This window comes from Oncorhynchus masou, chromosome 6 (assembly GCF_036934945.1).
Source record: "Oncorhynchus masou masou isolate Uvic2021 chromosome 6, UVic_Omas_1.1, whole genome shotgun sequence".
Taxonomy (NCBI): Eukaryota; Metazoa; Chordata; class Actinopteri; order Salmoniformes; family Salmonidae; genus Oncorhynchus; species Oncorhynchus masou.
In genome coordinates, this window is record NC_088217.1 from 51,944,722 (window position 1) to 52,088,900 (window position 144,179).

The following is a 144,179-nucleotide window of genomic DNA, read 5'->3' on the forward strand; positions in this document are numbered from 1 at the left end:
AATGTTTTGTACACTCCGTGTATATGTTGTCTATAGTATCTCCGTTGTGAGCTCTCCCCAGGCTGTCTTTGCTTTTCGTCACCGACATCAGCCTACATTGTCAGAGGGGGAATCTTTTTATTTATTTTTTAAAGCTTTAACTCTTCTTTTTTTGCAAATGGAGAGGCAAATATCCAAATGCAAAACATTGCTTGTTTCTACATAAACCAAACTCTTTGCTTAAATCGATGAAGAAAAAGATTTTGTGCAGAGGCTCAGTCCCATTTCTTTTTGTAAGCTGCTATTTTCCGTCATCTCCACATTCTTCAAACTGAGCCTCCTTTATGGCCGCAGCCTTTCCCTACTACCAGATCACAACCACGATGACCCTCTCTGTATTAAGGAAAGTTACAGTACCCCAACGGCCGGGACACCTTCAGCCATATGACTATACTCGGTCATGGCTCTGTCTGTTACTAGCGCATAGCAGTATTTATGTATTTATTTGTCAACTTTTGCCGAGATTTGGACATGAGAGTACACCAAGCCCCACTCTTGAGGCATAGCCTTGCCCTTTTCAAATAGTGGCACTGTGACAGTGGTGGGAAACCAGGTTTCAGCTATTACGTTCATTTAGTATGTTTACCTTGATGTCTCCTCTGTTTTCCTAGCCTAACTCACTGCAGCAGCAAGTGAGTGTAATTTTAGCACCAAAAACCACCTGGCTTTTTCTATTTTTACATGGAGTGTTTTCAATGTATGTTGCTTTTCCATGTATCTAGTACTTCCTGTACATTTTGTACAAAGACTTCAATTACAGCTGTAAAAGCAGAGTGTTACACTGTCTGAGTAAATGGGATGGGAGGGTTTGCGGGGTAGATAATGAGTTCACCCCATCGAAGCTGTAAATTCACTTACCATATGTGCTGGTGTTAGGTGAATGGAAAATGAAAGAACAATATAAAGATGTTGACTATAACCAGTGGTCGGTTATAGAATGGCTTCTTCCAAAAACAACCCCAGGTCCTTAACCTCTTTGGGGTTTGCAGATCTGAAGGGACTGGATAGGTGTAAAACTAGCTTATTATATTGTGATTCTCAACTAGTCTTCCGATTGGTCGAGGGGAGCTTCCGGGTTATGTCGCTTACGTCTATCCACTTATTTCATAACTGCAAGACTAGAGGGGTGAGGGGTTGTTTTTGGACAGAGTCTCAGAGACAAAGGCTCTCTATAGCTCTATGGTGTCCTGAATTGATGGTGTATAGATGATCATCAATGCTGTGAGGCAGTTATAATCTGTTTGTCCAGTCAACTGTCAGCTTGACAAACAAGATCAGCAAACCTTCAAAATGGCCTTCATGGTAGATAACAGTCTCTGTTGCATGTTGCCACAGGCACATAAGATGCAACATTTAGGAATGGGTCTATTCTTCAGTAGCCTGAACTATTATAACTTTAAAACGTAAGTGTGGAGGATGAAACTAGTCTTGTTGCTCTCTTGGCAATTACTTGAACAAAGAACAAAACATATATTTGATCAGCTGAATATTATTGTATTATGAGGACAAGAGTGCAACTAAAGCGACTTTCATTCCCTGATCACCTTTTCTTCATCTGTACTGATTTCAAAACATTGGAGCGCTCATAGCAAATGCCCAGTAGGCACTCGGCAGGTATCCAACACAATACATTCACCTCTGTTAAGATGAAGTAGATGAAGGATTTAAAACTATTTACATTCATCCCATGTGATGTGTAAAGACGCCGGTTTAATTGAGTGAAAGCTAAACATATGGCACAATCACAATAGTCACTATAGGGTCATCATTATACAACAATCTTCATTATACTCAGTCTGGCTATTTTGCCTAAGTTGACTTTCTTAAGTTAAGACCAAAGTTCCTCGGGAACAAAAATTATTTTGAAGGCAGAGGACACCCGATTGACTTTTTATTGGTTGTCTCACATCCTAGCCAAAAGATGGAGCTGATCAGAAGCCCAAGCATCATCTTGGAAGAAAAAAAAAAAGTTATTTCGAAGTCCCGCCCACTGGTCCCTCGACTGGTCGTCACTAGTTAACACAGCCACTATGTCATAATTATGACTAAACACCGCCCCTTTCTAAAATGTATCTAATTAAAATCTGATGTTAAACCCAACCTTCACCCTAACCGCATTGCTAACATCATGCCTAACCCTACATTTAAATTAAGACTAGCGTGTTTCCAATAGACACAGCCACAAAGTCAAAATTGCCTATATCGTAAAAAAAAGTATTTGGGGGTGTTAATGTAGTTATAAGGCCGTGTGGTTATGTTAAAAATCAATTGTAGAAATATGCGGGGTTTTTTACTTGGTGGCTGTGTTAACTAGTGACGACGGCTGTAGTGGGCTGCCCAGGCTTCCAGGCTTTGCGGGTGAAAACATGGCAGGCATGAGTGCGGTGGGTCCTCGGTCGGCCTCTGCCGGACTGGTTCAACAAGGACTTAAAGAAGCCCTGATTGATACGTTAACGGCTATCCTGTCCCCGGTTCAAGAAGTGCGAGCAGCCGCTGAGGAGCAAATAAAAGTGTTGGAAGTGACAGAGGGTAAGTTAAGCATGGACTCTAGTATTGCTAGACCAGCTGATGTCAAGAGAGTGAAATGACATGATCGATAAATTCCATGCATATGATGGGTCTGTATTGAAAGATAAATGCTAGCAACTGTGCAGCAGACAAAACATTACTGTCATGATGGCTTGTTCTGATAAAACAATATAAGATGTTCGATTCTCTCCAAATGGCTAGCAAGTGGCGCAAATGAGTGTAGTTAGCCTATTCCCAACTAGCTACCTAAGTTAGCGGCTAACAAGTTAGTTAGCTCTGTGTGTGTGTGTGTGTGTGTGTGTGTGTGTGTGTGTGTGTGTGTGTGTGTGTGTGTGTGTGTGTGTGTGTGTGTGTGTGTGTGTGTGTGTGTGTGTGTGTCTGCCTCCAGCATTCTTGATTGCTAGCTAATTTAGCAGCAATTTGATCCCACTCTGTGTTGTTGTAACTAGCATCCACACACATGATGGCGGATCAATTCAACCAGGGATAATCTATTTGAACTGCCTCCGATTAAAATGGCAAGTTAACTAATACGTGCAACTAATATTTAGCTAGGTGGAACTGACTATAAGCAGCCAGTAAGACTTGATAGCTAGCTAGTAATTTTCATTCGTGAGATCTTATTTCGAGCTCAGAGCCCTGCTTGCCACTTGGAATTCTAGAAGGGTGACCGGTGATAGGATGAATCGATTATCAAGGCTTTGAAATCGTTTTAGGGTCGCTATTGCAACCATTCGATCTGGAAAGTTTCCCGAGAATATGATGCCTTGCGGATTCCGGCCTTTGAAAACTGATGGCATCAGTCGTTTTGACAACTATGCTTTTTTCATGTTTTAATAAAACATTGTTTCATCTCAATACTCCACAAGCCCTTACCCTACTATCCTATGCGTGTTGAATGACTAGCTACCATATTCTTATTTAGCTATACAATAAAGTACAGTAGTTCCCCTAAACCAGTTTGCCAATTAATCCAAAATAGAGTGGGGGTGAATATAGAGACAATGTGTACAGTGCCTTTGTCTGTGGTGTTCATCTCTGACACAGCTAAAAAGGCTGATTGTGCAGGCTGTCTGTCAGGATCCACTGCAGTGTCACAGCAGCAAGAATGGGCCCAGCTGGCCTCTTTCTGTGGGAGCTGCTCTATGTATGGAACATTGTCTCCTCAACTGAGTGACATCAAAGTCAAAGCTGGGGACAGAGTGGTGGGTCGTTGCAGGGAAGAGGGGATGAGTCCGACTGACGAGCATAAAACCCTTTGGAAGAGTTCTCCAGTGCTTGTTGTAAATGTTCAAAGGTGCTTAAAATTGTCGATGAGTCGGTCATGAGTCAAATCATATGGACATTTTTTTCCATGCATGCATGCCCCCCCCCCCCCCCCATGACATGGCTAGTGTGCTTCCAAGAGTGTCTGTATGCCTGATGATCTGTCCACTGTGTTGATGTTGCTCAATTTGTGTTGTAGAGTTTGGAGTCCACCTTTCAGAGCTAACTGTGGATCCTCAGGGAGCTCTGGCCATTCGTCAGGTTAGTTAGCAGAACATTTTTAGTTATATGGTGTATGACTACTTCTCAGCATCTCTTTCACACTGCTATATCTATCATTCAATTAATTCATTATACTGTATGTGTTCAGTTAGCCTCAGTCATCCTGAAGCAGTATGTGGAGACCCACTGGTGTTCCCTGTCTGAGAAGTTCAGGCCCCCAGAGACCACAGACCGGGTAAGCAACGCGACATGTCATTCTTTCAACTAGCCTAGTTGAAATGGATCATTGTCAATGGCTAGCTATTTCAAAACAGTGAGGAGGATTTAATAAACAGCGAATGATGCCTAAATTACCCCCTCTCTCTCTCTCTCCAGGCCAAGGCAGCCATCAGGGAGCTTTTGCCTGGGGGTCTCAGGGAGGCCATCAGTAAGGTGCGGTCCAGCGTGGCCTATGCTGTGTCGGCCATCGCCCACTGGGACTGGCCCGAAGCCTGGCCTCAGCTCTTCACCCTTCTCATGGACTTGTTGGTCAGCGGCGACGTCAGCGCAGTGCACGGGGCCATGAGGGTCCTCACAGGTAAGGACACACGCATCCCCAATTCCAAATTGACCTCTCTTCTTGTGCTCCGTTTCTATTTGCTCCGTGTATTCACTTCATCCCTCTGGCCTTTTCTCAAAGAGTTTACCCGTGAGGTGACAGATACTCAGATGCCTCTGGTGGCCCCAGTAATTCTGCCTGAGATGTACAAGATCTTCACCACGATAGAGATCTACAGCATCCGTACCCGCTCCAGAGCCGTGGAGATCTTCACCACCTGTGCCTACCTTATCTGTGCAATAGAGGAGCTGGAGAAGGGTGCGGCCAAGGCCCTGATCTTCCCCGTAGTGCAGCAGTTCACTGAGGCATTCATTCAGGCCCTGCAGATGCCTGATGGACCCTCCTCAGACAGTGGCCTCAAGATGGAGGTCCTCAAGGTGAGAAGATGACCACAGAAGGATTTGTACTCCCATGGACCTATACAGCCAGATGTTGTAGTTTTGGGATCCGGAGGCCAAATCTTATCAGTTGTCCTGATCCATCCTCCTCTCCACCTTTTTACCTCGTCCCCAGGCTGTGACTGCTCTAGTGAAGAACTTCCCCAAACCCATGGTTTTGTCCATGCAGCAGATCCTGCCCATCGTCTGGAACACCCTGACAGAGAGCGCTGCTTTATATCCTTCACAATGCAACTATGTCCTCTGCTCTTTCATCTAGAGGTCGACCGATTATGATTTGTCAACGCCGATACCAATAACGATTATTGGAGGACCAAAAAAGCCGATACCGACTAATCGGACTATTTTATTTTTTTATTTTATTTTTTATTTGTAATAATGACAATTACGACAATACTGAATGAACACGTATTATATGACGTTAAAATAAATCAATAAATTCAATTTAGCCTCAAATAAATAATGACACATGTTCAATTTGGTTTAAATACTGCAAAAACAAAGTGTTGGAGAAGAAAGTAAAAGTGCAATATGCGCTAACGTTTAAGTTCCTTGCTCAGAACATGAGAACGTATGAAAGCTGGTGGTTCCTTTTAACATGAGTCTTCAATATTCCCAGGTAAAATGTTTTAGGTTGTAGTTATTTTAGGAATTATGGGACTATAGGATTATTTCCCTCTATACCATTTGTATTTCATTAACTTTTGACTATTGGATGTTCTTATAGGCACTTTAGTATTGCCAGTGTAACAGTATAGCTTCCGTCCCTCTCCTCGCTCCTCCCTGGGCTCGAACCAGCAACACAATGACAACGGCCACCCTCGAAGCAGCGTTACCCATGCAGAGCAAGGGAAACAACCACAGGCTCAGAGCGAGTGAAGTTTGAAACGCTATTAGCGCGCGCTAACGAGCCAGCCATTTCACATCGGTTACACCAGCCTCATCTCGGGAGTTTATAGGCTTGAAGTCATAAACAGCGCAATGCTTGACACACAACGAAGAGCTGCTGGCAAAACGCACGAAAGTGCCATTTGAATGAATGTTTTCGCGCCTGCTTCTGCCTACCACTGCTAGGTCAGATTATACGCAATGCAGGACACACTAGATAATATCTAGTAATTTCATCAACCATGTGTAGTTAACTAGTGATTATGATTGATTGTTTTTTTATAAGATAAGTTAGCACAGTTTTACCAGCAACTTACCTTGGCTTACTGCATTCGCGTAACAGGCAGTCTCCTTGTGGTGTGCAACGAGAGAGAGGTAGGTCGTTATTGCCTTGGACTAGTTAACTGTAAGATTGGATCCCCTGAGCTGACAAGGTGAGAATCTATAGTTCTGCCCCTGAATGAGGCAGTTAACTCACCATTCCTAGGCTGTCATTGAAAATAAGAATGTGTTCATAACTGACTTGCCTAGTTAAATAAAGATTAAATAACGGTGTAAAAAAAAAAAATCGGTGTCCAAAAATACAAATTTCCGATTGTTATGAAAACTTAAGTCGGCCATTCCGATTAATTGGTCGACCTCTACTTTCATCTTATTGTAGCTCGTTGTCTTCATTCCCTTTTGGTTCACATCTGTCAATAATGAGCTTATTATCTCCACTCTACCTTTAAAAAATTATTTTTTTTAAATGGGAGCTAGTGAGCCCACCTAGCTGTAGAGAATGGTCGATGTCCTGAGAATGGGGGTTTCCTTAACCGGGTGAGCACTTATGTCAGAACAGAAGTCAACTACACAGAGGAGGTAGACGACCCCATTGACTCTGACGGTGAGTACGTCCTTATCCCATTCACATCTTTACTGGCTGTATATGTACTTTTGTTTTCTCTCCAATTGTCGAATAAATGAAATCAACCTACGTGACACGGGCTGATCTCGATATGAGTCGTCTTGGTTGAGATTCGAGGTATTTATTTGTGTGCGTTTTTCTCCCAGGTGAGGTTCTGGGCTTTGAGAACCTGGTGTTTAGTGTCTTTGAGTTCATCCACACGCTGCTGGAGAACAGCAAGTTCAAGAGCACAGTGAAGAGGGCTCTGCCTGAACTGATCTACTACATCATTGTCTACATGCAGATCACTGAGGATCAGGTACAAACAACCTCACCTGTGTGTGTGTGTGCCATTTTTAAGAGAATCAGTTTTTGTAAAAAAAAAAAAGACATCATTTGGTATCGTGTATGTGTTCTTCATCCGTAGTAATTTCTCTGTAGATCAAGGTGTGGACGGCCAACCCCCAGCAGTTTGTAGAGGACGAGGATGACGATACCTTCTCCTACTCCGTCAGGATCTCAGCCCAGGACCTGCTGCTGGTGAGTACTTCACATGGGACACTAATAGTTTGGGCAAATCTGAAATGATACATTATTTCCCCATATGATGCACTCCTTTCTGTGGCTCTAAGTTTTAACCCCTCATAAAATAATACCCCACACGCAGACTGCTACCATTCCATGTGTAGGTTCTGGTCGATGTGACCTTTTTGGAGACGTCACAATTTTCCCTCAATTCAACTGTCCTACTCTTCCAACAGGCTGTGGCGACAGAGTTCCAGAACGAGAGTGCGGCAGCATTGGCGGCGGCAGCGACAAGACACCTGCAGGAAGCGGAGCAGGCCAAGAACAGTGGCAACGAACACTGGCGAGGACCACACACACACACCGGCTGCATGACAATAGACAGCGGTTGTCTCTCAGAAGTCATTAGTGGCTTCCTCTTCTTGTCTCCTGTTTGTCCTATGCACTGACCTGAAAACACAGGCTAGGTGAAATCAGAATGGATGCCTTTCAGGAATTTGCTTTCATCTGTCCAGGTATTATTATTATTTTTTTCTGCAGACTGAGGAAAGGAGACAAGGAGGAGACCACTTGACTATTGAGATGCACCCCATAGCTAAACAATCACCATGCAGTCAGACTCGAGGTCTGCTCTCTCCTCACCCCTGTGTTATCCCGTCCTGCAGGTGGAAGGTCCATGAGGCGTGTTTGTTAGCTCTGGGCTCAGTGAAGACCATCATCACAGAGAACGTGAAGAACGGCCGGGTTCAATTTGATATGCACGGCTTCCTGGCTAACGTCATCCTGGCTGACCTCAACCTCGCAGGTTTGTCCGTCTGGGATCTCTTGCTCAGCTCCTGGGCAGCAGTGTTTGGTTACAGTGCCTTCGGGAAGTATTCAGAAAAGTATTTTCAACATTTTGTTAGGTTACAGCCTGATTCTAAAATTGATGTTTTTTTCCCCTCATTAATCTACATACAATACCCCATAATGACAAAGCAAAAACAGGTTATCAATTTTTGCTAATTTATTAAAAATAAATAACTTAAATATCACATTTTACATAGGTAATCAGACCCTTTACTCAGTACTTTGAAGCACCTTTGGCAGAGATTACAGCATCGAGTCTTTGGTATGATGCTACAAGTATGGCACACCTGTATTTGGGGAGTTTCTCCAATTCTTCTCAAGATGGGGAGCGTTGCTGCACAGCTTTTTTCAGGTCTCTCCAGAGATGTTCGATCGGGTTCAAGTCCAGGCTCTGTCTGGGCCACTCAAGGACATTCAGATACTTGTCCCGAAGCCACTCCTGCATTGTCTTTACTGTGTGTTTAGGGTCGTTGTCCTGTTGGAAGGTGAACCTTTGGCTCTGTCTGAGGACCTGAGCGCTCTGGAGAAGGTTTTCACCAAGGATCGCTCTGTACTTTGCTTCGTTCATCTTTACCTCGCTCTTATGGAAGGTTCTCCCATCTCCACAAAGGAACTCTAAAGCTCTGTCAGAGTGAGCATCGGGTTCTTGGTCACCTCCCGGACCAAGACCCTTCTCCCCTGTTTGCTCAGTTTAGGTGGTTCCAAACTTCTTCCATTTCAGAATGATTGAGGCCACTGTGTTCTTGTGGACCTTCAATGCTGCATAAATATTTTGGTACCCTTCCCCAGATCTTTGCCTCAGCACAATCCTGTCTCTACAGACAATTCCTTTGACTTGATGGCTTGGTTTTTGCTCTGACATGCACTGTCAACTGTTGGACCTTAAACAGACAGGTGTGTGCCTTTCCAAATCATGTCCAATCAATTTAATTTACCACAGGTGGACTCCAATCAAGTTATAGAAACATCAAGGATAGTCAAAGGAAACAGGACGCACCTGAGGTGAATTTCGAGTCTCATTGCAAAGGGTCTGAATACTTATGTAAATAAGGTATTTCTGTTTTTTCTTATAAATTGTTTTTGCTTTGTCATTATGGGGTACTGTGTGTAGATGGCTGAGGATTTAAAACAAAATCTAAAATCTTTAGTATAAGGCTGTAATGTAATATTGTGGAAAAAGTCAAGGGGTCTGAGTACTTTCGGGAAGGCACTGTATGTTGTTGTCTGACAGTGGTCAAGATATCAATGAAGTGGAGGGCCTCCCGGGTGGCGCAGTGGTTAAGGGTGCTGTACTGCTGTGCCACCAAACTCTGGGCTCGCGCCACGGCTCTGTCGTTACCGGCCGTGACCGGGAGGTCCATGGGGCGACGCACAATTGGCCTAGCGTCATCTGGTTAGGTAGGGCTTGGCCGGTAGGGATGTCCTTGTCTCATCGCGCAACAGCGACTCCTGTGGCGGGCCGGGTGCAGTGCGCGCTAACCAAGGTTGCCAGGTGCACAGTGTTTCCTCCGACACATTGGTGCGGCTGGCTTCCAGGTTGGATGCGCGCTGTGTTAAGAAGCAGTGCGGTTGTGTATCGGAGGATGCATGACTTTCAACCTTTGTCTCTCCCGAGCCCGTACGGGAGTTGTAGTGATGAGACAAGATAGTAGCTGACAATTGGATACCACGAAATTGGGGAGAAAACGGGGTAAACATATTTTTTTTAAAGATATCAATGAAGTGGAGAAACTATAACCTGCATACATTGCAGCCATGGACTCTTGAGTTTTGAACGTGGCTCAGTATGTGCCTACCTAGCTTAACTGTAAGTCGCTCTGGATAAGAGCTAAATGACTAAAATTGAAATGTAGCTACCTACATAATAACCCCCTGTCCCTTAACTCGTTCCCCCCTTAGCGGCCTCTCCGTTCCTGCTGGGCCGTGCCCTTTGGGCAGCCAGCCGCTTCACAGCAGCCATGACCCCTGAGCTCATCCAGCAGTTCCTCCAAGCCACCGTCAGCGGCCTGCATGACAGTCAACCCCCCTCGGTCCGCATCTCAGCTGTACGCGCCATCTGGGGGTGAGTGAGATCAACACCTTAAAGGGAAAATCCATCAAAAATTGATACATTCCCAAAATGTTTTCCATGTCAGCAGTGAAGTATTCAAGATATTGGACATTCGAGAAGTAGTGTCACTTGCGTCATGATGATGTGGCCAGTGACTGTATCAACAGTGGACTAATGGGGGGGGGGGGATACCAACAGTTTTGTTTTTGAGTGGAGTTTAAGAAAGCTTCAACCTCTGTAGTTCACACATGCTGTACAGAGCAGCTAGAGGTTCTTTCCTTCCAGTCATAATAACAATAAGCTAGATCAAGTAAAAGCAGTGATGGCATAGATGGATGGATACATGCCTCTCGAGTTTGTCACCCAACTAGCCTTACAACAAAAACAACAACACCATCACAGTAAGTGTGTATGTATGCAGGTGGTAAATGTGTACGTACGTGTGCTCTTCTCAGGTACTGTGACCAACTGAAGCTGTCACAGAGTACCCACGTGCTGCAGCCGTTCCTGCCTGCTGTTCTGGACGGGCTGGTGCAGCTGGCAGCCCAGTTCAGCTCTGAGGTTCTCACCCTGGTCATGGAGACCCTGTGTCTCGTCTCCACCGTGGACCCAGCCTTCACCACCAGCGCAGAGAACAAGATCTGCCCCCTCACCATTGCCATCTTCCTCAAGTATAGTAACGGTAGGTAACTAACCTTGGCAGTTGGCACTCATTTAGTTCCTAATTGAGTCCGATAGACCGATTTGAGGTGTTACCGTATGGCTTACATCTATCCCAACATTTCAAATGAAAACTTGTGCCACCATATCGAACTCTCCTGTCCTCTCCCCAGACTCAGTGGTGGGGTCTCTGGCCCAGGACATCTTTAAGGAGCTGGCCCAAATCGAGGCTTGCCAGGGACCCATGCAGATGCGCCTCATCCCCACCCTGATCAGCATTATGGAGGCCCCCCCTGACAAGATCCCCTTTGGCCTGTGTGCAGTAAGTCCACTGTGTGGAAGTCCTTACTTTACATCAGCATTGTGCGTCAAGACCAACTCAGTGGCTTTGTGGTGAGTGTCCGCTCTGAGATTGGAAGGTGGGGAGTTCGATCCCTGGCTAAGTCATACCAAAGACTGTTAAAATGGGGCCCGCTACATCTCTGCTTGGTACTCCTAAGAGAACAACCAATATGGATTTTCTAGGGCCGATGGCTGATATTCAATATTATCAAATGTGACATGTGTAACATTTCCCAGAGAAGGCCATGTATGCATAAATTTTTAAATCGAACAATATATTTGACTTTGGTAAAAAAAAAAAAAAAAATCTAACTGCATAACATAATGGTAATAGTTGTATTTGATGAACTGGGTCAATTTTAAGATTGCATAAGCCTACTCACTATCCAGGTGACTGCATATTCAGTAGGAGTGTGTCCACGTATTGAGTTATTGAGCTTGTTCTGGCTGATCAGTGGAGTCTATGGTGCTACCGATGGTGATCAGTTTGCCTTCCATTTGAAACTTATATTCAATCCAAAATCAAATTTTATTGGTCGCATACACCTATTTAGCAGATGTTACTGCGCGTGTAGTGGAATGCTTGTGCCTAGCTCCAACAGTGCAGTAATATCAAACAATACACACACATCTGAGTGAAAGAATGGAATTAAGAAATATATAAATATTAGGACGAGGTGTGTGTGTGTGTGTGTGTGTGTACGTACCAGTCAAAAGTTTGGACACCTACACATTCAAGGGTTCTAATTTATATCTACAGTGTAGAACAATAACTAAGACATCAGAACTATGACATAACAGACATGGAATCATGTAGTAACCCAAATAAGTGTTAAATAAATCAACATGTATTTTAGATTCTTCAAAGTAGCAACCCTTTGTCTTGATGACAGCTTTGCACACGCTTGGCATTCTCTCAACCAGCTTCATAAGGTAGCTACCTGGAATGCATTTCAATTAAAAGGTGTGACTTGTTAAGTTCATTTGTGGAATTTCTTTCCTTCTTAATGCATTTGTGCCAGTCAGTTGTGTTTTGACAAGATAGGGGTGGTATACAGAAGATAGCCCTATTTGGTAAAATACCAAGTCCATATTATGGCAAGAACAGCTCAAATAAGCAAAGAGAAATGACAGTCCATTACATTAAGACATGAAGGTCAGTCATTCTGGAGCATGTCAAGAATTTTGAAAGTTGCTTCAATTGCAGTCGCAAAAACCATCAAGCGCTATCATGAGGACCGCCACAGGAAAGGAAACCTGGAGTTACCTCTGCTGCAGATGATAAATTCATTCGAGTTAGGAGCCTCCAGAAATTGCAGCCCAAATAAATGCTTCACAGAGTTCAAGTAACAGACACATCTCAACATCAACAGTTCAGAGGAGACTGAGTGAATCAGGCCTTCATGGTCGAATTGCTGCAAAGAAACCACTACTAAAGGACACCAATAAGAGGAAGAGACCTGCTTGGGCCAAGAAACACAAGCAATGGACATTAGACCGGTGGAAATCTGTCCTTTTGGTCTGATGAGTCCAAATTGTAGATTTGTTTCCAACCGCTGTGTCTTTGTGAGACGCAGAGTATGTGAATGGATGATCTCCGCATGTGTGGTTCCCACCGTGAAGCAATGGAGGAATAGATGTGATGGTGCTTTGCTGGTGACACTGTCAGTGATTTATTTTGAATTCAAGGCACACTTAACCAGCATTCTGCAGCAATACACCATCCCATCTGGTTTGCGCTTAGTCCCACTATCATTTGTTTTTCAACAGGACAATGACCCAACAAACCTCCAGGCTGTATAAGGGCTATTTGACTAAGAAGGAGAGTGATGGAGTGCTTCATCAGATGACCTGGCCGCCACAGTCATCCAAATGAGATGGTTTGGGATGAGTTGGACCGCAGAGTGAAGGACCATATACATGGATTGTTTTAAAGCAAAACTCCTGAACAATTTAAAGTAAAATATATTTTAAGTCCTGTTCAGCAGGTATAGCCAGATGCGTTGTCTCAGGTAGCTTACTTTTATTCCGGTGAAACACAATTTTCAACATAGATAACAATAACCTAGAAAAGGACACCGGTTGTCACTCAAATAATAATTCCTAGTATCGTGCAAGCCGTTTTAGCATTTGATTGCTGAAGGTGCCGCGCAGATGTGCAAGACCAGGAACAGGCCGCCTACATTGCGTTGATCAGTGCACGAAGCTGGACAGATTGCGCAGTGTGACTAGGCTGCTGATATTACCTGGGGTTGTTCGGCATCCAAAAGTCATTGATCTACAAGTAATATCAACACAGTTTACATGTAGTTCGAAACTGAAGGTATTTTCAGAAGGTAGAAAGAATGTAAAAATAAAAAAAATAAAAAAAGTGGTGTTCCGGCGATTTTTGTTACGTTTTGAATTGATTTTCTGACCGAAGTATGCTACATTTGGATCAGTTTATCCCCGGACCAACTTAGCCTGACGACTCACACAATTTAGCATGTCGTTTGCTACATACATAGTCTGAGACTACAACCATTGAAGTCGTTTGTGGTGACAAGGGACGTTGTACAAGACAAAGTCCTCAGCGATTGGATATTCTCTAACCAATCAGATAATCACATATTTTCTAACCGCCGCTTTACCTATGTATGTTCGGACTCTGGCCCAACCCATCGGTTTCTGGACCAATCAGACGGCCCGGCCGGAATGTGTTTGCATTGAGTGACTGATCGGGGTGGTACTCCGATTCATACTCATTGCAGAGAGTATACTAATGTCTGTGGCATGGCGTAGCGTTTGGCCGGAGCAAGGAGTCTGGGTAGCCAGGCAATGGACCAATACACTTGTATCTTTAAACCTTTTGAATTGGGGTCTGATTTATCGTGAATTGTTACATCCCTATTATTGACTGTCAACTTTTAGGGTCCCAGTCAGTCATATTTTGACAGTTGTCTCCTGTGCCCCCCCCCCCCCCAACCTCTCTGACAGACAGCCATAGACATCTTGACCACAGTGGTCAGATACACCAAACCCCCGCTCTCTGAGATGCTGGTCTGCCAGGCGTTCCCTGTGGTGGCCCAGTGTACCCTCCGCACAGATGACAACACCACCATGCAGGTACACAGACTGAGAAGGGCCCAAATATGTTAATCCCAACTCTATTTTGTACACCTTTTTTTTAAATATTTTATTTCTCTCCTGTATATATCAATTCATGGAAATGAACTCAAACCCCATCCTTTTCAGAACGGTGGCGAGTGTCTGCGGGCGTACGTGTCGGTAGCCCTGGAGCAGGTGGGCCAATGGAGGGACACGGAGGGCCACAGTGGTCTGTGGTACGTGATGCAGGTGGTCAGTCAGCTACTTGACCCTAGGACATCAGAGTTCACTGCCGCCTTCGTGGGCCGCCTGGTGTCTACGCTGATCGCCCGCGCCAGCACCGAGCTGGGAGAGCAGCTGGACCAGATCCTCAGAGCCATCCTCAGCAAGATGCAGCAGGCCGAGACACTCAGTGTCATGCAGGTAGAACGAAACCTCTTCGTCTGTCACTCTCTGGAACTGACCCCTCTAAATCCATCGGTGGAATTCAGTGGGTTCTGGGATGTTGAGGTGTCAACATGTCAAGCTTCCAGCATTCAATTGATTTTTATCTGTTGTATAGTGTCTTGTATCATGGTTATTCAATGATTGCTCTTTTGCCACCCATGTAGACTCTGCTAACATTGGACTCCTCTCCCCAGTCTCTGATCATGGTGTTTGCCCACCTGGTCCACTCTCAGCTGGAGCCTTTGTTGGAGTTCCTGTGCAGTCTGCCGGGCCCCACAGGGAAACCGGCCCTGGAGTTTGTCATGGCCGAGTGGATGAGCCGACAGCACCTCTTCTATGGACAGTATGAGGGCAAAGTCAGGTGAGGGCTTAGGGTTGGCCCTGGAGCATCCACTCTCCCCAAGATGGATGAAAAAGTAGAATATGACTGTTGTCCACCCGTTGAAGCAAATGTGTGTTCCTCTCTGTACTCCCCTATCCACCTTTTATTACTAGGGATTTGAACTGTTAAACGCTAATAATCTATTCATTATTTTTGTTTGATTTTGACGTTTGTTTCCCCTTCTCCTGTGTTGTCCCTGTTTTAGTACGGTAGCCCTGTGTAAGCTTCTGCAGCACGGCCTCAACACAAACGACAAGCGTCTCCAGGACATCGTCGTCAAGGGTGAGGAGCTCTTGGGCCCTGACGAGGGCATCCGCACACGCTCCAAATCTGCCAGGAGTAAGACCAATACAGATATCCTCTTTGTCATCAGCTGTTTAACTAAGCATTTAGTCAAATATAAGAGAATCAACGACAACAAAAATTCTATACATTTGCCCAAGAAAATGACATTGCCTATATGAATGAATGCTCCATATAAGCACCCCATTCTCTGGCCTAGTGTATGATAAGGAATGTATTTGCTTCGATGTTAATGTTTTTGTTGGTGGTCTACACGTTGATGGTATGCACATCTTCATGTTGCTACAAGGTCTCGGTCTCACTTTCTCCAGATCCAGAGAAGTGGACCAACGTTCCGTTGCTAGTGAAGGTCTTTAAGTTGATTGTCAATGAGCTGTCATCAGTGGTGGAGACCAACGCAATCAGAGCTGCCGCAGCAGACTGGAGTCCAGGTGATGGGTTGCAGCTATGTAACAGCGGCGCATGTCAATTTCTCTCTTTGGCCTTGAGGGGATAGTTCAGACAAATGTACAAAATGATATACACTGAACAAAAATATAAATGCAACATATAAAGTGTTGGTACCTTGTCTCATGAGCTGAAATTAAAGATCCCAGAAATGTTCCATATGCACAAAAAGCGTATTTCTCTCAAATGCTATGCACAAATGTATTTACATCCCTGTTAGGGAGCATTTCTCATTTGCCAAGATAATCCATCCACCTGACTGTTGTGGCACATCAAGAAGCTGATTTTTTTGTTGTTTTTTTTAACGGCATGCTCATTACCCAGGTGCACCTCGTGCTGGGGGAAATAAAAGGATCACTCTAAAATGTGCCGTTTTATCACAACGCCACAGATCTCTCAGGTTTTGAGGGAGCGTGCAATTGGCATGCTGACTGCAGGAATGTCCGCCAGAGATTTCAATGTTAATTTCTCTACCTTAAGACGCCTCAATGTTGTTTTGGGGAATTTGCCAGTACGTCCAACTAGCCTCACAACCGCAGACCACGTTTAAACCACGCCAGCCCAGGATCGCCACATCCGGCTTCTTCACTTGCGGGATCGTCTGAGACCAGCTTCCCCGACAGCTGATGAAACTGTGGGTTTAACACAACTGAAGAATTTCTGCGCAAACTGTCAGAAACGGTGTCAGGGAGGCTCATCTGCGTCGTCGTCCTCACTGGTGTCTTGACCTGACTGCAGTTTGGCGTCGTAACCGACTTACGTGGTGAAATGCTCACCTTTGATGGCCACTGGCACGCTGGAGAAGTGCGCACTTCACTGATTAATCCCATTTTCAAATATACCGGGCAGATGACAGACAGCATGTATGGCGTCGTGTGGACAAGCTGTTTGCTGATGTCAACGTTGGGAACAGAGTGCCCCATGGTGGCAGTGGGGTTATGGTATGGGCAGGCATAAGCTACGGACAACGATCACAATAGCATTTTATCGATGGCAATTTGAATGCACAGAGATACCGTGAAGAGATCCTGAGGTTCATTGTCGTGCCATTCATCCGCCGCCATCACCTCATGTTTCAGCATGATAATGCACGGCCCCATGGCGCAAGGATCTGTACACAATTCCTGAAAGCAAAAAATGACCCACTTATTCCACGGCCTGCATACTCACCAGACATGTTGAGCATGTTTAGCATACTCTGAATCGACGTGTACGACAGCGCGTTCCAGTTCCCGCCAATATCCAGGAACTTCGCACAGCCATTGAAGAGGAGTGGGACAACATTCCACAGGCCACAACCAACAGCCTGATCAACTCTATGCGAAGGAGATGTGTTGCGCTGCATGAGGCAAATGGTGGTCACACCAGATACTGACTGGTTTTCTGATCCACGCCCCTACCTATCTATGACCAACATTAATATCTATATTCCCAGTCATGTGAATTCCATAGATTAGGGCCTAATGAATTTATTTAATTTGACGGATTTCCTTATGAACTGTACCTCAGTAAAATATTTGAAATTGTTGCATGTTGTGTTTCTTAAATATATTTTTGTTCAGTGTATTTATTCCCTTACCTAGAGTTGAAAGCAGTTTTGAAAGCCATGTCAGACTCGTGTCTTTATTTGGCCGGAAAATACCCTCCTGTCTCTTAATCGTATGACCTTGGTGTTGTCTGTTGAAAATGTGGTCTCTGATAACTGTATGTGTTTTTTAATATTATGAAATCAATTGGGCCCCATTTGTATCTGATCCCAAAGTGTTTTTTTTGTTACTGCAGAATCAGTAGGAATGTGGGAGGAGGAGGAAGAAGAAGAGGAGGATGAAGGGCTGGCCGGGCAGCTGCTCTCTGACCTCATCGCTTCCAACAAATATGGTGAACTTCCCTCTGACTCTTCCAGATGTCTACTCAATCAGTGCACTAGGCATGCAGATGTTTTGTAGCACTATCTGCCATGTTTCACAGGTATCAAATAGTTTTTTGTCTCCCCCCCCCTCCAGATGAAAACTACTATGAGGAGGATGATGAGGAGGATCCAGATGCCTTGAAGGACCCCATATATCAGATAGACCTCCAGGTAATGCTAATCTGCTCATTTTTACATTTAGATCTCACAAACATGACTTGTTAGGGCAAATGTGGTTGTGCTTTTTTTTATTTGTCCTTGGGGAGATTGATCAAGTTAAATTGAACAGATTCCAATGGTCTGTGACGTTTTGGGGTTGTATTTTAATGTCTTAACTTCACTTTTTAAATAAACTTTCTTGTGCTTTGTGTTTTTTAGGCCTACCTGACAGATTTTCTGACCCAGTTTGCCCACTCTCCGTGCTACAGCATGTTCTCTGGCCACCTCAACGATGCTGAGAGGAGAGTCCTGCAGTCTATCAGCATCTAAACCTGCCCCCATCACCCCCTTCCCTACAATAACTCTCTTGTCCAATCCCTCTCGCTCACCAGCCAATTACCAACCCCTGAGTGGGGGAAAGGCTCTGATTGGCCAGGTGGTTGTTGATGCTTTACCTCCATCTCCAACAGAGGAACATGAAAGGACGGGGGAGAAGAGCCAGACTTGCACTTACCCATGAGAATCTTCTGACTGAAAGGATGGCCAGGAAAAGACTGCAGATCTGTGAAGGTTGAGGTTAGATTTAGGGGAGTGAGGGACACCCAGGTTTGTTCCGAGAGAGGACTGGGAGACCGTTGTGGAGTGACCTCCTTAGTGTCTCCTCGCTACTCTGCCCTATTGGACTTGTTGGGATGTGAGAGGGGTTGATGTTTTACAACGGGAGAAGCAGGCAGGGAAACTATGATATATGAACTGTCTTTACTGTGTCCCATTTGTAACTCAACCCACTTATTTTTCTGTGTCTGTAAAAAATATATATAATGTAACCTTCCAAGAGGCAAAAGAGACTTAATGATGACGGAAAGACAAAATGAACATCTTTGAGACTAAAACATTGGCGGCCTTATTGACTTCTGATTGGGATGAAAACCTTGGTCTTCCGGTCCCCACTAGGGTCTGGGTGGGTATGAGGGATTCACACTGTTCCCATGGTGACTCAAAGCCATGTAATTTCATTGTACCCACTGGGGTTGGAGTGAAAGTCTAAATAAAAGTCCCAACAGGACAGCATTTTAAGTTTCCATTGTTATTTGGTCACTTTCCCAGGTAGTGAAAATGTGAGTACATAGTCTGTATGTTACAAAATCCAAATGTTTGTCAAAGTTGTCATTTCAAGTTGTTAGTTTGTTTGACCTTTCACTTAGGGCCTTGAAGTTTTTGACAATTCATTGTAATCTCTTACCTGAAGCATTCGGTGTGTTTCTTCCACAGAATTGTGCTTTCATAAGTGTTGGCAGTCACTCAGTGAATGCCTCTTCTGAAATGTGATTTACAATGAATGGAAAGTTGCCATACACAATTATAAATATAATTGTTAGTTCTTAGTTGACCCTGCTTGTAAATTGGGGCTTTTGTGAAAGAGAATGGAAAATGCAGGACAGTTATTACTATTTTTGGTGTTTTTTTGTGATTGAATGTATTAATAATTTGCATCAATAATAGAAATATGCAACACCTGAAAGAATTGGAAGAACATAATTTTGAGGATTGGATATAAAACAACCATTGTACTGGAAATACTGATTTTGTTCTGTAAACTACTAGCCTAGGATAACTTACTTTTAGGTGGTATGCTGTATTCAAATGCGTAACAGTCAGCTCCGCTGTCACTGAAGCCAACAAGAGGGTTCTCATCCTGCGTGCTGTGAACAGAATGCTATCTTCTAAAAATGCCAGTTGGAATAATGTGCAGTGCGTTATTTCCACCAGGAGGCCGGGGAGGCGCTAAGGAATCTCATTGGTCTCATCTGACCCCTGGGTGAACAGCGTCACAGGCGATGTGTCATTCTACCCAGATCTTGTTGATCACTAACCTCATTCCCTCCCGTCTGTCATGCAATTCCACAACTAGAGCATGATTTTAGAGAGATTGTCATTTGCAGCGGCGTATGGAGCAAAATAGCTGTTAAAGCTGCCAGTGGTTTTGCTCAAAAATCGACTTTTTCATCATTTTGGACAGTATGTTCACAGGCAAAATGTCCCTTATCGCTATGGCTCTGCCAGTGATGACCGTCCTCCTCTCCTCCTGGCAGGGTAAGTCTTGACGATGGTGGTTGGTTTTTCGAACAGGCCGCGGCACTACGCTACATTTCTGGATACAGTTTACACGTGTTGCAAGAATGTATCCATAAATTGTAGCGGTAGACGAATCCACTAGAGACATGGGGCTAATGTATCCAGATAATGCCTCGACGTTCTAAGGGGTGTCCAGACATGATGCATTTTTTTTCCGGCTGTGTCACCTATATTTATTATAGACCTTAATGTATGTTTTGTGTTTTTATTTATTCAAGAATTTCCAGTGCTTGTCTCGACTGAAATGCGAAACGCACGATAGCCAAATAGTCTCACGCCTACATAGACAACTGTTATTCTGGCCTGTATTTGGTCATTTTATCTCGAATAGATGTGCCGTTCATTAAGTATACATAAAGTTTATCAATCACAAAATAGTCTAACCCGTATTCGAACCCAGTGATGTTAAAGCAATGAATAATTGTCAGAAGTGATCAGGGGAACATCACATTTTAATTTGATTAGATACACGAAATCAATTGATCAATCCATCGACTATTCCATTATTCATTTAATTATATTTACAGTATATTGCACTAAATATGGACTGACCTAATTTAAATGACCATACTTAAATGTATATATATATATATATATATATAAATAAATGACATGGGCTCAGATTCCTTTGTAGTTGGTTCTCTAGTAATGGGAATTCCGAGTATTTTCGGTGAGCCGGCCTATTTGGCTCCTTTCATGTAAAAGAGCCGTCTCATTTGGCTCCCGAATGGCTTTTCGCTCAAAATCGATCTAGGACCAAAGAATAAATTGCAGATCTCTAAAATAAAGCCCCAAAAGTAGCCTACCGTTCGGTCAGATCGTGAAATGCGCGTTCACGTATTATTTTCGTCCTGAGAAATGATTAGATCACCTGGATAATTTATTTGTAATTTTTAAGGAACTGCAAAAATGAGCGTGGACCAGAATGATTCGCTCTCCCCACTATTTACAGTTTCTGTAGTGAGGATTCATCCTCTTTAGATAATTGTAATTTATCTACAGGTAATCGTTGTTTTGAGCTCAAAGCAGTAGTAACGAAGTCAAATGAGGGAGCCAAACGAACGGCTCTTTCACTGATGCTATTCGGTTCCCGACGTTCAAAAAAGAGCTGTTCGTTCGCGAACCAACACATCCCTAGTTGATTAATCTGTAGTCCCTTAGACCAGAAGGAAATTACATGAATGAAGCAGGAACTCCCTATTATGGGTTGGGAGGTAGTGGGGCACCTATGCAAGTGGCATAATTACCTATAACCCTTTTATTTATTTATTTTTATTTCACCTTTATTTAACCAGGTAGGCCAGTTGAGAACAAGTTCTCATTTACAACTGTGACCTGGCTGATTACACTTGAGACTACTCAGTGGACTTAATAAATTTAGTGGGAAACCAAATAGCCCATTGGCTACATCTCAACACATAATTACTGTGTAATTACACTTGGAGATTGAAGAATGACACAGTAAAAATGTTCAGTGGTTACATGCATTAGGCTGTCCTGTAGGGCCTGACAATATATGTCCGGCATTCAACTCTGACCCTACGAGATCCGTAGCCTGCTCGGTTTCTGTTCTACCCTCAAACTCAACTCTGGACCTTGAAGCCAGTTCCACTGCATTTTTTTTATTTGTTCCCCTCCAATCAGGGACTGATTTAGACCTGGTACACCAGGTGTGTGCAATTAATTATCAGCTAGAACAGAAACCCAGCAGGCTCCGTATCTCGTAGGGTCAGAGATGAATGCACCTGACCTATGTATAGCATCGGGCCCTACAGGACAGCCTAACGCACATAACCACTAAACATTTTTACTGTGTCATTCTTCAACCTCCACGTGTAATTACAGAGTAATTATGTGTTGAGATGGAGCCTATGGGGTGTTTGGTGTCTTACTAAATATATTAAGTCCACTGAGTAGTCTCAAGTGTAATCAGCTTTCTTTTGCCTCCGTCAGTCCACCCTTCTGAATCTGTCTTGTCTGGCTCTGTCTGTTTCTCCTTGTCGGTATCTGCAGTGGGTGCCACTGATGACTGCTTGTGGTACGTGGATAAGAATGGTACGTGGCACAACGGTATCCCCTGTCCCCTGATGACCTTCTGTTGTGGGAATTGCCACAAGCGCTACTGTTGCCTGGACGGCCTCAAGAGGATCACGGAGAGGGAGCAGAAGCGTTGCGTGCTCTTCCAGTTCAGGTGTGTGTGTTTGCGTGACTGGCTCACTAAATGTCAGAGTACACAGGTCATATTTTGCTAATTGATTACATTGCTACCCTCAGCACTATATTTCTCTCTGAGAAACCACCCAGAAGCGGCCCTCTTCCGGGGGGCCGGAACTGATTGAATCGGCCCTGAATCGTGTGTCGGACTCGGCCCGGAGTCAAAATGAACGACTGCCCAGAATCGGCCCAAGTACATCGTTTCCGTCTAACAGAATTCAGCTGACTTTGCCAGCATCTTACCAGAATCCCCCCAGAAGTGTCCAGATACAAATTTAAATAAATATATATAAAATTACCCGATTCATCTGAAGGTACCACGTTCATCTGTAAAAACAATAGTACGGAAGTATAAACACCATGGGACCACGTAGCCGCCATATCGCTCAGGAAGGAGACACGTTCTGTCTCCTAGAGATGAATGTACTTTGGTGTGAAAAGTGCAAATCAATCCCAGAACAACAGCAAAGGACCTTGTGAAGATGCTGGAGGAAACTGCTACAAAAGTATCTATATCCACAGTAAAACGAGTCCTATATCGACATAACCTTAAAGGCCGCTCAGCAAGGAAGAAGCCACTGCTCCAAACCACCATAAAAAAGCCAGACTACGGTTTGCGACTGCACATGGGGACAAAGATCATATTTTAGTCATTTTAAATATTACTACTATACATTTTATACATAAGAATAAACCCATCCACGGAAAAAAACAAACATTTTGTGCCGGAGGAAACACCATACACCTGGTGACCGTGTCAGCATGCATGCGCCTAGCTCGCCACAGGAGTCTCTACAGCGTGATTGGACAAGGACATCCCGGCTGGCCAAACCCTCCACTAACTTGGACAACGCTGGGCCAATTGTGCGTCGCCTCATGGGTCTCCCGGGCGCAGCCGGCACGGACCTCAAACGAGCATCTGTAGAAACGCAGTTTTGTACTGCGATGCAGTGTCTTAGACCGCTGCGCCACTCGGGAGGTTCCATCCTCAAAGTTTTTAATGCTTATCAATTGCCTTGCACAAAGTATCAAAATACTACAATACTACACAGGACTCTTAAATAATGTCTTTCTGATCACAGAAACAATGAGGATTGTGAAATTATGAAATGTTAATTAGATAAAGCAACCCATGTAATTATCCGACAGAGTCGCCCCGAGCCTCAAGTAATACATTTGGGCCAGATAACTCACACCGGAATCGGCCCGAGCTCAATCCCCGCATCCTAGCCATAAGTAATACTGCCGAAGGTGGCCCAGGCTCGGGCCACATGACGTCGGCCGAGTCTGAAGCTCGATCCAGTGTGCTAGCTGGGTATGTATCAATACAGTTTAGTGGTCACTCTGTATTCCCTCTCGGAGATTGGTGTAATGTTGAGGTAAGTGACCTTGCATCTGAGAGGACACAACACTACAGATTTTTTTCACACCATAAAAAGCTTTCATCATCACTTAACACCACTGAACACACTGGGAGCAGTAACACCCAACTGGAGATCAGGGTGGTTTCCAGTAGGGAGAAGATGTGATTTTTAAACTTTATTTCACCTTGGAGTGAAACGGAGGTACTTTAAAAAAAAAATTACCCATTTTTCGTGATATCCAAATGGTAGTTACAGTCTTGTCTCGTCACAGCAACTCCCGTACAGACTCGTGAGAGGCGAGCCCGGACTCAAACCAGGATCTCTCGTGGCACAGCTAGCAATTGTGATGCAGTGCCTTAGACCACTGTGCCACTCGGGAGTTCTTTAACTTGTCTTTGACTCATTGTTTTTGCTTTCCGTTCGTCCTAATGAGCATGACCCAGTTTGAAAACACCGTTAAGGTGAAGCAGAAGAGTCCTCTGCACCTACGACTATACTGAACATAAATATAAACGCAACATGCAACAATTTCTACGATTTTGCTAAGTTACAGTTCATATAAGGAATTCAGTCAATTGAAAAAAATTCATGAGGCCCTATTCTATGGATTTTGCAAGACTGGGAATAAGGATATGCATCTGTTGGTCACAGATACAGATAGACAAGGCATGGATCAGAAAACCAGTCAGTATCTGGTGTGACCACCATTTGCCTCATGTGGCGTGACACATCTCCTTTGCATAGAGTTGATCTGGCTGTTGGTTGTGGCCTGTGGAATGTTGTCCCACTCCTCTTCAATGGCTGTGCGAAGTTGTTTGATATTCTCGGGAACTGGAACACGCTGTCGTACATGTCTATCCAGAGCATCCCAAACATGCTCAATGGGTGACATGTCTAGTGAGTATGCAGGCCATGGAATAACTAGCTTCCAGGAATTATGTACAGATCCTTGTGACACGGGGCCGTGCATTATCATGCTGAAGCATGAGGTGGTAGATGAATGGCACAACAATGGGCATCAGGATCTTGTCAAGGTATTCAAATTGCCATTGATAAAATGCAATTGGGTTCATTGTCCGTAGCTTATGCCTGCCCATACCATAACCCCACCGCCACAATGGGGCACTCTGTTCACAACGATGACATCAGCAAACCGCTCGCCCACATGATGCCATACATGCGGTGTGCTGTTGTGAGACCGGTTGGACGTACTGCCAAATTTAGTAAAACAATGTCGGCTTATGGTAGAGAAATTAACATCCAGCATCCATTGGTTAACTATTTTACTATTTGCATTGACCCTTGTTGCACTAACTTTTTTGACTCATCACATATGCTGCTGCTACGGTTTATTATCTACCATGTTACCTAGTCACTCTCTTCCTAGTTATATGTACAGTTGATAATCTAAGGAAATCGGCCAAGACCTCAGAAAAAAATTGTAGACCTCCACAAGGGAGCAGTTTCCAAACACCTGAAGGTACCACGTTCATCTGTAAAAACAATAGTACGGAAGTATAAACACCATGGGACCACGCAGCCGCCATATCGCTCAGGAAGAAGACACGTTCTGTCTCGTAGAGATGAATGTACTTTGGAGTGAAAAGTGCAAATAGATCCCAGAACAACAGCAAAGGTCCTTGTGAAGATGCTGGAGGAAACTGCTACAAAAGTATCTATATCCACAGTAAAACGAGTCCTATATCGACATAACCTTAAAGGCCGCTCAGCAAGGAAGAAGCCACTGCTCCAAACCGCCATTAAAAAAAGCCAGACTATGGTTTGCAACTGCACATGGGGACAAAGATCATACTTTTTGGAGAAATGGTCTGATGAAACAAAAATAGAACTGTTTGGCCAAAATGATCATCGTTATGTTTGGAGGAAAAAGGGGGAAGCTTGTAAGCCGAAGAATACCATCCCAACCGTGAATCACAGGGGTGGCAGAATCATGTTGTTGGGGTGCTTTGCTGCAGGAGGGACTGGTGCACTTCACAAAATAGACGGCATCATGAAGAAGGAAGATTATGTGGATATATTGAAGCAACATCTCAAGACATCAATCAGGAAGTTAAGACTTGGTCGCTAATGGGCCTTCCAAGTGGACAATGATCCCAAGCATACTTCCAAAGTTGTGGCAAAATGGCTTAAGGACAACAAAATCAAGGTATTGGCGTGGCCATCACAAAGCCCTGACCTCCATCCTATAGAACATGTGTGGGCAGAACTGAAAAAGTGTGTGCGAGCAAGGAGGCCTACAAACCTGACTCAGTTACACCAGCTCTGTCAGAAGGAATGGGCCAAAATTCATCAAACTAATTGTGGGAAGCTTTGTGGAAAGCTACCTGAAACGTTTGACCCAAGTTAAACAATTTAAAGGCAATGGTACCAAATACTAATTGAGTGTATGTAAACTTCTGACCCACTGGGAATGTGAGGAAAGAAATAAAAGCTATCTTCTATTATTCTGACATTTCACATTCTTAAAATAAAGTGATGATCCTGACTGACCTAAGACAGGGAATTTTTACTAGGAGTAAATGTCAGGAATTGTGAAAAACTGAGTTGAAATGTATTTGGCTAAGGTGTATGTAAATTCCCGACTTCAACTGTACATATCTACCTCAATTACCTCATACCCCTGCACATCATCTCGGTACTGGTACCCCGTACCAAGTTATCGTTACAGATTGTGTATTTATTAATTGTATTATTACCTGTTATTACTTTTCTATTATTTCTCTATTTTCTTTCTCCATTGTTGGAACGGGACCTTATGGAAGCATTTCACTGTTAGCCTACACTTGTTTTTTTACGAATCATGTGACAAATACAATTCATAACGCTTCTCAGTTTAAGAGTGCTGAGATAGGATCAGTCGCCTCTGACCATGTCGTCGTATTCATTATGATCTAAAAGGTCAAACTGATCCTAGGACAGCACCCCTATACTATGAGACGCTTTGTGAATAGCTGAGCTGAGGCAGAGATGGGACTGGATAGCAGTTTATGAACCTTGGAACTATGGGGTCACAGGGTAACTCTGTGGATGAAACAGTTGGTAATTGCTGTATTGATACTTTTGCACTTAATGTTAGAATGAAGTAGATAATGTGTTGATATTACTCTGTGGAAGCTTTTAGAAAGAGTCTGAGGTGGTTTCCCCTCCCTTCCTCTCCTAGCCCTACCACCATCGCTGGTATTGCTTCGTCCATCCTGCTCTTCGTGGCTATCATTGCTACCATGGTGTGCTGCTTCATGTGTTCCTGCTGTTACCTTTACCAGCAACGACAGCAGCGTGGCAGGACTCCCTATGACGGTAGCATGATGGATAATTGCTAACAGAATGTGTTAATATGACAGATGATGTGTGTATACAATGTGGTGTATACAACATTGTCATTTGGAATTGCAGTTGGAAAGGGTTTGAAGTCTGCCTGCTTTTGAATGTTATTATGTCAGACGGCGTTATAATGTCAAAAGAATTTGGGACTTATACAAGGTGAAAATTGGGGTGGGGGGGGTTCATTGAATTAGTGCGATCATCACAGTATACCGTACTCCTATATTGACTCAATGATATGCTTCAACCTCAGCCCAGCACATCCCAATGGCCAGCTACCCTGTGGAGCCCATGTATGACGCTTACGGCAAGCCGCTGGTGATGGGACATCCTGATTATCAGCACCCTGGTTACCCAATGGCACCTCAGTATTCTGGCATGCCCCAGCCATACCCCATGATGCAACCCGGGCCGTTCCCCATGGCAGACCCTGGCTACCCTCAGGGAGGTAAGAGTACAACCTGAAACACCTTTATGATCACTACTGAGTGACGTGATTTGTAGACGAATGCCATATCAGTGTCTGAAGAGTAAACACAATCCTGAAGCACATTTTTAGAAAAAGACAGATAATTGTATTCTATGTTACAGTTGATGCTTTTACTGTTGTGTGTTGCAGCACCCCCTCCTTACTCCCCGCCACAGTACACTCCCCACCCCGGTCACTGATGGGATGAAAGCAAGTACTGTACATGGAGAGGAGAAACAAACTAAGCACTGCGTCAAGAAGAGAAGGCGACCACAAGAAGGCAACCATGGCTCCGGCTCTCCTAGCGGTTGCCTCGTGAAAGATAACCAGAGGCCCTTTATTGTCCTTTATTTTCTACGTCCTTTAAAGGAACAGGAGCATATGCTGAGTTGGGGGTTCTCCTGTCTGTCCTGGCACTGAACTTGATTCCTACTGACAGTCTAATGTGGAAAATGTCACACCATTCCAAAGTGAGGTTAACCCACCTTCATCCGTGCACTTACACTGACATCTATCCCTCGCAATTAGCGTAACCCAAGACGGCGTTCTTCAAGGTCACATGCTTTGTTTGACATGAATTCTCTGCTTAAGACATTTGACTTGAGGAATGGTGAACGTCTGTTTTTCACATGTTTGCTTGGCTTTAATCCGGTAGTGGACAGAGCGAGGGTCATACCTGCAGATAACAGGGTGTGCATGAGAGCTGGTTGACTCTTTATCTGTTGTATTAAAGTCAGAATGCTCAGAAGAGTTGACGGCTCCTCTCGCTCTGTCGGACCCCTTTTAGTCAGCTCTCTGTGGGGATTTCTTTGTTAACTCATGCTCAGCTTGTCTTCTGTAATAGGTTAAACATTTACTTTATGTATATTAGAACGTCAGTTAGACAGTACATGTTCTGCTACATACCAATTTGTCATGGTATTCAAGTTGTCAGAAATACGTTTATTTATTAGTGGAATCTGTGTGAATGTTAATTTTCAGTAATATATCCAGCCAATATTTAACTTAAATAACACGTCTGAGCCTCGTGTCATCGTGAATTCAAGGAAGTGTTTCAAGACATATTTTGTCGACAATATTTGAACATGTCTTATTATTGTTGTAACAGACACAACTTTTTTTTTTAGAAATGTTTGACCATGAAATGCTTCGAGCATTTCCTCACGCGGTCTTATTTTTGGCTATGATCTTTTTCTCTGAGCCATTGTTGTGCCCCTTGTAGGATGTTTGAACTGTACAGTTGAGCCTGACGTGTTGAGCATGTTGTACAGTTTACTAGTAGTAACCACTGAAGGGCTCGTCCCAGGTCAAATGTGTCAGATCAGGTGACATTCTATTTTACCCACCCTGAGATTCTTAACAGATTTTTCTATGAAATCATTTTGAGAGTTTTAGCATATTTGTTCAGAGAGGAATGATGAAGCAATCGTGCAATAGATATACGGATTCTTCTTGGCCAGCCTGTGTTTAAACATGTCAATGTAAAACAGTGACATAGTCTTATTCATAAACCCTATTGATATTTTATTATTTGAATTGGATTACTGTAATATTTATTGTCAACATGTAAAGTGCACATGTTGTGGGTTTAGAATTTCTGCATACATTTGACCTAGAGTGTGATCAGGTCTTCACCTAAGTCTTACTAATGGATCAAGTTGACCCTGATTTTAAACAAATAACACAAAAACAATTGTACCCTTTAATTTCTTTATTGAGAAAATTGATCCAACATGACATTTCTTCGTTGGAAAAAGTATGTGAACCTCTTAGATTAATCATCTGAATTAAGTGTATTAAAGTAGTCGAAAGTGTAGTATTCGGTCCCATATTCCTAGCATGCAGTGACTACATCAAGTTTGTGACTTTATAAACTCCTGGGATGCATTTGCAGTTTGTTTTGAAAGTGTTTTGGCTTATGTTTTGCCCAATAGAAACGTGACAGCTTGTCTTTTTGGAGTCACTTTTATTTTAGGTAAGAATAGAGCATGTTTTTGAACGTTTCCACATTCATGTGGATGCTACCGCCATGATGGATAATCATGAATAGATCATGAATGATGTTAAGTGAGAAGGTTACAAACGTCTTATCTACTCAATTAAAAATACAATTACTCCAGTCATCATTCCCCATTCGGTTACTATTGGGAAGAACATCATCCAAAACCCGACAAAAACAAACTGCAAATGCATCCAGAGTTTTTGTAGAGTCACAAGCTTGATGTAGTCCTTACATGCTAGGAATCGGGGGACCAAATACTACACTTTTGACTACTTTAATACACTTAATGCAGATGATTCATCTAGAGGTTCACATACTTTTCCTAACAAAGAAATTGAATGTTGGATCAATTGTCTCAGTAAAGAAATTTAAAAGTACAATTGTTTTTGTATTATTTGATTAAACATGTTCACATCTATTATGACATTTTAGGTAAAAATGTAAGCAGAAATACAGAAAATCACAAGTTCACAAGCACATAATTGAAAAAAAACTCTACATTTTGAATGCAATTATTTTTTGGTGTACATTTTACCAGAGCGTAAATCACATCTGTTACTAGTAGAACAGTTCCCAGCTCTTACTTGTTGGTTGTCTGTTGTTTAATGGATGGTAAGACATTGTAATACAATAAGTGCTATGTTTTTTTTCTTTCGAATAACATAAATTATAACTTTGAAATGTAAAATCCAGCAGACTACTGTTGTGTATTGCATGGTGCGCTTTCAAATAGTTAACAAACAACCCTTTTGATGTGTCGCCTTGAAATCAATGATATCATTACTGTGAGTGTGTGAAACTTTAGTTTATTAGGAGAAGTTTGGGTGATGACGCCCTCTTAGAGGTGGAATCTGAATCTAGTTGGAAGGCAGAAAAGTAAGTATTGGCTTTCAAACCCAGTCAATTTATAACTGAATGAATCAAATTGCGGAGGCTATGACAGTAATGCAATTTTACTACAGCATTTTGACCACTAGATGTCCTTAAAATTGATACTTTGCAGCCAAGTGAAAAATCTGTTGTACATAAAAAATATATTTGTGAACTATGTCCTATGAACACGATGTTGCACTTTGTTGTAACAATTCTCACGTATTTTGTAGTCATTAGCTTGTTATTAGTTATTAGCTCATTCAACTATGTCATAAAACACCTCAATAGAATAGACACCTCTTCAAAGCCTACAAATTCAATTTTCATTGTTTAAAAAATGTATATAATTGTCTGTGTTCATTGAACACCAAACCCTCTTGGAACTAATGCTGTAATCATGAAAGAGGAAGTAGCACTGTGTTATACCATGCTTTGGCATTTCTCATAAACTCAGCCCTTCCCATTTCCTTTAAAGGACTATGTACCCTGCACTAAATATGGACATGGAGTTTCAAAGGATTTCAAAGAATGTCCCAGCCTTTCAGACCAACTTTCATGATAGACTAACACACTCCATACTGGTACCCTGACTGCAAGCCCAGTCTCAAGTCCTCCCTCTTAGCACCAGGATTGAGGCCTCTGGTGGCTTCTCAGTGAGACAGACACCACCTTCGGCCCATGGGGAGATTCTGCAGGCTCCTACACTAGGAAAGCTCCCTTTTCTAAAGGAGACACCGTACAGCTTGTAGGCTACGAACTCTTTTCATCTGTTCTGCTGTGAGGGTGTTTTCTTCTCCAGCCAGAGGCGACCATGTCCAGGAGGAAGGTGAGGGAACTGACACGGACAGGACGGCAGGTGAGCGAGGACCCTGACCTGGATGTCCTTTTGTCCAACCTGTCCCCTGAGCAGATTGAGGAGCTGGAGAAGGAGGTATTGGTGGCCCCCAACCTGGATGCCAATGAGGAAAGAGCCATAGAGCAGCCTGCCACTAACACTGTCCGGGACCGGGATGCTAAGCTGGACAGCCGGGAGTGTCCAGGGAAGCTCAGCCAAAAGGAACAGTCTATTGAGGTATGATTACTAAACGTCGAGTCATACAGTGGAACTCCCCCACAGTTCATGTTTATTATGTGTGAGACAGAGTTGGCCTGAAGTCCACCCTGTGAGATGTTTTACTGACACAATCTGTCACCTTAATTGTTTATCTTTTGTTTTTCTACCCGGTTGATCCCTTACCTGCCTCTTTTGCTAGGGTATGTTTCATCTCAGGGATACTGACAAAACTGATAGTGGTGGAAGTTAATCACATCCTCTCAGACAGACATCCGCTCCACCCGTTTCACTTATTTACTCTTATACGGTAACAAGCCTCATTCTGGTCAAAAGGACTGGCTGTTGGAAACCAGATAAACATATTACAATTCAAAAATGTCTGAAAGATAGTTAATTTACGTTTCTGTTCCTTAAACGGGTATTTTAATGATACTTCTGTTCGTTCTTATGGCAGGAAAAAAACACTCATGTATACCTTTCACATTCTTCGCACAAGTCCCCTTTGGTAAACAGAGAAAATGCTTAAAGATGCAGCCATCAAAGCAATCTTGTGTACAGTGTCGCCTGATTTTGCCATCGCTTTGTAGTTTATAGGTCAACGATGAGTTTGAGTTTGTTTTTAGTGGACAGCTTTTTTGACGCAGGGCCCCGCCGGGTAGGGAAAAACAGAGCCAGGGGATAACTGTTGGACGTGTATAGAGAAGAGCACTTCAAATGATGGATCCGGGGCCCTGTGGAGCTCCTTAATCCCGGCATGATGGAATTCCTTGGTTGATTGCTCCTGTGCTGCTCAATGCCTTTTAAGGAAACATCTGCCAGGGCTGCAGCCTCGAGCAAACCAAACAGATGGAGCAAGGCTCACAACTCAAACACTCAGAGTAGCTGCTGCGCAAATGCATTTCTGCACTACTAACAGACTCCCCCCGTGCACACTGTAAACACGCGGTGTCTAACATCAAGTTTACATTACACACTGTGGTCTCATGTCATGGCTGATGTCGTGCTGTGCTCTCCATGCCAACAAGTTACGCTTCACACATAGACAAGTTGAGCACAAACAAAGACTCTTTTGAATACCTGATATTTCTCGAGAACATGATTGAACTAATGCATGTTTTTGTGTAAATCGTTAGAAACAGCAAAGGCAAGGTTAGGTCATCATGGACACAAACTGATTTGTAGCTGGTGGACAGGCGTATGATTAGTCATGTTGATAGGGCTGTTGGTGGTCATGCAGTGATGACCATAACAGGCAAGGCACATTACGACTGAGAACACATCACTCTCATTGGATTTGACAGTAGAAAACGATTAGATTCTTGTGTAGATTATTGAAAGTCATTTAAGTGTATGCTTTTCCGATTCACTTCATGTGGAAACGTCCTCTATGTCATGTTTCTTCTCCTGCAGGGGGAACCCAAGAAGGAGAGCCGGAAACAAGAGTACCTGAGGAAGATGGGCCTGAGTCAGGAGGGGAAAGAAGGAAGGGGGATCAGAAGGCAATCAAGTATTACAACAGAACGAGTGAACAAGATGGAGGAGAGAAATGACAAAAGACCAGACCGCACTAAAGAGGACAGAGTCAGCCTGTCCAGTAGATATATGACAGAGGAGAGCAAAGACAAAGAAGCGAAAGAGACCTCCAGAGAAAGATTCGGGAGAGAAGAGAGGAAGGACGCTGAAGTGAACGACACAACTGGAGACACATCCAGGAGAGAGGAAAGTAACGACAGTGATGTAAAGGATACAACTCGAGAAAAATACAGGAGAGGGGAGAAGAGGGACGGTGATGTTAAAGAAACGGCTAGAGACAGATTCGGGAGACAGGAGAGTCGAGACAGTTTAGAGAAAGGGGATGCCAAGGAAAGGGAGAGGAACGAGGACAACAAGCTTATGGAGAAAAGAGACAAGAGGTTGAGCACCAGTAATAAGACAAAGGAAATGATCTCCAAGTTACAAGAGAAGAAAGAAAACGAGGCAATCAAGGGGAAAGAAAGAAAAGAGGATATGAAAAAAAGAGATGAGAACAAGACAAGGGGACTTGTGTCAAAGTTTGTGGAGAAGCAAAGTCGGGTTGAAGAGAGTCAAACAGACAATAAAAAAAACAGAGTGGAAGAGAAGGACAAGCCAGGGAAGGACAAATCTGACTCGAAACTTGAGAGACAACAGTCGCCAGCCGAGAAGGAGAGCGGAAGTGAGAAGCAAGAGGAGAAGGAAGATCCTAAGGAGAAAGCGAAAGAAGACGGTAAGGAGAATAAGAAAGATGTGGGGTTAAAGCGGAAGGAAAGTATAAAAGAGAAAGATAGGAAGAGTATTAGTGACAAGGAAAGAGAAGAGAAAAGGGAACCCGAGGAGAAAAGGGGAAAAGATGCAAACGAAGGACTAAAATCCAGCAATGGTGAGGAACAGCGTGGGAACTGTGTGACGAACAAGAGCACACCGAGCAAGACCAAAGTAGAGGAGGAAGAAGACGAGGACTCCAGCATGTTCAGTGACCTCATAGAGAAAGTTTGCAGCAACGACCCCACCATGACAGAGCTCAACGTGAACAACTCGGAGGTCATCAAGGCTAAAACACTCATCCAGTTTGCAGAGGCCTTGAATAAAAACACCCACATTAAGACTTTTGCCCTGGCCAACTGCCGTGCTGATGACCACGTGGCCTACGCCATTGCGGGCACCTTACGCACCAATACATCTATCACAAGCATCAACCTGGATTCCAACCTTCTCACCCCCAAGGGTATAATGGCCCTGATCCAGGCCTTGCAGAAAAACACTACACTCACCGAGCTGCGCTTCCACAACCAGAGACACATCTGCGGAGGCAAGACAGAGATGGAGATGACCAAGATACTGAAAGACAACACCACCCTCCTGAAGCTGGGCTACGGCTTTGAGCTGGCCGGCCCACGCATGACCATGACCAACATCCTGAGCCGCAACATGGACAAGCAGAGACAGCGGCGCCTACAGGAGCAGAAGCTGGCCCAGGCCAACGGTGAGAAGAAAGGGATGCTGGAGGTGCCCAAGACTGTTGGGGGATTCCTCAGGGTTTCCCCCAAGGCTTCCCCTAAACCCTCCCCACACCCCTCACCAATGCCCTCCCCAAAGTTGACTCAAAAAAGAGGACCAGGAGGGGGCCCTCCTCCACCCCCTCCTCCTGGGGGACCACCCCCACCTCCACCCCCATGCTGGACATAGACTCCCTGCGAAACTCCCTGACGCCCGCATCACAGAGGAAGATGGATGATAAGGCCAACAAAGCCGGTGGTACGAACTCTAGGGATCAACTCCTGGACTCCATTAGGAATACCAATATGAAGAAACTGAAGAAGGTAAGATGGGGCAAAGATCCATTGCTGATAGACATTGAAAGAGTTAGGGTTGGCAGGGATGCTCAGTCACAGATTGTAACACATTTATACGTAACTTCAGAAAGTATTCACACAACCCTTGACTTTTTCCACATTTTGTTGTGTTACAGCCTGAATTTAAAATGGATTACATTTAGATTTTGTGTCACTGATCTACACACAATACCCCATAATGTCAAAGTGGAATTTTGTTTGTAGAAATGTTTTAGAAATGAATAAAAAATGTAAAGCTGAAATGTCTTGAGTCAATAAGTGTTCAACCCCTCTGTTATGACATGCCTAAATACGTTTAGGAGTAAAGATGTGCTTAACAAATTGCATAATAAGTTGAATGGACTCATTCCGTGTTCAATAATAGTGTTTAACATGATTTTTGAATAACTACCCCATCTCTGTATCCCACACATACAATTATCTGTAAGATCCCTCAATCGAGTAGTGATGTTCAAGCACAGATTCAACCACAAAGACTAGGGAGTTTTTTTCAATGCCTCACGAACAAGGGCGCTGATTGGTAGATGTGTAAATAATTCTAAAGCAGATGCTGAATATCTCTTTGAGCAAAGTTATTAATTAGGATTTGGATGGTGCATCAATACATTCAATCACTACAAATATACAGGCATCCTTCCTAACTCAGTTGCCGTATAGGAAGATAACTGCTCAAGGATTTCACCATGTGGCCAATGGTGATTTTAAAACAGTTACAGAGTTGAATGGTTGTGTAATGAGAAAACTAACCTAAATGACAGAGTGAAAAGAAGGAAGCCTGTACAGGATAAAAATATTCTAAAACATGCATCCTGTTTGCAACAAAGCACTTAAGTAATTCTGTAAGAAATATGGCAAAGAAGTTACATTTTTGTCCTGATTACAAAGTGTTATGTTTGGGGCGAATCCAACACAACACATCACTGAGTACGACTCTTAATATTGTCAATCATGGTGGTGGCTGCATCATGTTATGGGTATGCTTGCCATCAGCAAGGACCTGGGAGTTGTGGGGGAAAAATAAACAGAATACAGCTATAAGCACATGCAAAATCTTAGAGAAAATCCTGGTTCAGTCTGCTTTCCAACAGACACTGGGAGAATAATTCATACTTCAGCAGAACAATAACCTAAAACACAAGGCCAAAGCTACACTGGCGTTGCTTACCAAGACGACATTGAATGTTCTTGAGTGGTCTAGTTACAGTTTTGACTTAAATTTGCTTTGAAAATCTATGGCAAGACTTGACCATGGCTGTCTATTAATGATCAACAATCAATTTGACAGAGCTTGAAGAATTTTTTAAATAATAAATGTCAAATATGGTACAATCCAGGTGTGCAAAGCTCTTAGACTTAACGAAAAAATACTCACTGGTGTAATCGCCGCCAAAGGTGCTTCTACAAACTATTGACTCAGGGGTGTAAATACTTATTTATATTAGTTCCATTTTCAATAAATTTGCTAAAATATCTGAAAACATGTTTTCCCTTTGTCAGTATGGGATATTGTGTGTAGATGGGTGAGAAAGAAATCTGTTTAATCCATTTTGAATTCTGGCTGTAACACAACAAAATGTGGAATAAGTCAAGGGGTACGAATACTTTCTGAAGGCACTGTATATGCATACAGTATCCATACACTCTCCCCTCTCTTCCTACAGGTTGCGGTACCAAAACTGTTGCAGTAATCCCCTGGAATGGAGAGTGAAAGCCAAGGAAGAGGAAGGACACAGATCTCACGGGGGATCGAAACTCCAACACATCCCACGCACAGACTGACACCCAGTCTTACCACTGTGCTGCGGGATGGTTAAGGCAGGCAAGCAGAGAGTGAAAATGGAGATTTCTATTGGATGTACAGCCTTCACTGTGCCATGAGTTCTCTCCTCAAACTTAACACTGGACCGCAGGGACCCCGTGGAGGGAGAAGAGGGCAGAGTTTTGCAGCAGGATGTGCCCTGGGGTCCTAGTTGTCTGCCTTTGTCTGTGTTGATGCTTTGCCTGTCATTTGCACTAGATTATGAAGCAGTTCATACGGTGACAAAAGCATATGATATGTAAGATGTGGGGCCGTGTAAAATTCTATAAAAAAATATATATACAAAACTACTTTAACATTCATTGAAATATTGGATGGTAATTTGACATTTTATTTGTTTTTGGAGGGAATCACTTGGAATTTTGCCCAAACTGCTGATTCTCCATGGCATATTATCAGGGAATTCAAATGGGGTTCGATTTCAGCAATTCACAGGGGGAGAAAGGGTGGTTTGTAATGTGTGTCATTGCCAAATCTCAAGACTGACATCTCAGGCAAGGTTTTACACATAAAACGCAACCTAGAATCCCAGTCTTCTTAGAAAGACTCAGGAAGGAAGTAAAGTTTTGGGGGGATTTAAGTATGGTCAACCTTTAAGTACTAACAAAGTTATACAACAACGTTTAGTAATAACAATGTTATTTATAAATATATTTTCATACATTTTGCTCAAAATAATGATTCTAACATGGAAAGAAATGAGAATGTCAAAAGCAAAGAAAACAAATCACAGAATACTATTTACAGAGACAACAATGCAAACATATTCCAGGCTAGATGTCTTACTACAAGTCAAGTCTTACGACTCAAGATTTTAAAACAGTTTATTTTATTACCATGGCAGAGCAAAATGAATGTCTCTTTCAGTGTGATGATATTGTACAGAGCGGTTTGCCACTCTAAAAGTGACTATTGACTATTGTATGCATAATGTGGTTTCTGTTTCATTTTGGACTTCATTAATATGTTACAGAGCCTATAAAAAATGTACTGGTATGTTTGCAATTAAAGGTGTAATATAATACACTTTATTATAATAACTTCACAATCAAGTACATCTTCAAAAAATTAACATGAAGATACAGGATGGAGACACATCTGTCCATTATTTGATGGTAGTCTAATACAGTACAGTAGACAACTGATACATTTACTGTATTTTGTTTGAATGTTTAACCTGTACATACAATATTTTCCTTTCAGGTGGACATTTCCCCGGTTTTCAATGTAATATATCTTAATAATACAATTTATACTGCTTGAGAAATATTAAGTCGTCTATGTCAGTCTGTCTATTGATTGGTTGACGGAATCAGAAATTATTTCCAATATCTATATAAGATATGTTGTCTCAGTTGAGCCCTGTAACCTGCAAAGATATTGAAACTGATGTGAGAGGACATTTTGTGACCAAATGGACAATTCTGTGTGCTACGCCAAGTATAAGATGTCAAATAGATTATAATGAAAGGTTTGTGTGCACACACACAGAGCAATGAAGTGTACCTTAGCAAAGCTAATGATCTAATGCACTGTTGTGTGTGTATTTCAATCTGATTTCCATTTCTGCACACGTCTGGCTGACAACACTAAATTGAATGTGACTTTTAGTGAGAGAGAGTATACACTGTTTCCAACAAATTCACACCTACAAGATCATGTCCTTCACACAACTGATAAAAGAGAGGGAACTTAACTGTCAACTTCTAGTAGTGAATATGTGTTATCATGTTTTGACATCTGACACTGCGGGTTGAGAGGGATAGCGACAGGCCAGTTTATGTCTTGACTGCCTCGGCATCCACGAAATGCCTATATTTGGTCATTTCTCAATGAAGACTTGCACAGTGATTCATTCCTTTCTTGTTCTTAATAATGGGAGGTGGGCCAGCAGTCTGTCTGGCTCTCCCCATGAACACTGGTCTGATGGGGAGAGGGAATGGAGGAGGGAGGGGGGGGGGTTAAATGCAAACAGTGGGCTATTCCTGAATCTCCTAAGAAATTATTGCCTTTTGTAATTACACTTCATAAGAGCTTTTCCTAACCATATGACCAGAGAGGTGGAAAATCAGACCTGTAGTCTGATAATTGTTTCTGGTAAGATCACGTGGTCAGGAAAAGCTCTGGCCTGAATCATTTAAATGAGAGAATAAAGAAAGAGTTTGGTTTTTGGAGAGCCTTTAACCAAAAAGTACTTGGAGAACTAGCTGGAAAACTAGAATATCAATTCAAATCTAAAAGGGACACAAGTTGTTTTCTGGCCATAGGGCCCCAAGTTTTTTTTTGGCTTATTTCTATTTTAGTGACAAGTTATCCATGAAGATAAAACAATAGAAATAAAAAATATAGCTGTGAGCAGCAATGAATGGGGTTCACAGGATGACAGAAAGGACACAAGATCAACTGAATAACAAAGCAAGCACTCTATAATGTAAGAAATATCTTCCTTTATGTGCAATCCAGTATAAATACAAAGCTGAAGCTGACGTATGGTTCATGAGGAGAAGAGGAATGCAGATGATTTTGTGCATTATCGTCAAATATACAAAGAATTAGTTAATAATGTGCTAATATGCATCTTTTGGTGTAGTATGGCCATCTTTGAATCCGAAAGACCGAATTTGGACTTTTAGTCCATGAGAAGATTTTTTATGGTTATTTTAAGCATTAGCGTTACATAGTCAAAAAAATGAATTGTTAATAGTTTCCTTATTCTTTCCAACAAAATATGGTTCATGGTAATGTCTTTGATTATCTGACAAAGTTGATAAGTTGATAAGCCATTGTGAAGTGGAATTACAAAGGATTCAACAAACCAAGTATTTTTCTAATAAAGATAAAATAATGCACAAAGAAAATATGTTTTTATTTATTTTGTGATGTTTGGGTGGCAGGTAGCCTAGTGGTTAGTGTTGGGCCAGCAACCGAAAAGTTGCTAGAACAAATCCCCAAGCTGACAAGGTAAAATTGTGTCATTCTCCCTCTGAACAAGGCAGTTAACCCACTTGCCTAGTTAAATAAAGGTTACATTTAAACATTTAAAAAATAAAACATGTCATCTTCCTTCGGTTGTTTGGTGCTTTCAAGATAACTGGGAACTCTGTAAAAAAAACGAGGTCAAATAATGACGTCAGTGATCTCAGGTTGGAAAGTCAGAGCTCTCGAAAGAGGCCCGAGCTTTTGACTTGAAATTCCCAGTCCTGAAAGCACTGAAGTCGGAGATTTCCCAGTTCCAAGATGTTTTGAATGCGGCATTGAATGCACTGAAGTCAGAGATTATCGAGTTCCCAGTGGTTTTGAACGCGGCAATTACGTCAGAAGGGAACAGTGAAAGAACAAAATGGAGGAATACGCACGGGAGCCATGGTGAGTGAAAGCATCTAGTGAACTAAATTGCAACACAGTGTTGCTGGTATCGTAACAGCACAGCGATATAATCTGTTAAAATATACATGAAATATATATTTAATCCAAACGAATATTTTAAACCCCTAAACCGTCCGACTCCGAAGATGCTAGCTAGCTGAGTTGCTAGCCCACTTCAGTGACCTTGTTGAGCGTTCAGACGCTGCAGTTTGATATGTCAAACGTTTAGCTGTAATGTCACGTGTACATTGTGTGATACACATTATTCACCACAAATTATGAATAATTCCCACATTTGTTTAATGCCCATGTAGTTAGCCCTGCTGCTAGCTCACTCAGTTTGCAATGTATGATGTAACGACACGTCTGCATGCTCCCTCATACGAAACCATATATATGAAGTAATTATCAGACACCGATAGTAAGTTAATAACTGTCAGTCCACTATCTAATGTGATATGCTAGCAATTGCAAGGGCTAAAGTTGCTCAGATAATGTGCTGTGTTACTAGCTACCTTTCAAGATTCTACAGTAGCAAGTTAGCTAGGTGACGAACCTACTAGCACAACTTTGCTACTAGTGTTGTCACGATACCAGGCCAAGTATCGCGATACAATGGGGAAGGGGGCATATTTCAGACATGCAACGCAATGTGCTTTACAGGAAAAAAACAACAAGTAAAATAAAAGCTGAAATATTTACAACAAGAAAGAACTAAAACAATGACACAAACTGAACAATTTAAAAGCACCCCAAGGAAAAGCAAAGCTAAAAATATGTTTTAAGATATCGTTTAAATATGTCCACAGTTTTAGCCCCCTCAGGTTCTCACAGTTTTAGCCCCCTCAGGTTCTGCGGCAGGTTATTCCAGAGGCTGGGGACATAATAACTAAAGGCTGCCTCCATGCCTCTTGGGCATTGGGATAGTTAAAAGGCCAGTGCCAGAGGAACTGAGGGACCTACTGGGTACATAACTTAAAAGCATGTCTGACATGTATTGGGGAAGGAATATACATACAATTAATTATGCATGTCCTTGTGGCAGTAAGAGGAAAACACAGTATGAAACCTTCTTTACTCTTCAGTTAACACACACACGCTTTCCCTCACACACTTGGTGGTACCACCGCCTTCGCCCTACCAACACGGTCGGAGGTCACGTGTCTGAAGTCACGTGTTGCTGATGAAATCGTGGGAGACTTCCAGAGAGTGGTGAGGAGATCAATAAACCCATCAACTTCGGAACACACTCAGGACTTGAGTGATGCAATTCATATTCTCCATTTCAGTATTAAAAAGAGCAAGAAATTCAAATGAACGTCGTTTTACGAAATATAAACCTCAGTAACCGTTAAACATTTAATTTGTTAAACGTGTCAAGTCTCGACATCATACATAAACAAATGCACGTGTCGTATAAATAGGCACGCCACTCCATTGTTTTGTGTGAAATTGTGCAAACCAAAAAATGACGCCGTGCCTTATGGGATTCCACTTCGCTATGAAGCCGGCAGCGGTGCAGGCTCAGTCGAAGTGCCTACCAGGGGGGCTAATTAGCCCCTACACCCTCGATAATTTTCAATCCCTCCGCTTTGGGACACTTCTGCAAATGAAAGAGGCGAGGGCAGAGGGGGATTTGGGATTTAGCCACTCTGTCTCCCTCTCTCAAAATCACACACACCACTCTCTCACCCACAAACATACACACACTACTCCCAACTTAAAAATTAATCTACAAACGATACCCCATAATGACAAAGCAAGAACATGTTTTTAGAAATATTTGCAAAAAAAATAAAAATAATTACCTTTACATAAGTATTTAGAGTCTTTGCTATGAGACTTGGAATGAAGCTCAGGTGCATGCTTTTTCCATTGTTCATCCTTGAGATGTTTCTACAACTTAATTGGAGTCCACATGTGGTAAATTCAATTGATTAGACATGATTTGGAAAGGCAGACACGTGTCTGTATTAGAGGTCAACCGAGTATGATTTTTTAACGCCGATACCGATTATTGGAGGACCCCAAAAAAGCCGATACCGATTAATCGGCCGATTTTAAAATAAATAAATAATAATAAATAAATAAAAATGTTGCATTTTTTTTTTAAACTATATATTTTATTTATTTGTAATAATGACAATTACAACAATCCTGAAATAACACTTATCTGTTATTTTACCAGGTAAGTTGACTGAGAACACGTTCTCATTTGCAGCAACGACCTGGGGGATGAATGAGCCAATTGTAAACTTAATATAATACAATAAAATCAATTTAGCCTCAAATAAATAATAAAACATGTTCAATTTGATTTAAATAATGCAAAAACAAAGTGTTGGAGAAGAAAGTAAAAGTGCAATATGTGCCATGTAAGAAATCAAACGTTTAAGTTCTTTGCTCAGAACATGAGAACATATGAAAGCTGGTGGTTCCTTTTAACATGAGTCTTCAATATTCCCAGGTAAGAAGTTTTAGGTTGTAGTTATTTTAGGAATTATGACTAGTTCAGCTGGTATTATATCACAATGAGAGGCAGGTGGTTAGAGCGTTGGACTAGTTAACTGTAAGGTTGCAAGATTGAATCCCCGAGCTGACAAAGTAAAAACCTGTCATTCTGCCCCTGAACAAGGCAGTTAACCCACTGTTCCTAGGCCGTCATTGAAAATAAGAATGTGTTCTTAACTGACTTGCCTAGTTAAATAAAGATGTAAAGGTGTAAAAAAAAAAATGGCCAAATCGGTGACCAAAAATACCGATTTCCGTTTATGAAAACTTGAAATCGGCCCTAATTAATCAGCCATTCCGATTTAATAGGTCAACTTCTAGTCTGTATAAGGTCCCGCCGTTGGCATTGCATGTCAGAGCAAAAACCAAGCCATGAGGTCGAAGGAATTGTCCGTAGAGCTCCGAGAAGATTGTCGAGGTATAGATCTGGGGAAGAGTACCAAAACATTTCTGCAGCACTGAAGGTCCCCAAGAACACTGTGGCCTCCATCATTCTTAAATGGAATAAGTTTTGAACACCAACACCCTTCCTAGAGCTGTCCGCCCGGCCAAACTGAGCAATCGGGGGAGAATGGCGTTGGTCAGGGAGGTGACCAAGAACCTGATGGTCTCTCTGACAGAGCTCTAGTGTTCTTATGTGGAGATGGGAGAACCTTCCAGAAGGACAACCATCTCTGCAGCACTCCACCAATCAGGCCTTTATTAGAGTGGCCAGATGGAAGCCACTCCTCAGTAAAAGGCACATGACAGCCCGCTTTGACTTTGCCAAAAGGTGACCTAAAGGACTCTGACCGTGAGAAACAAGATTCTCTGGTCTGATGAAACCAAGATTGAACTCTTTGGCCTGAATGCCAATCGTCACGTCTGGAGGAAACCTGGCGCCATCCCTATGGTGAAGCATGGTGGTGGCAGCATCATGCTGTGGGGATGTTTTTCAGCGTCAGGGACTGGGAGACTAGTCAGGATCGAGGGAAAGATGAACTGAGCAAAGTACAGGGAGTTCCTTGATGAAAATCTGCTCCAGAGCGCTCAGGACCTCAGATTGTGGTGAAGGTTCACCTTCCAACAGGACAACGACCCTACGCACACAGCCAAGACAACTGAGGAGTGGCTTCGGGACAAGTCTCTGAATGTCCTTGAGTGGCCCAGCCAGAGCCTGGACTTGAACCCGATCGAACATCTCTGGAGAGACCTGAAAATAGCTGTGCAATGATGCTCCCCATCCAACCTGACAGACCCTGAGATGATCTGCAGAGAAGAATAGGAGAAACTCCCCAAATACATCTGTGCCAATCTTGTAGCGTCATACCGAAGAAGACTCGAGGCTGTAATAGCTGCTAAAGGTGCAGCTAAAGTACTGAGTCGGGCCTCCCGAGTGGCGCAGTGGTCTAAGGCACTGCATCGCAGTTGTGCCACTAGAGATCTTGGTTCGAGTCCAGGCTCTGTCGCAGCCAGCCGCGCCCGGAATTCCCATGGGGTGGAGCACAATTGTCCCAACGTTGTTCGGGTTAGGGGAAGGTTTGGCCTGCAGGGATGTTCTTGTCGCGCTCTAGCAACAACTGTGGCGAGCTGGGCGCAATGCACACTGACATGGTCGCCAGGTGTACGGTGTTTCCTCTGACACATTGGTGTGGCTGGCTTCCTGGTTAAGTGGGCATTGTGTGAAGAAGCAGTGCGGCTTGGCTGGGCTGTGTTTCAGAGGTTGCGTGGCTCTCGACCTTCGCCTCTCCCGACTGTAATTACTAACTGGACACCACGAAATTGGGAAGGAAAAGTGGTACTTTGTTTATAAAAAAAAAAAAGTACTGAGTAAAGTTTCGGAATTCTTATGTAAATGTGATATTACAGTTTGCTAAAAAGAAATAAAAATAATATGATTTTTATTATGGGTTATTGTGTGTAGATTGATGAGGATCAGAAACAATTGAATCAATTTTCGAATAACAACAATAATGTGGAAAAAGTCAAGGGATCTGAATAATTTCCGAATACACTGTAGATGCGCAGGAAGAATAGACAGAGATAACCTTTGAGTGAAGACTGGTAGGGGATGAGTCTGGCTGATCACAGCTGCCACGTGAGCTGCGCCTGAAAGTGATGTGGGCATTTTTGGACTGGCGCATACAAGAGACTAGTTGCTTAACAACTTTTTAGCACAGGCGACAGCTGGATCTTTGGATCGGTAGGGCCGAAAAGTGGGGTAGTGTCATATAAACCGGTACTATGGTATTCTAAAATGTTGTTATAAGTATCATGACGTTTTGGTACCGGGATATTACCGTGGTACCGGTGTACATTGCAACATTAGCCTACCGTTATCTAACATTACTTGGTGGCAATCACACACTTTTAATAGCCAGTTGACACAAGCCTTCAGGCTACTTTACACTAGCTAGCTATGTATCATGCATTTAAATGCAACTATGACCCTGAGGCAAACTGGTAAAGACCTGTGTGTTTATCTGCTTGTGTGTGTTCATTGACCATACTGTGTTTTTTCAGTCCGTGGAGAATCGTGGACGACTGTGGGGGTGCTTTCACCATGGGGGCCATTGGAGGAGGGATCTTCCAGGCTGTCAAGGGCTTTAGAAATTCACCTGCAGTAAGTTCAGCCATGCCAATAAATTCCCCCGTGTGCAAAATGACACTGAACAAAAGTATAAACGCAATATAAAGTGTTGGTCCCATGTTTCGTGAGCCGAAACAAAAGACCCCAGAAATGTTCCGTACGCACAAAAAGCTTTACTCTCAAATTTTGTCCACAAATTTGTTAACATACTTGTTTGTGAGCATTTCCCAAGATTATCCATTCTCCTGACAGGTGTGGCATTTCAACAAATTGATTAAACAGCATGATCATTACACATGTGCACCTTGTGCTGGAGACAATGAAAGGCCACTCTAAAAAGTGCAGCTTTGTCACACAACACAATGCCACAGATGTCTCAAGTTTTAAGGGAGCGTGCAATTGGCATGTTGACTGCAGGAATGTACACCAGAGCTGTTGCCAGAGAATTGAATGTTCATTTCTCCACTACAAGCCACTACAATTCCTGGAAGCTGAAAATGTCCCAGTTATTCCATGGCCTGTGTCATGTAAAAATCTAGACGGCGTGAAAATGTTTCCAGTCAATTATTGAACGCGTCTGTGTGGATTACTGAGCTTGTGGAGCTGTTTCTCTCACACCCCCTCACCCTGGATTTGGCTAGGTAACAAGCATAATTAGCTGGTTGGCTTGTTCTTAGAGGTGTGCAGTCTTAACTTGTTTGCATAGCTAGCTAACTAAGAAATGTATGCACTGTCAATCGAAAACGTAGTCGCCCAAGTCTTTGCAATGGCAAAAAATCTCTCCTCACATAACCCTCAGCACTTTGACATGCGATTCCGTGTATTTACATGCTGACCTCACACATCAACAAGCTTGTGATTGGTCAAAGTCAATACTCCTGGCCACCATTGATTGGCAGATGTGGGCACGCGGATTTGCTTCACACACAAGATTTTCGCGTTTGAGGGAGGGTGTGAGAGAAACATCTGCATGTGCTCAGTCATCCACATAAAGCGATGGCATGCATTTATTGAACTGGGATCTTTTTCATAGCATGCCGTCACAATCAGAACGGTTGGAAACTAATTCACGCTAGGAAGATGTTTACATGACAGCATGTATACTCACCAGAAATGTCACAAATTGAGCATGTTTGGGATGCTCTGGATCGACGTGTACAACAGTGTGTTCCAGTTCCTGCCAATATCCAACAACATCGTACCGCCATTGAAGCGGAGTGGGACAACATTCTACAGGCCTATGCGAAGGAGATGTCGCCCCTGCATGAGGCAAATGGTGGTCACACCAGATACTGACTAGTTTTCTGACCCACGCCCCTACCTTTTTTAAGTTTTCTGTGACCAACAGATGTATATCTGTATTCCCAGTCATGTGAACTCCATATAGTAGGGCCTAATGAATTTATTTAAATTGACTGATTTCCTTATATGAACTGTAACTCTGTAAAAAAATGAAATTGTTGCATGTTGTGTTTTATATTTAGCTAGCCTATGGGATATGAAGGAACAGTTAAGTCAATTAGATAACTGTTTGACTGAATTTTGTACTGTGCTGAATGGGTTGGGCATAGTGAGGTGTGAAGAATGAGGAGTTTTGATGCCATCTTCTTTTTGTTCTCAGGGGATGAGCCACAGATTGAAAGGTAGCATGACAGCCATCAAGACCAGAGCCCCACAGTTGGGGGGTAAGTACACGTCAAGTTCAAGCTTATTTGGCTCTTTTGTTCTCAGACTGCAAGTCATTGTTCCTTGCTCTGTTTGAAACCGCGTGAATTATGTTGTGTTGTATTGTAGGTAGCTTTGCAGTATGGGGAGGCCTCTTCTCCATGATTGACTGTGGGTTGGTAAAGGTACGGGGGAAAGAGGACCCCTGGAACTCCATCACAAGCGGGGCCATGACTGGAGCCATCCTTGCAGCAAGAAGTGAGTGATAGTTTAATAATTCACATTTTAAGACAGGCATTGTTGTGAAGAAGGGGCCCTTGCACTGTTTTTCTGTCACACTTTCACACACATACTCATGCAAACAGAATTGCCCTTATACAGCTATCTTACAATAACTTTTGCACAAAGTTCACCATTGGTTCCTTGTTGAACACACTTAATGTATTTCCGCATGCTTAACATACAACATGGGCTTGTAAATTCAGGGCATTCACGTAGACCCAGTGTTTGTTCAATGTAAATGTCGTTTTTTTGTTGATTTACTGTAAAGACTAATTGCTAGTCTGTTGTACTGATTCCTTTATTGTTTGTCCTCAGATGGACCAGTGGCCATGGTCGGCTCTGCTGCAATGGGAGGTATACTACTGGCATTGATAGAGGGAGCTGGAATCCTGCTCACTAGATTTGCTTCGTCACAGTTCCCAACTGGTCAGTGTGCCTCTCTGAGGAATGCTGTCTTAATCTGTAGTTGATTTACAGGGCTACAATGAAGGGTTATAGGGAGTGCAAATGTTTTATTTAATTTGTTGAACCTTTTATTTAACCAGGTAAAACCCATTTGAGGTTAAAAACCTCTTTTGCGAGGACGACCTGGCAAGAAAGCAAAACAGGGAAATAGCAGCGTGTCCATAAAACATTACAGAATACAGAGTATACACAAAACACAAAGTGTCACAAGTTAAAGATACAATTGAAGATTAGAAACAACTGCAGTTATCACAAACGGTGTTGTCGATCAGAGTCTTAAAAACAGGCAAGGACACTAACTCCCCTAACTTTAAAACCTTCTGAAGCATGTTCCAGGATGACAGGGCATTGTCCCGTCTCAGTTCTAGCCTTAGGAACATACAAGGACAGTGGCAACTGTGAACGAAGACTTTATTGAGTGACTGATCTGGTCAGTAAGGAACAGAAATACAACGGGAGTTGTCCCATCAATGCTTTGTTGACAAAAGTGTAGGAGTGCTTTAGCCTCCTGGTGGAGAGAGAGGTCCATTGCACCATAGCATACAAATCACAGTGATGGGTAAGTGAATTTGCATTTGTAATATATCTTAAAGCACCATGATTAACTGTGTCCAGAGTTTAAGGTACTTGCTGAGGCCTTCATATAGACAATATCACCATAATCCAGCACTGATTTTTTTTTTAAGTGCTTATTTTCTGACTTAAATTGAAAAACAAGATTTGTTCATGAAATAGAAACTCAATTTCAACTTCAGTTTCGTAGTCAAGTTATCAATGTGCTGTTTAAAATTCAACTTTTCATCTAACCACATCCCAAGATACTTATAGGAGGAAAACCTATCAATTTGCTGGCCTGTTATAGTTTGAATTTGCAAGTGAGTCCATCTGTTTCCTTTTAAGGAAAGAGAAAACCATAAACTTTGTGTTCCTTTCATTGAGCACAAGTTTCAATTGGAAAAGCTGCCTTTGAAACTCAGATGTCATACCCTCCTGAGCTACACACTGTGTTCTGTCAGAAAGGTAGTTTTGGAACCAATCCAATGCATCAACACTTAAACCAACCTTTTTTAGTCTTCAACAGCTGGGCATGGCAACAGTGTCGAAGGCCTTCGATAAGTGAATAAAAAGTGATGTCCTGAGCATCTAGAATATCACCTACAACCTTACTAACAGCAGTAATTGTACTATGCTTGGCTCTCAAAATTCAAAAGGCACTCGCACATCTGAGCAAACCTTTTGCAGGTGCATGGCAACAGTTGAACAAGATGAATGAAAAAGGAAACCGCACACTGCTCTTGATAGTATCACTGATCTTTAATAAGCTTACGTATCGGCCTCACGGCCTTTGTCAGAGCTTTTGTGATTTAAAAAAAATTGGCACCCTTATGTAGACCTAGCCCCACCCACATCCGTTCCACACATGGAAACGGGTTGGAGGCGAAGGAAATTGAGATAAAACTGAGTAATTATGAAGAAAGTCTTTCAACTGTGAGTTCACAAGGTTTTCTATAACTTTTGCCAAAGCAGACAGTTTAGATATGGGACGATAGTTATCCAACTGGATCTCCACCTTTATGTAAAGGCGTGACATAGGCTGCTTTCCAGACTTTTGGAATGGTATTACTCGCCAATAAAATATTTATAATATGAGTGAGAGGGGCAGCAATGATCTCTGCACCAATTTTGACAAAATATGGATTTAATTCACACAGGCCAGCTGCTTTCTTAATATTAATAGATTTGAGTTCCTTTACAACTTCTGAAAGCTCAGTCTCAGTAAAATGAAATAGATGAACCATAGGTCGACATGTGGCAGTTTCATTCACCGCCTCATTTGAGATGGAGTTCATTATCAAATAAATGCCCAGCTTTAGCATAATGCTCATTAAACATGTCAAGTTTATTCTTCTCAGTCACATCCAATGAATTTGAGGTCAATTTCAGCGCAAGACCAGAGGAGTTTGTGTTAGCATTCATGGATTTAATGGTTTTCCATAATTTCGTCGGATTATTGAGGTTTGCCTTGGTAGATTCGTAGTAGAGGCTAGATTTGTATTTCCGTATTAGCACGGTGCACTTATTTCTCAGTGCCCTGAATAACTGCCATTCAGTCTGGGAATTACCCTTTCTGGCTTTGGCCCATTGTGTATTTTGTTTTTTGGATCAAATCAGAAAATTAACCTGTAAACAAGATTGTCTCTACCTCTTACCTGGTACTTTTTGAGAGGGGTGTGTTTATAGAATGAAAATAGGAGAATACCTCTTCAATATCTGGAATAAGTGCAATCCTATCCCAGTTGCATGCATAAAGTTCATGCAGGAATGCCTGCTCACCGAACTGCCTAAAATTTAATTTGACTATGAACCGAGAGGGCACGTCCAGAGTTATGATGCTAGACGGGCGGGCAGGTGTGGGCAGTGATCGGTTGAAAAGCATGCATTAAGTTTTACTTGCATTTAAGAGCAGTTGGAGGCCACAGAAGGAGAGTTGTATGGCATTGAAGCTCTTCTGGAGGTTTGTTAACACAGTGTCCAAAGAGGGGCCAGAGGTTTACAGAATGGTGTCGTTTGCGTAGAGGTGGATCAGAGAATCACCAGCAGCAAGAGCGACATCATTGATGTATACACGGCCTGAGAATTGAACCCTATGGCGCCCTCAGAGACTGGCAGAGGTCCGGACAACAGGCCCTCCGATTTGACACACTGAACTCTATCAGAGAAGTAGTTTGTGAACCAGGCGAAGCAGTCATTTGAGAAACCAAGGCTGTTGAGAGTTTGCCGATAAGAATGAGGTGATTAACAGTTGAAAGCCTTGGCCAGGTCGATGAATACGGCTGCACAGTATTGTCTTTTATGGATGGTGGTTATGATATCGTTTAGGACCTTGAGTGTGCAATCCAATCTACAGTCGCCAGACCAAACCCTGTAGATGAGAGTTTTTTGAGCATGTCACAGTAGGAGTCAAATGGTAACACAATGTGATCCCTCTGAAAGACTACAGCTGCTATACCATCAGTTAAAGTAGGGTGTAGCGGTATCTCTGGGTTAGGGAGATTTGTTTTTGATCATTTAGACTTTGCAATGAGCCATAACCCATGTAAAGCAGCAATTAAAACCATTTGTACAAAAATACACCTTTTGTTTTTACCACTGAATCCAACAATTCACAAAAACATAAATAAATATATTCTGAGTCAATCTTTTGAAACCTTAAATTCCCTAAAAATGTTAAGTTGTTTCCTACAGGTCTAGTAGAGTTAGAAAGCAAGTGTGTGCCCGAGCGTTCTTGCCTTTAAAACGGTCAGCGCAATCAACAGCCGCTGCAGGAATGTACTGACATGTATTTCGCCCAATGTGTGGGTCTGGTCATTGCTCCCAGTCGCCTTGCAGTAGACTACACCACAGTGAGGCAGAGCGGGCACAGTGGCTAGTCCACCCAGCAGGGGTATCCGGGGCTAGGAAGCCCAGCGCATCTAGACGTTATGTCACAGCGCATATACCGACCTCCAGTTTCCACCGCACAGCAAGGCAGGAGTGGAGTCAGTAGATTCCGGTAGAATGGCAAAACACAGATAAAAAAAAAAAAAAAAATGACCATTGAAGAGCATCCAAGTGTCTGGACCGTCAGTCACAGCACAGATGTATCCTCTCTCGACTTTCAGGAAGGGCACCAGACCTGCTTGATCTCCTTTAGAAACCAGCAGATGTCAATTTAACACTTTGATCCTGTAGGATTTTAGATTTTGTCTGTTGTTTAATGACAAGTCTCGCAGCCTATAACAGTTTTGCTAAGTAATAAAAACTTGGAACACTTGAAAGAAACAGTGTGACACAACACTTCCAACAAAACTGCCCTGCCGCCATCTTGAATTGGATAGTGTTATTTATATTGAACATGGACAAATGACTGCTTACTGCCAAGTCGTCTTATTAATGTATTATCTCTGATGTCATCTCTCAACTCTTCCCTTTCTATAGGTCCCCAGTTTGCTGAGGAGCCAGCCCCCATGCCTGCCCCCTCCTATGGAGGAGACTACAGACAGTACCAGTGAGAGGTTCTTCTCACCCTCTAAGCCTTTTTGAAGTTACAATTAGGAAATTGAGGAAATTTTTACGCAATTACAATTGCACCTAACATTATGGACTGGGTCAGAGAACTGAAGGGCAAATTCACACTTTTTTCCAGAGCCGATGTACAGATTTGCCTTTTACCATCCTCAGCCTTGTCAGTTGTGTTTAGTTCACCCTAAATCGGTTAAAATATCTGAACGAGGGAAAAGCTTGTGGGTTTGTGCAATCATACATGCATGTATACCCTGCAAGTGTGACAGATAAACTAAAGCTGGTGTTGAGTCGAGCTCAGTGCCATAGCTGTCAATGTCCAGTCAAAGATTGATTCTATCAAACTTGTATCATGTCTTTCATGTGTATATAAAGGCTTTCCTGCATGTATTTGGCATGTATTGCTTATTTGCCTTATTGTTCATCGTATCCTGTGCTTGTGCGTGCCGTTTTGTAAATGAAATAACTAGGCTGGTATTTCATTGAACGGTATAAAAGGCAAATATTCATTATGCTGTCCCTGAAATCTTAGGTTTTATAATGACTTATTTATTTTTTTGGTAGTTGATAATTAAATGCTTTATAGTTTATCACCAAGAGAGAAGCAAATTACTGCTGGCAAAGGATGACCTCAAACCTCACCAATTGCTCAGTGGTCCTCATGAAAGGGGTTGATACAACTTGTCTGAATGACAGAAGAATAAAAGTTGTCAAATAAAATGTCATTTTGTAGCTTTTGTTTAACTTTCAAATTATCACAAAGTGCTACTTTATTTCCCCTTAAACTTTTTTGACACTGAAAAGATTTGAAATGGTCTTTGTTGGTGTATGGTTATTGAGTGTGCTCTAAAACATATATTTTAGGATTGTGTTTCAGCAGGGCTGGAGCAAAGCCTGCACACCCAGTACATCTCCTGGATGAGGGATAGCCACCCCTGCCATAAATCATGTCACTTGATTAATATAACCTCACATCTTTTCACACCATTTGCTTTGGTGTTGAGTGGCTGATGTTATTCAGAAGCTACTGGCATCTCGGCCTGGAGAGCTTTGTCTCAAGGACTAAAACCAGAAAACCCAAAGGTGTCACCAATAGAGGGCAGTATACACAAGATATCCTGAAAGATTTGTCCATATCAGTTTTCTTTTCAGTAAAAAGCGAGGTGGCGCACACCCAGAGATAATTATTTAGTGTAGAGGTGCTGACTAACAGCGAATAAACTGTAAGCTATAAAAATAGAGTCACACACTCTATATATAAACTCCCAGTAATTTATTGGGTAAAACACCAACGTTTCGGCATCACTGTGCCTTCTACAGTTTAATGTCATGAATGCTTGAACCAGGTTCTGTCGACAAACTGCAATTTAGTGCAACCAATGACAATAGTGAAGGGTGTGTCATAATTATTAGGTTGATTAGAATGAATTGAGTGAAACTGTTGAAAGAATCGTTTACAGCATATAGAATATATTAGGCTATTGTTCTCATATGGAACATAATTAGATATTGTACATAATATTAGCATCAACATACATTATTGTTTAATTTCATTTGACATACATTTAATTGTTTCCAATTTAATATTTGTTACATGTAATCTTTTGGTTCAACCATAATGCATAGTAAGCATTATCAACAGGGGGAACATATTGGGTATATGCTGATAAGCTGTAGAAATAATATATTAATTTATAAGACTTTGTAAAAAAAAAAAGAGATAATAAAGGAGAATTGTTCATAAGAAGGACCTGAGATCAAAGTTAATATTCAGACCACTAGGGGTCAATGTTTTTAAACAGGATATCCAGTAGGACTCCCTCTAGTAGTAGGATCTCGACCTTAACATGCTCTCTTTGGTAGAGTAATATGCTCAATGCCTGTATATTTGAGGGAGGAGATAGTATGGTTAGCTTCAACAAAGTAAGCTGCTACTGGATAGTCAGTGTCCTTACACCTAATTGAGCTGTGGTGTTCAGCTATGCGTTTTAATTGTCTTTTAATTTCTCCTATGTGGGCTTTCCCACATGAACAGGTGATGAGATAGATTACTCCCTTTGTCTTGCATGAGATGATACCCCTAACAGGGATTTTTCGACCTGTACGTGGATGTCTGAAGAAGGATGTTTTTGTAGTGCAATTGCACTGTGTGCATGAGCCATATTTGTAGCTCCCTTTTGGAATGGGTGTCAAGAGTGTCTGAGTGGGCTCAGGGGGCATGTCAGACCTCACCAAGCTATCCCCAATATTGCGACCACGCTTATAGACCACCAGTGAGGGTTCCTTGAAGAGGTGTGCAGTTTTTTTTGTCCGATTGCAGAGTACGCCAGTGCTTTTTCGGGATTGCTTTCATTTTCCCCCGAACACTTGGTGTAATTAATGCAGAAGATTGTTGCGTTGTTTTCAGTGTTGGTTAAAGTACTAAATTGTATACTTGAGTAAAAGTAAAAATACCTTAATATAAAATGACTCAAGTAAAAGTAAAAGTCACCCAGCAAAATATTACTAGAGTAAAAGTCAAAGTATTTGTTTTTTAAAAGTACTTAAATATGAAAAGTAAATGGAATTGCTAAAATGTACTTAAGTATCCAAAGTCAAAGTATAAATCATTTCAAATTCCTTATATTAAGCAAACCAGACGGCACACTCAGACATAATTTACAAATGAAGCATTTGTGTTTAGTGAGTCTGCCAGATCAGATGCAATAGGGATGACCAGGGATGTTCGCTTGATAAGTGTGTGAATTGGACAATTTTCCTGTCAAAATGTAATGAGTACTTTTGGGTGTCAGGGAAAAAGCATCGAGTAAAAAATACATTATTTTCTTTTGGAATGTAGTGAAGTAAAAGTAAAAGTTGCCAAAAATATAAAAGGTAAAGTTCAGATACCCCCCATAATATTTAAGTAGTATTTTCAAGTATTTTCTACTTAAGTACTTTACACCACTGGATGTTTTTATTCTTTGGTTTAGTTTTGAGCAATTCTTCTCTTGGTTTTTGAGATATTTTCATAATTGCAGCATCAAGAGTTTCATCCTTTTTTGCCTCTCATTTTCATTTATCTGTCATTGTCTTAGCATTGCTGTCAAAATATGATTGGTGGCTACAGATTTGTTTAACCCTGCATAACTGGCTATATGGTCAACCATTCTTGGGGGGAAGGGGATGCATACTATCCGCACGTAGCAGGGTATTGCGGTCTGTGGGCTTTGTGTATAAGTCTGTATGTAATGCACCATTATCTTTGATGATCCATATTTTATTTTTCTCTCATCAGTCTGCATGGTGATATTGAGATATTTTATAGCTTATTTTCAGTGAAATGGACTTACCAGGGGTTGTTCGCGGTTAATGGGCTACCACCACTTTTCATCCTCATAATCCTTATCTCCAGCACCAAACTGTGAAAATGGCGCATATCTGTGATTTGTCGTTAAAAATATAAGATCCTAAAAAATGCTTCTCTGTGACATCACAGTGTCGGGTAGAACCTTTTAACACTATATTTCTGTAGAAATGCACCGTTTTCACATATGTAGACACTGGTTTGGTGCTGAAGATAATGCATATGAAGTTGAAAAGTGGTGGAGTTGCCCTATAACTTGCGAGAATTTTTATTTCTTTATTTACCTGTAACGCACACCTGTCCTCAGCTACAGGCAATTTGAAATGCAGTTGGATAAAAAAATTATCTGTTTGTAGAGGAGCATGATAAAAAGTTGCCAGTCACCGCTGTCACACACCATCTTCATTCTCTTTAGGCAATCTGAACATCCATCCATCAATGTGCTGTTGTTCCTCTAACTCTTTCTGCAGTAACTAAGTTGTCTGGGACTTGAAGACTTGTTACTATACTACTATGACTACGGATAAGGCTGAATTAATTGTAGTAATAATGAGTGAGAAAGTTACAGAGGCATAAGTATCATATCCCCCCCAAAATGCTAACCACCCCTGTTATTGTAATGGTGAGAGGTTAGCATGTCTTGGGGATATTTGTGCGTCTGTAACTTTCTCACGGACTATGTACACCCGATATGGATGAAAATACCCTCAGACAGTCTGCACTTTAACCTCATAGCCATTGTATCATTTCAAATCCAAAGTGCTGGAGTACAGGGGCCAAAACACAACACTGCAAACCTATGCTTTACCTCCTGTATGCCACATCCTCATTTATAATAATTTGCTGGGTGCTTATATTAGTCCCATTTCAACACATGCACAAGTGTGTATTAATATACATGTGAATTGGAAATATATATTTAGCATATCCCAACTTTCCCTGAGATAATATTGGAGAGTGGGACCACAGCCAGGGTCTGCCATTACCAACGGCGACCCTGGAGCAATAAGGGTTGCTCGAGGGCACATCGACAGATTTTTCACCTCGTCTGCTCGGGATTCGAACTAAAGCAACCCAACACTCTAACCTCTAGGCAAGGCTACCTGATTTTGAAAATACGATTGACATATTTGCATAAATGCTTTGGCTGAGTTAACTGATTGGGTTTGTCAGGGGTCATAGGGCCATGATGTTGATTAAAAATAAATCCTGCGTGGAACATATATCCGTAAATAAGTGATTATTATAAAGCATTGCAATTATGAGCTGTGAATTACCCAATGTATTTGTGTTGTTGTATTGTCCTCTACCACCACAAAAGGAACCAGTGCAAAATTTGACATTGTCCTTTTAAGAAAACCGAGAAATAGTTTGGAATGACGTCTACTGCGCACTGAGGCCGGGGACACAGACCGTGGCGGAGTGGAGTGAGCGAGAAACGGTGAGTGTAAAAAGGTTAACTTTATTTTTGCTATTCACCTGCGGAAACATGTTTGGCCAAACAATTTGAGATAAATTAGAGAGGAATGCGTGGCACGGTGAATATGTTGCATTTAGCGACTGAGATTAGGAATTTGCACTCACTAAAAACTGCACTCCCATTTTTAAGTCAAGGCCAGGCGGAAGGGCAGGTAACGTTAGCTAGCTAAAGGGTTGCGAAAAACAGTCTACATTTTGTTGGATAGGGTAGATAACAAACTTAGAATGTATTTTAACATAACTATCCAAAGATGTGCATGCTGGTTTATGTTTTGTATTGTGCGCGGAGGCTCAGGAGTGCATGCAGTTAGCTAGCTACGTTAGTTCGTGAAGTCGACCAATCAGTCGCGTGCTAGTTTGCTAACTATTAGCGTGGTACCTAACAAGCTAGCTAGTGAACTGGCATTGGCATTTTTAATTAGTTTTAAATCTACTTGAATGTGCTACTACACAATTGTAGTCGTTACTCTATTTAGCTGTAACGTTATTCAGTTGAGCTAATCAAGCTCGGTTGTTAGCTAGTTGACCTGGGTCAGCTGATAGTTAGCAAGATAATTGAGCTAGCTGTCGGTTGTTAGCGGTGATGATTTAGCTAGCGGTGTTTGTATGCTCAGGGTTTGTTAGCTAGCTGGACAGGGTGCAAGAGGTAACGTTAGCTAGTTAACAGTAGTGCGCCAAATCATTAGTCTGGGACTGGATTTACCAGTATCTTTAGCTAACATGCCACTCATGTCATTTGGAAACCAGGCTACCAAATCATAGTACAGTCACAATAATATTTAGGTTGACATGGTGGATATCTGTTCTTCTGATGAAATATGACCGCAGCATGCTACAATTTCAAAGATTTTACTGAGTTACGGTTCACAGAAGGAAATCAGTCAATTGAAATAGATTCATTAGGCCCTAATCTATCGATTTCACATGACTGGGAGTACAGATAAACATCTGTTGGTCACAGATACTTTAAAAACTAGGGGGGTGGATCAGAACCTGTCAGTATCTGGTGTGACCACTGTTTGCCTCATGGGGCGTGACACATCTTCACAGAGTTGATCAGGCTGTTGATTGTGGCCTGTGGAATGTTGTCCCACTCCTCTTCAAATGGCTGTGCTAAATTGCTGGATATCAAATGTTATTTGTCAGGTGCGTGGAATGAAACAGGTGTAAGACCTTACTGTGAAGTGCTTACTTACAAGCCCTTAAACAACAATGCAGTTCAATAAATAGTTAAGAAAATATGAACTAAATAAACACAAGTAAAAAGTAACAAGAGAAATTGATAACAATAACGAGGCAATATACAGGGGGTACCGATTCAATGTGCAGGGGGTATGGGTTAGTTGAGGTCATTTGTACATGTATGTAGGGGTAAGGTGACAATGCATAGATAATAAGCAGCGTGTAGCAGTAGTGTAAAAACAGGGGGGGGGTCAATGTAAATAGTTCAGGTGGCCATTTGATTAATTGTTCAGCAGTCTTATGGCTTGGGGGTAGAAGCTGTTAACGAGCCTTTTGGACCTGGACTTGGCACTCTGGTATTTCTTGCCATGTGGTAGCAGAGAGAACAGGCTATGACTTAGGTGACTGGAGTCTTTAACTATTTTTTTGGGCCTTCCTCTGACATGCCTAGTGCAGTGGTTCTTAAACTTTTTATAGTCCGGTACCCCTTCAAACATTCAACCTGCAGCTGCTTACCCCCTCTACCACCAGGGTCAGCACACTCTCAAATGTTGTTTTTTGCCATCATTGTAAGCCTGCCCCACACACACGATACAATACTTTTATTAAACATAAGAATGAGTGAGTTGTTGTCACAACCTGGCTCGTGGGAACTGACATAGAGCTCTTATAGGACCAGGGCACAAATAATAATACATTTCGCCCTTTATTTAGTCATCTTACATATAAAACCTTATTATTCACAATTTTTTGAATAACAAACTCCACAGGTTAATGAGAAGGGTGTGCTTGAAAGGATGTGCATAACTCTGCAATGTTGTATTGGAGAGAGTCTGTCTTAAATAATTTCCCACACAGTCTGTGCCTGTATTTAATTTTCATGCTTGTGAGGGCTGAGAATCCACTCTCACGTTGGTATGTGGTTGCAAATGGCATCCGTGTCTTAACCACGCAATTTGCCAAGGCAGGATACTCTGAGCGCAGCCCAATCCAGAAATCTGGTAGTGGCGTCTGATTAAATTAAATGTTCACAGAACTGCTTGTTTCAATTTCGATGAGGCTCTCTTGTTCAGATATCGTTAAGTGGACTGGAGGCAGGGCATTAAAGGGATAACAAATCCAGTTGTTTTTGTTGTTGTTCCGGGAAAGTACTTGTGTAATTGCGCACCCAGCTTGCTCAGGTGCTTCGCTATATCACATTTGACATTGTCCGTAAGCTTGAGTTCATTTGCACACACAAAATCATACAATGATGGAAAGACCTGTGTGTTGTCCTTGTTAATGCAGACAGAGAAGAGCTCCAACTTAGCCTCAATTTTGTCCCACACGTTGAATGTAATTGCAGAGAGTCTCTGTAATCCTAGATTCAGATCATTCAGGCGAGGGGAAAAAACATCACCCAAATAGGCCAGTCATGAGAATCTCGTCATCATGCCAGCGGTCAGACAAGTAAAAATTATGGTCGGTAAAGAACTTTAAGCTTGTCTCTCAATTTAAAAACGTGTCAATATTTTGTCCATGGATAACCAGTGCAATTCTGTATGTTGTAAGAGCGTTACACGGTCGCTACTAGTGTACCCAAGTGGCGTCAGGAGCAACCGCTTGCACGCGCGTTACCATTCCAATATGTCTCCCTGTCATGGCTTTTGCGCCATAAATACAGATACCAACACATCTTGATCACCAAAGTCCATTTGATATCACAAAGCTGTCCAGTACTTAAAAAATATCCTGTCCTGGTTTCCAGTGGTTTGCAGTTGAGGGTGTCTTCCTTAATTGACCCCCCATAAAACTAACAGACATAACAGGAGCTGTGCCAGGCCCGCCACGTCTGTTGACTCATTCGGCTGTTAACGCATAGAATTCACTGGCTTGTATATGAAGCAATAATTGTTTCAAAACATATCCTGCCATGTCACTGATGCGTCGTGAAACAGTGCAGGTGTAGCACTGCTGGTCATAGCAGTACTACCAGTAGAGCTGGTATGCGTGTCTATGGATGCAGGCCTTACTTTAAAAAAATCTATTTACAATTTTCGAGTGAACGGAATGAGCAGCAGCTACGTTTGACTTCATACGGACCTTGAGTGTAATTCCAGAGAGAGAGTAACAGTTAATGTGATTGGATGTTAATTATTTTATACCATAAACTCACCTCCACCATGAGTCACTCTGTTACAACGTTGACAACGCTAGCCTACACAACGCCATATGTGGTTTGCGGTTGTGAGGCCGGTTGGACTTGCTGCCAAATTCTCTAAAACTAACATTCAATTCAATCGTAACAGCTGTGGCATTGTTTGACAACAGCACATTTAGTGGCCTTTATTTGCCCTCAGCACAAGGTGCAACTGTGTAATTCTCATGCTATTTAATCAGTATTTTGGTATGCCACACATCAGGTCAATGGATTCTCTTAGCAAAGGAGAAATGGTCACTTAAGAGGATTGTGCACAAATTTGTTTATAACATTTAAGACTTTTTTTGTGCATATGGAACATTTTGGCATCTTTTATTTCAGCTCTTGGAACATGAGACCAACAATTTACATGCTTGTGTTTTTGGTCATTGTAGTTAGCTAAGCCACGACTCCCTTCTGTAAAACAGCTAATGTTAGGAGCGTGGCACTGGCAGGAATTAACATTATAGCACTGACTGGATGTGTGGTAAATATTAGTTGCTAATTTCAAACATTCAGTCGCTATTTAGGCATCCATGTGTTTGACAGCTTTCAGACTAGTCCCTTCAATTAAGCCAGCCTCTCTTACATTTCACATAAATTGAACATGAACCATTAAATGCTTTATTTTTTTTTACAGTACTAGGTCTGGTATGCAGTACTATACTGGTATGCACCATACACCAAAAGGTTTTTGCCCCTGGGAGATAAAGCATGCATCACTGTCATCCTGTGGCCTGAATCTGCAAACATTAGGATAAGATCTAGGCTTTAACTTAACCGGCTTACTTCCCTCTCCTCAGAAGTTTCCAAGTCAACATTGCAGTTTGTGTCCTGAACAGGAACAGAGAGTGAAAAGCTATTTTGATCTTTCTTTCCGTTCTGACTTCTCAGACCGTAACCCAATTTCAGTTCTGTTTTTTTTCTCTTATTTACATCTACACAAATTTGAATTGGCTTGTTTCCAGTCCTAAACAATGTGGTTGTGAACATAATTTGAATGACTACTGTGTGAAGGGAAGTCAACGAAGAGAGATGTGGATTTTAGGGATTTTGTCGGATTAGTTTTGCTGACGAGTCGACTCAACGCTCGAGAATAGGCCTACTCCAATTGATGAGGCAAAAGAAAGGGCTGAGGCCGTAACTTTCCTAATTAACGCCACACCTAATTTTTAGCATTGGAATGAATGACCATCCACATGACTAAATTGGAACGAGAAAATGAGAAACGAATGGGCTTGTGATTATGAGTACTACTGGTAGCCCAAGAAACCGGATGTGTGGTGTCACAGCTCACCTTTAATTTAACGCCACATGTGGTGTTCTCAAATCCGTATCAGCAGTTCTTCGTTTTTTTCCCCCCCCTCTTGGGCTGCCTCTGATTCAACTGTCAAGTCATGACGTTTACATCCACCAGTTGCTACAGCCTTGGTTAAATACAATGACTTACTTGCCCAAAGTTTAGAGTGGAGGTGGCCCTTAGCCTCAACATCAACCCTAAAACCTCTAGGCCTGCTATGAGCCAGAAAAGTCACCACATTAGTTAGTAGCCTAGATGGAGGACATGTGTTTCTATGTTCTGATGGCAGATTTCCATTTATGGATTTCAATGGGGCTCTTCTTAATAAAAAAGAAAATTGAAGGCCACGTTTGGAATTATGCAAATAAACTGTAGCTCATAAAAGGATCATTTAGATTCTGTTCTTCTGACCTTATGATTTTGTGTTTTTCCCCCCTGTCATTTCCTGATATCTTAGTTGGGGGATTTCTGTGGTGAAGTTGTTTGCGTAATAACGGAAGACTTGAAACATAATCTCACCAATTTGAAAAGTATTACTTTGAGTACATTAAGCACCTTTTCACGCACTCTTAAATCCTGAACCACAAGTGGTTGACTCAAACTGTATTCAGTGCCTGCTTTGCCAGCAGAGGATGAGGGCAGCATAATGACAATTTCTATAATTAATATGCAAGTGCAAAGTGAGGCCTTGCATGATGGGAGTGTGGTTTCCACTGGCAACACTGGTCTGGAGAGATATAGGAACCTGCCTATCAAATGTGGTGCTGAGTCAGGGCCAGGCGCAGTGACTGCTCACTATCATTGTCAACGGATTAGTAAATTCTCCTCACAATACTCCAAATAGCCTGCTGAAGTCTGAAGCTTGCTAAATGTCAGAGCACTGATCTGCTACTAAGGTATGAATATTTACAAAATGTCAACTGTTGTGTCCATCCTTAATCCATATAGTGTTTAGATTTTGTCTAATTTGTGACTCGACTAAGAGGGGAGCACACTATGGAGTCTCTCGCTCTTTCTCAGCAACTCTTCCTCCCAGTTTAAGCCTTACATGGAAACATACCTCTGTCCATAGAGAGTGAGTTATATGGTGCTGATGTCATGGTTTCAGTGTGTTTGTGGTGCGTGGCTCACTCTCCTTATTTGTTAGTTACTACGGGGGAAAATACTTAGGCTATTTGTTTTGTGGGGAGAGATATTGAGGAACGACTGGGGGGTTGTTGAGGTTCAGTTAAATAATTTCCTTACATGGCCTTGTGCGTGAAAGCGTGCCATGCACGTAACGCAGTTAATGGACTGCCGTAGAGAGCACTGTGAACGTTTCTGAGTTGTAAGGGGCTCAGTTAGAGAATGCATCGTTACTGGAGCAGGCTTTCTCAGGATAGTCACATCAATTCAAAAGTAGTTGTAGTTTACATCACACTTTTTAAAGTTGTTTTTCATACATCATTTGAAGTGAAGTGTATTACGCTACCAGTGACATTAAATCCACACCAGCATGCATCAACACTTATAATATTAATACCTAAGTCTCTGGACTTTACTGTCCTCCTCTACCTTTGCAGTTTTCACTTGTCATGGATTACAGTTTTCACAGCTCATGATTTGTGGAACAAAAGTTCCACTGACAGGTAGACTTTCTTCTCAAAGTGCGAAGGGGTACTTTCCCTTGCTCCTAAAAATAAATAAATAACTCCTGTATGATGAGGATTAGTCTCTTCACCATAAATTATTCATTGGTCTCATATCCCATGAGGCTGTCTGTCTCTTGTGACTTTAGTCAGGAGCTGACGGTCTCTGTAGGAGGTGTTCTTGGGTATTTAGCCCTAGAGGGCATGTTGTCAATGGAAGGACCCTACAAATCCCAAATGGACGGCATTGTGGTTGTTTCTTAATTGTCTTGCGTTAACAACAGATGGGAGGGCCCCAGACTAACATTTTCCCCCGGTGACAGTGGTGCCACAAAGTTTTTCAGTTGTTGGCACCAGCCGATGACATGGTAGCTTTATTATTTTATTTTCATGCTGTCATTCAACTGTTATACTGATATATTTTACTGTTTAATAGGGTTCCAGAATGTTCTGATAAATGTAATGTCCCAAAAAAGGTTGCCGTTGTAGCCTACCACCCAATGAGGCCTATGTAATGTGCCTAATTATTTTGCGCACTACGTATCTCAAAGCCATATCAAATATCTTGGTTGTAAAATGTTTGCTATTGAGCACAAAATTGAGAGTTGAAAAAAAAATCTAAACTATTCTTACCGAAAGCTGAGAACCTCCTTTCTTCAACTGTGACAATGTGTTAGCTGTGTTTTTTTTCTCTCCCGGCAAAGGAGAGCGGCTCACTCAACAAAGCAGCAGGCCCCAGCGAAACGGGGGCGGGCAGACACTTTGATGAGGATAATGTACTTTACGGTTTGACCAAATAATGGATTGGCCTAAAAAGAACATTTGTTTTTTTAAAGTGACTGAGTTAGCTGACCATGTAGAATGTGCAACTCGTACCGACCCAACCAATTAAACATTTCACTCGCGCAGCCATGTCAGTCGCTAAATGCGACTAAATGGTCTGTCTTGAGCCCTTTTTTGTATACCGCAGCAGAAAGATGGGCCTACGGGTTGACCCATTGGGCAAGCCCATGTGCTGCATGCCAATGGATTTCAGTTTCTGTATTCATAGACTGAGTCTGACATGGTGTGCTGCATGCATGTCGGCCAGATGGTTGTCCTAGGAGCAGGCGGCCAAACCCAAACTTCTCCCTTCACACCCACAGCTGGTTTGTGTTAGCTAGAGGATGGGGTCATAAACTCCTCCTGACCTGTTCCACTGGAGCTCCGCTTATGGGTGTTGCCATTGTTATGCCGCGACTTGTCCCGACCATACTACGATCTTATTGGGAGAGAACTGATATTTCTGTTTTTACAATTTTCTCTTTCTCCTGCCTGTGCAGACTGTTGGGCTGTCCCGTGATAAGATCCTGCCATGCGTGAATACAAGCTAGTGGTGCTAGGCTCGGGAGGCGTGGGCAAATCCGCTCTGGTGAGTATTTGACTGGAGGTGGGCCATCTACATTTTTGTAATTTAGCAGATGCTCTTATCCAGAGTGGCTGACAGTAGTGCTTGCATAAATTTTCATAATTTTTCGTGCTGTCCCCCGGTGGGAATTGAACCGGCAACCATGGCGTCGCAAGCGCCATGCTCTACCAGCTGAGCCGCACGTGACCATCTCGGCTTAGTCCAGATGTCTGTCTTATGTACCAACTAGCACAAGCCAGGGTTATGCAAAACCAGGCCTCAATATCCACAGCACCATCCTTGAATATTCCTGTGTTGTGAGTTGTTGATCTGACTTGTTTTTGTGGCCCATGTTCTCTCTTACAGACAGTCCAGTTTGTACAGGGAATCTTTGTGGAAAAATATGACCCAACAATAGAAGACTCCTACAGAAAGGTATGTGTCCCGTAAGGGAGGAATTGCCAGGGAATAAGCTCATTGCTTTCAGCTGGTCTGTGGGTCAACAACCGGTTGTGCTCTTTCTTTCTCACCCTCTTGTTTTTTTTTCTCCACTGCAGCAAGTGGAGGTAGATGGACAGCAATGCATGCTTGAAATCCTCGACACAGCCGGCACAGTAAGTTAATGTTGCTCAGCTCCACAACTCCAGGCTAAACCCTGAGTGTATATTTCTTTAAAGACATGCTCCGGTACTTTGGTGACTAAGAAAATATTTTTTAAACCCCTCCGCTTGAGGCTAGATGTGTCAATGTGTAGTTCATACATTCATAATCTATGAGCAGTCAATGAGCTTTAGCCCCTCGGATTTGAGTGACAGCTAGCAAGAGGCCTGCCCAGCATTATCCAATAAGGTTGCAGGGCGGACTCCAACGGCTCAATGGGCACCGCAGAGAGAGGGAGTGAAAGCAATGACGTTGTGCAAATATCTGCACCTATGTGACGATGTACGACAATTTCAGGGACACTTTTGGCTCATGAGTGCTACTTTCAGAACTACTGGCTAAAAAGTATTTAAAAGTACCAGAATCTCTTTAAATTATTTGCTGGGCTTCCAAGGCTAATATTGAAGCGCCTTGGGCCTCCACTGACAAGTCAATTGAGCTGTGATGTCTAGCAGCAACATAATGCATGTATTAAGTAGAACTCTTTCAGGGGGGAGAATCATGAAATTGATCAGGGGAATAGAGGTCTTATTAACTATGACATCAGAACTCATGATACTTCTTTCCCCTGCCTGTCTTACAGGAGCAGTTCACTGCAATGAGAGATCTGTACATGAAGAACGGTCAGGGCTTTGCCCTGGTGTACTCCATCACAGCACAGTCCACGTTCAACGACCTGCAGGACCTGAGGGAACAGATCCTGAGAGTGAAGGACACCGAAGATGTGAGTAGCTACCTTGGATTATAACTAGACCACATGATCAGGGAAAACTCCTGGCCCTAGTTAAAACCAACCATTATTTGCCACAGCACTATATAACGTTTACCCATGATCATGAGCTAGTCTTTGGTGTGATGACAACTGAGCTCATGCAGCAAGAATGAGAGAAGGAAATATTATTACAACCCCTCCACATTAACCACGGCCCCATTTCTTGGCACTCCCTCCTTGTGTTTGGAGTATCGGAGTGACACTTCATAGTCCCCTGGCCTCAACAGATACTCACTCAGCAGGATGATGCCCTTTTTTGGTGATCTGTATAACCCCTTTCCTCTCAAGCTTTCTCTTTCCTGTACTCTCTCTCCCTTTCTGTGTGGGCAGGGCTAATGTCTCCTGGTGGCAATAAATCCCCTGTACTTTGTTATGACTGGCTCATTTTTTTTTTTTTATCATCACTTGTCGGTTACTCGTTTATCACTTGTCGGTTACAGCTGGCTTGTGGTCCGTGTGGTCTGGCCCGAGGTGGGTGATTTCCGACGGGGATGATTTCCACCGAAAGTCCCTAGTCATCAGAAACACATTTTTTTTTTTTAGGCAGTTCAGATTAGAAAGCCATTGCATGATGGAGGTTGGGGATCGATTGTAGGATCACTGGCTGTCAACAGGGAAGAAGGCCTGTTCCATCCCTTTGCTCAGTGTTTTCTCTCGAAATACTCCCAAGACTCAACACTTGTGCATATCTGTCAACTACCGTACTGCAGCTCTCTGTGGTAGCTATCATTCTACTGACGATTTAAGCTTTTCGCCCTGTTTCTTTCATTGCCCCTTGTAGGAATGCATGACCAACGGAAATGCTTTGTGTCCCCCCCCCCCAATGAAGGGATGGATTCTTGGTTGAATTTGGGCAGGCCAGTGCTGCTCAGCCATTTCCATTCCAAGTGCTTGATGGGAATGCCACACACCATTTACCACTACAGTGTTGGAGAATGTGGAGACGGCATGGAGGGCTCATGGTCTAGCCAGTCTCGATTTTAAAGACACTATGTCCATACGGAACAAACAGGCTACAAAACAGAACCCACACGGCAAGGCTCTGAATAGGTGCTCAGAATATTAGTCCCACTATATAATACACTTTGAGGGTTTTTGGTAGGATTCCTTTCAAGCTACAATGTAACATTTCAGATTGTGCAAATGCAAGTGTTTAACTCCGTAGACAATTTTACCAGAGCAAACCTGGACACCAAAGCCCATTTCCTTGAATGGTAACAAGGAGACCCATAAGGTGGTGAATGAAGTGATGGGACTAGTATCGGCTTTTCTCATGTAACATTTTTTCCCCCCCTTCCATCACACGACTAGCTTACACAAGAGGTCTTGTGACTCCTGCTGTCTAAGTCCTCGTCTGTTCAGCTGGAGTAGTAGGTTAATGCCTGACTTGTGATTTCGCCATGTGTACGTCTCGGTGTGGGCTCATGGACACAGGCTTAACTTCCCTCCCTGCCTTCCTCCATGTTGCTGACTGGGGATGTTCTACAGCTACTTTCTTCCCTATCTGGTGTTAGCAAGCCTGGAAATGCATACCTCCGGTTCTACTCTGACTTTAGGGCAACCGTCGTTCAACGGCCCCGTCTAAGGGTTTGTTTGGATTTGACACTTCACGGAGCTACCGCCATGGAGCTAGGCCAAACTGCTTCCTGTCGTCTGCCCTTACAGCCCTGTGAGAGAGGGCACTTGCCCCAAAAAGGGGGAAGTTGCCCCCAGACACTGTTCTGAGGTCAGTTTTACGTTCCCGCATCATCTGCCCCCCCCTAATGGTTAAAGTTGGGCTCTACGGAGGAGAGGTTGATCCCAGATCTGTGTTTTTGGGCAACTTTTACACAGAGCTGCTGTTTATAGACTTTTCAGTAAGGCATCAAAGTGGGGAGAGATTAGGGAACTCAACCCAGCATCCTTTATTCTCTCTCTGATCTCACCTTGATATTATGTACTGCTCCCCGGACACACACGCAGTCTGCCATGGTTTCATTCCATGGAGCAGCTGGAGCATGGAATGCAATGCAAACAGAGGGAAGCAGGCAGGAAGCCGATTTCTATCCTGTGTGGGCGGGGCTGCCATTGTTTCTACTAACTCCCTAAACAGCCAGAACACACTATCAGGATGGGTGTGACAGACCCACACACATACACCTTGTATTGATTAGGGATGGGAATTGCCAGGTAGCTCACAATACGATATTATTACCATACTTCTAGTTAAGTCGGAAGTTTACATACACCTTAGCCAAATACATATAAACTCAGTTTTTCACAATTCCTGACATTTAATCCTAGTAAAAATTCCCTGTCTTAGGTCAGTCAGGATCAACACTTAAGTTTAATAATGTAAAATGTCAGAATAATAGTAGATAATTATTTCAGCTTTTATTTCTTTCATTTACGTTTACATACACTCAATTAGTATTTAGTAGCATTGCCTTTAAATTGTTTAACTTGGGTCAAACGTTTCAGGTACCCTTCCACAAGCTTCCCACAATAAGTTGGGTGAATTTTGGCCCATTCCTCCTGACAGAGCTGGTGTAACTGAGTCAGGTTTGAAGGCCTCCTTGCTCGCACACGATTTTTCAGTTCTGCCCACACATGTTCTATAGGATCGAAGTTAGGGCTTTGATGGCCACTCCAATATATTGACTTTGTTGTCCTTAAGCCATTTTGCCACAACTTTGGAAGTATGCTTGGGGTCATTGTCCATTTGGAAGACTCATTTGCAACCAAGCTTTAACTTCCTGACTGATGACTTGAGATGTTGCTTCAATATATCCACATAATTTTCCATCCTCATGAAGGCATCTATTTTGTGAAGTGCAGCAGTCCCTCCTGCAGCAAAGCACCCCCACAACATGATGCTGCAACACCCGTGATTCACCGTTGGGATGGTGTTCTTCGGCTTGCAAGCCTCCCCCTTTTTCCTCCAAACATAACGATGGTCATTATGGCCAAACAGTTCTATTTTTGTTTCATCAGACCAGAGGAGATTTCTCCAAAAAGTATGATCTTTGTCCCCATGTGCAGTTGCAAACCGTAGTCTGGCTTTTTTATGGCGGTTTTGGAGCAGTGGCTTCTTCCTTGCTGAGCGGCCTTTCAGGTTATGTCGATATAGGACTTAGGTTTTACTGTGAATATAGATACTTTTGTACCTGTTTCCTCCAGCACCTTCACAAGGTCCTTTGCAGGTGCTTTGGATTGATTTGCACATTTCGCACCAGGGTACGTTCATCTCTCGGAGACAGAAGGCGTCTCCTTCCTGAGCGGTATGACGGCTGCATGGTCCCATGGTGTTTATACTTGCGTACTATTGTTTGTACAGATGAACGTGGTACCTTCAGGCATTTGGAAATTGCTCCCAAGGATGAACCAGACTTGTGGAGGTCTTCAAAAAAATGTTTCTGAGGTCTTTGCTGATGTCTTTAGATTTTACCATGATGTCGAGCAAAGAGGTACTGAGTTTGAAGGTAGGCCTTGAAATGCATCCACAGGTACACCTCCAATTGACCCAAATGATGTCAATTAGCCTATCAGAAGCTTCTAAAGCTTTTTTTCTGGAATTGTCCAAGCTGTTTAAAGGCACAGTCAACTTAGTGTATGTAAACTTCTGACCCACCGGAATTGTGATACAGTGAAATAATCTGTCTGTAAACAACTGTTGGAAAAATTGACTTGTGTCATGCACAAAGTAGATGTCCTAACCGACTTGCCAAAACTATAGTTTGTTAACAAGAAATTTGTGGAGTGGTTGAAAGACTTAGGTTTACACACAAACTAGTTTTAATGACTAACGTGTGTGTGTGTGTGTGTGTAAACCTCTGACTTCTATATGTATTGCGATTTGATGTTCCAAACATATTGTTCACTATATGTCCGTCAGAGAGACAAGATGGAGCATGAGAACATTTGTTTTGTTCCGTCATGGAAATAGTGCTTGGCTCACTATTTTAATAAAGCAAAGGGATGAGAAATACTGGAGTTTTGGTGCTGACTATCGCCCCCACTTAAATTTTTTAATTTAACCTTTATTTAACTAGGCAAGTCAGTTAAGAACAAATTCTTATTTACAATGATGGCCTAGGAACAGTGGGTTAACTGCCTTGTCCAGGGGCAGAACAGCACATCCGTGTCCGGTTCAAATCGATACTTGGAGTCAAAGTATCGATTTTATAATATTGAATTGTGTAACTATAGATTTTTCAACCATATTTTTTTTTGTTTGGTCCCGGTGAAATGCTTGAACATTTGATGTTATCCCTCATCCACGTCCTGTTCTCTTCTCTCCCAGGTGCCGATGATCCTGGTGGGGAATAAGTGTGACCTGGAGGATGAGCGGGTGGTGGGCAAGGAGCAGGGTCAGAACCTGGCCAGACAGTGGAACCACTGTGCCTTTTTAGAGTCCTCCGCAAAGTCAAAGATCAACGTCCTCGACGTGAGTACTGACAATCAAACTGCTGACTAGTGATATGAATTATGACACTTAACAGTTTGGATTTATATGGTTAACTATGCCTTTTTTTTAATGTGTCAATGCACTTAGCAATGGTTTTGTGTTTGCAGATCTTCTATGACTTGGTCAGACAGATAAATAGGAAAACGCCTGTGGAAAAGAAGAAAGCGAAAAAGAAATCAAACTGTGTCTTGCTCTAAAGGTCCCTTCCCCTCCACCCCGCCCTGCAGCAGCTCTGAGCCAGGTGAGTAGGTGACTAACGACACGGGTAGACTCTAATTACCTGACTGGTACACCTTAACCCTTATTACTGGAACCACGAGGAGCACAACATTCTTCTCAACTCACAATATGCCCCTGCAATTTGGGATTTGTTTAATTTATAGTTATTAATACATGCTTTATTGGTTGTTTTTTTTAAAATGGCCACCACTACTATTCTGTCTGATTTTTCTCGACATTTGATGGAATCGATAGGGCCTGAGAGCATTCATGGAATGTTGACTGCTCACTGTCATTAACTTAGGATAGACTGCTCCCTGGACAGTAGACTGTGCCATCTGCTGGTAGTGGGGATGTGCATATTTCCCTTTTTAAGGCGACACAATACAGAAATGATTCCTTTTTAAGTTTGAAACGGTTCTGTGTGATTTTGTTTTGATTAGGCAATGAATCGATGCAATCTGATTTAATGAACTAACATTTGTTGCATAAACACTACTTTCCATTTTAAGTTAAAATCTTTTGCTGATGGCGCTCATGAGCTGGGACTCTCTGAGCCAAATGTAGGCACCTGAGCTGAGCAATAAGGGATGCATCTACCACCCCACCACCACCATCGGGGGGGTGGCAGGCAATGTAGAAAGTTTTGTCTGCCACTTTGGTTCTGAAATCGGCCACTTATTAACCTGTCGTTTACAATATATATTACTACGTGGCCAAAAGTATACAGACACCCCTTCAAATGAGTGGATTCTGCGATTTCAACTACACCTGTGTATAAAATCGGGCACACAGCCATGCGATCTTCATAGACAAACATTGGCAGTAGAATAGTTCAACTGAGAAATTGGTAGGCTACACAAGCTCACAGAACGGGACCGTCATGTGCTGAAGAACGTAAAAATCATCTGTCCTCGGCAGAACTGCCGCACACAAGCCTAAGATCACCATACGCAATGCCAAACGTCGGCTGGAGTGGTGTAAAGCCCCCCCCCCCCCCCCATCGAATTCAGGACCAGTGGAAATGTGTTCAGGTGCATCACGCTTCCCCGTCTGACGGACGAATCTGGTTTTGGTGGATGCCAGCAGAATGCTACCTGCCCGGCTGCGTAGTGCCCGCTGTAAAATTTGGTGGAGGAGGAATAAGGGTTTGGGGCTGTTTCATGGTTTGGGCTAGGCCCCTTGGTTCCATTAGTTAAATTCTTGATGCTGTGCATCTGACTTAGTAGCAACAGTTTGGGGTTAGGCCTTTTCCTGTTTCAGCATGACAATGCCCCTGTGCACAAAGCGAGATCCATAGAGAAATGGTTTGTCGAGATCAATGTGGGAGAACATGACTGGCCTGCACAGAGCCCTGACATCAACGCCATCAAACACCTTTGGGATGAATTGGAACGCTGACTGCGAGCCAGGCCTAATTGCCCAACATTAGTGCCTGACCTCACTAATGCTTTTGTGGATGAATGGAAGCAAGTCCCCGCAGCAATGTTCCAACATCTAGTGGAAAGGCTTCCCAGAAGAGTGGAGGCTGTTATAGCAGCAAAGGGGGGACCAAATCCATATTAATGCCCATGATTTTGGAATGAGATTTAGATGTCCACATACTTTTGATCATGTAGTGTATATATGAGCGTAGCTTTGGTTTTCCCCCTCATCTCAAAATCGAATGGGTTTGGACTATTTCCAGAGTGGGTTTGTGGTAATTTTTATATGACAGAAAATAAACACTGATTGTTTAAAACAAAACTACAAAAACTATTTCTGATGTCGAACCTGAACAAAAATCTATTGTAAAGCCCCGTTCAGCAGGTATAGCAAGATGCGTTGTCCCAGATTTCTTACTTTAATTCTGGTAAAACAGTTTAACAGAAAATTACATAACTAATAAAGCCTGAGTGACAACCTAAATTCGCTCAAGCCATTTTCGCATTCGAATGCTGAACGTCCCGTGCAGATGTGCAAGATCAGGAACAGGCTGCCTATCTTGTGTTGATCAGTGCATGAAGCTGGTCACGGTGCACAGTTTTTCCGGGCTACTAATATTGCCTGGGATTGTTCAGCATGTAGATCAATGATTATGAACAGTTTGACACTAAAGGAGTGGATGCATCCGGTATTTTCGGAAGGTATAAAGAATATAATATGAGAAATATTAGTGAACTGGTGAAATTTCTGACCCATGCATACTTTTGGATCGGTTTGAGGTCTGCGGACTGAAGCACTCACTACTTACGCATTTGAATCGGGGACCCATGCATATCAGTGAATCGTTACATCCCTAGCTGATAGTCATGTGTATGTGGACAGTTACACCAGACTGTCATTGTTCACCAGGTTTATAGGGTAGTTAATCTGTTGCACAATAGAGTCCTACAGTGAGGGGCCTAAGTCCAGCAGCCCCCAGGCAGTCTGTCTCTGGTCGGCTACGCCACCAAGAGCACTGGGCTGTCACTAACGGGATTACAGACCCACCGTTTTAGACTAGTGGAGCAGCCAGACTAGGATGGACGGGGGAACGGCAGGGGTGGGGTCAGGCGGAGGTGTCATAACCTAGGGGTCAAACAGGGAAATGGTTCCAATCGTTTTTCCACCCTTATTTTTTCCCATAGTGGATTTTTAGAAACCCTTCAAGTTAGCCTACACAAAACACAGCCCTAACACTGGCGTGATGTTTTGATGATAACCATGTAAATCTCTCTAGGACAAGGTGACTTTATTATCAATATATTCGTCTCTATTTACTCTCAGATTAGAAAATTCTATTAACATAAAAGTAGGCATCATGCAAGACTACAAATCCCTACATCTCCTCCGTCATCTGTCGCTGACACCTTTGCTCACAGTTATTGTCAATTTAAATCTGGCACAAGATGGCTCACAATTGTCAATTTTAAAGTTTTGACAAGTTAATAATTACTACATTTAGCTAACATTTAGATATTTATTCCAGAGATTCTTACCTTTGCCTCTACTCTGCAGTCTCGTCCTGATCGTGGTATTTGTAGTTGTTTATGATAGCTGCATTAGCAGCTAATTAGCATTTCATTTATTGGTGGGTGAATACAGTGGAATATATTGATAAGTTACATTGTCCTAGAGGGATTTACACTGCTGTCAAAACATTGCGCCAGGGTAAGCCTACATGGAACACAGCCCTTATTTTAACGCTTTCTAAAATCCCCTATGGGAAAAATGAATGGTGGGAAAATTATTGGAACCATTTCCCTGTTTGACCTCTACATTTATTGGGTATTATGACTCCTACTGTGGTGCTCTATATGGCGAGGTCTTCTCCTGACTCCACATAGCCCTTCTGCCATATTTCCTATACCTGTCGTCCCTTCAATTCTGAATGGTTAGGGCAGTTGTCCCCATGCCCCTCTACTCACTGTATTACATGGCCAAGCTTCTTTCCCAAGCTTGCCTTGCCTACACAGGAATTAAATCATCAACATGTATCGATCACATCTTTACAAATGCTGCAGAAATGTGCTTAAAAGCAGTATCCAAATCCATAGGATGTGTAGTGATCATAATATAGTAGCCATATCTTGGAAAACCAAAGTTCCAAAGGCTGGGCCTAATATAGTGTGTAGGAGGTCATACAATAAGTTTTGTAGTGATTCATATGTCGATGATGTAAAGAATATTTGCTGGTGTGTAATGTGGAGCAACCAGATGCTGAACTTGACGCGTTTATGAAATGACTTATTCCAGTTACTAACTGCTTGGCGTAACCCTGGATTGTAAACTGTCATGGTCAAAACATATTGATGCAGTAGTAGCTAAGATGGGGAGAGGTCTGTCCATAATACAGCGATGCTCTGCCTTAACACTGTCAACAAGGCAGGTCCTACAGGCCCTGGTTTTGTTGCACCTTGACTGCTGTTCAGTTGTGTGGTCAGGTGCTACAACAGGGCAGCACGGCTGGGCCTTGGATGTACACAGAGGGCTAATATTAATAATATGCATGTCAATCTCTCCTAGCTCAAAGTGGAGGAGAGTGACTTCATCACTCATTTTATTTATGAGCAATATTGACATGTTGAATGCAAGACATGCCACAAGGGGTCTCATCAGTCCCCAAGTCCAGAACAGACTATGGGAGGTACACTTCTACATAGAGCCATGATTACATGGAACTCTATTCCACATCAAGTAACTGACGCAAACAGTAAAATTAGATTTGAGGGGGAAAAAACAGATAATAAACACCTTATGGAACAGCGGGGACTGTGAAGTAACACACGTTTGCATACACACACACACAATAACATTCCCACTATACATGCACTTTGATTTACTACTGTAGATTTTTGGTGGAGTAGGGGCCTGAGGGCACACAGTGTGTAGTGAATGTATTGTAATGTTTTTAACATTGTATAAACTGCCTTAATTCTGCTGGACCCCAGGAAGAGTAGCTGCAGCAAATGGGGATCCATAATAAATACAAATATACCCACTGATGGAGGGCAGAAAAATGCACTCCAACTGGCCAACAGAGGGCAGCACTTGCTCATTGATATATTATAGGACAATCCTTTGAACGAAATCACGTTTTATACCTTCCGTTAATCTTTGCCCCCCTTCCTCTCCCCTCTCTCCACCTATAGAATGCTGTAATGAAGAACTGTTGCCCAGATTGGACCGTGCCAGCATTCCCCCGCCCCTCCCCACCAGCCATAAACGGTGAGGACACAAACAGCTGACCGCTGATTCGCTAGTATCAAAGCAGGACACAATGAGAGAGACGTCTTGTTTCTATCTCACTCAGACTCCGCTCTGATCCGACATCGGTGAACCCTGAAGGACAATCTTCATTCCCCGCATCCTGAACCACCATGAACTCTGAAAGTCTCTGAAATGGGAACGTGTCCATGGTCCGGTCGACCGAAAGCCCACTCCTCCTTTTGAGAGTGTAAAAGCCATTACCTACTAAGAAAGATAACTTCACTTCAGTATTTTACATCTTTGCAATATAGTGTATTTGGAGACATGGAAGTTGACTTCAGTTGTATGATTATAAATATCTTCAGACAGCATGACCACATCTGTTATTAAGTGTAAATGTTTTCAAGTGTGAAATCAAATGGAAGTAAGAACTTTTTTTTATAGCCATACACCTATTTCTCCATGCCAGTCATGTCAATGGTGGTAGATCAAGGTCCGCATATGTATTTTGGTTTCCCCTATATCCATGGACTTTCTCTTCTGCAAATATCTCTGATGTGACTTAATTTTATACTTAGTCACTGGGATATCATAGTTCCCATAATATATTCAAATGCCATTTTTTTTGCATAATAATGCTTCAGAAAAATGGGTATTTTATAGAAGAAATATGCGGGGAAATAAGGATTGATTTCTGTCTCTTGAAGCTGAAATATATACTAAACCAACTCTAATAATGCTTCTTGTGTTTTTCTGTCAAATGATGTTCCAGCTTTTATGGATTAAATTTTAGTACATTTTCAGTATTTTGGTCATTGTATTTTGTGGATTTAACTCGTCTGACTTCATAATCGTACAGTATCATGTACAACCAACCCTATGATAATCCGAGCTAAAATTGGATGGGTACCCAGTGGAATGTCGTTCCACCACCAAGTAGGAGGAAACCGTTGCACGATGGCAATTTAATACAAAGCTATACACTACCGTTCTAAAGTTTGGGGTTACTTAGAAAGGTCCTTGTTTTTGAAAGAAAATCACATTTTTGGTCCATTTAAATTATGTAAAATTGATCAGAAATACAGTGTAGACATTGTTAGTGTTGTAAAGGACTATTGTAGCTGGAAATGGCTTTTTTTAATGTAATATCTACGTAGGCATACAGAGGCCAATTATCAGCAACCATCACTCCTGTGTTCCAATGGCAAGTTATGTTAGCCTTTTAAAATGCTAAACTTGGATTAGCTAAATAAATGATTATTAGAAAACCCTTTTGCAGTTATGTTGGCACAGCTGAAAACTGTTCTGATTTAAAGAAGCAATAAAACTGGTCTTCAGACTAGATGAGTATCTGGAGCATCAGCATTTGTGGGTTCAAATAGGCTCAAAATGGCCAGAAACAAAGACCTTCTGAAACGCATCGGCCTATTCTTGTTCTGAGAAATGAAGGCTGTTCCATGTGAGGAATTGCCAAGAAACTGAAGATCTCGTACAGCGCTGTGTACTACTCCCTCCACAGAACAGCACAAACTGTCTCTAACCAGAATAGAAAGTGTGAGAAGCTCTGGTGCACAACTGAGCAAGAGCCCTTCAAATGAGCCAAATTTGATCAGTGACTTTCAACGTGGCACAGTCATAGAATGCATACTTTCCAACAAGCCAGTTTGTCAAATTCCTGCCCTGCTAGAGCTGCACCGGTGAACTGTAAGTGCTATTATTGTGAAGTTAAATGTCTAGGAGCAGCAACAACTCATCCATGATGTGGTAGGCCACAAGCTCACAGAATGGGACCGCTGAAGTGCGTAGTGTGTACAAGTTGTCTGTCCTCCGGTTGCAGCACTCACTACCGAGTTCCAAACTGCCCATGGAAGCAACGTCAGCACAAGAACTGTTCATCAGGTGCTTCATGAAATAGGCTTCTGTGCGGCTGCTCGGTCATGGAAATCCAAGATCACCATGCGCAATACCAAGCGTTGGCTGGAGTGGTGTAAACCTCGCCGTTATTGGACTCTGGAGCAGGGAAAACGTGTTCTCTCGAGTGATGATTCACTATCTGTCCGATGGACGAATCTGAGTTTGGCAGATTCCAGTAGAATGCTACCTCTCCAAATGCATAGTGTAATGTTTGGTGAAGAAGGGGTAATGGTCTGGGGCTGTTTTTCATGGTTCGGGCTAGGCCCCTAAGTTCCAGTGAAGGGAAATCTTGCGTACAATGACATTCTGCACGATTCTGTGTTTACAAGTTTGTAACAGCAGTCTGGGGAAGGCCCTTTCCTGTTTCAGCATGACAATGCCCCTGTGCACAAAGTGAGGTCCATACGGAAATGGTTTGTCGATCGGTGTGGATGAATTTTTCTGACATGAATGGAGCCTTGATGTCAACCCCATCAAACACCTTTGGGATTAATTGGAACGCATGCTGCGAGCCAGGCCTTATCGCCCAACGTCAGTGCCCGGCCTTACTAATGCTCTTGTGGCTGAATGGAAGCTTGGAAGTAGAAGTCCCTGCCGCAATGTTCCAACAGCTAGTGGAAAGGCTACCCAGAGGGGTAGAGGCTGTTATAGCAAAGGCGTGACCCACTTCCAAAAATTAATACCTTTTGATTTTTGAATGAGATGTTCATCGAGCAGGTGTCCACATACTTCTGATCATGTACTGTAGCTTAATGTCACTTTAATTGCTCTCCTGACTGCCTGTTCAACCCTGTGCCTTAAACAAACGGTAAATGGCTTTGTTACTTACCATGGTTGACCACCAGGGGGTACTCTGAGCTTAAGGCCGTGCCTTATAGGCCGATCTCAATACAGTGTCTCTGGTAAAAGGTTTATAGCCGTCTGACCATCCCCCTCACACCCATTCCTTCCCATTCCTTTTTACCACATTTTGTTACGTTACAGCATTCTAAAATGGATTAAATAAATAAATCCTCATCAATCTACACACAACCCCATAATGGCAAAGTGAAAACCTTTTTTTTTTTTTTTAAATGGGTGCAAATTTATTACAGAACAGATACCTTACGGACATAAGTATTCAGACCCTTTGAGACTCAATTTACCTCAATGTTTCCATTGATCATCCTTGATGTTTCTACAACTTGATTGGAGTCCACCTGTGGTAAATTCTATTGATTGGACATGATTTGGAAAGGCAGACACCTGTCCATGTAAAGTCCCACTGTTGACTGTGCATGTCAGAGCAAAAATTAAGCCATGAGGTTGAAGGAATTGTCCGTAGAGCTCAGAGACAGGATTGTGTCGATGCACAGATCTGGGGAAGGGGTACCAAAACATTTATGCAGCATTGAAGGTCCCCCAAGAACACAGTGGCCTACATTCTTAAATGGAAGAAGTTTGGAACCACCAAGACTCTTCCTAGAGCTGGCCGCCCAGCCAAACAGCAATCAGGGGGAGAATGGCGTTGGTCAGGGAGGTGACCAAGAACCCGATGGTCACTCTGACAGAGCTCTAGAGCTCTTCTGGGGAGATGTTTTTCAGTGGCAGTGGCTGAGAGACTGGTCAGGATCGAGAGAGAGCGGTGAACAGAGCTAAGTTCAGCGAGATCCTTGATGAAAATCTGCTCCAGAGCGCTAAGGACCTCAGACTAGGGCAAAGGTTCACCTTCCAACAAGACAACAGCCCTAAGCACACCCAAGACCAGGCAGTAGTGGCTTCGGGACAAGTCTCTGAATGTCCTTGAGTTGCCCAGCCAGGGCCCAGACTTGAACCCGATCGAACATCTCTGGAGAGACCTGAAATTAGCTGTGCAGCGACGCTCCCCATTCATCCTGACAGAGGTTGAGGATCTGCAGAGAAGAATGGGAGAAACTCCCCAAATCAAATGTTATTTGTCACGTGCCGAATACAGCAGGTGTAGACCTTATTGTGAAATGCTTACTTACAAGCCTTTAACCAACAATGCAGTTCAATAAATGGAGTTAGGAACATATTTACTAAATAAACTAAAGTAATTAAAAAGTAAGAAAGTAGAATTAAAACGTAACACCATGAAATGACATAACAATAACAAGGCTATATACAGGACGTACCGGTTCGGGGGTACAAGTTAGTTGAGGTAGTTTGTACATTTAGGTTGGGGTAAAGTGACTATGCATAGATAATAAACAGTGAGTAGCAGCAGTGGAGAAACAAAGGGGGGGTCGTCGATGTAAATAGTACGGGTGGCCATTTGATTAATTGTTCAGCAGTCTTATAGCTTGGGGGTAGAAGCTGTTAAGGAGCTTTTTGGACCTAGACTTGGCACTCCGGTACAGAGTACAGGGTTCGAATATTTATGTCAATATATTTCATTTTGTATTGTATGTATTTTTTGGTGCAAAATATTTTCACCAGTTTTTGCTTTGTCATTATGGCGTATTGTGTGTAGCTTGATAAGGGGGGGGGGGGGGCAATTTAATACATTTTAGAATATGGCTGTAACATAACAAAATGTGGAAAAAGTCAAGGGGTCTGAACACTTTCTGAATGCGCTGTATATGCACTACATTCCTTTGAATGGGATGCACATCTTCCCTGTTGCACTGCAAGTCATTTCCAATTCCACATGGTTTGAAATTGCACTCTTGTTTACATGACTTACAAGTCTAAGTACAGGACTGCAGTCTATGGTGGTTGGTAAAGCAATGCAACATAAAACTAACACTATGCTCAAGTGTTTTTGTGGAACTCAGCCGTATGAACCAGCTTCCTGACTTAATCCTTTACTATTCATATAGAGCGATTAATACAGAAATATTTGTTTACTTGTATTTTGAAGTATGAAAAAACAAAGACAATCAGCCAGACCCAGCGCTTGCTGACATCCCAGTCTGCTGTATCTGTTTTCTAGTCAGGGTTCTTGGTCACCTCCCTGACCAAGTCCCTTCTGCCCCCGATTGCTCAGTTTGGCCAGGTGGTCATCTCTAGGTAGTCTTGGTAGTTCCAAAACTTCTTCCATTTAAGAATGATGGAGGCCACTGTGTTCTTGGGGACCTTCAATGCTGCATAAATGTTTTGGTAACCTTCCCCAGATCTGTGCCTCGACGCAATCCTGTCTCGGAGCTCTATGGACATTTCCTTCGACCTCATTGTTTGGTTTTTGCACTGCGCTGTCGGCTGTGGGACCTTATATAGACTGGTATGCCTTTCTGAATCATGTCCAATCAATAGAATTTACCACAGGTGGACTCCAAGTTGTAGAAACATTTCTAGGATGATCAATGGAAACAGGACACACATGAGCTCAATTCAAGTCTCATAGTAAATGGGTTGAATACTTATTTACATAAGGTATTTCTGTTTTGTATTAAGTTTGCACAAATTTCGGGACTGTTTTTTGCTTTGTCATTATGGGATATTGTGTGTAGATTGATGAGAAACTTATTTAATCAATTTTAAAATAACGCTGTAACGTAACAAAATGTGGAACATGTCAAGGGGTCTGCATACTTTCTGAATGCACTGTATATTAAAAGTGTGTCACAAATATATTTATGGATTATGTATGCTCTAGCTAGCACACATGAAGTAGTGAAACCTGATTTACAAGCGCTCTTCGGTCTTTTCTCTCTGGATGCTTAGGGTAGGTTAAAAATGTGACCTTTTGTTGAAAAGGAACAAATACATCTTGTTTTACAGAACGGCACATTTTAACATTTTCTCAGACTACTGTACGGTATTGTATTCCCCTCTTTCTGTTTGCACGGCAATCCCTCCTTGACTGGGAATAAGTGAAGACCGTGCCCAGCAGCCAAACAGTTTGGCCAGATGAATTCTCTATTTTAAAGAGGAACATCTACAGTGATTACTGAGCACCCCTCTCAAGGTTTCCCAGCCCATTATAAGATTATATGTAATAATGCCTCCCATTTTCATGGCTAGATCAATTAACAGATTTGTGACTGTGAACTATGGCTTGGGGAGCCTGGGCAGGGATAGAGATGTTCGGTGTGTCTAATGCACTTTCCGAAAGAGAAGGTGAATATGATCCTGACTGTAGGCAGATAAAGACAGTTGGAAGTGGAGTATTAGGTGAGTCACGGGGGGCTTTCTTTTTGTCTCCCACACACCATCATACTCTCTCGTTGTCTCGCTCTCAGAAATGTCCTCCAAATTCAATCCACACGTGCAACGCCGTGTCTTGCTGAGGATTATGGCAGAAGATGGCTTCTTTTGTGTTGTTGTAAAGCGCTTTTCTCACACCAAAGGCACACAAAAAAAAAACATTGTTAAAAAAGCAAGAAATAGCAGTTGTCCTTGAAAGCTTTTCTGAACAGCAAGGTCTACAGCTGTGCCTTAAATGAGGACAGACTGCAGCCCTAATAGTGTTTGGAAGTGTGTTCCATAGCCGCAGAGCTGCACAACTGAAAGCCCCGTCACCCATAGTTTATAGTCTGTTGAAGGGACACTGACCTGGAGAAGCAAAGAGTGCATGTGGGGCAGGAGGGTAGAATGAGGTCAAACAGGTACTTGGGTCCAGAGTTTTGGATAGCTTGGTAGGTGTGAACCAGGATTTTGTAGATGTTTTTATTGTTATGCTGCCATCTTATGGCTGTTGCTAAACTTTTGCATATTGTTTTGGGTAAATTTACTGGAACATTATCTCTGCAATATGACCTACTGTTTGTTGTCCTTAGGAAACCTCTCGCTCACTTTCCTGCCACTGTAAGCGGAGATGCTCATCAACTGTGGGGAGTAATTGAACAGGGATGATGTCTTCCTCAGACATTTCTTCTGCTTGTGTTATGACTGCAAGGTCAAAATGCACTATAGGACCCTATAGGGCCTCAACTCTGTACCTTGAAGCCAGTACCACTGCATGTTTTAATTGTTCCCCTCTTATCAGGGCCTGGTTAAGACCTGGGACACCAGGTGTGTGCTATTAATTATCAGGTAGGACAGAACCAGTAGGCTCCGGACCTATAGGGTAAGAGTTGAGTACCCCTGCTCTAGGATGTCCAGAGTGGGTGAAAACACACTTTGGTGCTGACATTTCAGTTCCTTGTGTTGTAAAATGCATTTTACCAAGACAAATATGATTCTTCGTGTTCTAAATTCTTCAGTGGGTTCTTCCTCTAATATTAACATATGAAAAAGTTGTTTTTCGTAATCTAATACATTCAATAATTAGCACAGAGCTCAGTTTTCTCACAGTGACTTGAGGATTTTACATTTGGTGGTTGTCTTCAAAGTTGTTTCCTCGCAGCGGCGTAGCCACGGCCTACCCAGTTCGATCTCAGGCCTACCCCCCCAAAACATCCAGAAATTACTCAATATACATATTTATTTTATTACATTTTTAAAAGAAACACGTGAGATTTATTTTCGACGGGTAATTTTAATATAATGTAACAAAGGAATCAAGTCCGCTTCCGACTATTGGTTACATAAAATAAGAAATCATACGTTTCACCTGAACAACGTCACGTGGCTAAACTTTGTAGCACATAAGCTAGCAAGCTCTACCACACTAGCTTACTCGAATTGACTCACCAGCTAAAGTAATTTAGTAGCAATGGCAAACAAAATGTAGATCGCTAGGTTTATCAACAAAAAAAAGGCATCTGGAGGAAAAGGAGTGTGTGCCAGAAAATTATTTGGATCAATCTACCGATAGCTTCCAGAATGAGACGTTAACAGGTGGCGCCGGGATAGAAACAACCGCAATCGCCATCACAACCGCCAATGCCAAATTGCCTACCCCACCGTCTCCTCTCGTCCTTGATGTTGCGGGCGGGGTGAACCTGCAGTAGGTCCACCGACAGATTCGTCTGCCGTTGATGAACCAGCCTGTCAACCAAAGCTAGCAAAGTTCCCTTCAAGTATGATAAATGGCAAGTCACGCTGCTTCTCTTCAAGGTGGTATGACCAGTTCGTGTGGATTGAGTACAGTAAAGCAAAATATGCCATTTATTGTACGTTTTTGTAGGTACTTTCCTGGAGCAAATGTCGAATTCAGATTTATAAGAGATGGATTTAAAAACTGGAAACTCACAAGAAATGCTTGCTGCAAACACGAGAATAGCAAATGACATGCTAGTGCCCTTGCAAAATTTGAATCCTACAAGGCCACCCATGGGCCTAGAAGTCGTGGGACTGTGTTGAACCAAGTACATGGTGTTGCAAACATGGATTTTATAGAAATATACCGTGCACATGTTAAAGTGGTCATAGATATGGTTCTAATGTGTGCAAAGCAGGATATTCCACTCAAAGTGTGTAGAGAAATCGAAGAGGCAACCATCTCCAGGAAGAGGGTTAGGCAGCCCTGCTGTACACCAGCCACCTGAAACAAAGTCATACTGTGATGTAAGGGGTGGGTGGGGGTGTTTGTACATTGTAAATCAATGATGTCCTCAGAAATGGGCGAGACCGTAGTTCATTAGAAGGCCACCTCTTGTTCCAGTCAGTTTACCCTCCACTGAGTTACGCACACAACTACCGTAGCCTATATTATAGATTAAACTAATCAAAGTTTCCTTTAGCCCTCGATGGTACTAATTCGTTGTGAGGTGTTAGAATGATTTGATTAAATCACATGCATATGGGAATCACTGTAAATACAGTAATTACAGTTCCTCTGTGTGATGTGTTTGATTACCTCATTTCACCCCAGTAGAGTTTATTAGACCAGATGTGCCAGACAGGCATCAGACGGCTGGTCTGATGATGCGGGTGCAGGGGGTCCTGTTACATTCTGATGAATCCCTTCTATCCTGAGAGCCATTAGAATGCGTCATTCATTGACCTTTTTTTTTCCATCTCCAATTTTGATATATGATCCCCTTTTTCTCCCTCTCCACACGGCACTGTCTTGTGTTCTTTCTCTCTCTCTTTCGTCCTCTCAAGCTCTCTCTTTTTGGGGTTTTGAAATCAGCAAAAGCAATAGAACACAGCAGTCAGCAGTGATTAATTGGTTAATTGGTTCATCTCTAAATGTCAATACCTCATTAAGAGAGGCGCACTCTTCATCTGCTGTGAACCCATTCCATGATTACCTCATCCTCCCATAGTTGCTCCCCTTGTCTATCTGTGGGGGAGGATGGAGAGGGGGTGTCCATATCAATTGCTCCCAATGCCTGCCTGCCTCAATCATGTCTGCCCTCCCTCAGAGGCCAATCGAACCGTGTCCTTTCCACTGTGATGTATGGCTCAGGCAATAGCCTGTACAGACCGTTCCAAGACTTTTAATCACTGATCATGGCAGTAGCTCAACGACGATGACACATTACAAATACTAAATGGTATATTGTCTTTGGGTTCCACAGGGAAACGTGATGTGGTGTTTGCCAGCTAACAGCCACCAGCTAACAGACACCAGCTACACCAGCTAACAGCCACCAGCTACACCAGCTAACAGCCACCAGCTACACCAGCTAACAGCCACCTACGGCTGAGAGCTGACCCTGGGCTGATCTTTGGAGTGTTGCGATCCTCTAGTGATTGACACGCTCTGCTGTTGGAAGTGCAGATTGGCTTTACTACTCTCCCTCGTCCCTCTCTCGCTCCTTCTCTACCTTCTCCCTATACTTTATCCCTCCACTTTATCCCTCCTTCCTTTCCATACCTCCCTCTCTCCCTCCTACCTTTCACTGTCCTCCCCTTCACTCCCTCCCCATCTTCCTCTCCCTGAACTTGACTCAGGGCTGCAGACTTGAGCCTTGATTTAAACCCTCAACAAAGGCTACGTATCTATATCTGCTGCAGAGCTGCACTTAAATACTGGTGTCTCACCAGACACAGAATAAAACTCAATACTCACACCCACCCTCCTTTCTATGGAAACCCTATCCCTCTGGTATTGGTTTGTCTGCCTATGCTAGAGAGGCATGCCCTTTGCAGAGTTGTGTTTGTGGGTTGAGACTAGGACAGGGGAGGGGACAATGGGAAAACAGGATGGGGGCTGGGGCACGTTTCCTGAAATGAGGGAAATGCAGCTTGAAGCGTGAATTTCAAGTCTTTCCGAGTCCTTTTGGAAGTCTCTGCTCTGGTTCCCTGTTGTGCTCATCTGTTTTCCTGTTCTGTCGAGGTCTCTGGGAATAATGAATGGACTCCAGCTACGCTGTCCCACAGACACACCCCCTGCCTCTGTCACCCTCTTCTCTCTGGTCAGTCATAGAACGAGGAGAGGGGGGTGCGTTGAAACAGAGACAAAAATGATTTTTTTGTGTGTGTGTGGGGGGGGGGGGGCTGTGTTTTAGCTTCCAGCTGTGAACATTGATTTTGGGTTTATAAAAGATTTGGCTGGTGATTACTACCATGCTCTGTTGATTAAGTTATTCATGTTTAGGTATATTAGAGCCATAGCAACCTCTCCTCATGGAGCCCCGGGCGTTTTACCATTTTGTTGTAGCCCTGAACTAGCTCATCTGATTCACCTATTCAAGGGCTTGGTGATTAGTTGACGAGCATGAATCGGGTGTGCTTGCACTGAAATGAATCAAATACTGAAACGGCTGAGGGTCCCGAGGAGACGTTTGAGAACCACTGCTATCGTACATCAACCCGTTACAAAGGTATACCCAAATATATCTTGCACATACAGCCCCCTGGACCTCTCATCAAAGTGTGTGCTGCAGTGTCACTCTTAAGTATGGCTTTATCCCTGAAACACACTCATTGTCAGTAGCTGCAGGTGTGAATGGGAAAGAGGAGTGGACATTGTTATCAGCAAAGGACTGGATGGCTACTGTCTGAGAGGTAGTCATGTGTTTGAGTCATTCTGGGGGGTCCGAGTGAGGATTTGACAAACTGGCGTATGATCACAGAGTCTCTCCCCCTCACCTCTCCTCCCAGCTGTAGCTACATCAGAGATATTCACTCCCCATGCAGCGTGTGTGTGTGTGTGTGTGGCTAAGCATCAGATACGTCTGTGCACCCCACTGCTTGTCAGGGCATGGTCACAGACTGTATAACACAGAGCTCAGGGTTTACATTATGGGTAACCATTACATTAACATTTTAGTCACAGTACTTAGTAGTGAGGGCATACATTTTTCATACTGGTCCCCCGTGAGAATCAAACCCACAACCCTGGTGATGCAAGCGCCATGCTCTACCAAGTGAGCAAAACGTGACGACCTCTGCAGAAGTCATGTATCACAGTAGACATACAGTGCTTTCGGAAAGTATTCAGACCCCTTCACATTCTCCACATTTTGTTACGTTGCAGCCTTATTCTAAAATGTGTATATATATATATACAGTGGGGCAAAAAAGTATTTAGTCAGCCACCAATTGTGCAAGTTCTCCCACTTAAAAAGATGAGAGAGGCCTGGAATTTTCATCATAGGTACACTTCAACTATGACAGAAATAATTTGAAAGAAAATCCAGAAAATCACATTGTAGGATTTTTAATGAATTTATTTGCAAATTATGGTGGAAAATAAGTATTTATATCTCAATACTTTGTTATATTCCCTTTGTTGGCAATGACAGAGGTCAAACGTTTTCTGTAAGTCTTCACAAGGTTTTCACACCCTGTTGCTGGTATTTTGGCCCATTCCTCCATGCAGATCTCCTCTGGAGCAGGGATGTTTTGGGGCTGTTGATGGGCAACACGGACTTTCAACTCCCTCCAAAGATTTTCTATGGGGTTGAGATCTGGAGACTGGCTAAGCCACTCCAGGACCTTACGAAGCCACTCCTTCATTGCCCGGGCGGTGTGTTTGGGATCATTGTCATGCTGAAAGACCCAGCCACGTTTCATCTTCAATGCCCTTGCTGATGGAAGGAGGTTTTCACTCAAAATCTCACGATATATGGCCCATTCATTCTTTCCTTTACACGGATCAGTCGTCCTGGTCCCTTTGCAAAAAAACAGCCCCAAAGCATGATGTTTCCACCCCCATGCTTCACAGTAGGTATGGTGCTCTTTGGATGCAACTCAGCATTCTATGTCCTCCAAACACGACGAATTGAGATTTTACCAAAAAGTTATATTTTGGTTTCATCTGACCATATGACTTTCTCCCAATCTTCTTCTGGATCATCCAAATGCTCTCTAGCAAACTTCAGACGGGCCTGGACATGTACTGGCTTAAGCAGGGGCACACGTCTGGCACTGCAGGATTTGAGTCCCTGGCGGCGTAGTGTGTTACTGATGGTAGGCTTTGTTACTTTCGTCCCAGCTCTCTGCAGGTCATTCACTAGGTCCCCCCGTGTGGTTCTGGGATTTTTGCTCACTGTTCTTGTGATCATTTTGACCCCATGGGGTGAGAAGTGTACCTATGATGAAAATTACAGGCCTCTCTCATCTTTTTAAGTGGGAGAACTTGCACAATTGGTGGCTGACTAAATACTTTTTTGCCCCACTGTATTTTTTACATAAATATTTACATAAGTATTGAGACCCTTTACTCAGTACTTTGTTGAAGCACCTTTGGCAGCGATTACAGCCTTGAATCTTCTTGGGTATGACGCTACAAGCTAGGCACACCTGGATTTGGGTGAGTTTCTCCCATTCTTTGCTGCAGGTCTCTTCAGGTCTCTCCGGAGATGTTAGAACGGGTTCAAGTCCGGGCTCTGGCTGGGTAATTCAAGGACTTTCAGAGGCTTGTCCCAAAGCCACTACTACGTTGTCTTGGCTGTGTGCTTAGGGTCGTTGTCCTGTTGGAAGGTGAACCTTCGCCCCAGTCTGAGGTCCTGAGCGCTCTGGAGCAGGTTTTCATAAAGGATCTCTAAGTATTTTGCGCCGTACATCTTTCCCTCGATCCTGACCATTGTTCCAGTCACTGCCATTGGAAAACATTGGTTTTTGCTCTGACCATGCACTGTCAACTGTGGGACCTTATATAGACAGGTGTTTGTCTTTCCAAATCCTGTCCAATCAATTGAATTTACAACAGGTGGACTCCAATCAAATTGTAGAAACATCAAAAGGATGATCAAAGGAAACAGGGCTAAATGTCGAATGTCATAACAAAGGTTCTGAATACTTATGTAAATAAGTTTTTTGTTTTTTATTTGTAACACATTAGCAAAAATGTCTAAACCTGTGTTTGCTTTGTCATTATGGGGTATTTTGTGTAGATTGATGAGGGGGAAAATGAATTTAATCTATTTAACAATAACAATGTGATGAAAGAGAAGGGGTCTTAATACTTTCTGAATGCACTGTATCTGTGCCTATAGCAGGCTTGATGTGTGTAAAAACAAGATAAAGCACTCAAGTCAGGTTGAAACTTCAATGGTCCTCATTCGAAGCTCTCTCTACCTCATTTGCAGCGGCAATATTTTAACTCCTGAATAGAGTAAAGTGATGTGTGTCAATTTGATATGGGTTGTTTGTCTGTAGACAGGTGACATGTTGTCAAGATATTGCTCTGTTGTTTTATAGTTCCTATATGTATTACTTGAAGTTGGTGTTTTGGGGTGGGGTGCTTTGACTTTATGGGTTTCTCAAACTTTAAACCTTTACTCCACTCTAAGGGTCTTTTGATTTGAGCGTGATGGTTTAATTTTGATATTCCATGCTTGCCAGTCTGCCAGTATTACCAGCGTCACAGTGGTAAAGTGCATCCCTGGGTTTTAACTGATTACCCAGAGATATACCACATTTACCCATAGAGAAAAAAATACATACAGAGAAATTATCATATTTATCACAGGATTTTGTAAAGTATGTAAAGAGAAACAAAAAAAGGTGGGCCTACACTCCCAACTCCCCATTCCATTGCCGCCAGCCCAATATTTTTACATCCATCCCCGCACCCCACGGAAACCATGTTTTCCACCCTTATATTTGTCCGTCCCTACCCCCCATATCTCTATCTACCCTCCCACACATACACGCACACATATATATATATATATACACACACACAGTACCAGTCAAAAGTTTTGACACACCTACTCATTCCAGGGTTTTTCTTTATTTTTACTATTTTCTACATTGTAGAATAATAGTGAAGACATCAAAACTATGAAAGAACACATGGAATCATGTAGCAATCAAAAAAGTGTTAAACAAATCAAAATATATTTTAGATTCTTCAAAGTAGCCACCCTTTGCCTTGATGACAGTTTTGCACACTCTTGGAATTCTCCCAACCAGCTTCATGATGAATGCAGTCTTGAAGGAGTTCACACATATGCTGAGCACTTGTTGGCTGCATTTCAAAAACACACTATGGATTTTATCGCAATAGCCAGAAGGAGGAGAAAAGGGAAGCATTGAACTACAGAAATTCAGCCGTGGCAATATATACATTTTGACAATATATATTCCGCTGGTTAAAACAACTAGGATATTTATTAGTCTATCTACTAAGGTTGGATTGAATTAATTTGAGCATTCTGTTAAAGTTTCTCACAATGGTTTTATGTAAGGAAGGAAAAAATATCGATTCCCAAATATTTAAAATGGGAAACGATCGGGATTCTATAATTAGAGATGTAAGTCCTCCATCCAGGTCTTGAGCGGCAGTCGGGCCAATTTGGTTTGATTTATTTTATAACTAGAGATAAGCTGATTTTGTCTATGATATTCCAAACTTTTGGGAGGGATTGAGATATATTGTTGGCGTATAGTGAGATGACGTGATCTGTAGAATTGAGAGATATTGGTGTAATTTCTTTCAATTGTCAAATTTTCTGGGCCATGGTTTCCATAGACAATAAAAATAGCGGAGGTGAGATGGGATGACCTTGCCTGCTACCTCTAGTTATTCTGAAGGGAACCTGCACCGAATACAACTGGTGTAGACTATCGTGAAATGATTGCTTACAAGCCCTTCCTAATGATGCAGAGTTTAAAAATTAAACAGTAACACACGGAATACAATAAAATACACAACAATCGAGGTCCTGGATGGCAGTGAGCTCGGCCCCAGTGATGTACTGGCCTGTCCACATCACCCTCTGTAGCGCATTGCGGTCAAGGGCAGTGCCTTTGCGATACCAAGCGGTGATGCAGCCAGTCAATATTCTCTTGATCGTGCAGCTGTAGAACTTTTTGAGGATCCGAGGTCCCGTGCCAAATCTTTTCAGCCTCCTGAGGGGGAAGAGGTCCTGCCGCGCCCTCTTCACGACTGTGTGGGTGTGTGTGGACCATGTTAAGTTCTTAGTGATGTGGACATTAAAGAACTTGAAGCTCTCGACCCGCTCCACAACAGCTTTGTTGTAAAACCTTAGGGATCGGTATACACAGTGAACAAAAAAATAAATGCATTTTTTTTAAATGCACACAAAAAAAAGTGTTGGTCCCATGTTTCATGAGCTAAAATAAAATATAGAAATGTTTCATACTCACAAAAGCTTATGTCTCACAAACTTGGCAATATATTTGTTTACAACAATGTTAGTGAGAATTTCTCCTTTGCGAAGATAATCCATCCACCTGACAGGTATGCCATATTAAGAAGCTGATTAAACAGCATAATCATTACACAGGTGCACCTTGTGCTGGGGACAATAAAAGGGCACTCTGAAATGTGCAGTTTTGTCACACAACACAATGCCACAGATGTCTCAAGTTTTGAGGGAGCGTGCAGTTGGCATGCTGACTGCAGGAATGACTGATAGAGCTATTGCCAGAGAAATGAATGTTCTGAAACAAAGCTGAAAATGTCCCAGTTCTTCCAGGGCCTGCATATTCACCAGCCGTCACTCATTGAGCGTGTTTGGGATGCTCTGGATCGACTTGCACCACAGCGTGTACCAGTTCCCGCCAATATCCAACAACTTTACATAGCCATTGAAGAGTGGAACAACATTCCAGTCAACAGACTGATCAACTCTATGCGGAGGACATGTCACGCTACATGAGGCAAATAGTGGTCACACCAGATACTGTCTGGTTTTCTGATCCACGCCCCTAACTTTTTTTTAAGGTATCTGTGACCAACAGATGTGTATCTGTATTCCCAGTAATGTGTAATTTATAGATTAGGTCCTAATTAATTTATTTAAATTTACTGATTTTCTTATATGAACTGTAACTCAGTAAAATCTTTGAAATGGTTGCACGTTATGTTTATTTTTGTTCAGTATAGTATTTTAATCATATTAGGTGAACCTTTATTTTGATCACACAATACAATTCTACTGTGTCCTGTTTCTGTCCTAGATGGTCAGAAACACATAAAGCAATTGGTACTGTTGTGTTTTCGGCTGTATCTGAGAAGGAGCAGAGGCGCAGTGGTGGTTGACTGAGTCATCTGGCACAGCCATCAGAGCTCATAGTCAGTGCGTACGCCCCAGGGATAACCAACCTCCCTCTGAGCCTTTGAGCTCAACTCACTGCATGGGCTTTGGCCACATTATTCCCCCCCTTGTTAAAAAAGTCAATTTTAACCCTAATGACTGCCTACCCTGCCCGCATGCTGCTCTCGTTTTGGTTGCTTTGTCAACACAAATAAAAAGTCACATGAAAGAACCTCTCATAAACAACAACGCTCCAATACAACAGAACACAGCCCCCCTCCTCATTTAACTCCCGGAAGCCGCAGGGTCCATGTTGATGGCCTTTTCTAGAGCTGTGTAAACAAACAGCGAGACACTTGGCCCCCTACCTCTGCTCTGGTCTCCCCACTGAAGGGAATACACCATGAGCATAGAGGGGAAGGAGGGAGGGAATCTGGGGGATTGAGGTTAAAGGGGGAGGGGTTAGACCAACGCCCTCTGTACTGAAGCTACAGTTCGTTTCTGCTGCAGTTGTGAGGAGGAAGACTGTGGCCTCTCTAATCCAGCGATGGATGGTAAGGCAGCTGGGATAGAATGATGGAAGGAAGGAGAACGAGAGAGCGAAAAAAAGAGAGGATGTTTAAGGAGCTAGGTTGGGGTGGGGTGAGGAGTCGAGAGCACCCTTCTCACACGAACACATCTCCTGCAGAAAGCCAGCACTTCTCTCCTCTGGGGCTCAACAAGACATGGTACATTCACCCCAAACCCTTTCCTGTCCAATGATATGCTTCACACGTTGTTCGAATCAGATGAAACCATTGTTGATACACATTGAGGTGACATGACACCTCAAATCAATCAAATAAAATATTAGTTGTGCATTTGCACTGAATAAAATGGGTGTAGACTTTACTGTGAAATGCTTGCTTACGAGCCCTTCCCAACGATGCAGATTTAAAAAAAATAATAAAACAGTAACACGATGAATAAAATACACAAGAATAAAGATATATATAGGGAGTACCAGTACCATATCACTGTGCAGGGGTACAAGGTATTTGAGGTGGATATGTACGTAAAGGCAGGGTGAAGTGACCAGTAAAATAAACAGCAGCATATGATGAATGTATGGCAAAGGGTATATGTGTGTGCGTGTTTGTGTTAGTGTTTTTTATTTTTATTTAACTAGGCAAGTCAGTTAAGAACAAATTCTTATTTTCAATGACGGCCTCGGAACAGTGGGTTAACTGCCTGTTCAGGGGCAAAACGACAGATTTGTACCTTGTCAGCTCAGGGATTTGAACTTGCAACCTTTCGGTTACTAGTCCAACGCTCTAACCACTAGGCCACCCTGCCGTCCCAGTGTAGTGATGATGGTGTTTCTGTGTCTCATGACCAGCCTGTCAAAGCGCCTCATAATTACACGTGAGTGCTACCGGACGAGATTCAGATTATTCTATTTCACAAAAGTTCTGAACCTGTCTAAAGAATGTAAATTAAAGATAAATATTTTTGCTATGAGTATTGTTATACTATTGATCGATTGACTATGACTTTTTAAATCATCCAGCAGAGCTATTTGCAGAGTTAGCTCCAGGTAAATGTTGCAATTCTTCAGCCATTCCTCAACATGTGACCAAAAACAAGCTGCATATGGAAGGTACCAAAACAAATGATCTAATGATTCTATCTCTTCGCAGCAAAATCCACAGAGCTGGGTTGGTTGTATACCCCACATACAGTTGAAGTCAGAAGTTTACATAGACTTAGTCATTAAAACTATTTTTTCAACTACTCCACAAATGTCTTGTTAACAAACTATAGCTTTGGCAAGTCGGTTATGACATCTACTTTGTGCATGACACAAGTCATTTTCCCAAAAATTGTTTACAGACAGATTATTTCACTTATAATTCACTGTATCACAATTCCAGTGGGTCAGACGCTAAGTTGACTGTGTCTTTAAACAGCTTGGAAAATTCCTGAAATTATGTAATGTCTTTAGAAGCTTATGATAGGCTAATTGACATCATTTGGGTCAATTGGAGGTGTACCTGTGGATGTATTTCAAGGCCTACCTTCAAACTCAGTGCCTCTTTGCTTGACATCATGGGGAAATCAAGACCAAGACCTCCACAAGTCTGGTTCATCCTTGGGAGCAATTTCCAAACGCCTGACGCTACCACGTTCATCTGTACAAACAATAGTGCTCAAGTATAAACACCATGGGACCATGCAGTCATCATACCGCTCAGGAAGGAGACGCGTTCTGTCTCCTAGAGATGAACGTACTTTGGTGCAAAAAGTGCAAATCAATCCCAGAAAAACAGCAAAGGACCTTGTGAAGATGCTGGAGGAAACAGGTACAAAACTATCTATATCCACAGCAAAACGAGTCCTATATCGACATAACCTGAAAGGCCGCTCAGCAAGGAAGAGGCCACTGCTCCAAAACCGCCATAAAGCCAGGCTACGGTTTGCAACCGCATATGGGGACAAAGATCATACTTTTGGAGAAATGTCCTCTGGTCTGATGAAACAAAAAAAAAACTGTTTGGCCATAATGACCATCGTTATGTTTGGAGGAAAAAGGGTGAGGCTTGCAAGTCAAAAAACACCATCCCAACAGTGAAGCACAGGGGTGGCAGCATCATGATGTGGGGGGCTTTGCTGCAGCTCGGTCGCAGATGGGTCTTCCAAATGGACAATGACCCCAAGCACACTTCCAAAGTTGTGGCAAAATGGCTTAAGGACAACAAAGTCAAGGCTACTGGATTGGCCATCACAAAGCCCTGACCTCAATCATAAAGAAAATATTTGGGCAGAACTGAAAAAGCCTGTGCGAGCAAGGAGGCCTACAAACCAGCTCTGTCAGGAGGAATGGGCCGAAATTCACCCAATTTATTGTGGGAAGCTTGTGGAAGGCTACGTGAAACATTTAAACCAATTTAATCTCTTTAAAGACAATGCTAACAAATACTAATTGAGTGTATGAAACTTCTGACACACTGGGAATGTGATGAAAGAAATAAAAGCTGAAATAAATCATTCTCTCTATTATTATTCTGACATTTCACATTCTTAAAAGGAAGTGGTGATCCTAAATGACCAAAGACAGGGAATATTTTCTAGGATTAAATGTCAGGAATTGTGAAACACTGGGTTTAAATGTATTTTGCTAAGATGTATGTAAACCTCTGACTTCAACCCTATGTAACATTCTATTGGTTGCAAGAATTTTGTACGATAATTTAAGTTTAGAAACTCAAATTTGAATCCGGTGTCGTTTTGTGTGTCAGTTCATAAAACATGTGCCATGGAATCGGTACATCGCTGTCAATTTTTTGGTCCTTAAATAAAAAAGTATTCCAGTTTCATTTATCACAATTTTCTTTAACCAATTTGGTCTTTAAAGGATAGGGGGACGCTAGCATCCCACTTGGCCAAAAGCCAAGGAAAATGCAGCGCGGCAAATTCAAATAAAATGATATAAAAATAAAATCTTCATTAAATCACACATGTAAGATACTAAATTAAAGCTACACTCGTTGTGAATCCAGCCAACATTTCAGATTTTAAAAGGGCTTTTCGTCGAAAGCATAAGAAGCTATTATCTGATGATAGCACAACAGTAAACAAAGAGAGTAGCATATTTCAACCCTGCAGGCGCTACACAAAATGCAGAAATAAAATATAAATCATGCCTTACCTTTGACGAGCTTCTTTTGTTGGCACTCCAATATGTCCCATAAACATCACAATTGGTCCTTTTGTTCGATTAATTGCGTGCATATATCCAAAATGTCAATTTATCTGGCGCGTTTGATCCAGAAAAAAACAGCTTCCAATTTGCGCAACGTCACTCCAAAATATCTCTAAAGTTACCTGTAAACTTTGCCAAAACATTTCAAACTACTTTTGTAATACAACTTTAGGTATTTTTAAACGTTAATAATCGATCAAATTGAAGACGGGTCTATCTGTTTTCAATACAGGGCAACAACAAACTGACTCTACTTTTCAAGTCTTGCGCAACTCTCAACAGTGTTACACTTTTTGCACAACTCTCAACAGTGTTACACTTTTTCAAGACGGCCGTACTTCTTCATTTCACAAAGTTATAACCTCAACCATTTTCCAAGAACTGGTGACATCCAGTGGAAGCGGTATGAACTGCAAACAAGTGCCTTATAAATATTGTTCCCCAATGAAAACTCATTGAATAGACAGTGACCTCGAAAAAAAAAATCTGAATGGTTAGTCCTCGGGGTGATGCCTGCTACATAAGTTCTGTTATACTCACAGACATGATTTAAACAGTTTTAGAAACGTCAGACTGTTTTCTATCCAAATCTACTAATAATATGCATATCTTATATTCTTGGCATGAGTAGCAGGTAGTTGAAATTGGGCACGCTATTTATCCAAAAGTGAAAATGCTGCCCCCTATCCCTTAAGAATTAATGCAGGGCCGACAAGTTCCTTACTTTCTTCCACTTACCTCTTCTATTTTTGCAGTAATGCTGCAATTAGTTGGTTGTAATTTTGGGTAGAGCATTCCATATATTTTTATTTGCTGCATGTGTAACATAACTCCAACAGTCCTATTTATGACATCATTTACAAAGATTATACCGTTTTTAAACATTTTATAAAAAAAATGTTTTTGATCAGTTAGTATATTTGAGTAAAACCATAATATTTGTTGTAATATTTGTTCTGTCCTTTCTGGTGGATTAGACTGAAATTGCAACCAACTTTCTGTGGCTTGTTTTAAAAATAGCGATATTTTAGAGATTATTTAATTTTCAAATAACCAAAAGTGAGAGGTTTTAATCTGAATAAAGGGCCATTCTTGAACATGGGGTGAGCCATTCTTACTAATATGCAAAAGAACCAGTTTGGATTTAAGTATAGCTTTTGTATGACTGAAGCCTTTAGTGAGAGGTCTAATGCTTTAATATTGAATAATTTCTTCTCCTCTGAATTCATATTCATTATATAAGCCTATTTTATTTTGTCTGGCTTATTGGTAAACTACACAGCAAAAGTTGTATTTTTTTGTGATCCAGTACGTAATATAGCACACATCATAATTTGGTTGTAAAATGACCAAGATCCTCTGAGGCTGTGGAGGGATCCAAATTGTGGATTTAAAAGAAAACAATCATTAGTGTACAATGACACCTTTGTTTTTAAACCCTGGATTTCTAGCCCCTTGATATTATTGTTGGATCTGATTTTAATAGCTAACATTTCGATGGCCAAAATAAATACATACAATGGGGCAAAAAAGTATTTAGTCAGCCACCAATTGTGCAAGTTCTCCCACTTAAAAAGATGAGAGAGGCCTGTCACTTTCATCATAGGTACACTTCAACTATGACAGACAAAATGAGAAAAAAAATCCAGAAAATCACATTGTAGGATCTTTAATTAATTTATTTGCAAATTATGGTGGAAAATAAGCATTTGGTCAATAACAAAAATACTTTGTTATATACCCAGAGGTCAAACGTTTTCTGTAAGTCTTCACAAGGTTTTCACACACTGTTGCTGGTATTTTGGCCCATTTCTCCATGCAAATCTCCTCTAGAGCTGTGATATTTTGGGGCTGTTGCTGGGCAACACGGACTTTCAACTCCCTCCAAAGATTTTCTATGGGTTGAGATCTGGAGACTGGCGAGGCCACTCCAGGACCTTGAAATGCTTCTTACGAAGCCACTCCTTCGTTTCCCGGACGGTGTGTTTGGGATCATTGTCATGCTGAAAGACCCAGCCACGTTTCATCTTCAATGCCCTTGCTGATGGAAGGAGGTTTTCACTCAAAATCTCACGATACATGGCCCCATTCATTCTTTCCTTTACACGGATCAGTCTTCCTGGTCCCTTTGCAGAATAACAGCTCCAAAGCATGATGTTTCCACCCCCATGCTTCACAGTAGGTATGGTGTTCTTTGGATGCAACTCAGCATTCTTTGTCCTCCAAACACGACGAGTTGAGATTTTACCAAAAAGTTATATTTTGGTTTCACCTGAGCATATGACATTCTCCCAATCTTCTTCTGGATCATCCAAATGCTCTCTTGCAAACTTCCGACAGGCCTGGACATGTACTGGTTTAAGCAGGGGGACATGTCTGGCACTGTAGGATTTGACTCCCTGGCGGCGTAGTGTGTTACTGATGGCAGACTTTGTTACTTTGGTCCCAGCTCTCTGCAGGTCATTCACTAGGTCCCCCCGTGTGGTTCTGGGATTTTTGCTCACCGTTCTTGTGATAATTTTGACCCTACAGGGTGAGATCTTGCGTGGAGCCCCAGATCGAGGGAGATTATCAGTGGTCTTGTATGTCTTCCATTTCCTAATAATTGCTCCCACAGTTGATTTCTTCAAACTAAGCTGCTTACCTATTGCAGATTCAGTCTTCCCAGCCTGGTGCGGGTCTACAATTTTGTTTCTGGTGTCCTTTGACAGCTCTTTGGTCTTGGCCATAGTGGAGTTTGGAGTGTGACTGTTTGAGGTTGTGGACAGGTGTCTTTTATACTGATAACAAGTTCAAACAGGTGCCATTATTACAGGTAACGAGTGGAGGACAGAGGAGCCTCTTAGCGAAGAAGTTACAGGTCTGTGAGAGCCAGAAATCTTGCTTGTTTGTAGGTGACCAAATACTTATTTTCCACTATAATTTGCAAATAAATTCATAAAAAATCCTACAATGTGATTTTCTGGATTTTTTCTTCTCATTTTGTCTGTCATAGTTGAAGTGTACCTATGATGAGAATTACAGGCCTCTCTCATCTTTTTAAGTGGGAGAACTTGCACAATTGGTGGCTGACCAAATATTTTTTTGCCCACTGTATGTAGATAGTGGACAACCTTATTTTACTCCTCTTGACAGTTTAATACTTTCTGAGATGTAGCCATTATTTACTATTTTACACCTAGGGTTACTATACATAACTTTAAACCATTGTATAAGACATTCTCCAAAATGTTAATATTCCAGGCCTTTATATATACATTCCAGTCATACTTATCAAAAGCCTTTCCAAAGTCAGCTATGAATACCAGGCCTGGTTTCACAGATTTGCCATAGTGTTCTATTGTTTCCAGTACTTGTCTTATATTATCTTCAATGTATAGTCGATGTAAAAAAAACTGTGTAATTAGGATGAATAATATCTGACAATACCTTTTAAATTCTATGCGCTATGCATTTTGCTAGAATTTTTGCATCACAACACTGAAGTGTTTGGGGCCTCCAATTTTTTAAATGGACCGGATATTTATATTTAACACTTGGGTCCTGTTTCAGTAATAATGAAATCAGATCTTCTTGTTGAGTATCTTACCATTGTTATAGGAGTGGTTAAACATGCTAATAATGGTCCTCTGAGTACGTCAAAAAAGGTTTGGTATTTCTCTACTGGTATGCCATCCAGCCCAGGAGTTTTCCCAGACTTAAAGGCTTTAATTGCATCAAGAAGTTCCTCCTCTGTAATTTGGCCTTCACATGAGTCTTTCTGTACAGTTATTAATTTTACATTATTGATAGAAAAAAAATCCTGACAATTAACTTCAGTTAGTGGAGATGGAGGAGACAAACGAAAACATATGCTTTGCTTCCTCTTTCAAAATATTATTTGGTGAATACTGGGTGACTCCGTCATTTGTAACACGTGTCAGCTAATTATTTTTGCTAGCATTTCTATGTTGAAGATTTAAAAAATAATTTGCTCTATTTTCCTCCATACTCCATCTGTCACGGTTTTCTAATGGTGAAGGAGAGTCGGACCAAACTGCAGCGCATATATTGTGATCCATGTTTATTTACACAACGTAACACGAATCCAAAACACAAACTCTACAAAACAATAAACATAGTGAAAACAAACCAAAACAGCCTTAACTGGTGCAAACTAACACCGACTAAGGACAATCACCCACGACAAACTCAAAGAATATGGCTGCCTAAATATGGTTCCCAATCAGAGACAACGATAAGCACCTGCCTCTGATTGAGAACCACTCCAGACAGCCATAGACTTTGCTAGATAACCCCACTAGCTACAATCCCAAATACATACACACCAAAACCCCAAGACAAAACACACCACAATACAAAAACTCCATGCCACACCCTGGCCTGACCCAATACATGAAGAAAAACACAAAATACTTAGACCAGGGCGTGACACCATCCAGTTCACTATATTTTTTATAATATATTACACTTGATCTTTCTTGAATAAGTTCCTCCATATCTTTTTGTTTTTCCTCTAACATATTCTGTTGCCTCTATGGTACAGTTTTTATTGCAATCTATCTGTAGTGTTAGTCCCTCTAGTTCCTTTGTTAACATGAACTCTTTTGACCTAAATTGCTTCTGTTTTAAAGATGAGTATTGAATTGCACATTTAAAAGTGTCCCATACAATAAGGGGATCTGCTGTATTTTATGTCAGAAAAAAATCAGTTAAAAATGATTATGTCCTGGTTAAAAACAAGTTGTCATTCAATAGGCTTTGATTAAATTTCCAATATCCTTGTCCACGTGTAAATTCTGTAAGAGCAATGTATACGCCAATGATTTGATGGTCTGACTGCATTCTGTCCCCTATCAACACTTTTGGTGCCAGCAAGAATGATATAAGAAAGTAGTCAAGACGACTAGCTTGATTGAGCCTCCGCCATGTACCGTATATCTCACTAGATCAGGATATTTAAGCCTCCATATATCCACTAGTTGCAATATATCCATGATATTTGTGATTTCCTTATGTGCATGAGGATGATAGTTTGTAGTGTGATTTCCTTTACGGTCCATTGAGGTATTTAAAACCATATAATGTCCCACCATAATAATATAGTATTGTGTTGCTTGATAAACTATTATACATATTTTCAAAGAAGCATGGATCATCGTTATTTGGATTGTATAGATTAATGATCCAAACAGATCTACCTTACGGATCTGTTTGAACAATTTGCACATTCCGATCAAAATGATTGTTAATTAATATCATCACCACCCTTGAGTTTCTTTGCCCATGGGGGAACTATATTTTTATTGCCAAGAATAGATTTCTGCACTTTGTCTAAGGTTGCAATAAAAAGACAGTAAATATATACAACTTGAAGGTGTTATTTCTAGTAAATGACAGTATGCTGGTGTATACACGGATTGGCTGACAATGTCACAAAAATGATGCACGCCCATCGATGTGGCCGGAAGCTGCGCATTATGATTCTGAACAGTCAGATAACTAGCAGCAATGACAAGAAGCTGCCATGTGGGGAATTGAAGGTGGTTCGTTTCAGCTAGTTTGTCTTGTTTTTGATACCATGTCTTGTTTTAAGGTGTTTTGACTGATTTCATATCAATGATAATTTTGCAAAAACAATTGTTAGCTACAGTGCCTTCGTAAAGTATTCATACCACTTGACTTATTACACATTTTGTTGTGTTACAGCATGAATTCAAAATGCATTAAATAGATTTTTTTTCTCGCCCTCCTTTTCACTTTGTGTCCACACAAAATCCCATAATGACTGAGTGAAAAAAATGTTTTTAGAAATTGTATTGATAATGAAATACAGAAATGTCTAATGTACATACGTATTCACATCCCTTTGCAATGACAAAGTTGAGCTCAGGTGAATCCACTTTTTGGTAATCTTTGAGATGTCACTACAACTTAAGTAGAGTCCACCTCTGGCCAATTCAATTGTTTGGACATGATTTAGAAAGTAACACAACTGTCTATATAAGGTCCCACAGTTGAGAGTGCATGTTAAAGCAGAAATGATGCCATTGAAGTCCAATGAACTGTCCGTAGATCTTCGAGATAGAATTGTGATGTGGAGCACAGTGGTCTCCATCATTGGGAAATTGAAAAAATATGGAACTACCCAGACTGCCTAGAGCTGGCCGTCCGACTGAACTGAGCAACCGGGGGAGAAGCACCTTGGTCAGGGAGGTGACCAAGAATCCAATGACCACTCTCTTTTTTTCTTTTTTTTTCTTTTTACGATATATTTAATGGATTTTTATTTTTTACAATTTAACAATCAGCATAATATTACACAGATAATGCCCCGTTATTCCTTCCACCTATACAAAACACCATGCTACATGGGGGCACATCGTGCAAAACCCTTCCCTCCCAAACACATGAACACCCCTTCCCTCCCCTGTCTTACCTCCCTGCTGAGTGGCAATATAATGCCTAACCTGTAGGTACTTGAAGAAACTAGTTTGAGGTAACTGAAAATGAGATGCCAGTTGTTGAAAGGATACTAGTTCACCTTCTCTATACAGATTACCAAATGTTTTAATTCCATTGTTGAAACAAGAAAATGTAATACCATCTCTAAGGGATTTGGGTAAAATGGGGTTATTATAGAAAGGTGTTTGTTCATATATAGATCTAAGCCCCTCTGTGTTTTTAATGAAAGGGTTGTTTATGAGACCTAGCACAGCTTTAGGTATAGATGCTAATGTAGCAGGGGTCAGACACTCTTCCTCTATCTGTCTCCAAGAGGGTGAACTTGTCATACCCACACAGCCTCTAACTGAGATGCCCAGTAATACAAATGGAAGTCTGGTAGAGTAAGCCCTCCTTCTGAGTATGGTTTGCATAACGTTACGAGTTTCACTCTGGTGGGTTTCCCTTTCCACATTTATTAAGAAACCTTCCTGTTAAGTTGTTTGGAACAAAAATGGGAATAGGAAAGGGCAAGGTTTGAAAAAGGTACAAGAATTTTGGTAATATATTCATCTTTACACTTTTGATCCACCCTATAAGAGAAATTGGTGAATCCCGCCATCTATCCAATTCTTCCCCAACCTTTTTGAGAAGAGGAGTATAGTTCAGTGGATATGTCTTAATCATTTCAGAAGGAATATTGGAGGTTTCCAAGAAAATGGCTGGTCTAAGATTGGGTTCTGCATATCTGCCCTGTTAAAAAGCATAATTATACTATTCGATAGGTTTATTTTATATCCTGAAAAAGTCCCATATTCTTTCAGGATGTCAACTAATGTTCAGAGTGAAACTTCTGGTTTAGTGAGGTAAAGTAAAATGTCATCAGCATATAGCGAGACCAGATGTTCACGTCCTCCTATACGAACACCGTGGATGGATGAGATGAGATCTAGGGGCTCTATAGCCAAAGAAAAAAGGAGAGGACTAGCGGGACAACTCTGTCTTGTGCCACAGGATAGGGAGAACTGTGAGGAAATGTTTCCTTTAGTCAGGATCTGAGCTACCAAACATTTATACAGTAATCTAATCAAACCTACGTACTTAAGTCCAATATACATCCTCTGTAAAACTTCAAACAGGTAGTTCCATTCTATGCGGTCAAAAGCTTTTTCTGCATCTAATGAAGCCACCACTACAGGTTCTTGGTCATTATCTACATAATGCATAATACTAAATAATCTTCTGATATTATCAGGAGATGAGCGGTTTCTTACCAAGCCTGTTTGGTCCATATCAACCAAGTCTGGAAGAACCTTATCTCGTCTAAGAGCTATGAGTTTCGCAAGAATCTTATATGAAGTGTTCAATAAAGATATTGGTCTATACAACCCACAAAGCAGAGGATCTTTCCCAGGTTTTAACAAAACTGTGATCAGTGCTTGTTCAAGTGTGTCTGAGAGGCCTCCTGGGTGGTGCAGTGGTTAAGGGCGCTGTACTGCAGCGCCAGCTGTGCCATCAGAGTCCCTGGATTCGCGCCCAGGCTCTGTCGTAACCGGCCGCGACCGGGAAGTCCGTGGGGCGACGCACAATTGGCCTAGCGTCGTCCGGGTTAGGGAGGGCTTGGTCGGTAGGGATGTCCTTCTCTCATCGTGCACCAGCGACTCCTGTGGCGGGCCGGGCGCAGTGTGCGCTAACCAAAGTTGCCAGGTGCACGGTGTACCCTCCGACACATTGGTGCGGCTGGCTTCCAGGTTGGATGCGCGCTGTGTTAAGAAGCAGTACGGCTGGTTGGGTTGTGTATCAGAGGACGCATGACATTCAACCTTTGTCTCTCCCGAGCCCGTACGGGAGTTGTAGCGATGAGACAAGATAGTAGCTACTACAACAAAAGGGGTAAAAAAAACAACAAAAAAAGTGTGTCTGAGAGCTTTTCTGTCACTATGGCATAATTAAACATTCTGCAAAGAGGTTCAATGAATTTAGGTTAAAAGGATCGATAGAATTCAATAGGGAATCCGTCCAACCCTGGTGATTTTCCTCCAGCAGTGTTGAAAATGAATTCCTTAATTTCCTCAGATGTAATCTCTTTCTCCAAGTGCTCTCTATCCTCATCAGCTAAAGTTTGTAAATTGAGTTTGTTCAAAAACTCATGCATTGTAGCAGGGGCATCCCCTTCAGATTTGTGCAATGTTTCATAAAACTCCCTAAAGACTAGATTAATTTCCTCAGGACTGTGAACAACTGTGCTATTGGGTAGCTTAATAGAGCTAATAACTCTACTATGTTAGTCTGTCGTGTGCAGAAGGTAGCCTAGTGGTTAGAGTGTTGGGCCAGTAACTGAAAGGTTGCTGCATTGAATCCCCGAGCTGACAAGGTAAAAATATATGTTGTTTTGAACAAGGCAGTTCCCCGGTAAAGGTGTCATTGTAAATAACAATTTGTTTTTAACTGACTTGCCCAGTTAAATAAAGGATAAAACAAAATGTTTACTCTTTGGCCTGAATGCAAGGCACTATTATGTCTAGAGAAAACCAGTTACAGCTCGTTGCCTGTCTAACACCATCCATACAATGCTAAAATGGCTCCAGAACAAGAATGTGAAAGTCCTTGAGTGGCTCAGCCAAAGCCTAGACTTTAATCCTATTGAAAATTGATGGAAGAACTTGAAGATTGTTGTTCACCACGATCCCCATCTAACTTAACAGAGCTTGAGAAATCTGCAAGGAAGAATGGGAGAAAATCCCCAACTCCAGATGTGCAAAGCTGATACAGACATACCCAAGACGACTCAAAGCTGTAATCGCCGCCAAAGGTGCTTCTACAAAGTACTGACTCGGGTGTAAATATTTATGTAAATGAGATATTGCATCCCAAGCATGCTAACCAATGTTGTGGTCAATTCTGTTTAAATTTCAGAATGTAAACCAAATTCAAAATTTTCCAGCATTGAAAATAATAGAAATTATAATTGAAATGTTTGTATACTTCATGTTCGTGGTTGTACTGACAAAATACAGTTCAGCTGTATTTCACCTAGAGTCACTATCACGCCCCAACCAACACAGAGAATAAACAGCTTACTATGGTCAGGGCGTGACAATAAAATAAGGTAACCAGTCTATCCAGTATGCATAATAATACATTCCACACTCAAAGGTGATTACTAGAATTTGTTTAATTTTGGAGTATAGGCTGCTCGACCAATTATGTTTTTCTGCCATGCGTAATATGCGGTAGACTCTTAGGCTATGTATTGTATAACGGCACAATCTTTATTTTCATTCTTTTTTTTTCGGTCATACGGGCATATGCGTATGCATGGGTGTTCTCCATGCAACTTCTAAAATGCTTTGAATTCATCATCACCTTAGAAAGCGCTGTCCATTTCCTTGTGTTTGGCTTTGAAACAACATCCACATCAATCATGTTTTCCACTTAAGTTTCAACCTGCTTGTTGAACTTCTTCCTTCAAATTGATCCCAGTGAGGTTCTAAAACGTGGTCTAACGGTAAATTGTAAAAGTATGATACTGTTTTGATGACAAGTGCTTGTGATTTTCGATTGTATTTGCACTGATGTCCGAGTGGTTAGAGGGACAATAGAGCACTGAGTGCCAGGCCATTCGCGACCTGATGGTTGATAGCGAGTTGAGTACTACCAACGCATGTCCAGAGTACATAAGAAGAGAAGACCGTGACTGTGGAATTTGACTGCGGTCATGACACATGACTGCAGGTGTGGCAGGAATATGGTCACAGCAACAGCCCTAGCGCCAGGACCTTTCGCAGTTGAGTTCACTCAGTTTAGCTCAATACTAATTGGCTATTATTTTAGTTTTTTTATATCAAGGGAGGCCAATTTCTCGCTGGCTTCATTTGCTAATGAATTCAATGCTATGGGCGACAACAATGTCATATACTTTTAGGCCAGACGGCTTCAGATACATGGGCTACACATACTGAGACAGGGGGCTACTGTTTCGCTCGCTCGGATGCTTTCTCCTGTGAGATACATTGAGCCTCTTGCAAATGAAAGGAAAATTATGAAACACCGAGACGAAAGATACATTATTATTATTTTGTGTTTTGGCTGGCTTCCCTTGGCGTTCACGAATCCACACCACTGATCCTAGCCAAGGACATCCTGAATAATAATTACTGTATAAATACACAATGTAGTTCTGTATGTCAGTGTGTTAGATATGTAAGTTGGAAAAACTGTATGTTGAAAGCACTGTCAGTGTGTCATGATGGCACATTTTTGTTTGCAGGGCATCACCTGTGAAAATGCTAATCCACATTTGGATGGTTATGTCATCACGTGCACATCTACATGTGAAACTTCATGTGAAATATCAACATGTGAAGTGTTCCAAAACACATGGTTTCACATGATTTCACATGTGCAAAATATGTGGAAATGTCACATCGTTTTTTTGTAAGGGTTCTCTCATCTGCTACCACCTCCACTTCCCTTCTGGGTGCATCTCAGCTCACTCTGGCAGGTTCAAAAACATTCTTCTGATGTGGCACCTATATGCCCCTCCAAAGGTCACAGACAATATTGTGATACAATGCGAGATTCAATATTTATTTTTTTACTTAGAAGAAAGACTCAATGGAGAGGACATAATGGAGAGCCCTTAACCTCAGAATGCAAGAAAAATACGCTGAGTTGCTATTAGATTTGTAAACCAGGAAGAATGAGGAATAGGGGCCCAATGGTTTAGACTCTCGAAAACATTTGGTCAATATTTGGAGCAGGACTGTTGCTTTCAATGAAAAATCATTGATATCTCAACACCAGGGACAATTCCATCCATCTTCTTAGCAGTCCTGTCACTCCACCTTGACTAAAAGGTCAATACGAACCTCCTCCGTGTTTTAAATAGATAGTGGTTTCAATTAAAGCTTCCATCGCATGGAATTTTATTTTTTGCAGCGGTTGTAGCCTTGTCTAATGGGTTGGTGTTCTAGGTTTGTGCACCTTAGCTGAAGAAGAGTAGAGCCAGCATTCAACCAGCACTGGCTCTCTCTGCATGCTGTGCTGTGACAGCCAGCGTCCTCACATATGCATGTGCAGAGGGAAAAGGTTGCACTGAAAAACTAGTAAACGTCAACCATTAAATGTTTCATGGCCGTGCCGGAGCTGAACTTTCGGGATGCTGGTTAGCGGAACAAACAAGCGGAGGCAGGAAGAGAGTGCTGTTTGCTGTGGCTGCATGAAACAGTCAGCTAATGGAGAGTGGAGAGGAGGAGGCATGGCATTTTCTCCAGGGTCTCCAGGTCTGCTATAAACAGAGTTTGTGTGTGCATCACTGAATCACACAAAAACATTCAGGCTTTTTTCCCTTTGATATTTATAAACCTGGGAGCGGACGATAAGAGCCATCTCGACTTGCGAGTCGAGCTGAGACCAGAGAGTAGTGTTCTCCTTCTCCCGGAGGAGCGTCGGGATCGAAGAGGCTGCAGAATCACACAGTATGGCCTGTATTCAGGCCAAATGGAACTCAGTATCCGAGCCGATGATGCATTGCTAACATAGCGCTAAAACAGGGGATGCTTTATCAGGGTAGATTTGTAGTGTTGTTTGAGTGGCACTTCGCTGTTTATCAATGTTCTGCTACTACGTCTGAGAACCCATTTCATTTCAATCTGTTGAGGGAGCTGAACAGTAAATGGTCTGACTCATTGAGATTCTAGCCACATACATTTCTCTGGTCTCAGTTTAGCAATGTTGCATTGAGACTGTAGTGCCTTGTAAAACCACGCAGCCACAGCAGCAGCAGCTGGGCTGGCTCATACAGTCAGAGCCCGAGCCATAGGGGTTAAGGTTGTAACCCGCATCTTTAATTTGAGATATATCCGGGGGACTTAATAACAGGCCTGTCTGACACTGATGTACACTGACGGCCATTCATTACCCACACAGCCCCTCCGCTCGCTGCCCTCCACCCTGTGCCCGCCAACCTCCCCTGCCACCCCCCCCCCTCAGCCTGCGTCCTCACGGCCAGTGGTGAATGCCTCTTCTCATCCCATCACATAACCCTCCTCCCAACCCTCCATGTGGTTAGAACCAGAGGCTGCTGTGGGCATTGCATCGGTCTGCCGACTATGAATAGAATAGTAGAGGGGGATATCAGCGTAGAGAGGAGAGTCCAGCTGGGTTCTCTCTCTGTCACATCTTATCGATGTGGGTTATGATGAGGTAACGGTGGTCGTCCAGTTTACTCTGTGGGCTGGAGCTCCCGCATGAGTCCTGGTTGGGAGTGTCTCTATTTTGTTGGAGATTAAAGCGCCCTCTCCATCACTGCTGTTTTGTCTCTGTGACCAGATGAGGAATAGATGAGGAATTACGATCCCAATATGACTCTACATTCTAGAGGCTGTTGCGTTTTCTTTTCTTTTTTTACAAATGTGGCCGTGAACTCTCTGCTGGCCATAAAGACAAACAGGAGTTGAGGGGTAGGCCATAGCTAGGGCCGTGTATTGAGCCTTCAGCAGTCTGTGCACACATATCAATGAATAACCATTTAGGTAAATGACTGCACACACATTACACAAGGAGTTAGAAGGTCAGGATCTTAGGTACTGCGTTTGATCCTAGGGGAGTTGGGAGTAGGGTTTCAAAATTCCAGGAACTTTCCATTCGTTCCATGGTTTCCCAGACATCCTGGTTTTCCCTTGCTTATTCCCTCCCGATTCCGGGAATCCTCCAACTGGGATTTTGGGAAGACCAGGGAATTTATTGACAGTTCTTGCTTTGCGACCCCAGTTGGGAGTGGATCAAGCATGGTTCCATATCAAGGGTGAAGTACGAGTTACAAGGCAGGGTAAATGGCTTACCAGGATTCCCCCATATTGAGACCTAGTACTACAAGGCTGTGCTATTGTCTATGAGCTGTACTGTAGGTCGGTCTCTTCACATGATCTAGGCTATTTATGGCCATATAGTAAGTACTAAGTACACATACTAAGATCCTCTGCTCGCTGCGTGACGTAACCAAGCACGATGATGCTCAGCTCTGCTCGAGCTCCCGTTTGCTTCGCGGGGATTGGCTAGCCCGGAAACTGATCCAGTACCATGTACGTGTTCTCCTCAAGCCCTCAAGTTCTTCCTCTCCACGGGGACCTACTAGAGCAGAAGCGATGTTCCTGCATGCGTGAGGCAGCCAGCCCCCGCCATACACCCTTCCCGAGGAGGTTCTGTGACATCAGACAGAATTGGGTCTGTGATTAGTAGTGGTGGGCATCAAGGCTCCAGGCCTGATGGATTTTGAGGCCGCAGTAGAACAACCAGGGTCCTGTTCTTTTTAAAGGGCACAGTGGAGGGATCCCCCAGGCCAGGCGTGCTGAGTCACACGGCTCCCAGTCAGCTCTGCCCACATGTCAACACAACCAAATGTCAACATTTCCAAACACACAGCTGGATGCCTAGTTATAGAGTGATAGTATAATGAGATACAAGTCTCTTTGTGGCAAACGGTAAAGATGCAGTTTGTAGAATGGGCGTGTATAGTGTTTATTTATTGGAGAATGTGTGTATATTGTGCATACAGTGTACATGTTGCATGTATGGAGTTATTTATGGAATCTGCTAGTTGTGTATGTACTGTGTTTATTATTTAAGATTTTGTCCGAAAGCTGAGATCTGCTTGAGGTGAAACAGCGCCACTCGTCGCCCCCAGATGCATTTGTTAAGAAGTACCTACTCTGCTGTTCTATCGCGCGGGCAATGATGTCTGAGGGAAGAAAAGCAGCATTCGTTGTTTGAATAACGTCTTTGTTGTTGTAATATCGCAAACGGACGTGGCGGTTTCACTGCTACGGATTCTAGCTTTAACGGTCTGTTCTTCATTGTGCACTGTAGTTGCAGATGGACCCATCTGGCAAGCTGATTTCTGTGTTTTTGCTGGAAGCCCTTAGGCAGCACAGTGAGTCCCCAGAGTGGAAACCCAGCTCCCTGTCATCCTCTCTACTCCACCATGCTGCTGCTAAGAGGAAATGTGAGAACCTGATAGTAGAGTACCCTACTGTGTAATAAGGTACAAGCAGATACATTGATTTGGGAAGGGCAAGCTTGGCCCAGTGGCTTGGGAAGGGTAAGCTTGGCCCAGGGGCTTGGGGAGGGCAAGCTTGGCCCAGTGGCTTGGAGAGGGCAAGCTTGGCCCAGTGACTTGGGGAGGGCAAGCTTGGCCCAGTGGCTTGGGGAGGGCAAGCTTGGCCCAGTGGCTTGGGGAGGGCAAGCTTGGCCCAGTGACTTGGGAAGGGCAAACTTGGCCCAGTGGCTTGGGGAGGGCAAGCTTGGCCCAGTGGCTTGGAGAGGGCAAGCTTGGCCCAGTGACTTGGGAAGGGCAAACTTGGCCCAGTGGCTTGGGGAGGGCAAGCTTGGCCCAGTGGCTTGGAGAGGGCAAGCTTGGCCCAGTGACTTGGGAAGGGCAAGCTTGGCCCAGTGACTTGGGAAGGGCAAGCTTGGCCCAGTGGCTTGGGGAGGGCAAGCTTGGCCCAGTGACTTGGGAAGGGCAAGCTTGGCCCAGTGGCTTGGGGAGGGCAAGCTTGGCCCAGTGACTTGGGAAGGGCAAGCTTGGCCCAGTGGCTTGGGGAGGGCAAGCTTGGCCCTCAGTGCAGCGTCAATGTCAGGGGTGTGGTCTCCGTGCAATTCCATAATGTCACTTTAACCTGTGACGGAATGCACATCATTGACAGTAATTCACTTGCATGTTATCGATAGACAAGAATCTCTGCACATACAGAGGAAGCACTCCGCTCCCATCCTGTGGCACTTAGCGTGTATCTGGGAACACACCAAGCACCACCACAGTCATCAAGCTCGACAATTTCTCTTTCCTTCACTACTGTACATTCCTCCCTTAAAAGCTTCTCCTGGCCACGCTTCAGGATGCATGAACGCAAAGCGTAGAGTCAAACGTGTGGTGACAGCGAGTGCAGCCTGTCCGCTCAATCTGGAGGAGTCGCTCTGCTCAACGTCACAGCATGAGAAGCAGAGCAAATGGCTGAACAGAGTGGAGCGTGTCGTAAAACCAAACCTGAAAAAGCACCAAGAAACAGAAAAGTGGCCTTCAAAGACCTTCAAAAGATCTCACTCCAGTAAAATCACATAACCGAGCAGCCAGTGAGGAGCCTGAGTCGTTGTCCTTTGTTGAACAACACAGTGTACCGTTGAGTAACCGTCAGCAGTGATGCTGGGTGTGAGATAATTTAGGAGATTATTTCCATTTTAATCTGGATTAATGAAGGGGGCTGAGGAGCTGCCGTTGGGCCGGGGCCATTTCATCTTTAGCGAGGAGGAAACAGGTCTCAGAGGGACGAGGGGATGTGTGAGCACAAACAGACACTCTAAAGTAGCTAGACAACCCACCGAGATAAGACCAGCTAAATACGAGGCTCAATTATTTAGCGTTCAAGGGGTTTAATAGAACTGGAAGAGTTTGTGGGCGTTGGGGGAAATTGAGGCCTTGCCGGGGTGAGTTTTAAAACGATGGCCGCTGAGCCGAAGCCACAGGGGTCACTTCTAATCTGTGTAGTCGTTCATTCGCACCTCAGAGAGGTTGGAGAGAGAGACCTCTTCCTCTTCCTGCTCAGCTCACATTCTCCACCGCCCGGGTTCAGACTGAGGACTGCCAGGACGCACATTATCAAACTAGTTACTGATCACTATCACTTTTTCAATTTGTGTTGCTCACTGAGATTACTTTTTAGTTCATGCTTTTTTAGTTCAGGCGTTTTGGTTCAAAGCGGTTGTACATATGCTGCAAGTTGGTACAGATCTCTTAAATTGGAGAAGACGGCTCAGTACTTCTAAATGCAAAACTAGAATAATTTCCAGTATAGTTTTTTTCTTTGATGTGAGAACTGAAGTCAACAATACTTACCACCAAATACATTATTGGTAGACTCATTTGCACTTCAAAGCATTTGAAATTGGGAGAAAAGTCTCTCACTTGTGTATCAACATAATCTGTTGGCGGAAGACTCAACATGATCTTACATTTGTGAACATACGGATGGAATTCCTCACGTTGTTGAGAATTTGACAGCGAAGCAGAAGAAATAATCTTATCATTCACGAGTTTCACCTGTCAGAGCCCCTGTCTGTCCTAACTCCTCTCCTTCTGGGGACCCGTTATCATTATGTGACACTCAGGTCGGCATAGCTGTAAGTATTAGCTCAAAAGATGGCACATATTCTTCTGTTTCCCAATGTATTCAAACACAAGTAGCATAGAGCACTAGCCAGAAGCCAAAACATGTTGATATGTCAGAACATGTTTGTTTTGGTAATATGAGATTGTGTCTGTTCTGTTTTGCATGCATCCTTAAATCAAGAGAGAGTGGGGGAAAAAACAGATTGTAAAATGAACATGCACTGCAAGAGGCCAGATGGCAAATCCTAAAAGAATCGACCCAGATTTAACTCTTGCTTTTATCCCCTCTAACTTTACTTCCTTGGTCTGCAGTCTTTTATTTCCAAAAGTACAGCATGGGTATTTACATGCTATTGCAAATGAATTGTGGTTTGCTAGCCTGCCTGCCTAGCATATGTGTATGTATCGTGTGGGAAGTTTTTTTTGTGCAAAAAAAGGAGCTTAGATTCTGAGCTTCTCGGAGCTGACAAATATAACAGTGAAATGTGAGCACATTACAGGGAGAAGAGACAGAGTTGTTGGTTGAACAGCTGAGGAGTCTATTTATTGAAAGACCAATGTTGGGATGTGGGAATTTGAGCCAACATGAATCCCAGGCAGCATGGCTACCCCACTCCCTCCCCCTCCCTCCCAGTAACATGATAATCCCTCCACTCACTATAAACTAATGCTTTTAATATCATCATCTCTTAATTTCCATCAATACATTAGGGGAGGAAGGTCAAAGCTTAACTACTATAAGCTGTGAGGGAGGCTGCTTGCCTCTTGCAAGGGGTTATATGTGTTTCTTGCAGGCTTGTATAACGAAGCTGTGTGGGTTAAGCATTGTGTCCCAGATCTGTGATCAGGCAGGGCTGTGGTCGGGGCTAGCCTAGGCAGGGCTGTGAGAGAGCGACAGCTGCCTAGCAAGAGGTTGGAGAATGGATGGAAATGGGATGGAGGGTGGGGGGGTCAGCAAGCATCCATTGCTTCTCACCCGAAGGAAAACTGGAACCAGGAGAAAGGGACGACAGATGCAGCTGTCCCCTCCTCACAAACACACACACACACACACACACACACACACACAGAGAAAGAGCCCCCCAGTTTCCATCCAACACTGCACCTGGAAGTGGACTACTAGCCTACTGTAGCAGCTCAACTGTAATCCTCCTCCCCCTTCCTATTCCCATGCAGATGACTGTATATTGTATTGCATCTCACGATCTACTAGTCTTTTTCATCTGGAATGCTCACTGACCTGCTCTAAGAATGTCACGTAATGCTGCGACGTGTTCCTGTTAGCAGCTGTTGTGAATGTGTGTCTTTTTACGCGAAACGGGGTTTTATACTTGATACAGTTCTGAGATTGATGTATAAATGGAACACTTACACAATGTCAAGCACATTGGCATCACCCCTGTTTTCTGTAAGGTGTATTGGACAATGACCCGTGCACTGCCCTATTGGTGCCCTTCAGAAAGTAAAGCATTGGGTATACTATATGTAATGCTTGTGGATAAGTTGCTGTGTTTGAGCATATAGTGGTTCTGGAGAAGAGAAAGAAAGAGTCAGAGCTTCAAAGTGTGCCTGCCTGTATGTTTATTTATTTAAAAAGCTGAGGGGCGACGCGGTACAGATTTAGACGTACTTTTCCCTGAGTTGAAGCACAGGAGATGATTCGCTTCACACTAACCACATAGTAAGTCATGCGACAGCACTTAGGCCTGTAGAGAATGCAGGGAGGAGAGTAGAGCAGGTCAAAGTAAAGGGAAAGGTTGATCATAGTCTCACAGGGTATACTGTATGTGGTAAATCTGCTGTTACCATTATATGACAACAAAAAATACCCCCCCCCCCCTCCCTCCCAAAAAAACGAAGAACTATTTCAAATCTAGACATAGCGAGACAGACTAATTGGTTCGAAGTATGTTGGGGGTGTTAAGAAAAAAAAAAATCGCCCAATAAAAATGGGTCACCGATCAAAGAGTACATTTATGTTCGGAACATACAAATGACATTTCCAGTCGAGGAACCAGAGTGGCACGTCTTTTGTCAGAAAACAGTTTAATTTACAAAGAGTCAGTGACAGTTTTACACCCAGTAACACTTTTGAGGTTCGCAGAACCACAGTTTTAACAACAGCGCTAAAAATGACAATTACAGTTGTAAATATGAAGAAGACAGGCAGAGAGGCTCTTCTAGCATAACAGGCTTCGTAGAGGCGGTCTGTCCACGTGTGACCAACTGAACATAATCCCACCTGATTATTGAAAAACCCGCCATATGTGCATAGCGATATTTAACAAATCAAATTCATGTCTGTCAAATCAAATTCATGTCTGTCGAATGCATGGATGGGGTGATGTTTCACATCAAATCAACTCCTCCTCTTATTACTGAGGGCTGAGGATCGCATTTGCATACCATATGTCTTCTAAAATAAGATAAATAGTCCTTGTCACTTCAGTGACTTCATTGAGGAAATGATGTGAAGATCAGCTCTGGGAAATAAAGGTAAAGGTTGCGCCATACTGCTCTGTGAAATCTCCCCGAAACGCCTCAATTTCTTTCATAAAGAGAGCTAGGACCAACCACATATCTACTGGGTTCAATCTTCCTCTCTTTAAGACCCTTTAAATAAAATGAACACAATGGCTAATAGACTTTGTTGACATCATTAACATGCTCATTAACATGTTCTCCTGTGGTTCTAGGCGCAAAGAGAAAACATATGGCTGACCTCATTAGGTATAGTACTGTATGTACATGTGGAAGGATTCACTGTAAACATTCTCCTCCTCAGTCCTCTGCTATCTTGAAATCGCCAGGCCCTGCTTAGCATTAGATACATATTACATACATATGCAACGGCCGCATCGCAGTTTAGGGTTGATTGGGAAAATGCTTGACAGCCTCCGCTGAATGACTGCACCTCTTGTCTGTGCTGCTGGCTTGTCCTTATGTAACTGTAGGCAACCAGATGGCACACAGCTCTCGCTCTCTCTCTCTCTCTGCCATGTCTAATACGCTAGCCAGGAGGATTGGCTGTAGAGTCAAGATGTGCCATCATGTCTACAAGGCAAGAGATAACCCTATCCTGGAGTGGCTTTGTGTGTGTAGGTGGCTGGTGAACGGTGAAGGTGTAACGGAGGTGGTTCGGAGACCAAGGATATGTGACGAGTAACCTTGCCTGAGACCTGAAGACTTGTGTTAGCTCCCCAAGCTAACTCCTAGGCTTTACCTCGGCGGGCTAGAACAGTCTTGTGGCGCACAGGGGATCCAGGTTCAAACCCAGTTGGTCACACAGGCCACATCCCGATCCCTGAGCGAGGTTGATGTGACAATATTAGACCCTTGTGTATTCATCCAGCTGTCTGACTCTGGGCAACGAGGTGAAGAAGCACCTGTGGTCATGTTTAGTGGCAGTTCAGTGACAACTGTTTCACAACATCACAGATAAAACATTTACTAGAGCCCATGCAGTACGTGTAACAGCTGTGTTCTATTGCTAGATAGAAGTACGAGATGAGACATGAGGGTGGGGATACACTTGGGTGGGACCTACAGCAGCATTCAAACATAATGAAACAGGGTTGAGGTGTGAACCATGACGATGGAATTCAATTATCTGAGCATCATGTCTATATCGAAGTACCGTCTATCGTACAAGTCCAGGGCACTTACGGACTCATTCGAACCCTAACAATTTTTGGGGTGAACCCATCTATAAGAGGAAGTCCTGCTTACTCTCTCAGTCACAGGTCTTCGGTCTTAGGATTGTCAGACAAACAGTTGCCCTGATAATCTCTCTTGTTGGGAAATAGTGTGGATGTTCATTCCTCAGTCAGTCCATTCTCTGAGTGGAGACAGACAGACACACAAACCTCCCAGAGCTCCCAGCCAAATCCCCAACACCTGCCACCACCCTGGAGCAGCGTCAGCATCAGACCCACACAGCCGTGTTGTAGTCAAACAAGGGCTGCATTTTCTCCACTCTGGCCTCCTGTCTCCACTCTTGTCTCCTGTCTATGTAAATCTCTGAGAACTGGCTCTGGCTCTGGCTCTGGCTGTGTCTCTCCTCAGCCAGCTGGGGACATGGCCGGCCCTTACCCTGCTGCTGCTGTCCTACACCTGCCCAGAACGGGAGGTAGAAGCTTCCCTTGGCCTGCTGCTTGGCCACTTTCTTGGGCCTCTTGAAGAGTTTGGCCTCCTGGCACTCGGGGACCATCCAGCCTGGCCTCTCCTTCAGGAGCTTGTCCCTGTCGGGCCTCACACTGCGCAGGAACCTCTTGAAGATGTTGGTGGTCAGAGAGAACTTCCTGCAGATCTCCTGGGAGCGGCTGAGACGGAGAGGGTGGGCCGGGGAGTCGGGCCTGTCGGCTCCGTCTGCCCCCACACAAACACCCCCAATCATCTCCTCCTTCTCCAGCTCAGGCAAGTCCAGCCAGTTGCCCACCAGGTCGGCGAAAACATTGTCCCCTAGGACCAGGGGCTGCCGGTTGCGGCTGCGGCTCATGAGCGAGGAGGTCCAGTCGCTGGAGTCGTCCATGCTGTCCTGGGAGTAGTCGCTGTCCAGCGAGGGGCCTTCCCTGGATAGGCTGTAGAGGATGCCAGGCAGATCCACCACCTGGGCTGGGTGAGCCGGCTGCTGATGCTGCTCTGGAAACACTTGGCTAAGACGTGGGCCACAGTACTCCACCTGTGGGGCAGTGTATCCTGACACTCTGCGGGGGAGAGGGAGAGGCTGGCTCTCACTCTCAGTCTCCAATGTCTCCAGGCTGGAGGAGGAAGGAGAGGTGCCCAGGCTGCGCCGGTGCCCCACCCGGCTCTGCTGCTGCTGCTCCTCCCGACCAGTTGTCCAGTCCAAGGGGGGCCTGTGAGTCTCATCGTGGACAGGGCCGAGGGTAGGCTTGAGGCTGGGGATAGGGCAAGGGCCACATGTGTCTGCTGTTGGTGGTGGGGCCGCCCTTTGGATTGGCCTCCCTGAGATGTCTAGTTGCTCCAGCACTGTCTGCACTTGTAGAAGCTTGAGTTCCTGAAGAGCCCCCATCATGGAGTTCATCTGAGCATGGAGGCCATCTCCTGCCTCCTTCATAGACACCTGTAGGGAAAGAGGGAAGAGGGAGGGGATGAGGGAGAGATAAAAACAACAGGGAAATGGCCAGTTAGCGTCACCTGCAAAACTCATCCATTCAAGCACTTCTATAACACATCTATAACCCTCTGTCAAACACTGACCAGTGTTTATATTGCCCCTCTACGGTTGAACTTAGTTAGATCACAGCACCGCTTAGGACAAATGAATGAACTCAAAGACGAACCAAAATGTACACAAGGTACTAACATATTTACCCCTCACCAATAATGATTTGTTTTCCATATCTCCATTGGTGTTGCTACAGTTTATCTCTCGCTGCACTGTAGCCCTTCTGTGTTTTGAGGCAACTCATGTTTTTTTGTTCGGTCACATGACCCGTTTTGAATGACAGGGCCCCCATATGGCTTGCGTATGTGAGAGGACCCTGTCGCTCAGCAGCTGTAGGGACGAGTATCTCTGGCTTCATCTCTCCCACGCTCTCTCTTTTTCTCTCTCTCAAACTACTCTGTCTCTCTCTGGTCCAGCATCCCGTTTCCCCCGCAGCTAAGCAGTCCCTGAGGCAATAGCGTGTCTTTAAAAATGAATCCATGCAACCGGACTTACTTTGAACTTGGCTGTTGATATGACAGATGTGTCTTCGGAATTAAGAATACACAGATGCGAATGCTCCTCCTTAAAAACGCAAAACTGTGTGATGTTACAGAAATAGAACAACACCAAAAAAAGCATTTCAATCCACGCTGATATCATTTGGAGAATGCTGTGTTGCAGTTGAACATTTGAATAAGGGATTGGAATAACAGATCATATTTCAGTAGTCTGACCAACTGTGCTTTGACTGTTTTCACTGTCTCTCTGAATAGAGACAGCCTTCACTCAAGGACAGCTAATACAGCTGGGTAATACAATTGGTCCACCATACCAACAATGTAACATTATTTGTGTGCACTCTATAAGATTGCTCCAACTCACAGTAGACTGCAAACATCCGAACAAGTTGGATAAAATGCTGTTCAATTAAATGAAATATAGAAAACATCAACTTTATACCTCGCTCTACACATCCAAGATATTAAATATATCCATCAGTCTAAGATCCTAATAAATCACCTTACCTTGTTAGAACTTTTACACAAGTCTGTTCCTCTCTCTTGGCTGCTCTGTCAGTCCGTCTCTACTCTCCACTCTCACCTTTCAAACAGCCCTTCCTGCCAACCCCTATATGTAGCCCCTGCCAATCAGGGCCAATCTGTGTCCTGGCAGCCAATCAGTTGTGTCTGTCTAGACGTTAATCCCGAACCGTGGGGGTGGGTTCACTCAAGCACGCATTAATTGACAAAGACTGGGTGAGAGTCAGCAGCAGTGGAAGTGGTGTTTGGGGTAACAGCAGTGTGAGTTGGTGTTGGGGGGGGTGTTATGGCGGCCTTGCCATATGTTTAGATGTCTAGAGGGATTCAATTATTGAAGAACAGGAGGGGGTTGGGTATCATAAGTAGCAAGGTCAATGATATTGTACTTGTTGACTGTGGTACACATAAGTGCCAAGTGGGAAAGCATTGGATCAGTAACTTCAGTAACTAACACACTAGCAAACGACAGACAGGAAAGTATCAGCAAGAAGTGATTGAGATGTGAGAGGCGAACATAATAATCTGCAGTATGTCCTGATGTATGACGTCACAACATGTTTACAATATGTTAATAACATGTTGTAATGCTTAACACGAAGAGCAACCTCGTGAATCATATTTTCAAAAGAAAACCTGCAGGCCTACACCAAAAGAATAAATCAATATAATTTGCCTGAAAAATCATTCAACATTTTGCAGACACTCTTGTTTAGAACTGATAAGACAACATGGCCAATCGTTCAACAGTGGCAAGAGCCACCGTACTGACCAACCCTAAACTAGCTTTTCATCCCTTCATACTCAAACAAAGAAAACGATGCACGAAGAAGCACTTGAAAAGGTCTCACAGAAGATCTCGTAATCCATACGCAGCTCAGCTGACATTTCCACCGAAAAATGAAACGCAACATCAGCAGAGAGACAAAAGGAGTCTGTGTTCCTGAGGAGCCATTATAGAAGGTGAAGGGAATTGGAACAATGTTCTCCTGCGGTTCTAGGCGCTAAAACATATGGCTGACTTCATTAGGTGTAATTAGCCCGGAGTCTTTAGAAGCTGGTGAACAGGCTTTATATAATTACTGTTTACCTCAAACCACATCAAGGTTCAACCAGCATTGCCACATGGTGCACACGGTTGGGTTTTTCCCAATTATCTCCATAAAACAACATATGGAATTGTCAATAACATTACGTCAGAATCATTCGAAAGATTACATCACAAGGGGCTGAAGTTGCCCTTCTGCAACCTCTTGTTAGGAGATGCTACCATTCCTATTCACATGGAATCTATCTGGCTGACTTGTTCATGCATGCTTACTCCTCAACATGCAATCCTTCTTCCCTCCCAAATACACTCATCCGCTCCAATTATCCAAAAGCACACACCGTTTACTCCATTTGGCTCTCTTAAATGATTCACAATGTCCTCAAAGGCTTCAGCCCCACTGTTGACTTCACTGTGCCAAATAAGGCACTTAATTGACCTCACATGACCCCAAAACCTTGCGGCCCAAATAGGTCAGACGAGCTGGAATCAGCTTTCTGCCGGATCAAATCAAGTCATATTTTTTGGGGGGGACTGACTGTCTCCCCAGGGCAGTGTACTCTCAGTGTACTCTCCCACCCCAAATGTTTACTTTATTGTGTTGCAGAGACGGCTTTAGTCAGTGGTTCATAGAAATGTGCTGATAACAGATCTTAAACTCAGCAAATGGAGAGGGACATGGTTCCTTTTTTGGGGGGGGGGGGGGACTGCAGGGCATCGAACACTGTCTCTCTGGTACCATTAGCTTATTAAAGCCATATCTCAAATACTGAAGCTAAGTCAGCAGCTTTCTGTAATGTTAGTGTGTTAGCATCACTTCAGCAGTTTGATCCGTCAGGGTCTACCTGTAGACTGTAGACAGTTGGTTAGCGACTGAAAACGTATTAGGAAGTAAAAAGTGCAGGTTAAGGACAATCCAGCCATCCTCAGGCAACAAATGCAGTGATGCAAACGGACTGTAATTGGCAATTAAGTTCTGAATGCTTCAAATGTGGGGAGTAATCACTGGCAGTCCGGAATTAATGTTGGATGATTACCCATTAAAAGTTATGTCTCTGAAAAAGGCTATGAGGTGCCACGTCATATCAAGTGTGCAAAGGAGCGCTCAACAACTATCACACAGTTAACATTTGCGCTAGTCTTTGAATATGCATGAATGTGAATTAAAGTCCCACCCAGCATAAATAAATGAACACTATCTTTGCACTCGGTTGAGATTAGGGTCGCGGCTCGAGTGTTCTCTCCTCATTCAGTTGAGGGGGAAACAAAATCTGAGCCAGCGTGACGCATTTGTTACGGTGAAATCTGTCTCCCTGGCCTCCCGGGTGGCGCAGTGGTTAAGGGCGCTGTACTACCAGAGACTCTGGTTTCACACCCAGGCTCTGTCGTAACCGGCCGCGACCGGGAGGTCCGTGGGGCGACGCACAATTGGCCTAGCGTCGCCCGGGTTAGGGAGGGTTTGGCTGGTAGGGAAATCCTTGTCTCATCGCGCACCAGCGACTCCTGTGGCGGACTGGGCGCAGTGCGTGCTAACCAAGGTTGCCAGGTGCACGGTGTTTCCTCCGACACATTGGTGCGGCTGGCTTCCGGGTTGGATGGCGCTGTGTTAAGAAGCAGTGCGGCTTGGTTGGGTTGTGTATCGGAGGACGCATGACTTTCAACCTTCGTCTCTCCCGAGCCCGTACGGGAGTTGTAGCGATGAGACAAGATAGTAGCTACTAAAACAATTGGATACCACGAAATTGGGGAGAAAAAGGGGTAAAAATTTAAAAAAAAATCACAAAAAAAATAAAAATAAATCTGTCTCCCTACACGTACACAGAACCCTTATTAACACGGTTTAACTGGATTTATTGAACAAATAAACAGCACCCAAACACATTTCTTTAAGTGGCAGTTCAGCCTAATAAGGGAGTGTCAACTAAACACATGTACTTCATGTCATGAATTTAAAAGAGAGCCATTCAGTGTTGATGGCCAGAGGTAGGAGAAATGAGAAGCCAAGGAAAGGTTATCAAACCCTGGGCTATTAGAGAGGGCATTTATCTCTCACACACACACACACACACACACACACACACACACACACACACACACACACACACACACACACACACACACACACACACCTCTTATTGAGTATGAATGGTAGGTTGTATTGGTCAAGGGCACTACTGGGATCTGTATCCAGGGCATACAGACCATGCCTCTGTACTGCCCATATAGCAGAGCCCTGTGGTGGGGTGAGCCAGGGCTCTACGATGCCCATAGACCAGAGGTGGTGTGAGCCAGGCCAAGCCTCCTGGGGCCCTTTAACACTGGGAGGTGGTCTAATGGGCAGTTTCCTGGCCCTCGCAGACCTTGTTTCTGCCTTAAATGATAAAGCTGGAAGGGAGCAGTGGGTTGCTTAAGCCTTAGAGAACATCAGCAACATCTTTGAAAGATTGTTCTTGAACAGAAGTCTGTAGATGTTGTAGATGTTGCGTGCTGTGCAAGTGCTCACCAAAGTCCCTAACAATAAAAATAGAAAACTTTACTTGATCATTGTACTGCAAACGCTCAAGATAATTGTAATGACTTACTCCCATGACATTCGTTATGTAGGTCTTGAGCAACTTGTTTATGTTTTCGGGGTTGAATCATTTATTTTTCACTGTGAATCGCTTCCATCCGGTCTCAACGATCGCATCATGCAAACCACCTGCCAATGTGACCCCGGGCAATTTTAGCCAAGGGGAAGGAAGGAACCGGCTGGAGAATGGAACCACAAGAGATGCACCAAACAAACCAACTGAGACCACTGCTCCGTACCACCGCTACCCCTACGCCCTGAAGGTAACCGAGAACAAGGAGAGTCTCCGTGAGCACAGTAGCTTGGTTCACCACCTCAGGACGTAACGGCATTGGCATGGTTGTTCTCTCAGAAGATCCATGACCTCACAGCTCACACACACCCTCCCTAGAATAGCATTCCAAGCTGACAGATGGTTATGTTTGAAATGTCTTGAGGCGAATAAAAGATAAAGAAGAACCATAAAAGTGAAATTAGTGTTAGTATCGATGTCAAAAGCTTTGATATCCTTTGATGCGCTGAAGTCACGTCACCATGCAGATGTTCAGGAGGTACTTGAGGGGTGGGGGGTGGGGGGCATTAGTTGCCTTGAAAAGGACTGAATCTCTGCATGACACGTGATGTGTCATCGCCGTTGTGCTTAGCAATGTTGCATTGTTATACACCCAAGAATTTGTTTTGCCATACAGGACTTGCACGTGAAATCAAATCAAATCAAACTTAATTTGTCACATGCTCCCAATAGAACAGGTGTAGACCTTACCGTGAAATGCTTACAAGCCCTTAGCCAACAATGCAGTTAAAAAAAGTTACTAAAATATTTACTAAATAAACGAAAGTAAAAATGAATAAAAAGTAACACATTAAAATAACAATAACGAGGCTATATACAGGGGGTACCAGTACCGAGTCAATGTGCAGGGGTACAGGTTAGTCAAGGTAATTTGTACATGTAGGTAGGGGTAAAGTGACTATGCATAGATAATAAACAGCGGGTAGCAGCAGTGTAAAAATAATGTGTGTGTGTGTGGGGGGGGGGTCAATGTAAATAGTCCAGGTGGCCATTTGATTCATTGTTCAGCAGTCTTATGGCTTGGGGGTAGAAGCTGTTGAGGCTCCTTTCGGTCCTAGACTTGGCACACCGGTACTGCTTGCCGTGCGGTGAAAATCTGACCATTTTTTGGGCTTTCCTCTGACACTGCCTAGTATATAGGTCCTGGATGGCAGGAAGCTTGACCCCAGTGATGTACTGGGCCGTACGCACTACCCTCTGTAGCGCCTTATGGTCAGATGCCGAGCAGATGCCATACCAGGCAGTGATGCAACCATTCAGGATGCTCTCGATGGTTCAGTTGTAGAACTTTTTGAGGATCTGGGGACTCATGCCAAATCTTCAATCTCCTGAGAGGGAAAAGGTGTTGTCGTGCCCTCTTCACGACTGTCTTGGTGAGTTTGGACCATGGTAGGTCGTTGGTGATGTAAACTTGAAGCTCTCAACCCGCTCCACTGCAGCACCGTCGATGTTAATGTTTTCAATGTTTTCCTGTAGTCCACGATCAGCTCTTTTGTCTTGCTTACATTTTTGTCTCTGACCTCCTCCCTATAGGCTGTCTCATCGTTGTCGGTAATCAGGCCTACCACTGTTGTGTCGTCAGCAAACTTAATGATGGTGTTGGAGTCGTGTTTGGCCACTCAGTTGTGGGAGAACAGGGAGTACAGGAGGGGACTAAGCACACACCCCTGATGACCCCCAATGTTGAGGATAAGCATGGCAGACATGTTGTTGCCTACCCTCACCACCTGGGGGCGGCCCATCAGGAAGTCCAGGATTCAGTTGCAGAGGGAGGTGTTTAGTCCCAGAGTCCTTAGCTTAGTGATGAGCTTTGTGGGCACTATGGTGTTGAAAGCTGATGATAAAACAGTCCATAGCATGATATATATAACATTCACAATAAGATGATTAGACTTAGATAATTAGGCTAAGCTACAGTCCTTATTCTATTCCATTAGTTTCTATTCTATTATTTTCTATTCTATTCTATTGCTCTTATTCACACCCCCTTGCTTGTTCTATGTACTGGTATAATTGTAAATGGGGGTTCAGGGGAACCAGCGTAGGCAGACACAGACAGACATGTGGGAACTTTGGCATCGGCAACACCTTAGGGGTACAAGACACTCCAACAGATTGTGCTCTGCATGGTACAGGAGTGGACAGACTCAGGGAGAGTAAAAAAACAACAACTTGCATCTGCTCTCTGTTTCTGCTTCATCACAGGGATGACAGACTCCCTCTTCTTTTGGGTTTGCAAACTGTGATATGGCAACCATCACTTCACACAACACGCCATACCATGGCTCCCTCCTGTTGTGATCAGAGTGCCAGGCCAGTTGACAGACGTGGAGCTAATTCAGTGCAGACAACCCAGAAGCCACAGAAGTGTCATGTTACAGACCGTGCATGCCTTGCCCTGGGCATGTGGGTTAAAGAACATTCTACCCGTTTGAAGAGCGTTCCAATAGGAGTTGTGCCAGTTAATGCTGCTTTGAAAATGCTGTGTGTGCATCTGCCAAAAGATCTGGAACATGAGCAGTGAGAACCCAGAATGTGGATCGTACACTTCAAATTGAGAATACCGTTTTTTTCCCTGGGTATCTTTAATCACAAGAGTCCCCAACAACGGCCCTATGAAAACAGAATAGATTTACAGCAATAGCCTATCTATTTCAGAAGACTGTCTTCAAAACCCATCACAGTGTCAAGGGAGTGTATAGCCTAGACATGCCTCTGTGTATGAAAGTTAGGAATATTAATAAAGCAATGTTAAAGCTGCAATGTGTAATATGTTAGGCGACACCTCCAAATTCACATAGCAATGTGATTTACAGAATGTCATTCTCATTGAAAGCAAGTATAAGAAGTGGTAGATCTGTTCTATGTGCGCTATTTCTATGCTCCCCTTTAGTTAAGTTTAGTTTTTTTTTATGTCTTTTACTTTCGGTTTTGTACACCAGCTTCAAACAGCTGAAAATACAACATTTTTGATTAATGAAAAATATATTTCACAGCGGTTTAGATGGTACAATGATTCTCTACACTTGCTTTGTCACATAAACTGAAATTAGGCAAACTGTTAGAATCTTTGCAACCAGGTAATGGCTGAGCAATTTCTGCATATTGCACCATTAATATAGGCAGCAGTTGAATATATGAAGTTTCATTCCAAAACACTATATATCCATTTTCAGAAATGTTGATAAATTAGCTTTTATTGTTTAAAGAAATTATGAAAGATTGGAGTGCTTTTTCGACATCTAATCATGACATGGGGTTGTTCAACATGTATTTGTTTAAAATCTATCACTTGATGGTTTCATTTCAGAGAGACAAATAATTATGTTTTCTTGCTAAATGCTATATATCCGCATCATTCTCAGATAAAGAAGTAGTACTGCTTGGTTTTACAGTCAAATGTACAAATGCTACATTTGTGACATCAATGTTTAAACAGTGTTTTACAAAATAATGAAATACAGTAATATGAGATCTGTATGTAAAACATTTACCTTTGACATTGTAGTCATTTAGCAGATGCTGTTATCCAGAGCGACTTACAGTAAGGGCATTCATCTTAAGATAGCGTGAGACAAGCACATATCACAGTCAAATATATAGGATACAAACATTCAATTCCAGCTAAACAATGGATATATAGCATTTTGCACAAAAAAACAAAACATTTCATACACATCTACAATTTATGAATGAAAAATCTGAGAACAGTATTTTTTTTTACACACACATGAAAGTACTCATAAGCAAATCATGTCTGACTAAAAAACACTATTGCAGAAAATTGTTGGCCATAGCGTTTTGGAAATAGTCTTCATAGAACACTGAGCATCTCATGGAAAGAAAAGAGAGCAGGAAACTGCTTGACCATTCATTAGACTGTACCATTTCATCCCGTCCATCCCAGACGCATGAACAACGGTCTGCAAGAATCATAGGATCGAATGTTCGAACTGAGCATTTGATTTGCTTGAGTTAACTTATTTACAAACGTCAATGGAACTATGCCGTATAATGCAACCTCAGCTGTATAACAACTAAATATGAATAACTAAATATTATAATTTATATTTTCGTAGCTGTTTACTTATTTTGTGACCCAGTTGCATTTGCATTTAAAATGTCCAAAACACGCTACATCTGAATGCATATACTAAAATTGGATCTCAGAACAACAGTTGAAGTAAAAACAGAAAACAAACATTGTATAATCAGAAAACTCAAATAAGATGACATACCAGTTCCTGCTTCAGACGTCTCAAGCAAGTATCCATATTTTTGCGCTCTGACATGTAAAGCTGTCGTTCCATTTTTGTAAACGTAAGTAGGCTTTTTCAAATAAAATACTTGCTCATTATTTCAAGCATGCCTATCACAAAAGTCACATAGTCTAAGCTATTCAATTGTCAGCGTCATGATGAGCTAAAATCGCCAAGCTTGTTCTGGAATGCGCGCCCTCGTCTAGTTTTGGATGTGGATTCCAACAGCACAAACTCTCGAATCTGTCGCTCTGTGTTGGGTATATTTACTCCAAATATGATTGATTGTTTAGTCCTAAAGATGATTTAGGTTTGCACGATTGCCTGTCGATATCTCTGACTTGTCATCCCCTGCTTTGTAACCTATTCTTCTTCTCATTCACGGGGAGCGCTTACGTTGACCACTCAATTTCCTCCAATGAGATTGCGATGTTTATTTTTCTTTGGCACTGTGCTGACGTTATAGCTGTAATGAAAAAAAGAGAATATATTTGCAATGGACTTTATGAGTTATGGCCATGTGGTATTAAAATAACTCAATCTACATTTAATTTGAAATATAAAGTAGTTAGACGTTGACAGTGTTTTAGACTAGAGAAAATACACATTTGAACGAACTGGCAATTGCACTGGTGTGTCGACACCTGCTCGTTTGAAATGATTTAAATGTAATTGTATCAGTGGAGACTGTTGAGGGGAGGACAGCTCATAATAATGGCTGGAATGGAGTCAATGGAATGGTATCATCCACATGGAAACTCCATCCCAGCCATTATTATGAGCCATCCTCCCATTAGCAGCCTCCACTAAATTGTATATATTCTCCAAGGACGGGATGTAACACTGGACCAAAAATGTGTACAACTCAAAGCCTCCACTTTCGATACACAGATGATGATTGGTTGAAAGGCGAGTTGGGTTACACATTGAATTGGTGTTCCTCAGAAAAATAAACAACAAAAATGCATAATTCACATGACCAGTGCTGATGTCCTGCCACTCAAGTCATACACATAACATTTCCTAGTCATTGTAGGCACTGCAAAAAGGTAGGAAGCTAGGTAGGTAGTGGCCTAGCGGTTAAGAGCATTGGGCCAGTAACCAAAAAGAAGTGGATTTGATTCCCCAGGCTGACTAGGTGTAAAATCTGTTGATGTGCCCTTGAGAAAGGCGCTGAACCCCAATCGCTCCTGTAAGTTGCTCTGCTATATGACTAGAACCTCAAAGGGTCTGCTAAAATGAGCAGCACATACTGTCGGTTATCTCAGGAGGGCAAAGTATCGTCACCCTCACAGTCAGCAAGGAAGCACCTGAGCGACAGTCCTTTGTTGTGTGACCCGGATACAATTACTCATTGGAGGAATGAAGGGGTTTGATCCTGTAAATATCCTTCTCTTGCAGAATTGACACACTTGGACCAGACTTCAGAAATGGAACTTGGATTTCTGAGCTTCAGAGCTCCTTGTGTATGACCTGATTCCAGAGCTCCTTGGGTATGACCTGATTCCAGAGCTCCTTGTGTATGACCTGATTCCAGAGCTCCTTGTGTATGACCTGATTCCAGAGCTCCTTGTGTATGACCTGATTCCAGAGCTCCTTGTGTATGACCTGATTCCAGAGCTCCTTGTGTATGACCTGATTCCAGAGCTCCTTGTGTATGACCTGATTCCAGAGCTCCTTGTGTATGACCTGATTCCAGAGCTCCTTGTGTATGACCTGATTCCAGAGCTCCTTGTGTATGACCTGATTCCAGAGCTCCTTGTGTATGACCTGATTCCAGAGCTCCTTGTGTATGACCTGATTCCAGAGCTCCTTGTGTATGACCTGATTCCAGAGCTCCTTGTGTATGACCTGATTCCAGAGCTCCTTGTCTATGACCTGATTCCATCTAAATTAGTACTGTTATCGTCTTGTGTCTGCCACATGTTGGGCTTTCCCAGATGGATGAGAGGAGGAAGTAGCTCTGACTTCAATTCCAAAAGCAAGGAAAGGGGGCTGGATGTATAAATAAATCATCTGAAACATCGGTGTACTTTAGGGAGAAAGAAGAGAGGCTGCCTTCAACGCGTCTCTTTTTATTAGACAGCTTGATTTCCCACTGTTGTTATTACAGTATTATGCAAATATGTTTGCATTCATTCGTGTGCAAGGAGAAGCTCTGCTACCCTTGTTGGGTGTATGTCTTTATGCAGAGTTTCTTGCCCAGCAGCGTAGTGTAATGAGATGTATGTTAAATATGACAACCTGGCTTTCTTTTAATGAAGAATGTGAACCCATGCCTGACCCTGACCTGCAGCTGCCCTCCTGCATGTCCCCACTTCCCCCCAGCTGTCCCCAGGACTATGCCGTCTGTGGAAACTTATCCAGTGCCAGACCACACAGCACACACTACCGCAGACACATTCAGCAGCAGCAACTGTTCTCCATACAGTATCCCACTGCAAAGTCAAAGAGCATGCTTTTATATAGCGTTAATTGAGTTGAGTATTGGGAAGTGCATCTTGTCTTCAGTTTCTTGCCAACCACCTGCTTCAAACCCAGTTCCATGTACTCGTCTTTCTGGTATGAAATGGGTCACTGCATCAGCCACTCCCAGTTTGGCGAGTTGAGGGTCACACTTAGTCAACAGTTTGTGCCCAGATATCAGCATGCTGCTTAGTTAGCATTCATTTGTGACGCATTGCAGTAGTAGCCTCTGAGTCTTTTTCAATTTATGTGCTCTGTGCTGAACTGTTGTGTGAGCTAGAACCAGGAGCCAGATTGTCATCATTTTATGTTGGAGTGCATGCTCACCCAGTTTGAGCTAAATTGGCCCTATGCGCCATCATAGTCTTGCACAGTTTCTCCTCATCATCATTGACTGTTCCAGGATTAAGCAAATTGATAGGGACTGATCAGATGTTACTTTGTTTTGAAATTAATAGGATCTCCACAAACAACTTTCTAAAATGTAGGAACGTTGGCGCAATGGTTGAAGACAAGCCTGACCCCTTGTGGCTATAATGGGAATAGCACAGTTTGAGATTGATAATACTATTTCACATTGAACGAGAATTCTAACCATTTCAACCATGAAATGAATCATTTAAACCACAAAGAGGAAAAGCACATGCAAAATATCTTCATATGTTTCTCCACTAGTAATAATTTATAATCATTGCCTCTGAATTTGTGGTTTTCATTGAATTCTCTTCAGTTTTGTCTCTTATATACTTAACAAACTGATCAGTAGTTGTGTGGTCACACTGTCAAGTTAGCCACAATCTGACCACATAGAGTTGGAGATATGCAATGACTGCATGGCCGGTTCTATGGGTGGCAAAGCCGAGCATGGAACCCCCAGATGGAATTTGTGCCCCCATGAACTTAACAAATGGTATATGAATTACCTTGCCTGGTTTTGCCAATGTAGCGCTGCTGGGCCTGCCAGTAGAGGCTATATGCCGTGTGTGCTCATTATCTGAGGAGGGGGGGATGTAATAATATTTAGTAGTTAAAATCCCAAAATGCATTCTGATTGGCAGTACTTAAATAAAAAAAATACTTTAAAGTACTACTTAAGTAGTTTTTTTTGGGTATCTGTACTTTTCTTTACTATTTATATTTTTGACAACTTTTACTTTTACTTCACCACATCCCTAAAGAAAATAATGTACTCTTTACTTCATACATTTTACCTGACACCCAATAGTACTTGTTACATTTTGAATGCTTAGCAGGACAGAAAATGTTCTAATTCACACACTTATCATGAGGACATCCATGGTTATGCCTTATTCCTCTGATCTGGCGGACTCACTCAACACAAATGCTTTGCTTGCAAATTATGTCTGAGTGTTGGAATGTGACCCTGACTTACATAAAAAAAACAAGAAAATAGTTAAATGATTCGTACTTTTACTTTTGATACTTAAGTCTATTTTAGCAATTTCATTTACTTTTGGTACTTAAGTATATTTAAAACCAAATTATTTTAGACTTTTACTCAAGTAGTATTTTACTGGCTGACTTTCACTTTACTTGACTCATTTTCTATTAATGTATCTTTACTTTTACTCAAGTATGACAATTTGGTACTTTTTCCACCACTGTTGATTGGGCACCTAGCCATGCAATGTCATAAGGCACCGCGCTTTCATTACCTTGTTTAGGAAGCTCATTGGGTCCCAAGGCATTTTTTCTCTCACACAAACTAGGATTCCATCCAATTTGCAACAGATTTTCATGCAAATATTCTAAAATATCCACATTTACCCACCAGAGAAGAGTTTCCATCAAACTGATTTATTGTGAATGAAGGTCTGTGCGTGATGACATAGGGCATATAAAAACAACATTTGCGGTTTTCCATGTACCAAATGAAAAATACAAGTTAAATGGGTTTCCAGCTAATTTTCAACACCAATGATGGTTTGTCACAAAAACTGTTGTGTTATATTATAGCAAAGGCAACTACTAGTCTTGGCACATGTGCTCTAGCCAACAGTTCGCAAACACAGTGCATCTGGGCCAAGCATCGGTCATCATTACACCAGAATAAGATATTTATTGGAAAAGAGCATCAAGCTCATCATTGTGCACTTTCACCATCCTGTGAATTTCATCATCATTTATCTTTTCTGTTTCCTAATAAACTGTATGCGTCCCTGACGAGTCATAGTAGGAGAACCACACAACATGTCATCATGTGACTCCAAGTTTACTTTGATATGATGGTTAATTATATCAATATTTGCACATAAAAGCATTTCCACCAACATTTCTCGCATCTTTCATTTTTTCCAACACAAAAAGTTCCTACTTTGTCTAGTGTATTTTGTTTTGTCGACATTTGCAATGTTTACAGAAAAAAAATCTGTTTCCATCAGGCCTGTAATTACATTTTTTTTCCCGACATTGTATAGTTCTGTTGGTTGGGAGTCTCTGACTACCTGAAGGGCTCATCATTGGCTACTTTTTGTATATAAAGTGGTTCTTCTGAGAGTCCTCCACTACCTCAGCTCACTTATTAATTGGAGATCCAGAAATGTTCAGTCCCGCTCTCTGGACTGACTTATTCCGGGGGTCCTGTGGATCTCCACTGAGCTGGGGGAGAAAATGCTTTTAGATTTTATGCCCCCAGCTCATAGAATAGCCTTCAGGCCACCTTGAAGCTAGACTAGCTGGTCTCCATTGGACAGTTTAGATACATTTTGAGGGAGATAATATGTGATAGTTGTTTGTTTTGATGAATCTTGCGGGTATTTATTGTATTGTGTTGTTGTTGTTATGTTGCTTTATGTTGTATTGAATTGTGTGTTCGTGTTCACAGCGCTCCATTAAGAATGAGACCCTGGCCTCAATGGTGACCTCCCTGTCTAAAGAAAAGTAAAACATTTAAAAGTAGTGGGAGAACCACACAACATATTATCATCAGGTGCCTCCGAGTTTACTTCGACATGACGGTTATTATATCACTATTTGCGCATTAAAAAAGTTTACACGCCATTTCTCGCATGATACATTTTATCGACACAAAAAAAAGATACCACATACTGTATGTTGAATTAACAAATTGTCTGTTGGCATTCATAAATTGCAACGCATATCCTGTTTCCATCAACCCAGACTGTTTTCATGTGTCAGGTCATTCATCAGCATGAAATGTTTGGATGGAAACCTGGTTAGAGAGGGGGAAAGTTAACTTTTGCAGACAGCTACAGCTATAGGCTTCATAGTAGCTACTAGCATTGTTAAGTTTTGGTAGCGGCTAGCTGAATAATTATAGATTGTTGGCTAAGCTTTGATCAGCATAGATATCCGAACATGGCTGGGCACCGCCAAGAGGAAAAACCACCAAGGGATGCCATGCTCACCGACCAGCCTGTAGGCTCAATCACTGAAGTTTAGGAGCCTAGAAGCAAATCTAATACCCACCCATCCCCCATGCCACCTGCTGACCAACGAGATCGAGAACAGCCAGGGCTTAGCACCAGGATCACGAGGGTAACATCACAAACAGCACCCGCACCTCCGTTACCCTTGCCACTAGCACCTAAAGGCCTGTTGAATCTAACCAGAACTGAACTCGTGGAGGCAGAGTTCATTGTGTCTCACTCATGCTTGCAAAGTGTACGAATCTATTTATAGATTTGCTCATACTGTGGAGCTGATCTGAGTGTGTTGGTAGGTACAAATTATGTGTAGGCCTACAGCAGCAGATACAAGTGTATGTGATAGTGGGGCGCATATCTTTCTTGTGTATTCTATAAAACGACGGTTGTTAATGTGTACGGCTAAATTCAAAATACATTTTGTTTTACATTTGAGCAGCAGTAGGACCAATCTACCATGTTTTATTAGGGCTATAAAGCAACACTAGTTTGAGCAAAAGAAGCTCACACGCCAGGTTTGGCTGGCAGATGTAAATCTTTATCTGACACTAGTGTCATTTACATTTACATTTACATTACATTTAAGTCATTTAGCAGACGCTCTTATCCAGAGCGACTTACAAATTGGTGAATTCACCTGACATCAGTGGAACAGCCACTTTACAAAAGTGCATCATGATGTGGCCCTTTCTGGGTATAGATCGTGGCTTCCCCCTCTCTCTCTCCTACACCCAGGTTCTGTTATCTCAGGCCATAAAGTCCTGGCGGAGACGTTCTCCCCCTGGTCATGCAGAGAAAAAGACAGAGAAAACAAAGGATTTCACATGGCCAAACTCCTAAATCCCCCAAATGGGAAAATTAAGCAAAATGTCGACTTGTGAGAAGGTGGGAACGGTCCGTGGACACTTAAGGGATGGGTATGATGAGTGCGTTTCATTTGGTGACCTCAGAGAGGACAGGAAACACACATAACTGTCACGGCTTTCTTCCCGGCCGCACACCTAAACCCATAGGGGAGGGTCTGGGTGTGCGTCTGTCCACGGTGGCGGCTTTGGCGCGGGACGTGGACCCCACTCCACCATAGTCTTAGTCCATTTTTTATAGTATCCTAGGAACGGTGACCCTCTGGCTGACTGGCGGCTCTGGACAGGCGGGAGACTCTGGCAGCTCTGGACAGGCGGGAGACTCTGGCAGCTCTGGACAGGCGGGAGACTCTGGCAGCTCTGGACAGGCGGGAGACTCTGGCAGCTCTGGACAGGCGGGAGACTCTGGCAGCTCTGGACACGCACAGGAAGCCTGGTGCGGGGGCTGCCACCGGAGGGCTGGTGCGTGTAGGTGGCACTGGATAGACCGGACCGTGCAGGCGCACTGGAGCTCGTGAGCACAGAGCCTGCCCAACCTTACCTGGTTGAATGCAAGGTGGAATAGCCCGCACTGGGCTGTGCAGGCGAACCGGGGACACCATGCGTAAGGCTGGTGCCATGTACGCCGGCCCAAGGAGATACACTGGAGACCAGATGCTTAGAGTCGGCTTCATGGCACTTAGCTCGATGCCCACTCTAGCCCGGCCGATACGAGGAGCTGGTATGTACCGCACCGGGCTATGCACCCACACTGGGGACACCGTGTGCTCCACAGCATAACACGGTGCCTGCCCGGTCTCTCTCGCTCTCCGGTAAGCACAGGAAGTTGGCGTAGGTCTCCTACCCGGCTTCGCCATACTTCCTGTGTGTCACCCCCCCCAAGAAAGGGGCTGACTCTCGGGCTTCATACCGCGCCGCCGTGCTCGTTTCTCCAACTCCATTCTCCTATAACCCTCCTCGCACTGCTCCAGCGAATCCCAGGCGGGCTCCAGCACTCTCCCTGGGTCGACCGCCCACCTGTCTCTCTCTTCCCAAGTCGTATAGTCCTGATTCTGCTCCCAAGTCCAATAATCCTGACATCGCTGCTCCTCCTGCCGCTGCCTGTCACCACGCCGCTTGGTCCTGTTGTGGTGGGTGATTCTGTCACGGCTTTCTTCCTGGGAAGGAGAGGCGGACCAAAACGCAGCGTGGTTATAGTTCATGGTTCTTTAATCAGAAAAACTCAAACATGAACAAACTACAAAATCAATAACCGTGAAAACCGTAACAGTCCTAACTGGTGCATAAAACACAAAGACAGGAAACAATCACCCACAAAATACCCAAAGAATATGGCTGCCTAAATATGGTTCCCAATCAGAGACAATGATAAACACCTGCCTCTGATTGAGAACCACTCTAGGCAACCATAGACTTACCTAGACAACTAAACTGAACACAACCCCATTAATCTAATAAACCCCTAGACAAGACAAACACAATAAATCACCCATGTCACACACTGGCCAAACCAAAATAATAAAGAAAACAAAGATAACTAAGGCCAGGGCGTGACAATAACTGACTGTGTACATTTCTCAATTATTGGGTTTGCATCTAATTATTGTATAAAATTAATGAGTCAAGATCAAACTATTTGTAATGTGATTTAAAAATATAATGTGAAATAATTGTATTCCCTTTCAAGTTTAACTAAGTCATTGGCCCACCCCCATGTGCACAGACATGATCAGGCGTCATAGACCCGCCTTTTCTGCTGTTACAAATAAAATACCCTTCTGAGCAAATCCTCTTGAGACCATGCGTACATTGGTGTAAGCTGAGGGGGCACAGGTTTGAGTTTAGACTAAGCAAACCCACAGCGTGAGCTGTGATTGTGAATAGTTATAGAATTCCTAACCATACCACGTAGAGCATTGGCTACACGACTGGAAATGGTTAAGCTACGATACTATCAATCCCTACATAATAAGAGCAAATCATATATACTAATTACTAGTCTGCAGCTAGAAATTGTCAGGATTTGGCCAGGGTTGTTCCGGGTTTTGGTCAGTAGATGCCCCCATTGTGCTTTTTGTCCCTATGTTTTTCCCTTGATCCCCATTATTATTTGCACCTGTGTCTCGTTTCCCCTGATTGTATTTAAACCCTTTGTTTCCCTCAGTTCTGTGCTCTGTGTTTGTATGTTAGCACCCTGCCCTAGTGTTCTGTGTGCTCTTGTCGATTCCGGGTGACGTTCTTGTGGTATTCTGTTTTTTGTTTTTGTTTATTTTTGGTGAGTTTCTTTTGAGGTCTTTTTGTGTTTTTCCTACCACCTTTTGGATTTGCCATTTTTTGTATTTTAGGATTTTTCTTTATTAAATACACCGTCTTAAGTACTGCTGTGTCTGCCTCATCTTCTGGGTACTGCTGTCTATTCGTGGCTCAGTTGGTTAAGTGACTGTTTCTCACTCCGGAGACCCAGGTTCGAAACCGGGTCCTGACAGAAACACAGAGCCAAAAATGAACCCAGAGGCAGCCAGTTCCCAGGACCTTTTGCCACGCTGTCCCACCACCAGGAGACTGTCCAACGCCACGAAGCCGCCCTGGTTCAGCAAGAGGCCTTAATGGCTAGACATTCTCATCTTCTGTCGGAGATGCTGACTTCCATTAAGCAAATTTCTGATCGACTTACCCCGGCAACAGTTCCCGTCCCAGTACCTCAGGTTCACGTACCCATGGCAGTTAACCCCCTGGCTGAACCTCGTCTTCCACCTCCCCAACGGTTCTCAGGTGATCCAAGTGCTTGTAAAGGCTTTCTCACTCAATGTTCTCTCTCCTTTGAGCTGCAACCCTCGTCGTTTCCCACCGACCGGTCTAAGATCGCATATATCATCACCCTGCTGTCGGAAAAAGCCCTGGCCTGGGCTACTGCTGTGTGGGATGCCCATAGTTCCTGCTGTGCCAGCTACTCTGCCTTTGCTGAGGAATTCAAACGAGTGTTTCAAGGCCCAAGCAGTGGTTCTGACTCAGCCAAACAGCTCCTGACTCTCCATCAAGGTTGGCGCAGCGTGACGGACTATGCCATCCAGTTCCGCACGGTGGCAGCAGCGAGTGGCTGGAACAACGAGGCGCTCACGGTGTGCTTTCTGAAAGGCCTTTCCGACACTATCCAAGATGAACTGGCCACTCGGGAACCACCGGACAATCTCGAGTCCCTGATCAAGTTGGCCTCACGCATTGACCAGCGTCTGAGAGAGAGAGAACTCAACCGTAGACCTCTAGCCCCTATCAGTCCCAGCTCCGAGTCCCCACCTTTATCATCGCTGGCTCCACCGGAACCCATGCAGATTGGACGCATCTCCCAGGCTGAGAGAGACCGCCGGATGAGGGAGCGACGCTGTCTATATTGCGGCAAACCGGGCCATTTCCGTTCCACGTGTCCCGGGCTCCAGGGAAACGCTCTGTCCCGTACAGACCGGGGGAACTGTAACGGGAAACATAACCTCCTCCCATCCGTCCAACTCCCGTCTGCTCATTCCAGTCACCCTCTCCTGGGACAACCACAAGCTTCACCTTCAAGCCTTGGTAGACTCTGGAGCCGCAGGTAACTTCATGGATGGTGTCTGGGCGAAGGAGAATGGCGTTCCCTCTGAACCTCTAAGTGACCCCATGAGGGTTACTACATTGGATGGAAGCCCTTTGGGATCTGGACTTGTCACTCATGTCACTACCTCCTTGAGACTTTCAGTTTCACAACACCAGGAATTGATGAACTTTCATTTGATCTCCTGTTCCGAGTTCCCTCTCGTCCTTGGATACCCCTGGCTTCACAGCCATAACCCTCACATCGACTGGTCTGTGGGCACTATCAAGCAGTGGGGTCCTACGTGCCAAGCTACTTGTATTTTCCAGAATTCCCCGAGTTCTACTCCCGAGTCTTTAGAATCCATCGACCTGACCCGAGTTCCCGAGTGTTACCATGACCTCAAACTGGTGTTTAGCAAACAGAGGGCCACCATGCTACCACCCCATAGACCTTACGATTGCCCCATCGACCTGTTTCCGGGCACTTGCCCCCCCAGGGGTCGGATCTTTTCCCTATCTCCACCCGAACGAGCTGCTATGGATACCTACATCAAGGACGCTCTGGAAGCAGGCCTCATGCGTCCATCCACCTCCCCGGCGGGAGCAGGGTTTTTCTTTGTGGCCAAGAAAGACGGTGGATTACGTCCTTGCATCGACTACCGGGGACTCAATGACATAACCGTCCGTAACCGTTACCAGCTACCCCTTATGGCCACAGCCTTCGAGCTGCTCCAGGAAGCAGTTGTTTTCACTAAGCTTGACCTGCGGAACGCATACCATCTTGTGCGGATCAGACCTGGTGACGAGTGGAAGACCGCTTTCAACACGCCTACTGGTCACTATGAATACTTGGTGATGCCCTTCGGCCTGACCAACGCCCCAGCGGTGTTCCAAGCGCTCATAAACGATGTGCTTAGGGATATGCTTAACATATTTGTGTTCGTTTACTTGGATGACATCCTCATCTTTTCGAGCTCCCTTCAAGAACACACTAAGCATGTCAGACAAGTACTCAAACGCCTCCTGGACAGCCATCTGTACGTTAAGCCGGAAAAATGTGAATTCCATTCATCCCGAGTACAATTCCTGGGATTTGTAGTGGAACCCGGTCGAGTCCAAATGGACCCTAGGAAGGTAGGGGCGGTAGCGGATTGGCCCACCCCCAAATCCGTTAAGGATGTTCAGCGTTTCCTGGGCTTCACAAACTTTTACCGCAAGTTCATCAAGAACTTCAGTTTGGTGGCAGCTCCTCTCTCAGCTTTAACCAAAGGTGGCAATGCAAGGTTTTTGTGGGGAAGAGAAGCTGAGACGGCCTTCCAAGGACTCAAGCAGCGCGTCCTCTCTGCTCCCATCCTGATACTACCGACTACGGATGAACCATTTGTGGTGGAGGTAGACGCATCAGAGGTTGGTGTTGGAGCTGTCCTGTCTCAGAGGGGTGAAGACAAGAAGCTTCATCCGTGCGCTTTCTTCTCACACCGGCTTACCCCGACTGAGAGGAACTACGATGTGGGGGATCGTGAACTCCTAGCGGTTAAGATGGCATTGAAGGAATGGAGACACTGGCTCGAGGGGGCTTCTCACCCGTTTCAAGTGCTTACGGACCACAAAAATCTGGAGTATATCCAGCAGGCGAAGCGATTGAACTCTAGACAAGCTAGATGGTCTCTTTTCTTCAATCGATTCCAGTTTATCCTCACCTATCGGCCCGGGTCGAAGAATCTCAAACCGGATGCCCTGTCCCGAGTCTACGCTCCTGCCATTCGAGATGACACGGACATGCCTGTCCTTCCTGCTGCTAAGATTGTGGCTCCGATCTCGTGGCAAGTTGAGGATACCGTGAGACGTGCTCAAGCTAGCGAACCGGACCCTAAAGGAGGCCCTGCCAATCGGTTGTTTGTCCCCAAGGCAGTGAGGACTCAGGTCCTTCTGTGGGGGCACTCCTCTCGCCTCACCTGTCATCCGGGCGTAGGTCGCACCTTGGAGTTCATCCAGCGTAAGTTCTGGTGGCCTACCATAAGAGAAGACGTTGCCACTTTCGTCAATGCCTGCCCCGTGTGCTGCCAGGGCAAATCTTCTCACCTCCGCCCTCAAGGACTCCTTCACCCTTTACCTGTTCCCCACAGACCCTGGTCCCATATCTCATTGGACTTTATTACTGGACTTCCTCCATCCCATGGCAATACTACTATCCTAGTCATAATCGACAGGTTTTCAAAGGCGGCCAGGTTCGTCCCTCTGACTAAGTTACCTTCTGCCAAGGAAACGGCTGAGTTGGTAATTAATCATGTGTTCCGAGTCTTCGGCATTCCTCAAGATGTGGTTTCTGACAGAGGTCCCCAGTTCGCCTCAAGGTTTTGGAAGGCCTTCTGCCAACTCATGGGGGCTTCTGCCAGTCTATCTTCAGGGTACCATCCGGAGTCCAACGGCCAAACAGAGAGGATGAATCAAGAGCTGGAAACCACCCTCCGATGTATGACTCGTGACAACCCGTCCACATGGTCATCCTTTATTGTTTGGGCCGAATACGCGCACAACACCTTGCGCTCCTCCTCCACTGGTATGTCCCCGCACGAGTGTCAGTTTGGCTATGCTCCTCCATTGTTCCCGGACCAGGAGGCAGAAGTCAGAGTGCCTTCAGCCTTGAGGTTCGTCAGACGCTGTCGGCTTATGTGGAGGAAGACCCGTCTTAATCTGATGCGTTCCTCACAGAGGTATCAACAACAAGCCAACAGACGTCGCCGTCCCGGGCCTACCCTGCGCCCCGGCCAGAGAGTCTGGCTTTCCACAAGAGACTTACCTCTACGGGTGGAGTCTCGCAAGCTGTCCCAAAATACATCGGTCCCTTCAAGGTTGCCAGGAGAGTTAACCCAGTTTCTTATCGCCTACACTTACCCAGATCCCTTAAGATTAATCCCACATTTCATGTGTCATTGTTAAAACCTGTTGTTTTTTCCCCTTGTCCCGGCAGACAGACCTCCCCTCCGCCTCGTGTCATTGGAGGCCAGCCGGCTTATACCGTCCACCGGATACTGGATTCCCGCCGGGTGCAGCGGTCCTGGCAGTATCTGGTGGACTGGGAAGGCTACGGTCCTGAGGAGCGCTCCTGGGTTCCTGCCAAAGACATCCTGGACCCTGAACTCATTCGTCAGTTCAGGGTCCTCCACCCTGAGAGAGCTGGTAGGAACGTCAGGAGCCGTTCCTAGGGGGGGGATTCTGTCAGGATTTGGCCAGGGTTGTTCCGGGTTTTGGTCAGTAGATGCCCCCATTGTGCTTTTTGTCCCTATGTTTTTCCCTTGATCCCCATTATTATTTGCACCTGTGTCTCGTTTCCCCTGATTGTATTTAAACCCTTTGTTTCCCTCAGTTCTGTGCTCTGTGTTTGTATGTTAGCACCCTGCCCTAGTGTTCTGTGTGCTCTTGTCGATTCCGGGTGACGTTCTTGTGGTATTCTGTTTTTTGTTTTTGTTTATTTTTGGTGAGTTTCTTTTGAGGTCTTTTTGTGTTTTTCCTACCACCTTTTGGATTTGCCATTTTTTGTATTTTAGGATTTTTTCTTTATTAAATACACCGTCTTAAGTACTGCTGTGTCTGCCTCATCTTCTGGGTACTGCTGTCTATTCGTGGCTCAGTTGGTTAAGTGACTGTTTCTCACTCCGGAGACCCAGGTTCGAAACCGGGTCCTGACAGAAACACAGAGCCAAAAATGAACCCAGAGGCAGCCAGTTCCCAGGACCTTTTTGCCACGCTGTCCCACCACCAGGAGACTGTCCAACGCCACGAAGCCGCCCTGGTTCAGCAAGAGGCCTTAATGGCTAGACATTCTCATCTTCTGTCGGAGATGCTGACTTCCATTAAGCAAATTTCTGATCGACTTACCCCGGCAACAGTTCCCGTCCCAGTACCTCAGGTTCACGTACCCATGGCAGTTAACCCCCTGGCTGAACCTCGTCTTCCACCTCCCCAACGGTTCTCAGGTGATCCAAGTGCTTGTAAAGGCTTTCTCACTCAATGTTCTCTCTCCTTTGAGCTGCAACCCTCGTCGTTTCCCACCGACCGGTCTAAGATCGCATATATCATCACCCTGCTGTCGGAAAAAGCCCTGGCCTGGGCTACTGCTGTGTGGGATGCCCATAGTTCCTGCTGTGCCAGCTACTCTGCCTTTGCTGAGGAATTCAAACGAGTGTTTCAAGGCCCAAGCAGTGGTTCTGACTCAGCCAAACAGCTCCTGACTCTCCATCAAGGTTGGCGCAGCGTGACGGACTATGCCATCCAGTTCCGCACGGTGGCAGCAGCGAGTGGCTGGAACAACGAGGCGCTCACGGTGTGCTTTCTGAAAGGCCTTTCCGACACTATCCAAGATGAACTGGCCACTCGGGAACCACCGGACAATCTCGAGTCCCTGATCAAGTTGGCCTCACGCATTGACCAGCGTCTGAGAGAGAGAGAACTCAACCGTAGACCTCTAGCCCCTATCAGTCCCAGCTCCGAGTCCCCACCTTTATCATCGCTGGCTCCACCGGAACCCATGCAGATTGGACGCATCTCCCAGGCTGAGAGAGACCGCCGGATGAGGGAGCGACGCTGTCTATATTGCGGCAAACCGGGCCATTTCCGTTCCACGTGTCCCGGGCTCCAGGGAAACGCTCTGTCCCGTACAGACCGGGGGAACTGTAACGGGAAACATAACCTCCTCCCATCCGTCCAACTCCCGTCTGCTCATTCCAGTCACCCTCTCCTGGGACAACCACAAGCTTCACCTTCAAGCCTTGGTAGACTCTGGAGCCGCAGGTAACTTCATGGATGGTGTCTGGGCGAAGGAGAATGGCGTTCCCTCTGAACCTCTAAGTGACCCCATGAGGGTTACTACATTGGATGGAAGCCCTTTGGGATCTGGACTTGTCACTCATGTCACTACCTCCTTGAGACTTTCAGTTTCACAACACCAGGAATTGATGAACTTTCATTTGATCTCCTGTTCCGAGTTCCCTCTCGTCCTTGGATACCCCTGGCTTCACAGCCATAACCCTCACATCGACTGGTCTGTGGGCACTATCAAGCAGTGGGGTCCTACGTGCCAAGCTACTTGTATTTTCCAGAATTCCCCGAGTTCTACTCCCGAGTCTTTAGAATCCATCGACCTGACCCGAGTTCCCGAGTGTTACCATGACCTCAAACTGGTGTTTAGCAAACAGAGGGCCACCATGCTACCACCCCATAGACCTTACGATTGCCCCATCGACCTGTTTCCGGGCACTTGCCCCCCAGGGGTCGGATCTTTTCCCTATCTCCACCCGAACGAGCTGCTATGGATACCTACATCAAGGACGCTCTGGAAGCAGGCCTCATGCGTCCATCCACCTCCCCGGCGGGAGCAGGGTTTTTCTTTGTGGCCAAGAAAGACGGTGGATTACGTCCTTGCATCGACTACCGGGGACTCAATGACATAACCGTCCGTAACCGTTACCCGCTACCCCTTATGGCCACAGCCTTCGAGCTGCTCCAGGAAGCAGTTGTTTTCACTAAGCTTGACCTGCGGAACGTATACCATCTTGTGCGGATCAGACCTGGTGACGAGTGGAAGACCGCTTTCAACACGCCTACTGGTCACTATGAATACTTGGTGATGCCCTTCGGCCTGACCAACGCCCCAGCGGTGTTCCAAGCGCTCATAAACGATGTGCTTAGGGATATGCTTAACATATTTGTGTTCGTTTACTTGGATGACATCCTCATCTTTTCGAGCTCCCTTCAAGAACACACTAAGCATGTCAGACAAGTACTCAAACGCCTCCTGGACAGCCATCTGTACGTTAAGCCGGAAAAATGTGAATTCCATTCATCCCGAGTACAATTCCTGGGATTTGTAGTGGAACCCGGTCGAGTCCAAATGGACCCTAGGAAGGTAGGGGCGGTAGCGGATTGGCCCACCCCCAAATCCGTTAAGGATGTTCAGCGTTTCCTGGGCTTCACAAACTTTTACCGCAAGTTCATCAAGAACTTCAGTTTGGTGGCAGCTCCTCTCTCAGCTTTAACCAAAGGTGGCAATGCAATGTTTTTGTGGGGAAGAGAAGCTGAGACGGCCTTCCAAGGACTCAAGCAGCGCGTCCTCTCTGCTCCCATCCTGATACTACCGACTACGGATGAACCATTTGTGGTGGAGGTAGACGCATCAGAGGTTGGTGTTGGAGCTGTCCTGTCTCAGAGGGGTGAAGACAAGAAGCTTCATCCGTGCGCTTTCTTCTCACACCGGCTTACCCCGACTGAGAGGAACTACGATGTGGGGGATCGTGAACTCCTAGCGGTTAAGATGGCATTGAAGGAATGGAGACACTGGCTCGAGGGGGCTTCTCACCCGTTTCAAGTGCTTACGGACCACAAAAATCTGGAGTATATCCAGCAGGCGAAGCGATTGAACTCTAGACAAGCTAGATGGTCTCTTTTCTTCAATCGATTCCAGTTTATCCTCACCTATCGGCCCGGGTCGAAGAATCTCAAACCGGATGCCCTGTCCCGAGTCTACGCTCCTGCCATTCGAGATGACACGGACATGCCTGTCCTTCCTGCTGCTAAGATTGTGGCTCCGATCTCGTGGCAAGTTGAGGATACCGTGAGACGTGCTCAAGCTAGCGAACCGGACCCTAAAGGAGGCCCTGCCAATCGGTTGTTTGTCCCCAAGGCAGTGAGGACTCAGGTCCTTCTGTGGGGGCACTCCTCTCGCCTCACCTGTCATCCGGGCGTAGGTCGCACCTTGGAGTTCATCCAGCGTAAGTTCTGGTGGCCTACCATAAGAGAAGACGTTGCCACTTTCGTCAATGCCTGCCCCGTGTGCTGCCAGGGCAAATCTTCTCACCTCCGCCCTCAAGGACTCCTTCACCCTTTACCTGTTCCCCACAGACCCTGGTCCCATATCTCATTGGACTTTATTACTGGACTTCCTCCATCCCATGGCAATACTACTATCCTAGTCATAATCGACAGGTTTTCAAAGGCGGCCAGGTTCGTCCCTCTGACTAAGTTACCTTCTGCCAAGGAAACGGCTGAGTTGGTAATTAATCATGTGTTCCGAGTCTTCGGCATTCCTCAAGATGTGGTTTCTGACAGAGGTCCCCAGTTCGCCTCAAGGTTTTGGAAGGCCTTCTGCCAACTCATGGGGGCTTCTGCCAGTCTATCTTCAGGGTACCATCCGGAGTCCAACGGCCAAACAGAGAGGATGAATCAAGAGCTGGAAACCACCCTCCGATGTATGACTCGTGACAACCCGTCCACATGGTCATCCTTTATTGTTTGGGCCGAATACGCGCACAACACCTTGCGCTCCTCCTCCACTGGTATGTCCCCGCACGAGTGTCAGTTTGGCTATGCTCCTCCATTGTTCCCGGACCAGGAGGCAGAAGTCAGAGTGCCTTCAGCCTTGAGGTTCGTCAGACGCTGTCGGCTTATGTGGAGGAAGACCCGTCTTAATCTGATGCGTTCCTCACAGAGGTATCAACAACAAGCCAACAGACGTCGCCGTCCCGGGCCTACCCTGCGCCCCGGCCAGAGAGTCTGGCTTTCCACAAGAGACTTACCTCTACGGGTGGAGTCTCGCAAGCTGTCCCAAAAATACATCGGTCCCTTCAAGGTTGCCAGGAGAGTTAACCCAGTTTCTTATCGCCTACACTTACCCAGATCCCTTAAGATTAATCCCACATTTCATGTGTCATTGTTAAAACCTGTTGTTTTTCTCCCCTTGTCCCGGCAGACAGACCTCCCCCTCCGCCTCGTGTCATTGGAGGCCAGCCGGCTTATACCGTCCACCGGATACTGGATTCCCGCCGGGTGCAGCGGTCCTGGCAGTATCTGGTGGACTGGGAAGGCTACGGTCCTGAGGAGCGCTCCTGGGTTCCTGCCAAAGACATCCTGGACCCTGAACTCATTCGTCAGTTCAGGGTCCTCCACCCTGAGAGAGCTGGTAGGAACGTCAGGAGCCGTTCCTAGGGGGATTCTGTCAGGATTTGGCCAGGGTTGTTCCGGGTTTTGGTCAGTAGATGCCCCCATTGTGCTTTTTGTCCCTATGTTTTTCCCTTGATCCCCATTATTATTTGCACCTGTGTCTCGTTTCCCCTGATTGTATTTAAACCCTTTGTTTCCCTCAGTTCTGTGCTCTGTGTTTGTATGTTAGCACCCTGCCCTAGTGTTCTGTGTGCTCTTGTCGATTCCGGGTGACATTCTTGTGGTATTCTGTTTTTTGTTTTTGTTTATTTTTGGTGAGTTTCTTTTGAGGTCTTTTTGTGTTTTTCCTACCACCTTTTGGATTTGCCATTTTTTGTATTTTAGGATTTTTTCTTTATTAAATACACCGTCTTAAGTACTGCTGTGTCTGCCTCATCTTCTGGGTTCTGCTGTCTATTCGTGGCTC

General features: G+C 43.5%; 6 protein-coding genes across 7 annotated transcripts; 5 read left to right on the top strand and 1 right to left on the bottom strand.

The window, feature by feature from the left end:
* The first annotated feature begins 2,294 nt into the window (after positions 1-2,294).
* On the top strand, positions 2,295-19,052 carry LOC135542251 (importin-9-like). The gene is made up of 22 exons (XM_064969081.1): positions 2,295-2,568; positions 4,034-4,095; positions 4,205-4,291; positions 4,432-4,633; positions 4,736-5,031; positions 5,168-5,268; positions 6,768-6,826; positions 6,994-7,145; positions 7,268-7,366; positions 7,588-7,694; positions 8,017-8,156; positions 10,100-10,262; positions 10,706-10,932; positions 11,084-11,232; positions 14,229-14,357; positions 14,487-14,762; positions 14,981-15,147; positions 15,374-15,507; positions 15,783-15,902; positions 17,701-17,796; positions 17,922-17,998; positions 18,206-19,052. The coding sequence occupies exons 1-22, from the start codon at positions 2,406-2,408 to the stop codon at positions 18,314-18,316; spliced, it is 3,117 nt and encodes a 1,038-aa protein (XP_064825153.1). The 5' UTR covers positions 2,295-2,405; the 3' UTR covers positions 18,317-19,052.
* Positions 19,053-19,833: 781 nt separating this feature from the next.
* Positions 19,834-30,205, top strand: LOC135542252 (protein shisa-4-like). Its single transcript, XM_064969082.1, has 5 exons — positions 19,834-20,080; positions 22,136-22,313; positions 26,882-27,018; positions 27,296-27,490; positions 27,662-30,205. The coding sequence occupies exons 1-5, from the start codon at positions 20,008-20,010 to the stop codon at positions 27,709-27,711; spliced, it is 633 nt and encodes a 210-aa protein (XP_064825154.1). The 5' UTR covers positions 19,834-20,007; the 3' UTR covers positions 27,712-30,205.
* Positions 30,206-30,906: 701 nt separating this feature from the next.
* LOC135542253 (leiomodin-1-like) lies at positions 30,907-37,899 on the top strand. The gene is given in 4 exon segments (XM_064969083.1): positions 30,907-31,458; positions 32,851-34,630; positions 34,633-34,778; positions 36,473-37,899. Coding segments are annotated over 4 exon segments (2,214 nt in total). The 5' UTR covers positions 30,907-31,197; the 3' UTR covers positions 36,500-37,899.
* Positions 37,900-39,889: 1,990 nt separating this feature from the next.
* On the top strand, positions 39,890-52,275 carry LOC135542254 (mitochondrial import inner membrane translocase subunit Tim17-A). Its single transcript, XM_064969085.1, has 6 exons — positions 39,890-39,996; positions 45,010-45,109; positions 46,698-46,761; positions 46,871-46,999; positions 47,339-47,449; positions 51,467-52,275. The coding sequence occupies exons 1-6, from the start codon at positions 39,971-39,973 to the stop codon at positions 51,538-51,540; spliced, it is 504 nt and encodes a 167-aa protein (XP_064825157.1). The 5' UTR covers positions 39,890-39,970; the 3' UTR covers positions 51,541-52,275.
* Positions 52,276-56,231: 3,956 nt separating this feature from the next.
* On the top strand, positions 56,232-75,623 carry LOC135542255 (ras-related protein Rap-1A-like). 2 transcript variants are annotated; one of them, XM_064969086.1, is made up of 8 exons: positions 56,232-56,337; positions 63,987-64,075; positions 64,418-64,486; positions 64,609-64,665; positions 65,295-65,435; positions 69,766-69,909; positions 70,038-70,171; positions 74,763-75,623. In XM_064969086.1, exons 2-7 carry the CDS (start codon positions 64,019-64,021, stop codon positions 70,125-70,127), a joined length of 558 nt encoding a protein of 185 aa, XP_064825158.1. In that variant the 5' UTR covers positions 56,232-56,337; positions 63,987-64,018; the 3' UTR covers positions 70,128-70,171; positions 74,763-75,623. The 2 variants fall into 2 exon arrangements, with proteins under 2 accessions (XP_064825158.1, XP_064825159.1); XM_064969087.1 differs by lacking the exon at positions 56,232-56,337 and adding an exon at positions 61,809-61,932.
* A 37,750-nt stretch (positions 75,624-113,373) lies between these two features.
* LOC135541151 (PAK4-inhibitor INKA2-like) lies at positions 113,374-125,833 on the bottom strand. Its single transcript, XM_064967264.1, has 2 exons — positions 125,455-125,833; positions 113,374-116,399 (listed from the first exon to the last, which is right to left on the bottom strand). The coding sequence occupies exons 1-2, from the start codon at positions 125,524-125,526 to the stop codon at positions 115,242-115,244; spliced, it is 1,230 nt and encodes a 409-aa protein (XP_064823336.1). The 5' UTR covers positions 125,527-125,833; the 3' UTR covers positions 113,374-115,241.
* Between the last annotated feature and the right edge of the window lie 18,346 nt (positions 125,834-144,179).

What these genes read in the sequence shown, in the direction of transcription:
- LOC135542251 (XM_064969081.1), top strand. Translation starts at nt 2,406, where the DNA reads ATGGCAGGCATGAGTGCGGTGGGTCCTCGGTCGGCCTCTGCCGGACTG. An exon ending in GGCTGACCTCAACCTCGCAG is followed by an intron (nt 8,157 to 10,099) that starts GTTTGTCCGTCT and finishes TTCCCCCCTTAG; the next exon opens with CGGCCTCTCCGTTCCTGCTG. An exon ending in CAGTATGAGGGCAAAGTCAG is followed by an intron (nt 15,148 to 15,373) that starts GTGAGGGCTTAG and finishes TCCCTGTTTTAG; the next exon opens with TACGGTAGCCCTGTGTAAGC.
- LOC135542252 (XM_064969082.1), top strand. Translation starts at nt 20,008, where the DNA reads ATGTTCACAGGCAAAATGTCCCTTATCGCTATGGCTCTGCCAGTGATG. An exon ending in CCTCCTCTCCTCCTGGCAGG is followed by an intron (nt 20,081 to 22,135) that starts GTAAGTCTTGAC and finishes CGGTATCTGCAG; the next exon opens with TGGGTGCCACTGATGACTGC. An exon ending in TGCGTGCTCTTCCAGTTCAG is followed by an intron (nt 22,314 to 26,881) that starts GTGTGTGTGTTT and finishes TTCCTCTCCTAG; the next exon opens with CCCTACCACCATCGCTGGTA.
- LOC135542254 (XM_064969085.1), top strand. Translation starts at nt 39,971, where the DNA reads ATGGAGGAATACGCACGGGAGCCATG. An exon ending in GCTTTAGAAATTCACCTGCA is followed by an intron (nt 45,110 to 46,697) that starts GTAAGTTCAGCC and finishes TTTTGTTCTCAG; the next exon opens with GGGATGAGCCACAGATTGAA. An exon ending in TTCGTCACAGTTCCCAACTG is followed by an intron (nt 47,450 to 51,466) that starts GTCAGTGTGCCT and finishes CCCTTTCTATAG; the next exon opens with GTCCCCAGTTTGCTGAGGAG.
- LOC135542255 (XM_064969086.1), top strand. Translation starts at nt 64,019, where the DNA reads ATGCGTGAATACAAGCTAGTGGTGCTAGGCTCGGGAGGCGTGGGCAAA. An exon ending in GCGTGGGCAAATCCGCTCTG is followed by an intron (nt 64,076 to 64,417) that starts GTGAGTATTTGA and finishes TCTCTCTTACAG; the next exon opens with ACAGTCCAGTTTGTACAGGG. An exon ending in CAAAGATCAACGTCCTCGAC is followed by an intron (nt 69,910 to 70,037) that starts GTGAGTACTGAC and finishes TTGTGTTTGCAG; the next exon opens with ATCTTCTATGACTTGGTCAG.
- LOC135541151 (XM_064967264.1), bottom strand. Translation starts at nt 125,526, where the DNA reads ATGGAACGACAGCTTTACATGTCAGAGCGCAAAAATATGGATACTTGC. An exon ending in GACGTCTGAAGCAGGAACTG is followed by an intron (nt 116,400 to 125,454) that starts GTATGTCATCTT and finishes CTTTCCCTACAG; the next exon opens with GTGTCTATGAAGGAGGCAGG.